This window comes from Castanea sativa, chromosome 8 (genome assembly GCF_040712315.1).
Source record: "Castanea sativa cultivar Marrone di Chiusa Pesio chromosome 8, ASM4071231v1".
Classification (NCBI taxonomy): domain Eukaryota; kingdom Viridiplantae; phylum Streptophyta; class Magnoliopsida; order Fagales; family Fagaceae; genus Castanea; species Castanea sativa.
In genome coordinates, this window is record NC_134020.1 from 1,055,592 (window position 1) to 1,199,770 (window position 144,179).

General features: G+C 37.2%; 3 protein-coding genes and 1 long non-coding RNA gene across 5 annotated transcripts in view; 3 read left to right on the forward strand and 1 right to left on the reverse strand.

Annotated features, from left to right (window-relative positions):
- Positions 1–42,946: 42,946 nt before the first annotated feature.
- Positions 42,947–72,023, forward strand: LOC142607987 (beta-glucosidase 42). The gene is made up of 13 exons (XM_075779680.1): positions 42,947–43,143; positions 44,039–44,105; positions 44,232–44,290; positions 45,258–45,333; positions 54,575–54,649; positions 54,719–54,806; positions 66,147–66,372; positions 67,550–67,665; positions 69,773–69,987; positions 70,097–70,131; positions 70,238–70,340; positions 70,656–70,764; positions 71,643–72,023. Exons 1-13 carry the CDS (start codon positions 43,027–43,029, stop codon positions 71,836–71,838), a joined length of 1,482 nt encoding a protein of 493 aa, XP_075635795.1. The 5' UTR covers positions 42,947–43,026; the 3' UTR covers positions 71,839–72,023.
- An 816-nt stretch (positions 72,024–72,839) lies between these two features.
- LOC142607017 (sister chromatid cohesion 1 protein 4) lies at positions 72,840–95,519 on the reverse strand. The gene is made up of 15 exons (XM_075778420.1): positions 95,268–95,519; positions 90,086–90,347; positions 89,490–89,587; positions 89,338–89,387; positions 89,090–89,139; positions 85,275–85,386; positions 84,106–85,075; positions 83,406–83,849; positions 83,075–83,219; positions 81,794–81,930; positions 80,069–81,105; positions 79,470–79,503; positions 75,673–75,784; positions 74,814–74,943; positions 72,840–73,300 (listed from the first exon to the last, which is right to left on the reverse strand). The coding sequence occupies exons 1-15, from the start codon at positions 95,389–95,391 to the stop codon at positions 73,202–73,204; spliced, it is 3,804 nt and encodes a 1,267-aa protein (XP_075634535.1). The 5' UTR covers positions 95,392–95,519; the 3' UTR covers positions 72,840–73,201.
- A 16,460-nt stretch (positions 95,520–111,979) lies between these two features.
- Positions 111,980–112,492, forward strand: LOC142607589 (uncharacterized). The gene has a single exon (XM_075779133.1). The coding sequence runs from the start codon at positions 111,980–111,982 to the stop codon at positions 112,490–112,492; it is 513 nt and encodes a 170-aa protein (XP_075635248.1).
- A 29,406-nt stretch (positions 112,493–141,898) lies between these two features.
- Positions 141,899–144,179, forward strand: part of LOC142605527 (uncharacterized) — a 5,363-nt gene continuing 3,082 nt past the window's right edge. Inside the window, exons 1-3 of one of the 2 annotated variants that reach the window (XR_012839074.1) lie at positions 141,899–142,126; positions 142,233–142,287; positions 143,216–143,301. This is a non-coding gene — a long non-coding RNA (uncharacterized LOC142605527). Of the gene's footprint in view, positions 142,127–142,232; positions 142,792–143,215; positions 143,302–144,179 lie in introns of both variants that reach the window. The other variant, XR_012839073.1, reaches the window with a different exon arrangement.

Consider the following 144,179-nt stretch of genomic DNA (forward strand, 5'->3'; position numbering starts at 1 on the left):
GGCCTTGGGCTTTTCCGTCAACTCTTGACAAGTCCAAAGTTACCATTAATTATATTTAATACCACTATATAAATATAATTGCACTCTAGGCCTTATTAATAAATTATATCCCAAGACTTTATTATACATGCAACCCCTTCATAAAATATTCGTAGTAACACAAAGTCATAAATGTAGACTGCCACTTTGTAAATTACTACATCTTATCCTTGAGTACCCAGTTTAATTCTTTAAAGTTATTCATTATATATTTATGAAATCCAATTTCATAAATATATACTTTAGTAATTTCTTACTAAAGTGGTTAGGCCTAACTCTCTGAATAACTGAACCCATTAAACTTATCTCAAGGGAATATTTTATGTCTCTATCAAGAGACTATGAATTCCATCTTGAGAATATATATTCCATCAACACTAAATGTGGCTGCCCAACATACTGAGGTTTTGACCATCACTTCAGATCTCACTCCTAATATATCAAAGCAACCCACACCTCATGATCAGGTTCATTATTCTCTCAGGATTAAGAGTTCATGCAAATTGAAGTCGTGAGATTTATTATTCATTTGACAGTCGTTAGGAGAATAATAAATCTCACAACAGTCTTGTTCAATATGTCTTAACTCTTAAAACATATCAACTAGAAATCTCCACTTCCATGATCAAGACAAATCATCTTAGTTGATACGTTATAGTCTTCGCAGATGAAATGCCCAATTTCATCACCGACTACGAACTATAAATTCTAAGTTTACAAAGAACTTGTGATTTATATCTTCTGTGACTTTTCACATAAATCACATAAAATGCATCTCATGGACTATATGATAATGTCCCATATTCATGTTACCATTATTTTAGATAATAATAAAATAACTTTATCAATCACAATATTAAGTCATACATCATGTCATACATAATATCATACATAGCATCATACAATAGGATTTAAGGGCACAAATCCTAACAATTACTTTAAGGCCCAAGGTTGATTTAGGGCCCAATCTTATAAAATCTTGACTTGAGGAATTATTTATGGAAAATATAAACTTATTTTTGGAAAAGAAAGGTACAAGAAACCCTAAGTGTGCTTATGTATACACGCATATGCACACGCACACTCAAGCCATGTGAATGCATTCTTAGGGTATGCGCACACATACCCCAAGTATGTGCACGCATTTAGGGTTCTAGAACCTATGAAAGGAAAAAATTTTGCATATAAATTTTTGTGGAACGAATCCCACATCATCTAGAAGCCACCCTACACCCCTATTTTACCCCTATAAAAAGCCATAAAATCCACTCTTTCAAAGAGAAAGAAAAATATAGAAGATTCACTAGAAAATAGTGAATAAAAGAGGGATTTTTTTACAAAAAATCCTCAAGTACAATTTTATTTGGTTGGGACCTATTTTGGTTTGGGCCTTTCAGTTCTAAAGCTTACAACCTGCTGGTTTTGGTTGTTGATTAGATTGACTGAGGGGAACGGTCAAATTAAGCTCTAGAGAGTTATTGTGTTGAGGTAAAGGTTCTAACTTTGGCTCTTCACTTTCTTTTATTTTTATTTTTTGTTCATATGTTTTATTGCTTTAATATGTTTGTGTTAGCTTAGGTCTACTTTGTGTTTATATTAGAAGCATGATAGGTTTTTAGATTTCTTGTTTTGTTTAGTTTTCTGTTCTGTTTTACCGAGTTTAGGTTTCTAGGCATGTATGAGTGTGCATGCTTCATGCATGTGTATGCATACTCAAAGTGTGTGTACACATACAATTGGGATGTGCAAGCACACTCGTGTCCAAAAACCCAGATTGACTTTTTCCATACTTTTTACTTGCTTTCTTTCACAAGTTTAGTCACTGTTTAGCCTATTTTCATGTATATTCGAGCCTTTGTTCAATATTTTGTTTTGTTTAGTGTTTAGAGCTTAATTAGGGTTCTATTAGTTGAATATCATAAACATGCATTAATGCATTGGTGTTGTGATGTAGCAAGGTAAGTGAGGTAAGTCATGTATAGATCACATGGACGTGCATTTGGATATTTAAGTATGAGTTGCTTAAAATGCTTCGTTGAATGCCATGAGTTTTGATGCTATTTTGGATGTTTAGATCTGTCTTGTGTTGTTGCAACCCCTTTGGTGTTTTATGTTTAATGACATGATAGATGAATGTTGTGCTTAGGGATGATATGCCATGTTGATTGCTTTGGATACATGTTAGAGTGTGTGTGAGTCAAGAATAACATATTAAAATACCTTTTCAATGAGATTAGAATTTGGAACACAATGAGTGGAGGCTGACCTACAGGTCAGGTGGGGTTAGGTGTCTAACACCTTCTTATCCCAACACCTAAACTCCAAACACGTGGTCTAGTAAAGATCAGTCCATCCATAAGGGCGCTATATATATGGTTCCTAGACCTAATCTAGGTGACAACTTCATTTACACCATCCGCCATGGTCCACCCTAGGCCAAGGCATACTTCCCACGAGTAAAGAGCCAAAAATCTTCTTACGGACACTTACGCCCACACAACTGTTAAGCAACTAGTGGAGGTTCAGGATGCAGCCAAGAAATTAGTAGAGGCCTAGAATGCCTTAGAGGAGAAGACTGCTGAGATCGAGAAGAAGATTACTGGCTATGGGGATGAACTCCAAAAAGCCTACCTCAATAGTCAGAAGATGACTAAGGAGTGGGTAAGACCTCAAGTTCGGAAGTCTTGGCTTCAAGCGTCCGTGGATGGATGCGTGAATGCCTTTAATGCCCAAGAAGTGGCCGTTGATTCCAAACTCCAGAATGAAGAAGAGATACCCATCCCTAACAACTACCTTCTTGATTAGTTAGCTATTTCCAAGGCCAAAGAAAGAGGTCAAGAGGCCAAAGAAGGAGATCTAGAAGACCAAGAAGGGGGCCCAATGGTGGAGGTCCTTGATGATGAAAGCGTCAAGGATGGGAGCCATCCCACTGCACTATAGTCTTAATTTATTTTTCATTTTATTTTATGGTTTTTGTAAGGGTTTTAATGTAATTTTATAATTTTTGTAAGGATTTTATTTTTGTTATCTTAGATTTTCTTAACTTTATCCTTTAATGAATATGACCTCTTTTATGGCTTGAAGTCTTCTTAGAGTTATACTTTTGTTTAAATATTGTCTTTTGTTTGTAATTTGAACTTATAATTTGATGCGTATATAAATACTTATAACATATGGTATGGGTGAATCAATTTTATACCCACCCTTTTGACCACACCCTAATTTTCCTCTCTCCCATTGATCATGGGATCAAATTGAGTAAAGAATTCTGTTTAGGATTACCCAAGGTAAAGTCATTGTCCAGTACCTCGAGGTTCTATTTTCTGAGCTATCATCGTCCGTAGCTTTCCATGAGTGTAGAGGACGCGTAGAAATATTCTGCACATGATAATCAACAAGAGACAAAGAGATAATAATTTGAACAAAGTGACATCTTTATTAATAAAAGTACTTCTTTAGTTTATTTACATTCCACAGTAGGGGGACTGAGTTTCCATCTAAGTCTTCTAACATGTAAGCCCTTTTTCCTGTGATCAACGTAACTCTTTACGAACCTTCCCAAGTTGGACCCAGTTTGCCCCATCTCGGATCTCAGGTGTTCCTTGTGACTTTCCTAAGTACCAAATCTCTTGGGATGAATTCTTAGGTCTTTACATTCTTTTTGTAGCCTTGGCTAACCATTTGTTGATATTTAGCTAACTTGATCATGGCAGCTTCCCTGCTTTCTTTTATCTTGTCCAGGTCAAATCGCTGTTTTCTTGACTAAAATTATTGGTTCGTGCGGTTGGCATTTCAACTTCGGTAGGTATAATAGCCTCTGACCCATAAGTCATGGAAAAAGGTGTTTCCCTAGTGGATCTCCTCGAAGTCATTCTAAATGCCCATAGGACACTCGGAAGTTCCTCGGCCTATCTTCCTTTAGAGTCATTTAGTCTCTTTTTTAATACCACTAACAATGGATTTATTAGTTGCTTTGGACTGACCATTGCCCTGAGGGTAGACTGGAGTTGAATATTGGTTAGTGATCCCTAACTCACTACAATATCTACAAGAAACCTTGTTGTTAAACTGAAGGTCATTCTCCAATACTTAGGTCTGACGAATTCCAAATCTGGTGACTATGTTGGCCAAAGGCTCGGCTTCAACCCACTTGGTAAAGTATTCAATTGCCACTAGCAACCACCTTCGGCTTTCTATGGCCCGGGAGAATGGTCCCACTATGTCTACCCCTATTAGGAGAATGGCCAAGGGCTAGCTAGTGGGTTTAGAGACCCACCAAGTTGGTGTTTACTAGGGGAAAATCTTTGCCCTGATCACACTTCTTGGTGTAATCTTGAGAACTTTTCTGCATACCTGGCCACTAGTATCCTTGGGTGATCACCTGATGTGCCAATGTTCGTCCTCCAATGTGACTACCACAAACAACCTTATGCAGCTCTTCCAAGAGTAGCTCCACTACCTCAAGAAATACAGGCTGAAATATGAATGATTGTAAAGTTTTCCTTCTCTTGATAACTAGGGGTATGCGCAGTTCGGTCGGCTTAGTTTTTTCTCAAATTTGTTACCGAACCGATAGGTAGCGGTTTTCTCATAATTAAAACTAATGCATACCACTTAGGGTCGGTTTTTCGACATATAGTGGTGGGGTTTTTTGCTGTCGGTGTAATCGGTTTGGTCGGTTTGAAACATTAAAAATTCTATTTGTTTTTTTATAAAAAATAAAATAAAATAAAATAAAATAAATATGTTCAACCAATTGATAATTTGATATATATGCCCAGAAAAATATTGACATTAAAACAATTGATAATTTGATATATAATCAATAAAGAAATATGCCCAGAAACAGATATATAAACAAATTGATATATAAGCAATTAGCCTAAAAACAGTTTGATATGCCCAAAAACAGATTGATGATATAGTTAGTAGTTATTGGCTCTTGTGCTTTGTGTTAACTTGTTCTTTTTATACTTTGGCTAGCACTTGAACCAATCTACCAGACCAGTCAAAGAAGTAAAGAAACGAAGAGTGAGAGAACTCTCTCAGTCTCAGTCTCCCCTCCCTAACAATCAAAATGCATAAAAAAAGTTAGCAAACTTAAAATTATAATTGATTTGATTAACAATTAAAGTGTTAATTGTTAATTATGGGCCATTGGGCTGCTACGTTATGGGCCATTTCTTTGGAACCACCTTTAAAATAGCCTATTGCAAACCCAATGTAGTTGTTTTCTTCAATTGCCGAAGCTCTCACATGTTATGCATTCTCAAGACGGGAATAAGGAACACATAGAAGAAATATTCTTCAACTACAAAATTTACATATTCTTACGTATGGGACAACAAAACATGACTTTCTCCAATATGAAGACACACTTTACAAACTTAGAATCCTACAAACATGGCAAGATATCAGGCTCACCTCATTACTAACTTGGCCAATTTTGAAGGTTCCATAAGTGCGGTAGCTGGCCTGGTCGTGACTCATGAATGGTGAGCCTGTCGAGTTGTAAGTGGCGACTTAATGACTCACGGTTAGTTGTTGGTCACAATCCACAAACTCAGGCGAGAGCGAGAGATACTAATACAGAGCATCTGAGAAAGTTGAGCGACTGAGAGTACAAAAATTCTATTTATACTAGGCAGAAATCAACAAGACAATAACCCTAACTCAAAAGGACGCTGTTAGAAATATTGTTTTTTTTAATTACTAAGTGAAACGAATCGTTTTTTCAATGAAACACAAAACCTGAAAACAGTAAAACACCTACAAAAGTTAAAACGAAACAAAATATCGCCATATCGGTCGGTTCGGTAACCAACTCAGTTTGGAGTTGCAATTCCAATGGCAGCACCGCACCGGTGTCTGAGCGGGATTCTCCATCCGATCACTGGCCTCGGCTCAGTCGGTCAGTGACAGAGGCGGTATGCTTTGATCGGCACCGGTCGGTTGGGTCGGCTCCGGTATCACTCTGCTCACCCCTATTGATAACCATTATCTCAAAGCTCTCCGTTTGACCATCTTCGCTTCCGATCTATCTTGGGGAAGCTGTCTGTCCTTAATATATGTGTTAGGACATATGTGTTTCACTTGTTTAGAACATATGTCGTTCATTATTTATGTAATTGGCTAATCCTTTTTCAAAATGCATTTTACTTGTAATTGGGTAGATTTAGGATGTGGTTAATACTTCAAGAAACAAGGTTTTAAGATCAAGTGTTAAAGCCATGCAATTCTGTCCAAGAAACAAGCTTAGAAGTGCTCTTCATTAAAGCTCGACAGCTACATCTATCGAGCTTTAAAAAACTATTCTAGCCCCAAGCCTCGACAGCTGCTCGACAGCACCTCGACACCTGTAGCTGTCGAGATTTAAGAAAAACATATTCTAAGTTCTGTTTTGATTCTAATCCGTGGATATGTCTTTGGGCCTTCTTTTCTCCTAACCCTAGACATATAAAAGGATTATTCTAATGGCCGTCAAAGTGGTGGCAAGTTGCACAAGCATTGAGAAATCCTTGTTCATGCAAATTGTAACTTGAGACGAAGTTCTTGCCCTAGTTCATCTCTCTTGTGAAGAAGTTGTTGTGTCTTTACACCGTTGGGTTTTGTAACCGAGCATCTTCTTGATCTTCATCGTGTGGATGAATTGAAGAACTTTGTAGCCAACAATCTTCTCTAGTTGGTGATTGAAGTCGCGTACTAAGATCCGCGTAATTGGTTAGTCACGTACTTGGGAGCCATGCATTGAAAGGAGAAATTGTCACTACAGAACAAGTCCAATTGGGTATTAGGGTAAGGGTTCAACTGTAGGTTGGTAAGGTACTTGGGATTCCTTTACTTGTAACCTCTTGTTGTGATAATAGTGGAGTTTCGAGAGTGGTGACCTTAAAATCACCCAGTGGGGTTTTTGCCGTGTAGGTTTTCCCCATTCGTAAATAAATCACCGTGTCATTTATTTTCGGCTGCATATTTAGTTTAATTGGTAATTTTTTTGTGCTACCACGCATTTGCATGTTAATTTGATTAATTAATAAACTTGGCTAATTAATCAATTAATCCATCACAAGGGGTCAATACGTTTTTGGCCTATCAAGTTGTATCAGAGCAGGCACACTCTGATTAGGGTTTATCTTTGTGTGTGATCTATTGACCCCTGTTGTCATGGCTGTAACCGGCTTGAAGAGATCACCATTTTCAAATACATCTTGTTTTTCTAATCTCTATTTGTTTGAGTGTCTCAGAAAATACAAGTCTAAAAGCTATTTGAACTCTCTTATCATGACTATTGGTAAAGATCTCAGTTTGAAAAAAAAGAAACTAAATTGTCTCAGAATGAAAATATTGAAAGGAGTCTGTTTGAGAAGAGTGAAGATTAGATGCCTTGCTTAAAAAAGGCATATAAGAGAAAATATCATTCCCATTGATCTGTCATCTAAGCACGAAGTGTGTGTTATGATGAAATCCGCATTTAAAGTTATGGACACATGCTTATGGTACCTTGACAACGGTTGCTCAAGACACATGACTGGAGACTGATCTCTCTTCAAGGTCTTCGAGTCTAAGAAAGGTGGGCATGTCACTTTTGGTGATGGAAGCAAATCACAAATAAAGGGGAAAGGAATTATCTCTCTACTTGGTCTACCGGATATTGCAATTGTTCTATATGTGGAAGGCCTGAGGGTGAACCTGTTGAGCATAAGTTAGATATGTGATCAAGACTTCATGGTGCTATTCTCCAAGGGAAAGTGTCTTGTCATGGATGAGTCCGGAAAGAAACTAATAAATGGGGTTCGCACTCTAGACAACTGCTATGGATTAGTTCCTGATGTTGATATTGTGTGCCATAGCATTCGATTGCCCAATGAAGATCTATGGCATCAACGAATGGGACATGCTAGTTACAAGCATCTTTCTATTGTATCCAAGCATGAATCAGTTTTAGGGATACCAAAGCTAAGTAGAATGAGCAATGTGGTATGTGGACCATGTCAGCTTGGGAAACAGACAAGGGCTAAGCATCCAGGTACTCAGACAACAGCTACATCGAGACCATTGGTGCTACTACATTTGGATCTTATGGGTCCAACTAGAACCGAGTCTCTTGGGGGAAAGAGATACATCTTGGTTGTGGTAGATGACTTCACTAGATATACTTGGGTTATTCTTCTACGATCCAAGTCTGATGCTCCTAAGCACATTGAAACTTTGTGCACAAGACTGCAGAATGAAAAGATTCTGAAAATTGACCGAATTCGAAGTGACCATGGTAAAGAATTCGAGAACTTATATATGGAGTCCTTCTGCACAAGATCAGGTATATCTCAAGAATTCTCGGCTTCTATTACTCCTCAGTAGAATGGTGTAGTAGAATGGAAGAATAGGGTTATACAGGAGATGGCAAAAGCCATGTTGCACAGTAAGGATGTGGCTAGAAACTTGTGGGGAGAAGCCGTTAACACTGCATGTCATACGGTCAATAGAGTGTATTTCAGACCTGGCACCAAAAAGACTCCATATGAGTTATGGAAAGGAAGAAAGCCAAATGTGAAATATTTCAGAATCTTTGGAAGTACTTGTTTCATCCTAAAGGATAGAGAGAATGTGGGATAGTTTGATTCCAGAAGCGATGAAGGGATATTTCTGGGGTACTCTTCTACAAGTAAGGCTTATCGAGTGTATAACAAAAGAACTATGAAGGTTATGGAAACGGTGAATGTTGTTATTGATGAGTCTTCAGATTCCTATTCTGAGAAAGTTAATGAGGAACTTCCTAAAGAAATTCATCCTCCTGAAACTAAGGAAGTTCAAGAACTCTTTGAACAAGAGCCCACATCTCCTAGTACTCCTGGTACTCTAAGTGTTGTGGAAGAGTCAGCAGATATGCCTACTTCACCAGATTCTAAATCTCATGATGAAAAAGGACCTTCATCCAGGACCAAATTATATCATCCTCCAGAAGTTATTGTGGGAAACATGAATGAACTCACATTAAGAAAACGTACAGTTGATACATGCGTTGCTAACTTTGTGTCTTATTCTTGTTATTTGTCACAGGTTGAACCCACTAAAGTTGAGGAAGCTCTTTAGGATGAAAGTTGGGTTGAAGCAATGCATGATGAACTACTTCAGTTTCAGAGGAATGATGTCTGGATTTTAGTTCCTAGACCGGAGGGTGAGCATGTTATTGGCACAAAGTGGATATTCCGCAATAAGACTGATGAGAAGGGAAACGTGATCCGCAACAAGGCTCGACTAGTAGCTCAAGGATATTCTCAAATGGAGGGAATAGACTATGATGAAACATTTGCCCCAATTGCTCACATGGAGTCCATCAGAATTCTCCTTGCCTAAGCTTGTCATTTAAAGTTCAAGCTTTACCAGATGGATGTGAAGACTGCTTTCTTAAATGGACTTCTCAAAGAAGATGTCTATGTGGCTCAACCAAAAGGATTCATTGATCCACACTATCCTAATCATGTGTTGTACCTCAAGAAGGCTCTGTATGGATTGAAGCAAGCACCTAGAGCTTGGTATGATTGGTTAACCCAATACTTGGTGTCATATGGGTTCACAAGAGGAAAGGCTGATCAGACTCTCTTCATCAAGAGGGAAGATGGCGAGCTGATAGTTGCTCAGGTCTATATTGATGACATCATCTTTGGATCAACTAAGGATGAACTTGCTCATGATTTCTCAAAACTCATGCAGGCAGAGTTTGAGATGAGCATGATTGGAGAGCTATCTCACTTCCTTGGATTGCAAATTCGTCAACATGATTCAGGTATATTCATCTCTCAATCTAAATATGCTAAGAATCTTGTGAAAAAGTTTGGTTTAGAATCTGTTAGTTCTGTTAGAAACCTTATGAGCCCAAATGTTAAACTCACTGTTGACATGTTAGTTAAAAGTGTAGACTCATCTCTTTATAGAAGCATGATAGGTAGTCTTCTTTACCTTACTACTAGTAGACCTGACATCAGTTACAGTGTGGGAGTGTGTGCTAGATATCAGGCCAATCCCAAAAAGTCACATATGATTGCTTTGAAAAGAATCATAAAGTATGTCAAAACTACTGCCAACTTTGGTATGTGGTACAACAAGGACACAAATGATGTCTTAGCTGGATATTCTGACGCTGATTGGGCTGGGAATGCTGATGATAGAAAAAGTACATCGGGGGGTTGTTTTTATGTGGGAAATAATCTTGTCTCCTGGATGAGCAAAAAGCAAACCTCCATCTCTTTATCCACTGTTGAAGCTGAGTACATTGTTTTTTGTAGCTGTTGCACCCAACTCCTATGGATGCAAAAACTCCTCCATGATTATGGTATTTGTCAAGAGCACCTTACCATCTACTGTGACAATACCAGTGCCATCAACATCTCTAAGAATCCGGTTCAACATTCTCGAACTAAACATATAAAGATTCGACATCACTTCATTCGAGAGTTTGTCGAAGATGAAACCCTCACCCTTGAGTTTATTCACACTGATGACCAGAAGGCTGATTTGTTTACCAAACCTCTGGATAGTAAACGTTTTGAATTCCTTCGTCAAAACATCGGTGTCATCTCCATGGATTAATCACTTTCTCTCTCCCTCCTCCTCATGCATTTGCATCTAGTTTTATGCATTATTTTTATCTTGTTTAACATGTTTTTTTTTTTTTGTGTTTTTAGTTTTGTTTTATTTTGTTTTTCAGATAAAAATAAAAAAAAATGAAAAATTGAAAAATACAAAAATAGTGTGTGTTTGTGTACATCGATTCTTGTAAACCTTAAAATGGCCTTTGAAACAAAGTTTTCTAAACTTTGTATCTCTTGTAGCTTAGATGAGCATTCTTATGCACAACTGAGCAAGTGAGCTTTGTGGCTCTTTGTTTGTGATGAGTAAGGTTAAGAAATTTCTTGTACTTAAAACTCGTATCACTCTTTTTGACGGGTAGGACTAGAAAATCCTAAGAGAAAGTCATAAATAACCATCTCACCACTGTTACCCGCCAATCATAATATGACATCTGTATGCTTCGGCATAGCAAAAGTGCAATGTCAAAAACATATGTATGCTTCAGCATAGCAAAAGTGTAATGTCAAAAGCTTAACATAATTGGGTATTTCTTTTCTCTCCTTTGCATACCCATGCATGGCTTGCTTAATAAAGGAAAATATGCAAAGAAATTAAAAGCTAAAAGAACAAAATGCTTTAAATATGATTGTAAGCGTGTTTTCTAGGAGATGTGGGAGTTATAGGATGTACCTCAAAGGTGATAGTCCCCATCAAACAGTTATGATTGTGTGTGAGTTAAAGTGATTTTCTCATATCTCAAATCATCATAACTTAGAGACACTTATGCATTCTTGCAATGTTTTCACACACAACACGCAATATTCTTTGCTACTTTTGATACATGTGCAGGTACAATGTGATTTGGTCATCACAAGGTTTACATGTGTTGATGTATGCTCACTAAACTGTCTTAACTTGTTTTTGAAATATAAAATCGGTTAGACTTGTTTAGTGTGTGAGTGCGTGTTTTGAGATCCATGTGCTTAAGATTGTTGTTGAGAGATGATTTTGAGAGTTTAATATGTTGATTTGATCATTAGTTGAGTTGCATGCGTGATTGCATTCATGTTTGTGTTTCTCCCTTCTCGAAAAACTATTTTGAAAAGTTGGCTCGACACCTCCTCGATACCTGGCTATCTGTCGAGTTTCTCAGTTGTTTCTTATCGCAATCTCGATAGCTTCTCGACACCTTCTGGATCGATCGAGAAACCTCCTGTCCTCTCGATAGCTTCTCGACACCTTTTGGATCGATCGAGAAATCTCCTGTCCTCTCGATAGCTTCTCGACACCCGGTGGATCGATCGAGCATCTGTTCTTGTGTCCTGTCTTGTTCCTCAACACCTTCTCGATAGCTGGATCTGTCGACGATGTATTTCTTGACACCTACCTCGACAGATGTCTCGACACCTCTCAATACTTGTATCTGTCGAGATTTACTGAGGTTCTATATAAAGGTTCTGTGCGATCCGTTTCTCATTTCTCTCGATCTCTCTCTCGATAGCACTGTCTTTTCAGCTTCCCAACCTCTCTCTCTCACTCCAAATCCTTTTCTCAAGGTTTCTCTAAGCTTCATCAAGTTTTTTTTCACTTGGTAAGCTTCTTATCCCTCATTCTACATGCATTTCATGTTTTTGAAACTTAGGTTTTGGGGTCTTTGAAAAATTTTAGGGTTTTTCAAATTTGGTGAGTTTATGTTGAAATTTTTGGGATGGGTTTTGTAGTTTTGATCTTAAAAACTCCATGCATTACATCACATTCGCATTCTAACAGTATTCTCATGCATTTAGATGTGTGCAAAATGTTAGTGTGCTGGTAGGATTGGATTAGGCTGAGCCCATGATGTTTTTCATGTTACATGTCACATGTTCATGCATTCCCCATGCATGCGTTCTATCTTTTCAATATACTTGTTATATTTGATTTGTGTTGGAACTTTTCTGAGTGTTTCTTTCTCCCCCCTCTCTTTTTGTTCACGTTAGTAATGTCTATGGCACTAAAATGTAAGTCTATTCTGACCCAGAACCCTCTTCGTTCTAGGGCCTCTTCATCTTCTGATTCCACTCCTCTTTCTGTTTGGTTCCATGATGAGAAAGCCCATCAGGACTTCTTGGAGAACTTCTCTAAACGAGGTGCTCATTCGGAACGCCAAGTTATTCTGGCAGACTTTGCAAACACTGACCTTCCCGATGTCTTTCACAAACGGGAATGGGAGTCACTGTGTGACGTCCTGGTCACTTGTCCTTCCGTGCTGATCTAGGAGTTTTACTCCAACTTGCATGGATTCGATTATTCAGTACCTCTCTTTCTCACTCGCGTTCAAGGTATGCGCATAGTCGTCACACCAGAGTTGGTATCTGATGTGCTCCATGTTCCGATGGTTCCGCATCCTAACTACCTTGGGTGTGAGCATCTATGGACTGTGAGCATCCTTTTGATTGGGGTGAGCATCATTTTACATCATGTCGACCATTTGCTAAAGGTCCTCATCTCTTAAACATGGTGATGACTTTTGTCTTGCAACCCCTCTCTCACTACAACTTTATCACAGAGCCTCGTGCTCATTTTCTGTTGTCTCTTATTGAGGATCTTACCATTGATTTTCCTTCACATTTCATCTTTTCTATCATAGATGTGTATAAGGATACGGCTACCCGTGATAAGCTCATCTTTCCTTCTGATATCACGAGGATTTTACACCATTTTCCATTCCTTTTCCTGTCTCCGACCCTTTTCATGTCATGGTTGCCATAGATGCCACTATTGTAAAATATAGTGAGGCACAGTTTAGGTCGCATCAGATAGGTTCAGCTACTCCTTCCTCTTGTTCCTCTCCATCCACATTTGCTCGTGTCCCATCTGCTCCCTCCTCTTCTACGAGCGATGTGTCACTAGGAGACATCATGGCGCAGCTTCAGCGCATGGATGCTCACTTGGATACGCTTTCTACAGAGTTGTATCAAGTGAATGTTCGTGTTGGTCGCATTGCAAGGTGACAGGCGACCATGGGTGGTTTTGCTCCCGAGGTTTCTTCTCCACCACCTCTTGTGGCTTTCAAGTCTGATGGTGATGACGATGATGCTTCAGATGATGATGATGATGGAGATGCTAGCTCTACCGATGAGATGTCTACTTGACACTCTACCCTTTGTCACTCGTGACAAAAAGGGGGAGTAGTTTTGGGTTATGAGAGTAGTCATACTTAGGGGGAGGGCTTGTATAGGACATTTTTGATAGGGGGAGTGTTGAGTGCTGAGGGATGTAGTAAAAATTACTTGTATCGTTTTCTTTTCTCTACTTTAGATACACTTTCTTCTTGTACCTAGGTCTTGTGACCATTATTACATACATTGTGCTGCTTATCTTTGTTATATATGTGATGATGTATGTTTCTTTCACCTATCTTTACATGTGTTGTTTCTTTTCTTTCTTTATACACATGTTTCTTTATTTGTATGCAATCTATTAATTTTGTTTTACACTAAGATGCCTTGATGAGTTTTGTTTAAAGTGTTTCAGAAATACAGGTTGTCAAAGTCTACTTGTCATAAACTCTCTTCTTGCAAAGTTTTTCAAGAGTTTGTATTAGAATAGATTTTATTGTATACAACAAGTGAATATAAGTTGAGTGATTTATGACTTCTCTCATACGTTCATCTGTTGGTTGTAGTTTTGTCACAGATTGCCAAAGGGGGAGATTGTTAGGACATATGTGTTTCACTTGTTTAGAACATATGTCGTTCATTATTTTTGTAATTGGCTAATCCTTTATCAAAACGTACTTTATTTGTAATTAGGTAGATTTAGGATGTGGTTAATACTTCAAGAAACAAGATTTCAAGATCAAGTGTTAAAGCCATGCAAGTCTGTCCAAGAAACAAGCTTAGAAGTGCTCTTCATTAAAGCTCGATAGCTGCATCTATCGAGCTTTAAGTAGCTGTTCCAACCTCGAGGCTCGACAGCACCTCGACACCTGTAGTTGTTGAGATTTAAGAAAAACAGATTCTAAGTTCTGTTTTGATTCTAATCCGTGGATGTGTCTTTGGGCCTTCTTTTCTCCTAACCCTAGACATATAAAAGGATTATTCTAAGGGCCGTCAAAGTGGTGGCAAGTTGCATAAGCATTGAGAAATCCTTGTTCATGCAAATTGTAACTTGAGACGAAGTTCTTGCCCTATTTCATCTCTCTTATGAAGAAGTTGTTGTGTCTTTACACCGTTGGGTTTTGTAACCAAGCATCTTCTTGATCTTCATCATGTGGATGAATTGAAGAACTTTGCAGCCAACAATCTTATCTAGTTGGTGATTGAAGTCACATACTGAGATCCGCGCAATTGGTTAGCCACGTACTTGGGAGCAATGCATTGAAAGGAGAAATTGTCATTACAGAACAAGTCCAATTGGATATTGGGGTAAGGGTTCAACTGTAGGTTGGTAAGGTACTTGGGATTCCTTTACTTGTAACTGCTTGTTGTGATAATAGTGGAGTTTCGGGAGTGGTGACCTTAAAATCACCCGGTGGGGTTTTTGCCGTGTAGGTTTTCCCCATTCGTAAACAAATCACCGTGTCATTTATTTTCCACTGCATATTTAGTTTGATTGGTAATTTTTTTGTGCTACCACGCGTTTGCATGTTAATTTGATTAATTAATAAACTTGGCTAATTAATCAATTAATCCATCACAAAGGGTCAATACATTTTTGGCCTATCAATATGCAACAATGGGGTCTATCAAACTAGGGTTAGAATGGATACTTGCCACCTATATGTGATCCAAACAACAGACGCCTGGTTAAGATAAAGACTCTATGGTGATTATTCAAGGTATAGAATTGCTAACTGAAGAGGCCAAAGTTGCCAAAGAGCCTGCATGACTGTTATTTCCCCGTGGTATTTGGATTATGGAAATTTAATCAAACTATATCCGCAATGCCCTTAATTCTCCCAAGTACTTGACCATTCTTTCATCTCAAGCTTTAAACACCCGGTTAACTTGCCTTGCAACCAAGTAAGAATAACAATGTATCCTAACCTGGGTAGCATTAACCTGTTTAGCCATTGGTAGGCCAGATAGCAATGCCTTATATTCGGCCTCATTTTTTAAGGCTAAGAACAACAACCTTCCTGATCGTTCAAGAGAAATTTTTTCTGGAAAAATAAGGATCACTCCTATCCCAAAACCTTGGGAATTGGATGCTTCGTCCACATAAATTTCCCATGGCCAAGCCGATCCATGTAGTGCACTTGATTCGCATAAGAACTCCCTTCCAAATCTCTCGGGGTGAATTTAGCCATGAAATCAACTAAGACTTGCCCTTTTATAGAGGTGTAAGGCCGGTAATTGATGTCATATGCTCCCAAATCAGTCCCTCATTTAGCTATCCACCTAGAAAAATTAGATCTTCTATAACGTGCTTGTAATGGGTGTTCCATTAAAATGATAACCATGTGGGCTTAAAAGTAATAAGGCAGACGTCTGGTGGCATGCACAAAGGCCAAGGCAAATTTTTCCAAATGAAGGTACCTAACCTCAGCATCAAGAAGTGTCTTATTAACGTAGTACACAAGGTTTTGAACATCTTTTTCTATTTTGATCAAAACTGCACTAACGGAATGGTTGGATACTGAGAGATACATGTATAATTTCTCTCTCTTCTTAAGCTACGAGAGCACAGGGACCAGTGTCAAATACTCCTTCAATTCATGAAATGCTTCCTTGCATTCAGGAGTCCATTTCTAATCCTTTCCATTTCTTCAAGAGTTGGAAGAAGGGTTTGCACCGCTTGATTGATCTAGAAATAAATCAATTAAGAGCCGCAGCCATTCCCGTAAGACGTTGTACTTCCTTGGAGTTCCTCTGAGATTGTAAGCGTTGTATTTCTGTTATCTGATCTGGATTCACCTCTATTCCTCGATGAGTTATCGTGTATTCAAGAAACTTCCCTGATCCTACCCCAAATACACATTTTGAGGCATTTATTCTGAGAAGATGCTTCCACAATACCCCGGATACTTCTGACAAATCCTTCAGATGTTCTTGGGTTTGTTTACTTTTGACTACCATGTCATCAATATATGCTTCCATGTTCTCCCAAGCTAATCCTTAAACATCCTTGTGACCATCCTCTGATAGGTTAACCTTGTAGTTTTTAACCCAAAGGGCATCACCTTATGATGGTAATTTCCCTCAAGGGAAATGAACGAAGTTTTCTCCTGGTCATTGGGAGCCAAGGCGATCTGGTGATACCTTGAAATGCATCAAGGAAACTCATCCTTAGATGGCCTAACATGGCATCATCCAGTTGATCTATTTTTGGAACCGAGAAGGGATCCTTTAGGCAAGCACTATTTAAGTCCGTAAAGTCAACATAGACTCTCCACTTCCCTGTCTTCTTTCTTACCACCACTATGTTGGCTAACCGGTCAGGATAAAAGACCTTTTTAATAGCCCTAACACGCTTCAATTTGCCTACTTCCTCTATTACCACTTCAATATGAATACTAGAGGATGTCTAAGATTTCTGCTTCTTGGGAGTATACTTAGGGGTCATATTCAACTGATCACCAATGAAGTTCAGATCTACCCCAGGAACATTGTAGGGTCTCCAAGAAAAAATATCTACACTTTGAACTAAAAATAGAAGCAATTCTACTTTATCAAGTAATGAAAGGCCTTAACCAACCTGGAAATATCTATTCATGTCCGCATCAATGTAAACCTTCACAAGACTCTCACATTGATCAATTGGTGTCGATGGTGCCCTAAATGAATTTTGAGCCCCCAGACTATAGCTACTATAATTATCGAGATGAGCCCGCTATGCCTCCCTAAACCTAATTCTTCTGGGAGATGGTAGCAATGCAGCATTGCCAAGCTATTCCTTTGTCTCCTTTGATTTATACTACTCCTTGCTTGGTAGGAAACTTCACTTTTAGATATAGGGGGAGTAAGCATGTACTACTATGAAATCCACCAGCACTTCCTTTCCTCCTGCGACTACGGGGAGCCTGATTTGTCTTGCTGGCATTACTAGCTTGCCATCAAAACCGGCCAGAGATGTACCACACTTGCTTAAATCCACTAGATTCAGCCCCAATCCTTGATATAGGTCTAGGCAAATAACCTTAACCACACTTCCATGATGCTCTTGACATCAAAACTTATCCAAAGAGTGACTACCAAGGCATCATGATGTGGCTAGATGGTTCCCTCTTTATCTTGGTTAGTGAAGCCTATCACCAACTTGGCTTATGCCTCTTCCTTTTATTCAACCCGCCCTTGGAATCAAGCCCCATATAGGGTGTCATAGTCATAAATCTTGATCCTTATGGAAGGCCATAGACCCCAGCTGCATGGATTACTTCGATCAACCTAAGGGGCGAGCTGTTGTTTCTTGACTGGTGCAAACCTTGTGGATTGGAGTTGAGAGCTTGATTTGGTGACAAAAATTCCTTCAAAAGCCCTATCTTCGCCAGATGACTCAAATGATCCTACAAGACTTTACAGTCCTCTATTGTATGTCCCTGTTCTTAATGATAAAAGTAGTGCAAACTATGGTTTCTTCGTGACACATCACCACCCATCTTACTTGGCCATTTAAAGTAAGGCTTATGATTGATTTTCTCTAATATCTGGTGGATTGGTTCTTTGAAGATTGAGTTTACTATTTTTTCCCTTGGTCTAAGGTTAAAGGGGGAAGAAATCCCTCCTCGGCCTTGGGGATGGTGGGTCCATTCTTCCCTCTTTCCTTTCTATTACCACCGGTTTTCCATTCAACCGAGCTTGAAGGTAATAATCTTCCAACCTTTATATACTCCTCTAATTGCTCTATAAGCCCATGCATGTCTTCTGCTAGATTCTTGGTAAGAGACTTCCTTAGCTTGGAGCCCATTGGCAACCTTATTTTAAAGATACTAGCTGCCATTGCACAATGGTTCCCCCCGATCTCATTATATAGCTCCTAGTACCTATCCATATAAGCTCGTAAAGTTTCTACTTCTTTCATGGGCATTGTTAAAAGAGCATCAATGGGCTAGGGAACTTGGCTACAGGTTACAAACCTTGCACCAAAAGCCCTTGTCTAGACTATCAAACCATCTCATGGCTGTAGGTACCAAGTTGGATGGGAAGACTTTGGACATCAGGGCTTCATCCCGAGCATGTGAAGCCATACTTTGATTAAAATGGCTCACATGCTTAATAGGGTCAAACTTCCCATTATAATTAACAAAAAAAATTTGCACAAACCTATGAGGTAGATCCGAAATTTCTATCTCAGTGGAGAAAGTAAACTTAGAAATTTGGTGTAGGGTTCAGTTCATGGCATCCATTCCTAAATTCTGTGGTGTGGATTCTTCTCGTTGATGAGCTGGCCCCGATCCTTCTCTCCTTAGGGATATTGATCTATCCCTATCTCGGAAAAAATTTTGGTTCCCAACTTTTGAATTATGAAGGCTATCCCCATCAAAATTGTCGATGCCTCGTGGCAATTCAACCATCCATTGCAGCGACGTTGGGCACGGGCCTGCAGACGTGCAAGCCAAGGAGCTCAGGTGCTGTGAAAAAGTGTTATACCTCTGATGTGTGACTTAAAAAAGAGTCAATTTTAATCGAGTTACCAAAGGTAAGTAAAGTTGCCACCAATCATTGGGTTGTTTCTCTGGTGTGATTCGTCACCAGACTCTATTTGATTTTATTACCAATCATAGGCCAAAAACAAAGGTTGTTTTTCCTAATCTAATATGGATGGATAAATAATCTTGATTCTTGAGTTCGGAAGTGTGGTTACGTGTAGGGAATGTGTTAGGCACCCCACAACGCCTGTCCGTAGATAGTCCTTTGTTTTGGTAAAATCTTAATTTATGGACATTGGCAATTGAAAACAAGCTATTGGCATTAGCTTTCAGGACTTTAAGGAAAGGGTGTGGTCTCAATTGATGCTTCCCTAATGTGTTTGGATTCGATGCCAAATTTCAAAGATGAAAATTCGACAGCATTTCGCCTTATTTTCGTGCCAAAAATCCGGCAGCGGTTCACCTCATGTGCGTCATATCACACAAAATGCTATTCTCACCAAGCTTTCACTATGAGAATACGGCAATGGGGGTGCGCCATTTCACGACAAAAATTTGACAAAGTTTCACGTTTGGTGCACTATGGCACACTTGCAGGGTTTAATGCTTGTGTATAAAACGCGTGCTAACATGCTCATGCTAGGACAAGCTCAAAGCATCAAACATGTCAATGTGTGTCACATACACGGGGAAACTGATGTCACTTGGTGACACGGATCAGGATGATCACACCATAATGACTATGCACACAATATAGCATGAATGTGAACCTATAGAAATTTCCTTGGGCACGTACCCACTCTACAAGGTCAAGAGCACTCATGGCTAGAAAGGGGCACTCACGGCTAGAGAGGGTCACTCACGTGGCCACGAGGGTCCATCATACAAAGTACACAATCACCCACATACAGGCATATATATATATATACACACACACATACATACATCATGCACAATGCTATCACGTAAAGCGAGAAAGTAAAACAGACAATACCAACATCCCAAAGGTATGGTCCAGCAAGGTACAATAAATATAAAACAAATATTGTCATACCTAGGGAATGCAGCCCAAGCAAGGTACAGGAAAGATAAAGGGCACATGGAAAGGAAACCCTAATACAATGCTCTAAAGAAGAGGCTAAGAGAGAGGGAGAAAGATGTAACCACTCTGGAAGGCTAGGCCTCCTAATCTACTAAACATTGCCCCTTTTGGGCTTGCGTCTTCTTGCTTGCATCCTTGCCTTGTTGCTTGCACGTAGGAGGTTCTGTCCTCGCTCCAAGCGTCCTTGCTCCATACGTGTACATGCAACAAACAAAGAGAGTAGCCAACAAACAAGCAAAGGAGATAACAAAGAGGTAAAGAGAGCATGCAAAGAGACACACTAGCAAAGAGAGCCAAACGAGGGCACACAAACATGTTATCAAACAAAAGGTGTCCTAGGAGGAAAAATGTAGGTTTGGATCTGGTGTCCATAGTTCCATTGGATTGAAGTATGGACGACACAATTGCCATTAAGCCAAATTCCTAAAAGGACTCAAGGTCTCGTCTATCAAAGACGGGTGTGAACTCGCACGAGATTGTAGGAATTAGGCTTGATGACACAAGTAAGATAGGACTCATGCACGAACATGTTGGCAAGCATGTAAAAATGCAAAGAAGCGAGGAAAGCCAAAAGGATGGCACAAAGCAAGCAAGGCAAGCATAACATCATCACACAGAATGGAGAAAGGTACGTTTCAAGCACACCAGCATCACGGAGATGTGTCTCACAAATGGTTACATCCAAATAAACCACAAAAGGGATGAATGCAACCGCACAAGCAAGTGGCCCCAAAGATCGTCAAGCACAAGCCCACAAAGGGCACAAAGCATGGCAAAACCTAGATCTAGACAGGCAAACATGGATATAAAGCATAGACCCAAGCAAGCATACACATGCATAAAGGAAATGATCCAAACCCTTTGATATAAACCTAGGTGTATGGATGTAGGCCTAAACCAAAAGATCTAGATCTACACCCTACTAAAGGGCCAAAACAAAAGAAAGAGCTATATCAAAAGACAAAAAGGCTATAAAAGCACATAGTATAGCAACCAACGTGTAGATCTAGACACATAAACATGGCACAGAGGGCACAAGGATATAGCTCTAAGCATAAACATGGAAAAAAGCACATAGGCATGTAGATCTAAGCACAAGAACAATATTTAGGCATATCCTAGCCCAAGAAGGCTAGGACAACATTATCAAAGTGATAAAACATGATAGAAAGTAAGGAGACATGCTAGAAAAGCTATAAAACATGCTAGGAAACAAGATATAGCAAAGATATACTAAGGAAAGTAATAAAGCATGCTATAAAGCAAGATAAAGCAGAGGATGTAGATAGTTGCTAAAAGGATACATTTACACCCTAAAAACCTCAAATCCAAGGCCCCAAGACCAAGGAGAGGAAAAAGAGTGAAAGAATAGTACCTTTTGATTGTTGAGAAAAGAAATGAATCAAAGGTTTTTGGATGTGTTTGGGAGAGAATTTGGAGAGGAAGAGAGGGACAGAGAGAGAGAGAGAGAGAGAATCTACCCAAAAAATGCTCTAAAAATTATCAAAATTGTTTTTTTTTTTTTTTTGAATTATGGGGATTTGGGGGTATCTATTGGCCAAAAGTGACAATTCAGCTTCTGGCGGTTGGGGCTGGCGGCCCTTTAATGGCCACTAGGTCCAATGTTGACATCAGCAATCCTAGCTTCTTCCCTAGTCGGTTTTGAATGCATATTTGAAGGCATTCCTAGAAATATATGGATGTTTAGTTTACAAAACACTAAAGAAAATGAAATTCCAATGGTCGGAGCAAAAGTTATGGCCTCAGGAAGCAAGTTGACACGCTTTGCACAATTTTCGAGATCTCTCAACTGTTTTAACTCTGATTTCAACCCATGAGTAGTCATTGGAAAAGAAATTCAATAATCTTCACAATGACACTGGTCTCGACCCATTATGATGATCGGATCAAAATTAGGGTTTTTAGGGCCTTCGGGAGTTAACCTCGAGTTAAACTTGGTTAAAGTTGACGAAAATCACCGAGTAGCTTGGGTTTGATGTGGAAACATGAAAAATGTTGTTTTGGGATGATTTGAACCAACTTTGACTTTTGGTCAACCCATGGTTGACCAGGGACATTTTGGTCAATATGACCTAAAATGGCACTTTGAGTGCTCCAATGCCCAAACAGGTTGCTCCACATCAATCTAGATTTTTTCACAGCCCCATGGAAGAAAATTAATATTTTTGGAATTTTTGGGGTTCAGCACGCAAATTGAGCGTGATAGGCCCAAAACGTATTGACCCCTTGTGATGGATTAAGTTGATTAATTAGCCAAGTTATTAATTAATCAAATTAACATGCAAACGCGTGGTAGCACAAACAAATCACCAATAAACTAAAGTGCAGCGAAAAATAAATTGACATGGTGATTTGTTTACGAATGGGGAAAACCTACACGACAAAAACTCCACCGAGTGAATTTAAGGTCACCACTCCCGAAATTCCACTATTATCACAACAAGTGGTTACAAGTAAAGGAATCCCAAGTACCTTACCAACCTACAGTTGAACCCTTACCCCAATACCCAATTGGACTTGTTCTGTAGTGACAATTTCTCCTTTCGATGCACGACTCCCATGTACGTGACTAACCAATTGCGTAGATCCCAGTACGCGACTTCAATCACCAACTAGAGAAGATTGTTGGCTGCAAAGTTCTTCAATTCATCCACACGATGAAGATCAAGAAGATGCTTGGTTACAAAACCCTACGGTGCAAAGACACAGCAACTTCTTCACATGAGAGATGAACTAGGGCAAGAAGTTTGTCTTAAGTTACAATTTGCATGAACAAGGATTTCTCAATGCTTGTGCAACTTGCCACACTTTGACGACCCTTAAAATAATCCTTTTGTATGTCTAGGGTTAGGAGAAAAGAAGGCCCAAAGACACATCCATGGATTGGAATCAAAACAGAACTCAGAATCTGTTTTTCTTAAATCTCAACATCTAAAGGTGTCGAGCAGCTGTCCAGTCTCGGGGCCAAAACAGCTTCTTAAAGCTTGATAGATGCAGCTGTCGAGCTTTAATAAAGAGTACTTCTAAGCTTGTTTCTTAAACAGACTTAATGACTTCAACACTTGATCTTGAAACACAGTTTCTTGAAATATAAAACTCATCCTAATTCTACCCAATTACAAGTAAAGTGCGTTTTGACAAAGGATTAGCTAATTACATAAATAATGAATGACATATGTTCTAAACAAGTGAAACACATATGTCCTAACAGAGGGCATATAAAATATGGTATCTACAAGAACTAGAACGTGAATCTTCTCTGACCCTTTCCCTATTTTTCCTTTTCTCTCAACTTCCTATTGCAAAGATCATACCTGTCTTTTGAGTTTATCCATTTCTCTATCCCAACTATGGGCCTGGGACCCACGAATATGGTTTGGTGGTGTTGTAGGAAAAACATAGTTTGTATCGCATACAAAACATATGCAGTAAAAAATTAACGGATCTACTTCATTCGCAATTGATAACATATACTATATAAATTTTAGAATTTAAGAACAAGAGAACGTTCCTTGGTGCGGTGAAATTCAAAACCAAAGATTAGAAGTACTTGGGAACACTTTTAATTTTCACTCCAATTCCACTTATGCCTAGGAAGTGTGGTCTCTCAATCAGTTTATACGTATGTGTTCAAGGGAGAATAAGAGAGTGGCTTACACTCACATACACACAATTTTCTGCATTTCAAAATTATGTATGTTTCTTTCCTTATATGTAACTGATTGTCTAATTGGGCTAGCCTTTTGAGACATTCTAATTGGGCTTTAGTATGTGGCTTGGAGTGGGACCAAAATGGACAAATAAGACACTAGCTCCAATGGGTTTTGGGCATTTCTATCAACTTTTGACAAGCCCAAAATTACTATTAAATATATTTAATACCACTATATAAATATAATTGCACTCTAGGCCTTATTAATAAATTATATCTCAAGACTTTATTATACATTAAACCCCTTCATTAAGATATTCGTAGTAATACAAAGTCTCACAGCGGTCCAGTTCAATATATCTTAACACTTAAAACATATCAACATATCAATTAGAAATTTCCACTTCCATGATCAAGACAAATCATCTTAGTTGATATATTATAGTTTTCGCAGATGAAATGCTCAATTTCGTACAAACTAAAATTTTGAGTTTATAAAGAACTTGTGATTTATATCTTTTATGACTAAATCACATACTATGCATCTCATGGACTATGTGATAATGTCCAAATATTCATGTTACCATTATTTCAAATAATAATAAAATAACGTTATTAATCATAACATAATATTATACATAATGTCATACATAGCATCATATAATAGGATTTAAAGGGCAAATATCCTAACAGGTGTCATTTCCCTTCTAAAATGAGGGGATGGAGTTCTAGTAAAACTGGACTCACATTTGGTGTTAATGCGTTCCTTCCTTCTACATTCAGTTGGGACAGGATGAAATCTAGCAGTTGATCCAACGAACTCGCTTGATCTAGAAAATCTGTGTTCGCTTCTATTTGACATCTTTAGACTACGCTTTCTCCAAACCTACTACTTAGTGGAATTTTCCACAAACGGCGCCAATTATGCGGAGCCAAAACTAAATTAAGGAACAAAGTTTTGGTCACAACTAATTTGTATTATAGGCTAATAATAATCCATAGTGGTAGATTTGAACAAGAACAATAAACATTTATGTAAAAACCATGTAAATAAGGTATATTACTTAATCCATTGGATAGCATTACAAGGATCCTTACTTTTTCTCTCCACAATTCTTTCTCTAGTCTTTTCTCATCCCTCTCTTATGTGTCCTTTGTTTTTCCCTTATCCTCCCTTATACTTGCCCTTCCTGCTTCTCTAGGATGTGTTGTCCCTGCATAGCTAGTTAACTTTCTGTCCCATCCTTCCTCATTTTCATCATGAATGGAGACTTTTAGGGCTTTTATCACTGTTCAAAATGCCTTCTTGCATTAAATGCGACTTTTCCAGGCATGTGACCCTCAGTAATTCGGAGGTTACTGTAAAATCATCCAAAAGCTTCAGAAGGCTTCCTCAAACAATCTCATGTCTTTTAGAATTCTTCCTCAGAAGCTTGATGGGCTCTTTGTTTCTACTAGTTCGGCATGGATCTTGACCTTAGACGTGGTCCATGGTGGAGTAATCCTCCAATCTGAGAGGACGCACCATCTGGTCCATGGTCAGAGGCTCGATTCTTTTAGGAAAGCCTATTCTTAAAGTGGGTCGGCCTATAGTGGGCTTATATTTGCCCATGGCCCAATATTGTTTGAGCTTGGGCTCCATAAGACCATGTCCCTACTGTTATCAATGAAATTCTCAATTTTAGCTTGTCCAACCACTATTTATATAATAATATTAATAATAATAATAATAATAATAATAATAATAATATAAGAAAAAAATATTGATAGCAAATGTTATCGATTTTATGTTGTGCTAAAGTTTATTTTACATTGATTTAGATTTAGTCTAGATGGGAACAAAATCTAAGCTGAAGCCTCAGTCCAACATAAATATTGTTGTAGCATTTTAATATTATCTAATTAAAATAAATAAAAATGACAACTTAAATATAAAGATATGAGAGTTAATATAGAATATAAGGAGTTAGTCAAAAATGTTTAATCCCACATTGAAAATGAGATAAACTGCTTTATTGTTTTTAAATGTGGAGATTTATGGGCTAAAATGTATTGGAACAAATATTGGGCCAAATACATGCCCATGGGGAAAATGAAGAGCAGAGGTCAAATAAGGTCTGCACTGGTTACAAAGATTAGCCAACCAAAAGCTTGCATCTTCTTAAAAAGAGCGAGTCTAGCATCTTAGTCCAAATAGTGGTGTGTATCTATTCTCAAATATAAATTTTATTTTTGTTAGTTATTATTTATTTTTAAATTTCCCCAAAATTCCTATTACCAACAATCACGTCAATACATTGTCAAAGTCAAACAAACCATTCTTTTTCCTTTTTTTTTTTCTTTTTACTAAATGGCTTTTACACTAATAACTCACTTAGCACTAAATAAATTAATAAATAAAAACTTATATGGAACACATGACACAAAATTGGGAATCTAATTGGATTTTTTTTTTCTTAGATTTGACTTTAAATATATGGGTAATGTTAATGGTTGTTCTTAGGGCAATTGTTAATAAACCATTTTAGGAAAGTTTTGATACAACTTCCATGCAATATATATAAAAGTGTCAAAAAAATTAATTACTTTTTTTCTTTTCTCATAAAAATTTTCTACAAATATTTCTTAAACCATTGCCCTTAGGTAGGGGTGGCAAAATTTGACACGACCCGCGAACCCGACACGACACGACACGAAATTAGCAGGTTATGGGTTGAGGCTTAACGGGTTCGTGTCATATTCGAGTTGACACGACTAACCCGTTTAATAAATGGGTTGGGTTAGGGTTGAACACATAGAACCTGTTTGACCCGTCTGACCCGTTTAATTAAATGATATTTTACCAATATACCCTTCAAACTCTAGGTATATAAACTTATTAGTTGTTGTGATTTATTTTCTTTGACATATTGTGATTGATTATTTGTGATATTGAGATATGCTTTAACTTTGAATGATTATTTGTGATGCAGTTACTCGTTAGTTCTAAATTTTATATTAAAAATATTTATTTGTTTGTTTTTTCATTAATTTTTATTTTTCATTTTGATAAAATCTGATAAACAGGTCGACACGGCGAATTCGTTTAATAAATGGGTCGTGTTAGGGTTGAGAAATCTTGACCCGTTTAATAAACAGGTCGGGTTAGTGTTGACCTATGTAGTCGAATACTCATGACTTGACACGACACGAACCCGACACGCGAACACGAATTGCCACCCCTACCCTTAGGCAATGGTGGAGCCAAAATTTTAGTCTAGAGGGGGCAAGATTTAAAAAGCAAAATAAAAGATAAAATTAACTTAAAAATATTAATCAATATAAATAACAAAAGAAACAAAGAATTTTTAATCAAACTAAATAACAATCAAAGTAATCAATTCTTTATTTCATATCATCAAAATAAATGAACTAAATTAATCAATTCATTATTAATAACAATCAAAGTAAAAGACTAATATAAATACACAAAATTTAAATATCTAATTGAATTCCTTCAAATAAATCAATGAATGTTAAGACTTAAGAGTATAGTACTATACTCTGTATACATGTCTCACCACCTTGATTGCTTTTGTGGACAAAAATATGAAAAAAGAAAGTTATTTTTCTACCCTATAAGGACATAATTTGTTTTAATTATAATTATTATTTTGGGTAAATTTTAAGACCCACTAATTTAAGCCTTGAAGTTGAAGTGCAGTGAGAAAATTCAAAAAAATAAAAAGGGTGATTAGCTATAAAAATTATTGTGAGCTAAGTGATGATAAGGGTAAATTTGGGATAAGACAATAAAACATGTGACGTGATTGGCATAATATAGACTTTGCAATGTACGAAGCAACTTTTTTCCTTCCTTTTGATATCTAGTTCCAAGTCAAGTGTGGAGTTTTTTGTTTTGTTTTTTCTGTCAAGAGGGGCAGAGTGCTTAACAATTAACATATAGAAGTCATATGTGAAATTTATGGTGGAGCCAGGGGGGCAATTGCCCTTTTGCCCCCCCCCCCCCCCATTGGGCTCTGCCCTTGCCCTTAGGGTATCCATTAACTTTAACCCAATATATCACATTCATTGCAACTTTAATTTGTAAATTTTATTTCCTTGACAAATAATTTGTAAACTATATGGTTTAAAATTTGTACTAGTTTAATCATTTTAAAAAATTTCGATATCTGTATCATTCATGAGAAAATAATGCACAACCATTTTTAAAAAAAATACTTATTGTAAAATTTTGGGCCTTCTTATAATGTGAGTTGGGTCTTTTTTACGAAGGCATAGAGATTTGTTGTAGTGCGCACCTTAGGCCTATGTCTAAGAGGGCAAGGCCTTGGGTTAGCCCTAATTAGATTGAAAGTGAACACGTGAATATCATGTGCTGGGTGAGAATCAATTACACTTCACTTATTCTTACTCACGTGATCCACATAGTCGTTTTTTTATCCAATAAAAATTGTTAGAAGTCTAAATAGGAGTCAATTATGTTTTTTAAATACCACGAGGGTTACCACCACACATCCTTAATGTGATGGTCACTCCATAAGTATAAGTATTTGTGGGATGTGGGATGTGGGGGCAAAGGCCGGGGTTCAAGTCTCCAAAAGGGAGCTTCACACACATATACACTTAAAGTCTGTTTGGAATCCGCTTATTTTGTTGAAACTGAAAACTTTTTGCTAAAAGTACTGTACTTTTAGCTAAAATAGCATAATGAAACCCATGAATAGTACCAAAAAGTGTCATGGGACCCATGATAGTAACAAAAATAAGCTGCATAGTAAAATAAGTTGGCAAAATTAATCATACCAAACGGAGACTTAGATTAGGTTAAAATATAAATTCTATCTTATATAAAATAAAAAATAAAAAAAATACCACAAGGGTTAAAAAAATGTGTGATAATGATTAATGACTGATACCACAAGAGGTCCATTTGCAACTACCCCAAAATAAATTTTAAAAGATGGGCATATGGCATGAGAGCATCCATAGCAGTAAAGCTAAAAATTTAGATATTTGGCACCACAAAAAGATACTTTATCTACTTTACCTACTCACTTTACAAAACATCCAGCAGCAGTGAATCCATTTTAGCTTTCAACACAATAAATAATATAAATATCACAATAAAATAATATATCTACTACAATAAAATAATATATCCATTATAATAAACAACAATCACAACCACCGCAACCGCTACCGCTACCGCTACCACTACTGCCGCCACTACTGCCACCACCACCGACTGTTCCACTGCTGCCTCCATCGCCGCCGCCGCCGCATGATAGCAAATAATCTTCTAGTGTTAATAAGTGATTTTTTTAACCCTAAATTATACTTATACATTTTTTGTTTACTAAAATAATTTCTCAATCATCATGATAGCAAATAATCATCTAATGTAACAATAATTTTTTTAATCCCAAATTTTATATATACACACACACACACACACACACATATACAATTTTTTTTTTTTTGGCCTAAAACAATTTCTAATATCTTAACAACTAAACTTATTATGAAATTATTGTAAAATATTGTAAAAGTAACATATATTATATAAAATATTAACTCAACAAAAACAAAAAACCAAAAACCCAAACCCAAACCCAAAAGCACACATCCCCAAACTTAATAATTAAACGCACCCAAACACCACCCATTCCCCCATTCCCATTCCCATACCCACTCTCTCTCTCTCTTTCTCTCTCTAATTCAATTCATAGCGCAAATCTAGGAAAATTTCTCAGCATGTTCGGAAATTATGATTTTCTTTTTCTTTTTTTGATTCGTTGTTGGAGCTGTTTTTTTGTTTGAGATTTTTTAGCGTATTTTGTTATGTTGTGTTTCTAAGGTTTGTTATGTGATTGTGATCTAGAATCCGAGTAGAGCTTGTTGTGGAGATTTTTAATTTTGGTTTTCTTTTGACAAATCTTACTTTATCCTCTGTTTGGTTGTTGAGATAATGAAATGAAATCATTGAATCTTATGTATTTTCTTGCATTTTTCCCAGCTATTAAAGTCAAGCCGAAAGATTTGATTTTAAAATAATAATAATAATATTATTATTATTATTATTATTATTATTATTATTATTATTATTATTATTATTATTATTATTATTATTAATTTTGACCTTTAGTTTAGTTGGACTATTAACTTTTTCTGTATTGGATTTTTGTGATTTGCAATAGAAGCTTGACGAGGAGGATGATGGGCGAGAGATTGAGAGAGAGGTGAGAGTTTTGTTTTTGAAAAAAAGAGTGAGTGAAATGGAGGGGGAAAAAAAGAAATAGAAAAAAGAAAGAAATATTATTTTAATGATAGTTGGGAATAAAAAATATTATTTGCTTTTAGCTTTAAGCTACAGTGCACAGCCATAAATGGTTGTATTCTGTAGCAAGTAGCTAAAAAATTTTAGCTATAGCACCATTGCTGTAATATGTATTTTAAGTATTAGTGGCGCTAAAAATAGAAATATAGCTATTTAGCGCCACTATTGCTAGTGCTCTGAGAACGCAACACATATAGAGGCATTTGAAGGAAAATGGTGCAAGACATTAAGGCCCTGCTTGGATGGTGGAAATACTATCACTCATCACTCAAATCTCAAAACTCAAACTCAGTTTCCATAACTCATATCTCTATCTCTATTTTTTCACTCACTCAAATTAAAACTTGTTTGGTTTTTTATTTTGTTTTCTATAACACAAAATATCGCACAAAGTGGTAGGACCCATTTACTATGCTAAGTCAGAATGGTCCCTTCTCTATCTTCTTCTTTCTTTTTTCTTTTTTTTTCAGGCCTCTTCCAGTTCACACCTCTCTTCCACTTTGGAATGGTAACAAGAAGTAGAAACTGAAAACCATAGCTAAAACTCAATACCACACTATGCCCAGCAGAAACTCAACACCATAACTAAAACAAGAATCACAATACCCACATATTTTTCAATAATGTGAATGAGATAGCAAAAACAAATCAAAATACACATAAACCCACCAATCTCAAGCCATAAACCCACCAAGAAAAGGATTTGTAAAGAAGAAAGAATAAGAAAAAAAAATTATGTAATAAGAATGGCAAAGAGGAAGGGAAAAAAAAGTAGAACTCAGTTGCTTCTTGGTGTTAACTGTTAATGAAGAAGAGAGAAAGAAAACAAAAAAAAAGTGGAGAAGAAATAAAAAAGAAAGAAAAGTGGAGAATGACCGGTGAGAAAGAGTAATAAAGTCTAACTTGAGCAGGTATAGTGGGTCCCAGCACTTTATTTTTTTACAACTTTCCCATGGAACTCGGTTTTCAATCACTTGAAAACATCTCAAATGAGTTTTTAGTTTTCATCACTGTAAGTGCACAATTGCACCTGGCCCCAAGAACAGTTACGGGCTCAGGCCCAATGAGCCTTAAACAATATAATTTGGTAGAGTGTGGGCTTGAAACCCAGGTTAGAAGTGTTTGAGGATTAAATGACAAGCCAAAGATTGTAAACACTAGAAAAACAACAAGGAAAATTATAAATCAACCTGCTCGGACGTAAGCCGAGGGCTGTTCTTATATAATCTCTTTCTCTTTGTTTTCTTTTTTCTTTTTAGATTACAAAGAAGGGGTCCGCCATTTCTGTTCTAAGTTGCTCCTTAAATACTCCTCTTTTTGATACTTTGTACACGTGTTGCCCCAACTCCCCCTTAGCCCAGATATTTCTTTTCTCAGTGCCTTTGAATAGTAACCAGAAGTTTCCCTTCCACTGTTCAGGTGTCACTTCCCCATTAATGCGGCCAGGGTGGTAGGTGCAGGGTCTTTAATGTGGAGGTGACAGCCTTTATCCTTGGTGTTTCTCTAACATCGGTGCTTCTAGGACATTCAAGGGTTTACCCCTTTTATCCATTGGTTTTGACCATGTCATTGCCTAACGTTTATCATGAAGTCTCGGGTTCTCCGGTGTCCGTCCGAAGAGAAATTCACCCTCGGCTGGATCCTCGGATCCTCGGCGTATGGGCCGACCCGTAGTACTAACAAGTTCTAAACTCAAGAGCAGGTCGGCCTTCCTTAGCACGGCCCAAAGGCCCATATCCCCATCAGGGTCTTTTTACTCCCCACAATCACCATAACTCAAATTTTTAAAGTTTTGAGTGATGAAACATTACTCAAAAATCTTCCCAAACAAAGGTTCTTCTGTGGGTCCCACATATTTTGAGTTATAAGTGATGAAAACTGAGTTATATCACTCTGTTTTCACAAAATCCAAACAGCCCCTAAATATGTAAGAAAAAAAAATGAAATGGCTAGAGTGACAACCTACACAACACTTCCAAAATTACGAAATTTGATTCATGATTATTAAACCCAAATTTAAGTAGGAAGATTTATAAGACCCAAATGGGTTCTCAAATGACACATTGGCGCCAAAACGAGTATGGAGCAGTAGCATTTTCTAATTTCCTATAAAGAAAGATAACAAAATAGAGTAACCATAAGTCCGAAAGCCAAGAAGAAGGAACTTCAATGTGTAAATGAAAGGAAAAAAAATAGTAGAGAAATTGAGAACTCACCACAAATTCCGAACAAGGAATGCGCGATATCCAATGTGTTCAATGTTTTAACACCAAATCTTGAAAGAAGAAAGATAACCTAGATTATGTCAATTCTTGAGAGAAACAGAAAGGTTAGCCAAAAGGCAAACCCAAATAGATAATTTTAAAATAAATAAAAAAATCAGATAATTAGTTATTATTTAATAAGGAGTTATTAAATAAAATAACTGCTTAAAAAGTTAAAACATATATATGATTAAAAGGAGATTATTATTTTTTTGTGCTATCTCTTGAACACACTTTTTAATAACAAAAGAGATGGGTAATTACACTTTGTCACCTTAAATTATATCCCATGTTACACTTTATATCCTAAACTATAACTCATGTTACACTTTGCACTCTGCCATTATCTTGAATGGAAAACCAAAGTTTAGGGGTGAAAAATGTAATTGAGAGTATAATTTAGGGGTGATAAAATGTAATTTCCCCTTTGTTTTTAAAGGATTGAGAACAAGAGGAATACCCTGCCATTATCTTGAATGGAAAACCAAAGTTAAGGGGTAAAAAATGTAATTGAGAGTATAATTTAGGGTAACAAATGGCAATTTCTCCTTTGTTTTTAAGGGATTGAGAACAAGAGCAATTGAGACTTCTTAAGTAATGTCATCCAAGATAACAACGAAATTGATTGCGGGGTGCAAAATGTAACATGAGTTATAGTTTGTTAGGACATATGTGGAACATGTTATGAATATATGTCATTAAGAATTGGCTAATCCTTTGAAAAAATGCATTTTACTTGTAATTTGGTAGATGTAAGATGTGTTTAATACTTCAAGGAACAAGAGTTCAAGTCCAAGTATTGAAGCCATGTAAATCTGTCCAAGAATTAAATGAAGAAGTGTTGTTCATTAAAGCTCGACGGCTATATCTATCGAGAATTATGAAATTGAGATTTCCAGATCTGTTTTTCATGCATATCCGAGCTATGTGTTTAGGTTTTCTTTTCTCACAATCCTAGACATATATAAGAATTATTTTAAGGGTCGTCAAAGAGGTTGTTGCACTTGTTGTTGCATGCATATTGTGACCGGAGACAATCTACCCTAGTTCATCTTTCTCTTAAAGAAGCTACTGTGTTTGTACATCGTAGGATTTTGTAACCAAGGAGCTTCTTGATCTTCATCGTGTGGATGAACTGAAAAACTTTACAGCCAACATCCTTCTTAAGTTGGTGTGTTAGTCACGTACTAGGATCCGTGCATCGATTAGTTAGTCACATACTTGGAGTCGTGCATTGAAATAAGAGATTGTAACTACATTACAAGTCCAATTGTGTATTGGAGTAAGGGTTCAACTGTAGGTTGGTATAAGGTACTAGGATTCATTTACTTGTAACCGCTTATTTTGATAATAATGGATTCTCGGGAGTGGTGACCTTAAATTCACCCAGTAAGGTTTTGTCTCAGTGGTTTTCCTCATTCGTAAACAAATCACCTATGTCAAATTTAATTTCCGTTGTATTTAGTTATTTGATGATTTGTTTGTGTTACCACACGTATTGCATGTTAAATTGACTTAATTAATTCACTTGGCTAATTAATTAGTTAATTTAACTAAGGGGTCAATACATTTTTGGCCTATCATAGTTTAGGGTGAAAACATACATTCTGGAAGCTTATGGTGTAAAGTGTAATTTGAAGCATAGTTTAGGGTGATAAAGTATAATTTCCCCCCAAAAGAAACTCAATGTATGAAGAACTGATTGAAAGACTACAAATTTGGGCACCATGTTGAATTGGGGTGAATGTGGACGATCAGAAAAGACCGAAAGAGAGAAGGCATGCCAAGCTATGAACGCTTGATTCTTCTTTTTCCAGTTTCCATGTCGGGGGCTTGGTGGTGTGTTGATGTGTGTGTGTTTCTAGGGTGAGGTGTGTGTGTGTGAGTCTCTTTTCTTACTTTTATTTCTTTAGGAATCGCCACCAACTATTGGCTTTATACTAGGTGTGATTGGTCGCTTATTTTTCTAATTCATTTTAGTAGGTAATTAATTAAAAACCAATTTGGGGGTCTTTAAATTAATTAAGGTAAACCAATCATCTCAAACCATAAATGTTGGACTCAAAAGTTCGGTTACCGGTGGGGAAGGTGTTAGGCATCCCACAATGCCTATCCAAAGGATTTTACCTCATTTTAATTTAACTCGAACATATTCATTTTAATAAATAAATTGAACACTTGGAATTTGGTTTCAAAAAGTTTTTTTTATCAATATATATATATATATATAAAAGCACATGTGAAAAACGTAGACCTTGTTGCAAGAAAGTGGTATATAGCTAGCATGTGAGTATTTATTTACTATGTATCTAGCATGTAAAGATATACAACATAAAAATAAAAGAGAAGAGAGGAAGGATTTCACCTTAAGAACTTAAGCTAATTTTATTCTCCAAGTTTCATTCTCATGCACAAACACATTAAACCAAAAATGGTTAGTGCAAGAGGGGGGGGATATGTTAGCATGATAGGAATCTAATGATTTAATGGAAGTAAGCCATAGAAATGCAACAAGCCACTTAGAAAATAGTGTCATTTTAAAGCAACTCTATGTAAAAAGAAACATTTTATTTACATTTTAAAAGATGAGCATTTTCTTTGGAAAACCTCATGATTTTTTGGAAAATGGTTCATTTTGAATCAAATGTTAAACTTTTTGGGGAAGAAGCTTTAAAAAGGCTTCTCTTATTTTTATTTATATATTTATTATTTTATGAAATAGAGGTGTTTTGATATGGAAAGGTAAAATACCAACTTTTAGGAAGAAGGGTTTTAGGAAAATCATTAGAAAAAATATTTTACTACATCTCTTCAAGAATGCAAAGTTCAAGGTTTAAAACCATTTTTGATAACTTACTTCTTAAGAAAAGAGGTTCCCATACCTTTTTTATAGAAAGAAAAAGCCAAGATTAATTTTTTAAAATATATAGGAAAAATTGGTCATTTTATATTTAAAAACGGTGAGAACAGAGAGATCCTCTTTTCTGCTGCCTACATTGTTATGTGCAACATCCTTCTGCAGAATGTTGGACCCTCTATGGATTTGTACACCGCAGGATCAAAGAAATGATGTAGGACACAATTTACTGTTTAATTATTGTAATTTATTATTTTTGGTATTTTTATGTAAAAACGTTATTTTAGGTTTAGGTGATTTAATTCCTTGTTTTTAGGTGCATTTAATGCTTTTTAGGTCAAATTTGATTCTAGATATGATAAGGTATCAATTAGGAGTTATTTTAGAATATATTTTCTTGTTTATCAAGTTTTATGGAGCTCTTAAATAGGCCCTTAAGTCTGTAAACGTTTTTCATATAATATTATTAAGTAAAAATCAGAAAAGGTGAGGCTTTGCTCTTCTTTTGGTTCTTCAAGAACTGTGAACTTATCAGGGATTCTTCCTTGTGGCCTTCAAACTTTATACCTTCGGTTTATGATTCTTTATAATCATTGGGTCAAGGTCAGCTTATACTTTTGGGTCACGTTTCGATTATAAACGTTGGGTCAGGGTTTCTATCAAAAATCTGAATTTTAGCTTTCTTGGGCAAGTATTCCAATATTTTTTTTGGTCTCAAAGTGTGTCGATTGAGGTTCGCATCATTTTGTATTACATATTCCAATATTTTTGTTGGGTCTCAAAGCGTATCGATTGAGATTCGCATCAAGAAAGCACTCTCAATCTCTCACAACTAGAAGTTCAGAGGACCCTCTCCCCAACCACAAGGGCAAAGGGCTGGCAGCAGTAATCATATGCATAGATCTTATAAAGATGAGAAGGCCTCCGTGCCACCCGGCGCCATTATGATCTTGCAGAAGAGCAGTAGGTTCAAAAACCTATTTAACCAGCTTGAGTTCATGGCAAACAAAAAGGAGAGTGGCAATAGGGGCACTACTAAACATTGCCTCTAGGACAGGAGTAGAGTGCTTCACTGCAGAAACTCAAGCCAATCGAGCCTTCCTCAAGGAGACCAACGCAATTACCTTTATTGATGAAGACATGGAAGTGAAGCACCTAGATCATAGGAGGCCACTCTATCTAGCAGCTACCACAATTCAAATCCCAATCAAGAGATCCTTGGTGGACAACAGAGGGTCTATGAATATGATACCACTTAGCACCCTAGAAGCAGTAAAGAAACCTAGGAGTAAGATTGTGGGGTTTCCTATAGAGGTGACAGGATTCAAGGGAAGAGGTGAGAATACCATTGGATACATACAATTATGGCTGAAAGTAGGACCTATAGCTGCCCTAACCCATTTTCACGTGGTGAAGACAGAAGTTTCCTACCATGTATTGTTCGAAAGGCCATGGCTACACAAACACCACCTCATCCCTTCAACGTACCACTAATTATCAAGGGATGACTTATTGGCAGACCAGTCCAAATAGGTGCAAACCTGTCCCCTTTGAGTGAGTCGAAACGCACCTGGTGGAGACAATATTTTATGATGAGTGGACACCATCTGGAGAAAGCTCCATGGCAAAACCCTCAAAAACGTTTGTTCCAAGATGGGAAGACATCAAAAATGACCCAGAGCCTAATCTGAGAGGGTCGTTGGAGCAAAAGAGAAAAATGAGGGAGGCACTAGCTACAAAATCAAATACTTCACCACATTAAGTTAGGGTCAAGCTCCTCAACGACAGAATAGTATACAAATTATGAAGGTGCGTAGGGCCCGCTTATGGTCTATGGGAAGGTCCCGAGAAAGGGCCTAAGCGTAAGTCCTCTGTATGCTATGTGGCCCAAGTGAGCAGCAAGAAGGAGGATGATGCAGAAGAAGAGAAGTCAACATTGACGGAAAAGGAAGTTCAAGTGTATGCAAAAGAAAAGTTAGAAGAAGTATATTTAAGCGATGACCTGCAAAAAGTCAAAGCCATCTCAATCAACTTGAAAGTAATAGAAGAGGAGAAAACAAGCTTGGTAGAGTTGTTAAGGGAATACGGAGATGTGTTTGCATGGGAATACAACAAGATGCCTAGGTTGGACCCAAACTTTGTGGTACACACGCTCAATGTGGAACCTGGTACCAAGCCAATCGCACAGCTAGCAAGGGTATTCTACACTGACATAGAGACACAAATGGTGCAGGATGTGCAAAAATTGCTGGCTGCTATATTTATTAAGCCAATCCAACACCCTAAGTGGTTATCCAACATCGTACCAGTTAGGAAGAAGAATGGCAGATTAAGTGCTACGTGGACTTCAGGAACTTGAGTTAAGCCTACTCCAAAGATGAGTTCCCCCTACCAAATATGAACCTGTTGATAGATTTCACCATAGGATATGCCATGTGTTTCCTTCTTGGATGGATTTAGTGGCAATAAGCAGATTTGTATGGCACCAAGGGATGCAGAGAATACAACTTTAGGACTCCCATAGGAAATTTCTATTGCACCATGATGCCTTTAGGACTCAAAAACACAGGTGCAACTTACCAATGCACCATGACCATGATCTTTCATGACATGATGCACCGCGAAATGGAGGATTGCGTGGATAATGTGGTGGTGAAATTGAGGAGGCAAGAATACCACATAAGAACACTTAGAAAAGTGTTCGAACGGTGTAGGCTTTACAAGTTAAGAATGAACCCGCTAAAATGAGTGTTTGGTGTTTCTGTCAGAAAGTTCTTGGAATTTTTAGTCCATAGTAGGGAAATAGATATTGACCCAGCAAAAGCATTCGTAATAGCCACTATGAAGCTTCCTCCAAAATTAAGGAATTGAAGAGTTTCTTGGGCAAAGTCTCTTACACAATGTGAAAACCAAGAAGAGAATAAAACGCAGAAAAGAAGAAAAAAAGAAGAAGATGAAGAATCACGGTAATCGTACTCTTCTTTTCTTTTCTATTCTCGATTTTGGGTTTTTTGTGGGCTATGTTGCATTAGGATTTTGGGATTGTGCAAGTTTAGATACTTAGGATGTGTAGTGAGGAGGAGACAGAGTATAAACACAGCTTAAGAGAGAAAATAAGGCTAAAAAAGAAGGATTGCAATACCTGTTCAAAACCCATTAACCGAACAAAATGCAAAATATTTCTCGGTATTGCTGAAACATGCTGGTACTCAAGGCAATACAATTTTAGGTTGTTCCTATACCGGATTGCATGTCGGTAGGGTAAATTCTGGCTATACCAGCCTGTACGGTATAGAATTAACTCCATTGGTTCAAATCCCTCTTCCAACTATCGAATTATCTATAATAAAAATAATTTATAATTGCAGTATCATTATTTTCAAATGGACCTACTATTAACACAACTTTTATTATATATCAATCACAATAAAATCACGCCAAAAACATTATAATTCAACTAATACATCCTAGTATTTATAATAAAAACGTCTCATTGTAATAACTATCAAATCTATAAAATAAAATAAAATAAATCATAACAAATTGTATCATAATTATGTGTCATAATAAATAGTATTGTCTCCCTAGAGTTATTAAAAAATTAAAACATTTTTCTTGAGTCATTAAAATTACAACACATGATGAGAAAATTCCTTATTAAAATTAGCAAAGTGATTTAAAAAATATATGTCCAATTCAGTCATTAAATAAGAATTAAAAAAAATTCCCTACTGTTAGAATGACATATCACTAGCCTCTGAGCACGCACTCATGCACGTGCTCAGAGGCTCTTCTATTTTTACTCGGAGGCTTTTCTATTTTTTGGGTAAGGATTAATTTAGAACATTTATTATAATTTGGGATCACGCGCGTGCTTAGAGGCTCTTCTATTTTTTGGGTAAGGGTTAATTTAGGTAATTTATTATAATTTGGGATTACTACATTTTTTAATCACAAAAATAAACCTAGGGGTGTGATGAATATTATGCGCTAGCAGGTGAAATAATTTTTCATCACACCTGCTAACACATAATATTCATCACACCCTTAGATTATTCAAGACTTGTTTTATAATTATTAATATGATAGGTTTTGATTAAAATATCTTTACTTTTACCTGAATTTATAAGAGCATCACCATCAGCTGTTGCAAAAATATGTCATTTTAACACATCAAAAAGCCTACTTTATTATTTTACCACACTATTTTATACAATACACCATAAATCATATCTTCCATTTTCAATTTAATAAATTAAAATAATATATACAATACATTAAAATAATATTAATTCAAAACTCAGCTCAATACAAAACACAACCCATAGGCAGCGACCAACAATCACTACCACAACCATCACATACTCCATGACCCAAAACACTAAAAAGCCAACAACCTCCGCCTGCAACCCATAAAATCTAATCCATAACCCAGCCACCACGATCTACCGCCACCACCACCACCAACAGAGACTCACATGACAGCTGAAGAAACCTAGCAACCACCACTCATAGGCTAGAAAATTTGATCCAAAACCTAGCCACCACAATCCACCATCACAACCACCACAAACGGAAACCCACATATAAAACACCCAACAACCACCACTCACTACCTAGAAAAGCCGATCAACAACCCAACCACCACGATCTACTGCCACAACCACCACCGATAGAGAGACCCATCCCGATAGAGACGAGAGAGAGGAGGCCTGCTGTGAGAGAGTGGAGAGAAGAAGGATAAGTGAGAGAAATGGGAAGAGATTTTTTTTTTTTTTTTACATTTGTGTCCGTACAGTTATACTAATAGAAGCATATAGAGAAAAATGCTAAAAATTTTTAACATTCAAAATATCTGATGAAGCATTTGGTTTTAGAGTTTGTTGCGCCAAGTGCTAAAAATTTAGCATTTAGCACATTGATACTGCTGCTCTAGCTAATAAAACTTAAAATAAACAATTGTGAATTGTCTTTTGTTTTAAAATAAACAATGGCATTAAACAAATAATTTTTTAAATAATATTATGACCATTCTCAGATCTAAGATCTCCACCTAGAACTAGATATCTACATGACATCTAAAAGCGCATATATATATATATATATATATATATATATATATATATATATATATATATATATATATATTATCATTATACATCAGAAACACTTAAATAACCAAATCAATTTGTTGCATTAGCCCCAAAAAAAAAAAATTGTAGTTGACACATCAATCACGCTCTTGCATTTCTTTGATTGATTTTTGTCCAAAGCTGTAGCTAACAAATCCACACTTTTGGCAAATCAGCAAATTTTGATTCAATGACCCTAGGGTGTCAAAATCTGACATAATTCTTGAACACAATACGACACGACATGAAATTATCATCTCATATTCGGATTGACACTATTAACCTGTATAATAAATGTATTGCATTTGTGTTCAACCCATAAAACCCTCTTGACCCGTTTGACTCATTAAACTAAATGTCATTTTACCAATATACCGTTCAAAACCTTAAATATTTAAACTTATTAGTTATTGTGGTTTATTTTATTTGACATTTTTATGATTGATTATTTGTAATATTGAGATATGTTTTAGTTTTGAATGAAAATTTGTTATGCAGTTACTTGTTAGTTTTAAATTTTATATTAAGAAAATATATTTGTTTGGTTTTTCATAGTTAAGCTCAATTCAATTAATACTCAAATTTGTATTTTTTTTCACTTTGATAAAAGCTGATAAATAGGTTGACATGTCTAACTTGTTTAATAAACAAGTCTTGTTAAGGTTGAGAAATCCTAATCTGATTAATAAACATGTTGGGTTAGTGTTGACCTATATAATCGAATACGCATGAGTCGACATAACCCCAACCTGAACTCGACATGCGAACACAAATTGCCACCCTAAATGAAACAACCCTTTCCAAACAAATTTTACAATTGTTGGAGTAATTAACTGATTAAAAAAAAGATATCAATTGAGAGTGTTGAACACAATTCTCAAGTTTTTATTTTTATTTTTATACTACATATAATTAACCACTTCATTAATTGTGCAATTTGTTGCAAAACAAATTGTATTGTAGCATTATTGTTAAGTTTTCAAACAATTTTCACAAAAAAAAGTTGTGATAGGTGTACGATAACAAAAATGTTAAGAGCATAATAAATGACATAATTTTTACCACAACTTACCCATGTAAAGAGTTAGAGTGATGAATTTGTAGACCCACTACTTTTTTTTCACCGCTCACAACTCATCACATATATTAATTGCGTTTTTGTACAATAAAACTAATGTGTGGCGGTGGTCTTAATGAGAGTGATATTGCACCAATAATCACAATCAGTCACCTTCAAAAATTGTGAAAATAAGAATGGGACCCACATGTCAATGAGATATTGGTCTCATGAGATACTTTCTCGTGAATGTAATATTGACATAGTATATCACATGTGATAGGGGAATAATATAGCCCATCTCCAAGTCGTCCATACAGGTCGTCCATAGCCCACCTACTACCATAAACACCCTCAGTAACTTACCTACAAGTGCCTCGTCCAGGGAAGAAGAGCTCAAGACGAAGTACGCACCATCAGAGTGATGCACTCGTCCAGAGTGTCGACATCCTCGTCTTGAGCAAATTCACCCGTTAGACGAGGCAGCCCCCTCGCGTGAAGCAAAGCACGCCCAACTGAGGAACTCAAGGACGAGGGTGTCACACTTAGGAAAATCTCCAAATGAGATATGATAATCCCTTATCCCACGCGTAATCGCTGTGTATCCGTTGTGAAACAAGAGCATAACTTCCAGACGGTTATGCAAGTTACGTTTGATTTCTATCTCTCCTTGAAGCCAGGAGAAGTTCCAATTTTGGTAACCGCCTATGATAACACTATATAAAGGCTGTTTCAGACAAACCCAAGGTATGTTCAGTTTTTACTCCAAAAAAGTTGGAATTCGAATAACTTAGAGGAAAAAACTAACTTTGCCATCGGAGGATTTTTGGCCGGCAGCCCCGGTCGCCTTTGATACGCTTTTCTTTCTTTTTCAGGCCGTAGAAAGATCCAGTAGTCCTTTCAAGTCCGAAGCATCCAGCCTACTGATTTTCTTGGCATCATCAACATGTACCTTCGTGTGAGACCCACATATTGGTGAGATATTGATCTTATGAGACCGTCTCATGCTTTACTGTGAATGTAATATTGACACAATATACCACATGTGCCCCCCCAAAAAAAAAAGTATATAACTGGTATTGACCAATATATCACATATACCACATGGACATAAATTGAGACTCTAAGTATCGAGATATAATTCGAGTCTTAAAAACTCAATTTCTAAGTGGATGCCACGTAAAAAAACACCAAATCAAAACATGATTAGAATAGAAAAATAGAGTTTTTGAGATTCAATTTATAAACCCTAAATCGAGGTTTTGAAACTCAACATGTTAGTTTTCTGTATTCTTTTGAAACGTTGCTCGCTAACTATATAGTTTGGCAAATGGGGTTAATTGCCAATTTCGGCCCACAACCATCTCCAATATATGTCTTCATCTCACTAACTTACTCTCTCTGTTTTAGTCACAATAACAATGGCAAAGAAGGAGTTGTTGAAGGAATATGAAGGTGATGAGTCCAACAAGAAGGAAGTGTCTCGCAGTGACTTCCCTCCAAACTTCGTCTTTGGCGTGGCCACTTCTGCCTATCAGGTTCTCTTTCTACCATCACCTCTGCATTCACATTTTCTCGTTTGTTTATATTTATATTCTGACAAATTATGATCTGGGTATTTTTCTCATTTTTACTGTCTTATTGTAGATTTTACAAAAAGAAATCAGCTTTGTTATCCATTTTCTTACAAATTACGATATGGGTTTTGTGTTATAATTTTCCAAGCCTTTTTTGGTTGACCAGTTTTGATTTATTGTTGGGAAAAAAAGGTGTAAATTGATCATCATTTTTTTTTTTTTTTTTTATCAAATTGATTTCTTTGGGTTCCTCGTATCATGTTATTTCAATGAATTTATTTTCTCGTTATGGGCTATTATATCTGAAAGGCATGCTTGCTGCTCCTCTCTTTTTAGTTTTTCTTATTCTCTCCTTTTGGCCTTTTCTGGCATAGTTTTTTGTTGCATACTATTGTGCAAAATCTAAGTGATTGGTATCATTTAATTAAAATTTTGGAAGAACTCTATCTTTGATTTATGGTTCTACATTTCAAAGGATCATCTTTCTCAAGTATGAGGAAGGGTATGGACACCTAGGTGAAAGATCTTCATTCTTAGCAGATATAGAAGTTACAGCCTCCCAAGTAGGGGACACAACACACAAGTACATACACAGTATTCTCCTTCATGATGTTTCCTTGATATGTAATGGATGTTTTATAGCACATAAGAGAGAGAGAGAGAGAGAGAGAGAGAGAGAGAGAGAGAGAGAGAATCATTCTTGGAAACTAAAGTATGTGAAACTAAATGAATTTCAACTCTAACTAGAAAAGTAGCTTGTCTGGTTTTATTTATCTATTTATGAGTTGGTTAATGTAGTTTCCATAAATAATGGAAAACTCACACTTTTTAATTAAGTCTCCTTGTTTTTTTGTAGGTGGAAGGAGCCTGCAAGGAGGGTGGTAGGGGTCCAAGTATTTGGGATGCTTTTTCACACACTGAGGGTAATTCTCTCTCTTTTTTTTAAGAAGCTTATAACAAATTCTTCCGTGACAAGTTTTGGGTTGATGTGGATGAATTTTATTTTCTCCTTTTTTGAAACTTATTTGTCCGTCCTTTTGTTTTGTTAGGAAAGATCATTGACAAAAGTAATGGTGATGTGGCAGTGGATCAATATCATAGATACAAGGTTAGTAACAATGTATTGAGCAACTCACAGTTATTTTATTCCTTTGTGGTTGATTGCCCTTGTAGTGCTTATATAGTAATTAGCCCCGTTTTAGATACTTATAACATAATTATGCTAGTTTGAGATTTGTCTTTGTTATCAAGTGGATGCACCATGTGTCCTGTGGGCTATTTGACTTATTTGATCCCAATTCCAAATCTAAGAGAAACACCATACACTGAAGAAACATCTGTCACATAAGCCATAATTTTTTTTTTGGGTGTGAATATAAAGTATTTCATTAAATGGTTGTTGATTTATAGAGGGTTTAGATAAAAATCCATAATTTTTTCCTATTATCACTAATTTGTTATTTATTAATATGAATCATCATATATATATATATGAATCATCATCCTTCACAAATGACGTTGCATGTTTCCCAGTTCTACATCTAAAAATTCTCAGTGCATTACACCTGTTCAAACATTTTTTATCTCTTATTATGCAGTTTGGCTTTATTGGCATGTTTCATCACCTTTTAATGCATTTGTGATTGTGAAATGGAAGTACTGAGCAGTTTGATCTCTAGCTAGATGCTTGTTTTTTTCTGTATTTTTTTTCAATACTAATGTTTAAGCTTTTCTATTTCCAAACATAGATGGAAGTAGCCAAATTGATGTGGTACACACACACACACACACACACAAATATGAACTGTGATGTAAACTGTGACCTTAAATAAGATAGAATGGAGGACTAGGATATATGTTTAGCTAATCCCAACCAGTTGGAAAAGGATCCTTGGAATCAACCTAAATTTGGTTAGGATTAAGGCCTCATCAAGTTTACTTGAATATGTGTATGTGTAGTTCTATGTGGACATTGATCCTGGTATACTGGAAAACAAATTTGATTCATATCACTTTTATGTTCTGTTTTGAAGTTGCATTAGGTTTATATTATTTGATTTAATACTGATATACAGGAAGATGTTGAACTTATAGCCAAGTTGGGATTCGAATATTATCGCTTTTCCGTATCATGGTCTCGTATCTTCCCTGGTATGTCCTTTTATTACAATGTTTAATGCATGTTATCATTAATACTTTTTCATTATTGTTCAGGAAGAGTATATTGGTTGTACATATGATTAGTGATTGGAACATACTAATTATTATTATTTCCTTCTGAGTCCTCATCTAGTTGTTTACCTCCCTTCTTCCCATATCCCTGCCCTGGCACTTAGTCCCAAGAAGTATGAGTTTTAGTTGAACCAGAGTTGAACTAATTTGGATTGCATTAGGAATTTCTGTACATGATATATCCATTTGGGAATCCAGAATATAAGAAGAATCAATCAGACGGCATGCAGGAGGCTTAGTTCATAAATTATAAAATGAGTCTGTAAGACTGGGGTCTTCCATATGCATTTGACGCAACTTGAGTCGGTCTTATGTTGTGGTAGCATTTGAGGCAGGCAGTTAATTGTTAAATTTTCTTTGTTTTTTTAAGTGAAAATAAAATGGAGAACACTTAATTACACAGGAAGTGTGCAATTGTTTAGTCATTACAATCTTAAGTTCAAAAAATAAAGATAATCCAAAAAAGAGGACTAATGGACTCGTACTAGCACTCTCATCCAATCATACAATGATCTCAAAATCAAAGACTTTAGCACAGTCCAAGTAGTAGTCTGCCCATTAAATCTCCACATAAGATAGTACAACTATTTTGTAAATTTTCTCTACTTATATGGGCTTACTCTAAAAGTTGACTAAAATTTAAAGCATTTAGAATTTGTGATATCTATGGTTGATATCTCTGAGCAAAGAATTCAGGGAGGACTTTTTTATAGAACTTCGTGCAGAAGTTGGCCTCTTTTAGTGTATCTTTACATTAGCACAATGTGCAAGTCTATTTTTAAATAAAATAAAAATTGTATTGATGAAACTTAAAATAGATGGAATAGGGGATGATTGAAGCATGCAGATTGTATACCCATCAATTCCCAGGTGGGGATGTCTTTCTTCAGTTGCTATATAAGTTCTGATTTTATGAAATAGATATGGACTAGGTGCTTTCTTTTTCATTTTTATGTTCTTGATTGTGTGTGCAAGATACATTTGGACCAGGTTGTCATAGATGAGGCATAGTTTTGTGATAATAGCATGAAAATGATTTAGACTGACACAAAAGGGGCGATGCTATGCCTATATATATGTGTGTGTGTGTGTGTATAAATATATGGTAGAGTTCAGGGCCATGTCTTCTAATACATGAAGCTTTTCTTGAAATTTCTTTTTCCAAAAAGTATATATGCCTTCTTTTGGTCTATTAGGCACAGTCATTACTTAAATGGTGTACAGTACACCAACCAAGGCATGGGAGAGTGTTGATGCTGGATTTGGACCTTACACGTGGAATGGCTGTGAGCAAGGGAGAGGAAATGTTGGCTACAAGATATTATCCTTAGCCCATGCCAAGGGCGTGACTGCCTTGGAAAGGAAGTGAGGTATGCATCTGACATGAGTACTCAAGCACTCATAAAAAGGGAGATAGTGACCTCCTAACGTCAAGTACAATAGAAACACCCCTCATTGGCTGAGTGTATGATGGACCACTTCAGGGACATGTGTCTCATCTTTAGCACCTCTGATGTCCCTCTCATTGCTCAAGAATTGTTCCTCATGCAGTGGCAAAGTCACCTACCCTTGTGGCATAGTGCTGATGTTGGTTCTCTTTCCTCCAGCCACCAGATAGTACCTTAGCTGTAGTAAGGTCCAAAATAAGAAAATGATGACTTGACACTAATCTTTGTACTCAGCCATATTCCTCAGACTATAAGAGGAACATGTAACTGGACTATTAGGGCAAGAACCCAAGTAAATCTTTTGAGAAAAGAGTAGAAAGTTAATAAGGAAGTAAGATTTTTTTGAGGAAGAACATCCTTATTGTACAAGAGATATCCTTTTTCCCACACAATACAAAAGCTAAATAGAGAAGGAGTGATTCTCTCATGCTCGAACCGCGGTTTTTCATCCCTTTCTTAGGGTTTTCCACATACATCCTTTGTCTACTTTACATTCTTGCAATCACTTTCTTTTTCTCTAGAAATTATGATGTCAAAGCTTGCATTTTTGTCACTCATGAACTTTTTCATCAAGATGTACTGTTAGATAGCTTATCTACTCTCTCATATAAGTTCAAATCTAACTTGCACGTGCATTTTTGGCAACTCCACTGGGGATTTCTCTAGTTATTCCCCCTTTTGAGTTAGTTTTCAGTTGATTTGCATATTTCTATCTACTTTCATCCTCTTCATGCCTTTGAGGAAGAAAGGCCGGGGAGTACTAGCTAGTTTGGGTGAAAACCAGCAAGTGGGGCCAAGTGAAAATCATATGTCCATGCATACCAAAGGCACAGAGTCTTCCGATAAGCTAGTCAACCTGAAAACCGAAATATTCTGACAGCTATTGAGGACCTCCAGCGTTCTCAGGCTGCCATGTGGGCAGAATTTCAATCTTTGCATCAGGGGAAGTTCATACCTTAAGCCCCACAAGGTGGTCAAGGTCCTTGGGGATCTCCCTATCTGACTAAGGAGGATATTATGCTATCTTGTTCGAAGCCAAGAAAGCAGAGAGTACTGTCTATATTGATACTAGGCCTCCCTATCCCAAGGAGGTGTTTGGTGAGCCTTATCTTGTCAACTATACTCCTCCCATCTTTCCTAAGTATGATGGCATGGCAAGAAATGCCAGGGAGCACATCAAGCGGTATGTCGATGCATTAACAGCTCAACCCCATGATCACGAGCTAAGGCTCAGGGAGTTTTCAAAGTCGTTAGAAGGTTGTGCCTTTACTTGGCACACTAGTCTTGCACCAAGGTCAATTTTGAGTTGGAATGATATGGCAACATAGTTCATGAACAAGTTCTTTGCTTTGGAAGAGAAGCTCACGTTGTCAAATCTACAACAAGAAAAGCAAAGGGTGTTTGAAGGGCTGCTGTAGTACATTTGCAGGTTCAAAGACCTCTCTTTGTTATGTTATGACCTTGTGGAGGAGGAAAGGCTAGTAGATGTTTCCATCTCTAGTATACTATATGAATATCGTCTCTATCTTGAGAATCTGCAAATATCCAACTTTACAAGGCTTGTAGAAGCTTTAAGAAGGATAAGCATGTCTGTAAGGAAACCTTCCAAAGGCTCGACTTCACAGACTACGAATGCACCCAAGCAGTCTTGGAGGAGAGAGGGCAAAAAGGTAGAAGCTGCTATGGTGGAAGAGCCCAAAAAGGCTGCCAAGGGTAAAAAGAGGGAGAAAGGTAGTATTCATCTTCCTTTCACTGTTTCAATTGAAGAATTGTATAGCATCCTGGAAGCCTGGGTGAAGGATGGTGTGGTGGTGTTGCCTGAGTGTAAGCGTGAATCCATAGATGAAGAAAAACGAGTTCCACTTTACTGCAGGTACCACAAAAGGTGTGATCACCATACCATGAATTGTTATGCCTTGAGGAATATTTTTCATGAAAGGGTAGCCAAAGGTGACTTGGTTATCAAAGGTGGGAAACAAGCAGACCCAAGGATGCGTAGACCAAAAGTGGCAATGACTTTCTTCATGGGTCATGAGGATCCCATGGAAGAAGTTAAAAATATGGCTAGCAAAAGCTTAGCACCTCTACCTTTACAAGATGAGGAAATGGTCTCGAGAATTCGACAAGATGATAAGATACATTCATTTCTTGAAGGAATAGGTCTTAGGCCATTGTCCAGAAGAGAAGCAGCCCAAGCTCTGACCAAAGTGATGGAAAGAAATCAAGAAGTGGCAGCTTTTGAAGGAAGCTTAATGCAGCTGGCATACTAGGAAGCAAGGGTTTCAATTACCTTTTCAAGTAGAGATTTGGCCAACTGGGTTGTTGATGGTGACAGACCTCTGCATCTTACTGCCTTTTTGGGAGCTTCTCAAATCAAAAGGGCCTTGGTAGATACTAGCGCATCCACCAATATCCTGCCTCTCCCTACATTCGATGTTTTAGGCATCCTGAGAAAAAGGATTATTCCAGAGCCACTTCAGGTAGCAGGAATAGGGTCTTTGCAATAATGTACCCTAGGTCATGTGTCTCTAGATCTAAGGGTCAGGCCAATTCAAGCACCTACTCTCATGCACGTAATGGAGAGGAATACTTATCACATTATCCTGCCCATGGCTGAAGGCATATAAAATTGTGGCTTTCACATATACCACTAAGATGCCTTTTTATAGAGCAGAGCTTCATTTTGCTGAGGTAGGCCTATATCAAGAGTATGAGTCCAAAAGGGAAAACATAACTCTCCCTTTTAAACCTATTTCTTTGGAAAGAGAGGAAAAAGGTGATGGTGAGGTTGTGGAGCCAGAAAGGCCCTCTAAGATAAGGAGAACCACCAGGCCCGATGGCAAGGTGGTGTATGAGTTTTGACGGTCAGAAGAAGGGGATAAGGAGGATGGCGAGCCTGATCCTCCCAATCTGACTCAACAGTCAAAAGAGGTTCATGTAGCTGAAGAACTTGTGAAAAAAGCTCCTGAATACATGAATGATGTTGTTAAGAATGTACAAGAGGAGCTTGTTGAAATTGATTTGAACAATGGAGAAGGAGGAGAAAAGTTGGTTAAAATTAGCAAAGGATTGCTTGAAGAAGAAAGAAGAAAGTTAATAGCCTTGTTAAGGGAATATGAGGATGTCTTTGCTTGGAGTTATGAAGAAATGCCAGGTTTGAATCCAAAATTGCTAGCACATAAGTTAAAGGTGGATTCTAATGCTAAGCCTGTGAAACAACCACCAAGGAAATATCGTTTAGATGTGGAAGAGAAGATTTAAGTTGAAGTGAATAAGCTTTTGAGGGCAAGATTCATAGAAGAAATTGAATGTCCAAGTTGGTTGGCTAATATAGTTCTTGTAAAGAAGAAAGGTGGCCAGAAAAGAATTTGTGTAGATTTTTGGGATCTCAATAAGGCTTGCCCTAAAGATGAGTTCTCACTGCCCAATGTTGACATTTTGGTGGATGCAGCTGCTATTCATGAACGTTTTTGCTTCATGGATGGCTACAATGGGTACAATCAGATTTTTATGGAGCTAGCAGATGTCTAGAAAACCGCCTTTAGGACACCTTTAGGGAATTACTTCTATAAGATGATGCCTTTTGGGTTAAAGAATGCAGGTGCTACGTACCTAAGAACCATGACTCTGATCTTTGGTGATATGCTACACAAACAGGTAGAAGATTATGTTGATGATCTTGTAAAGCAAGGAACCCATTTGAGCACTTATTGCATTTGAGGCAGGTCTTTGAAAGGTCCAGAGAGCATAATTTGAGAATGAACCCTTCTAAATGTGCCTTTGGGGTATCATCAGGGAAATTTTTGGTGTGATTAATGCCAAAGGGCATTCAAAAGGTTGATACAAGAGTTTTGTTGATACAAGAGTTTTCTTTAGCTCTCAACTTGTGAAGTGAAGATAAGGAGGCATGAACAGAGGGTCCTGCCTTCTTTAAGTCCCTCAATGCGATGACACGGCTTTTTAGCCGTCCGACATTGAAACTTAAGCCTTCAGCCTCACTTAGTGTGGAAAAGAAGTCATCAAAGGGGAGAGTAAGACAATCCTCTTTGCCTTTGGATTGCAGTTGGGACACTACAAGCCCAATTTGCCCTAAAAGAAAGCCCCTAAGAGACAGTGTTCGCTTGTCAGTATCCCTCATCATCTCAGGATATTTTGAGAGCAGTTGAGAACATGTTGCTCTCAAGTCGGGAGAAAGCAATGAGAGTAGCGGATCAGAGTTTGTCTTGGTGCTTTCACTCTCTTTTGGAAGTGGCTTTTGTAAAGTCCTCTTTCTCCTGAGGATTGTCGATATACACCCAATTTGAATACTCCCTTTAAGCGTTGGATTCTATCTCCTCATCAGAAGTCACTTCCTGCATAGATACCTTTTGTGCTGAAGGAATGACTTTTGTTTTGGTTTGAGTCCAAGGAATAGATTCTGTAACCTGTCAAAGGTCAAATGGGAGAAAGGAAAAAGGAAGTTACCTACGCCAAGAGAAGACATTACAAGAGCAAAATTATGATGGATGGGAAAATGTGTACCTTAGGTTTCTTTGCAGAAGAAGCTTTCACATTTTTCTTCCTCCTCCTAGTGCCTGAAAGTTTGGCTTTGGTAGAGAGTTTCAAAGTCAAATCACCTTAAAAGATAAGTGGGACATCCACCCGTTAGGCCTCACTCTCTCCGAAATTCCTAACACGTTCCCTAATATCAGACCACCATGACTTGAACCTGAGTGAAGGTAGTCCAGCTCTGGATGGGGAAGTAAAAGGGATTTTGGAACCTAATACCAATATCTTGATAAGGTTTTCCCTTTTAAAGCCTAAGGATGCTACTACAACAAGCAGGGCTAAAGGTAGAAAGATGCCCCGATACACCTTGGTCAAAACCAAATTGGCGGACAAAGCTAGGAGGATTGTAAGCTTGGGTTTCGTAGTCTTCTTGAAAACGTGCCTGGAGATGTCCACCCTCCAAAGGAGAATAGGGTCTGGCTGTCCAATCACTGGGGTCATCCAATACTTTGCTAAGAAAGCTGTCTAAAGACACCTGATGAAAGCAAACTATATTTTTACATATGTTTTTTGTGTTCAAGGAATACAAAAATGGAAAGGGGGATTTATATGATTTGGCCCTTGTGCCCTATCACCTCTTTCCTATATTAAAAAATAAATAAATAAATAAACAAACAACACAAACACAAACAAAACAAAACAAAATACTAACTATCTTTTATAAAAAAATTAAATAAATAAAACATCCTACAACCTAAGCCAATAATATGGCTTACATATAAAACAAAAAGAACAAAAAGCTACAGGATTGATGGCGAGCAAATCAAGGAGACCGAGGCACATAAGCATCTGTATCATCCCCAGAATCCTCTTGAGGGTAGCCTGGAGCCAGATACTCCATCTCCTCTTCATCCTCTTCTTCTTCCTCCTCTTTGCCTTCATCATCCCTTGAATCAAAGTCATTAGAGGAATCTGACTTCTCCAAGTTAGAGGCGCCTGAAATGCTACACTCAGAGCCTAATTGAGAAGGCCTATGCCTTCTCCTGCGCCTGGGGAGAGATGCCATGAAGGCATTGAACTCTGCCTCTTCAGTTTCTTCTTCAGCCTTCAGCCGAAGTTCTTCAGAGTCCTCTTCATCCTCGCTCCAATTCCAAGGATGAACCTCTTCCAGAATGAAGACTTGGGGAGGCAAGGGGAATATCAGAAAAGGGAGAGAAGGAAGTACAGGACTTGGTGGTGGTAGGGGAATGTTGGTGCTTGGGGAGCCTAAAGTATCCTCAAAAGAACTTTAGCTGTGTTTTAGGGAGTAAGAACCAGCAAAAGAAAAGTTTGACATTTTTTGTTGCTAAGGTTTTCTCTGAGAAAAGATATGAAGATACAGAAGGGATGAATAATAAAGAGGTCTTTCCTTTTATAAATCACTAACTGCAGATAAGTAAAGAGACATGGCATTTATGAGGAGTAATGTCTATCTGTCAAAATGCGAGAAACGAAGAAACGCCAAAACGGCTAGAAACACCCTTGTAGGCAACATGTCCATGTTCAAACGTCATAAGGTATAATTGTTTAAGCATTAATGCCTGAAACGATGTGACTATCAAAGGCCTTAGCCATTAAACGCCATTAACAGTCAAAGGGCTAATGTACAATACACCAGTCAAAGCATAGGAGAGTGTCAATGTGGCTGGATTTGGACCTTACACGTGGAATGGCTGTGAGCAAGGGAGAGGAAATGTTGGCTGCAAGATATTATCTTTAGCCCGTGCCAAAGGTGTGACTGCCTTAGGAAGGAAGTAAGATATGCATCTGACATGGATACTCAAGTACTCATTTCAGCACCTCTGATGTCCTTCTCATTGCTCAAGAATTGTTCACTATGCAGTGGCAAAGTCACCTACCCTTGTGGCACAGTGTTGACATTGGCGTTCTCTCTCTTCCACCTCTGATGTCCTTCTCATTGCTCAAGAATTGTTCACTATGCAGTGGCAAAGTCACCTACCCTTGTGGCACAGTGTTGACATTGGCGTTCTCTCTCTTCCAGCCACCAAATACCACCAAATAGTACCTTAGTTGTAGTAAGGTCCAAAATAAAAAAATGATGACTTGACACCTGTCTTTGTACTCAGCAATATTCCTCACCCTATAAAAGGGACATGCAGCTAGACTATTAGGGCAAGAACCCAAGTAGATATTTTGAGAAAAGAGTAGAAAGTTGATAAGGAAGTAAGGTAGAAAACAAGGTCTCTCTTTTGAGGATGAACATCCTTATTGTACGAGAGATATCCTTTTTCCCATACAATACAAAAGCTTAATAGAGCAAGAATGATTCTCTCTTGCTCGAACCGTGGTTTTTCATCCCTTTCTTAGGGTTTTCCACATACATTCTTTGTCTACTTTACATTCTTGCAATTACTTTCTTTTTCACTAGACATTATGATGTCAAAGCTTGTATTTTTGTCACTTGTGAGCTTTTTCATTGAGATGTATTGTTAGATGGCTTCTCTACTCTCTCATATAAGTTCAAATCTAACTTGCACGTACAAATGGTTGAAATAAAGATGTTAGACCCTTAATGAAGACAAGTTGTATGACTATGTATGTTCACCTTTCAATTTTTCCTTTTAGGAATAAGCGGTTTTGACACCTCCAATCCCTGGTCTTCATGCTGTACCATAATATTGACATGAAAAACCATGCTGATTAAATTTTAGTGGAAATTACACTTTACCACCTTAAATTATACCGCAAATTACACTTTGCAGTTTGTACCCTAAACTATGACTTATGTTGCACTTTGCACCATGCCATCAATTCTTCCATTATCTTGGACGATATCATGTGAAAAGACCCAACTGCCCCTCTTCTCAATCCTTTAAAAACACATGAAAAATTACACTTTACCACCCTAAATTATACTCTCAATTATACCTTACAACCTATACATTGGTTTTCCATCTAAGATAACGGCAGAATTAATGGCGGGATGCAAAGTGTAACACATATTATAGTTTAGGGTGCTAACTATGCATTCTGAAAGTTTAGGGTGCAAAGTGTAATTTGGGGTATAATTTAGGGTGGTAAAGTGAAATTACGCCCTAGTTTTCACCTCATGTAAGTCGAGTTGTACAAAAATTGCTCCATCATTGTTGCGTTTTATTTTCAGTGCTGCCTGAGCTTGGTTATAACAATCAATGGATTTTTCCATGCTTTGCTTATCGTTGCAGATGGTTTAGGAACCAAAATCAATGATGAAGGGATTAATTACTACAACAATCTTATTAATGCTCTTCTTGAAAAAGGTATTAATCTATAGTTGATTTCCTTTTAGTTGCACCAACAATGCGTAATTGACAGCATTGTTCCTGCAGGTATCCAGCCTTGTATAACTTTGTACCATTGGGATCTTCCTTTGCATCTTCACGAGACAATGGGAGGGTGGTTGAATAAGCAAATTGTGTAAGTATTGTCATAATGAAATTATTAGTTTTCAGAAATCTTGATATAAACAGTTTCTTTCATGTTGATTAATATTTTTTATCATTTCAGTTGAATGCATCCAGTAGTTCTAAATATATTCAAAATCATAAACGTGCTGACCTGAATTTACACTTTCTTTGTTGATCATGGCTTTCTTATTGGTGTATCTCTTCTTGATGGAAATCAAGATTAAATAATTGAGAACTTGAATTGGAATTACATTAAAATTAAGAATCAAAGCTGGAATTACAGAGGAAATAACTGGAGAAACATAGTTTCTGTCCAAGTCTGAAACTAAGTTAAAAGTTACGTCAAAAACTGATTCTACTCTTACATAGCAAGTCTATTTATAATCTTTAACTACTAGCGAATAAGCTAGCTAATAGTTACATGTAGGCAGGCTATCACAACATAGGTCAAAGCTGAAATAATGAGGATATATGGCAAATCTAAGAAGTCAAAATAAGGCTGCCTGCCTGCTGTAAGAGGTCAGAAATGGTGGCTGGTTGTTTTGGCTTAGGAGTAGAGTGGCTGATTGACAGTCCTAAGAGTAGAGGGGGAGTTGGTTGGCTGGACTAAGGTAGAGGGTGACTACATCATACTCCCCTCCATAAAGGAAACTTGCCCTCAAGTTTCAGATAGAAAATAAGGCTTCAAGTGCTTCACATTGAAGGCATTAGAAATGCTTAGATGAGGGGGTAGTTGGATTGTGTAGGCATTGTCATTGATTTTAGTCAACACTTTGAATGGACCTACTTTCCTTGCTCCCAACTTGGAATAGGAGCCTTGAGGACACCTTTCCTTTAGTTAAAATTGCCCATATGAGGTCCCCTTCCTAGAAAATTAATCTCCTTCGATGAATATCAGCAACAGCCTTGTAGTTAGTATTGGAATGTTCAACTCTCTCCTTGACTTGTGCATGGGTTTTTGTTGCTCTTATATTCTCCTTCTTAGAAAGTGGCAAGGGTGCCAAATCTAAGACACTCAAAGGTTTATTCCCATACAAAACTTCAAAAGGAGATGTGTTAATACTCCGATTAAGAGAACAGTTGTAACCAAATTCAGCCAAAGGAAGGATACTTTCCCAATTCCTTGGATTTTCATCAATCAAGCATCTTAAGAGATTCCTAAGACTTTGGTTGACAACTTCAGTTTGACCATCCATTTGAGGGTGAAAAGAAGCGCTAAAGCTCAATTCAGTTCCTATCTTGTGCCATAGAGTTCGCCAAAAAATGAGAAAGAAATTTAGCATCCTTGTCAGAAACAATAAAGAGGGGCACACCATGAAGCTTCTAGACTTATTTGAAAATAAAACAGCCACATTGGAAGCATCCAAAGTCTTCTTGCATGGGATGAAGTGCGCTGTCTTGGAGAAACGATCCACTACCACCATGATTGAAATCATTCTTTCGTTGTGCAGGTGGAAGGCCAAGAACAAAATCCATACTAATACATTCCCATGGTTTATTAGGCACTGGAAGAGGCAAATACAGACCTGCATTAGTGACTGTACCCTTTTTTTTTTTTTTTGACAAACTTAGCAGCTTTGAACATGCCGCTCAACATCTTTAGTCATTCCTGGCCAAAAGTAGTCTTGTTTAAGGGAATATATGGTCTTTGATTTGCCAAAATGCCCCAAATTATGTTGTTCAACAATCATCAACTCTCTTAGAGAACATTTAGACACATAATTTTAGCCCTTTGAAAAGAAATCCATCCTTCAACCAAAAGTCAGACTTGGCAGGTTGCTGTTCCGGCTGCAATTGTTGGTACAGATTACCAAAATGTGGGTCATCTTGGTAATTCATAGGCAGAATACCTAAGTTTTGCTTCGTTCAACTTCTCACTAAAGAATGCTATGGGCTATCCTTCTTGGCTAAGTACACACCAATTCCAACTCCTGATGCATCACAATTAAGCTTAAATATCTTGTCAAAATTGGGCAAGGCAAGGATAGGAGCTTCGGTTAACTTCCTCTTTAAAAGTTGGAAGCTTTCTTGGGCTTCATCAAATTAAACAAAGGACTTTTTTTTGAGACAATTGGTGAGAGGTGCTGCAATGGTGCTAAAACTACTAATAAACCTTCTATAAAAGATAGCAAGACCATGGAAACTCCTCACCTCATGCACACTAGAAGGTGTAGGCCAATCAACAATTGCCTTAACCTTGTTTTCATCCATGAACACTCCTTTGGAAGACACAACATACCCCAAGAACACCACTTGATCCATCCCAAAGCTACACTTTTTCATATTACCATAAAACTTTTCTCTCCTCAAAACGTTAAGCAGAAGCTGTAAATGCACCAAGTGAGCCTCCAAACAGCGGCTATACACCAAATATTATCAAAACACGCCACAACACAAATCCCTAATAGTGGTTGCAACATTGTGTCATCACCCCCATGAAAGTGCTAGGTGCATTCATAACAAGCCATTCAAATAATCCATGATGCATCTTGAAGGCCATCTTCCATTCATCTCCCAGGCGAATTCTAATTTGCTGATACCCACTTCGTAAATCAACCTTGGAAAACATCTTTGAACCTACCAAGCAATCTAGCATGTCATCTAATCTAGGAATCGGAAAATGATACTTGATTGTGATCTTGTTAATAGCTCTACTGGATACACACATCCTCCAAGAGCCATCCTTCTTAGGAGTTAAGAGAGTGGGTACTGCAAGGGTTAATACTAGCCAGAATGTAGCCTCTATCAAGAAGCTCTTGAACTTGTTTTTGCAACTCTTCCTTCTCCTTTGGAGCCATACGATATGCTGCTTTGTTTGGAAGAGGTGCTCTCGGTACCAAATTAATGGCATGTTGAATGTCTCGCATAGGAGGTAAGTCGGGAGGCAACTCATGGGGTACACATCACCATATTGCTGTAATAACTCAGTGGCAGCACTAGGAACATCAATTCCATCCACTGTGTTGACTAGAATTAATGCCAAAATGTAGCTACTATCTCGACTTTCTTGAATGAAGCTTTTAGAAACTAGAGGATGTAGAGGATTTAGAAGTCACCTTTTCCTTCATTGGCATCAAAGTAAATTGTTGATTGTCTTTGCTTAAGGTATAGATGTTCTTCCCATCATGCATCATTTGGCGATCACATTGCCAAGGTCTTCCAAGAAGGATATGGCATGCCTCCATTGGTACTACGTCACACCAAACTTCATCAAAATATTTATTCTGGATAGAAAATGACACCAAGCAACGCTTCGTTACTTTCACCTCATTACCTTTCTTGAACCAAGAGAGTTTGTAGGGATGTGGGTGATCTTGAGTGGCAAGCTTCAACTTATCAACCACCTCTTAAGAGACCACATTTTCACAACTTCCCCCATCAATGATCATATTACAAACTCTTCCTCCAATGCTGCAAGTTATATAAAAAATATTGGTTCTCAACCAATCTTCTTTGGAATTGAATTTAGGAGCAAGAAGAGTCTTCCTCATCACAAGTGTCAAGCCCTCTTCTTCTTCAAAATCACTACCAACCTCATTTGAAGGTTGATCAAAAATGGGTTCTCCATCTTCATGTTCAAGCTCTTTTACTTCCTCCAACATAATAGCCTTCTTCCTACAATCCGAAGATCTATGCACGGCTCTCTACACTTGAAACATTTGAAAGTACCCACTTGCTGCTGTCTACCCCCGCCAACAGTGGCTGTTGGTGAAATGAGTCCGCATACTCCTCTGCGCTTCCTTCTTGCTTAAGATTGTGTAGGTCTTTGTAGAGTGATTGGGTGTAGTTGAAAGGAAGAAATTGCTCACAGATCTTTTACTTCATCTTCTCCCAACTCTTGATCTTGACTTTACCACTTCTTTGGCGAGAAATTTGCAATCGTTCCCACCAAGCGAAAGCTCTCCCTTTAAGGCGAATAGCGACTAGCTTCACCTTCTTTTCATCCATAACTTCATAATGATCAAACACCCTCTCAATGGTGTTAAGCCAATCTACAAAGTCTTCCGGTTTGAGACTCCCATGAAATTCTGGAATTTCAACCTTGAAGTTGTAGTCAAGCCTTGGCTCATTTCTTTCCACGAAAGGCCTACCCCTTGGAGGAACTCCAAAAGGGTTTTCAAAATGAGAATGAGAGTCATCAGACTCGTTGGTAGCCTCATGAGGCTGCTGCACCACCTCCGTAAGTGATGCAACTTGTCTCCTTAATTCAGCAATCTCATCTCCTCTCCTTATATTTTGATTCCATCCACCATTCCTCCCCACAGGAAGGTTGGCTTCAACTCCTTCCCCAACATCCATATGATTCCCCCCTATTCCACCTCTCCTTCCTCTCCTTCTTTGGGCCATTAAAAACTTCACAATCTTTGAAAAAAATTGTAAATAGCTGCAACAGCACAAGTGATCAAATTTGTGATATTTGCAGCAGCAATACAGATTTGATTGGCACAAGGAACCTAAATCTGAATTCTAGTATCTTGAATGGAGGGAGAAAAAAAAAAAAGAAACACAGGGAAATCTAGGACTCAAATGATCTAATTGGTAGGGAAAAAGAGGACCAGATCTGTGCTCTGATACCAAATGATGGAAATCAAGATCAAATAATTGAGAACTTGAATTAGAACTGCATTAAAATTAAGAATCAAAGCTGGAATTACAGAGAAAATAACTGGAGAAACAGAGTTTCTGTCCAGGTCTGAAATTAAGTTAGAAGTTACATAAAAAACTGATTCTACTCTTACATAACAAGTCTATTTATAATCTTTAACTACTAGGGAATAACCTAGATAACAGTTACATCTAGGCAGGCTATCACAACATAAGTCAAAGCTGAATGAATGAGGATATATGGCAGATCTAAGAAGTCAAAATAAGGGGCTGCCTGCCTGCCCTAAGAGTTCAGAAATGGTGGCTGGTTGTTTTGGCTTTAGAGTAGAGGGTGGCTGGTTGACAGTCCTAAGAGTTGGGAGGGGGGGGGGGTTGGTTGGCTGGCCTAAGGTAGAGGGTGACTACATCACTTCTGACTTGTCTTTGATATATGTCAAGCTCAGAGAAGCTGAAAATCTTTGTGGTTAAAATTTCTGGCTTGAGGGAAGATGTTACCATCTAGAAACAGAAACATTTCTGCTTCTTTATGCTTTGTTTGGGAAAACATCTTACAGCTACAGAAACATGATGCTTTAAAGGGGATATGATAAATTTAGTAGGCATACTAAAAAACCTAGGATGTGTATGATGATTGTAGGAAATAAAGTAAAAATTTGTTATGCATAGGGAATATAAACTACAATTATCTTATCTTTGTGAAAAGAGATGCTTAACGTGCCACATGCAACCAATCAAGTATTGAATGGACACTTTTCTTTTCATAGTCTAAATAATGGCGAATGTGGTCTTCTTTGATTTATGCACAAGGAAGTAGTTATGCCTAATAACTATCAGTGAGCCACAGGACATGTGAGAAACCTTTTTATTTGATTACTATTTCTATTTTCTTTTGTTCTGCTTCTTTTTTTCCCCGGAAAATATGGTCAGATAAAAATTTCCTCAGTATTTTTCTTTATAGTACATGGAGGGAGGGAGAATCATGTAAAAGATTTAATATTAGCAATGGCATTAATGAGTTTCAGGAAACTTAGTACCAAATAAAGTTCATACACGTGCAGGGAGGGAGAATCATGTAAAAGATTTAATATTAGCAATGGCATTAATGAGTTTCAGGAAACTTAGTACCAAATAATGTACATACACGTGCATATATATATATATATACATACTAGCCGTAAACCCGTGCTACGCACGGGAGCCTACCTGTATGTGTAGTACACTAAAATAAATTAATGAAAGTCTCAAGGGATTAAGAAATTATAACAATTATAGCAATCTAATTAGACCACAATAAAAATGTGTGTGTGTGTGTGTGTGTGTGTGTTTTTAAATAAATTGTGTATACCTAAAATAAGATAGTGAATGTTATGTCAAAGTTGTTAAACTCTCCTTAAGACTTTATTGTTTCCCAAAACTATTTTTAAGGAAAGTTACTAAAAGCATTAGTCTTTGGTTCTAGTTCCATTTAGGAACCTGAAAATTTTGTTGTAATAGAGGTCCTTTTTTTGGTCTAGATTTTGTCTTTTTTGTTTCTTTTTGGTGCGGCAAATAAGCGTTATATCTTACTATAACCAAGTTATGAATTTAATCTTGGCTTCTATACTCCTTTTACAATAAGTTATGTCCTTTCTTTTTCTAGATATTCAAAAGTAAGCAATATAAAAAACTGTGCAATATGCAATTGTGATGATAAACAAGGTAAGGATTATAAGGTTCTATCCATAGTGGCAAAGGGTTAAAATAGAAAATTATAGAATATTTCATTTCTTAATAATAGACTAAATGAAAAGAACAGGTTGACTCCCATTTCAATTATTTTTATTAATTTTCATATTCAACCATCTCTAAGTAGTTCATTGGAGGAAAATGTCTTCTTTATATCATTGTTATTGATTCCGTTCCGTTCCGGTCGGAACGGCCGGAATTTTTCGTTCCGGTATGCAAACCGGTACCAGGATACCTATCGTTCCACCTCGGGCCAGATTTCGGGCCATTCCGGTCCATTCCGGCCGTTCCGGCCAATTCCGGCCGAGATGTGAATTCCGGCCGGTACATGATTTGGCCTATGGAAAAAAAAAAAAAAATTATTATTTGATGGCTAATATTATGTTATAAATTTTGTTGGCTTATTAGTTATTAGTTATTATGAGCTTATGTAATGAGTAATGACTTGTTATAAATCTTCTTATTATTTGATGTTGTATTGAGGTTTAAGACATAAGAGTTAAGACTAAATGTTTTGTATTATTTGATATTTAGTTATTGTCTTCTAAATCTTCTTATTGTGTGATGTTAAATAGATGTTATATTGATGTTTAAGACTTAAGAGTTAAGACTAAATGATTTGTATTATTTGAAATTTGATTATTTATTTATTAGAATTGACAATTTTATGTTTTACAATAATATATATAATTTAATTTTTAGGAACCCGAAACACTTTAAAACAGTACGCCGAAATCGGCCGGTACTGAAATATTCCATTCCACTGGACAAACCGAAACGGGGTCCGAAACGGTATTAATAACAATGCTTTATATATATAAGGCCACTTTTTAGACAAAAATAAAATTATGCATTTTGTGCAAAAAGAAATAAATAAATAAATAAAGGCACTTACTAATCATACACTGCTTTGTCAAATTTCAGGTAGCATCTAATCTATGGTCTATGCATATAAACAAATTTTTAAAGATATATTGGTATGAAAAACAATCATGGTGATTGTGAATGCTAAATATTGTCTTCCTTATCTTCCTCTATGACAAATATGGATACATGCAAAAGATTATTAGTATAACCATATTGGCCAACTCTCGGAGAAGGTATAACCATATTAGTATGTTGGAGGTGAATGGCGTTATCTATGACAACGAATCCGAGATGGCAGACCAAGCTGTACAGTTTTATAAAGAATTGTACAAGGAGACAGATGAGTGGAGGCCTTTTGTGGAAGGTTTGGAGTTTGATCAGATAGAGGGGTTGGAGAGGGACTGGCTTGAATGGAGGTTTGAACAGGAAGAGGTTCTTCGAGTTGTCAAAGAGATGGAAGGAGATAAAGCTTCAGGTCCTGATGGCTTCTCTTTGGCTTTCTATCACCATTGTTGGGGGAGTCATGGAAAGAGATGTCTTAGCCATGTTTGAAGAGTTCTATCAACACAGTAAGTTTGAAAAATCTCTTAATGCAACCTTCATAGCCTTAATCCCTAAGAAGAATGGTGCTTCCAATATTCGGGATTTTAAACCTATTAGCTTGGTGGGGAGTGTTTACAAGATTTTGGCCAAGGTGTTGGCAAACCACTTGAAAGAGGTTTTGGATCAGCTGATATCTGAGTCTCAGAACAGTTTTGTAGGTGGTAGACAGATTCTTGATTCAGTTCTCATTGCTAATGAGTGTGTTAATAGTAGGGTGAAGAGTAAGCTTCCGGGAGTTATTTGTAAATTAGATATTGAGAAAGCTTATGACCATGTGAACTGGGAGGCTCTGCTTGATTTGTTGAAGAGAATGGGATTTGGGGCGAGGTGGTGTAGGTGGATCCGCACATGCATTTCTACAGCCCAATTCTCTGTTTTGTTTAATGGGTCTCCAGCTGAATTTTTTGGAAGCTCGAGGGGATTGAGACAAGGGGACCCGCTTTCCCCCATGTTGTTTCTGGTTATGATGGAAATCCTTAGTAAGATGATGAAAAGAGCTGAAGGGGCTGGCTTGTTTCGAGGCTTTAGGGCTGATGGTAGACTAAGGGGGGGGGGGGGGTGGGCTTTGTGTAACGCATCTTTTGTTCGCGGATGATACGATTCTGTTTTGCGATGCTGATGAGGAGCAGATTCTGCATGTCCGAATGCTTCTTTTTTGTTTCCAGGCAGTGACAGGTTTAAAGGTTAATCCGTTGAAAAGTGAGATGGTTCCCATTGGGAAGGTTCCAAATGTCGATGTCCTGGTAGAGATTTTGGGATGCCGGATTAGGTCTTTGCCTATGACCTATCTTGGTATGCCATTGGGGGCGTCCTACAAGTCCCCTATTGTTTGGAATCCTATTCTGGAGAAAATTAAGCTTAAGCTGGCTGGCTAGAAGAAGTTATATTTGTCAAAAGGTGGAAGACTAACGTTGCTTAAAAGCACATTATCTAGTCTCTCCACCTATTATTTGTCTCTTTTTACCATCCCTACGCATGTGGCCAATAAAATTGAGAGGTTGCAAAGGGGTTTCTTGTGGGGGGACTCCAAGTTTCATTTGGTGGGATGGGACAAGGTGTGTGCACCTTTGAAATATGGTGGGTTAGGAGTAAGGAAATTGACTACTTTTAATAAAGCCTTACTAGGGAAGTGGTTATGGCGGTTTGGGATTGAGGAGACAAGGCTTTGGAGAAGGGTAGTAGCCCTCAAGTTTGGGGAAGAAAGGGGGGGGGGGGTTGGACATCCAAGCTAGGTAGAGGGGTGCATGGGTGTGTGGAGAAGCATCCGCATGGGATGGGAGGATTTTAGCAAGAACATTCGCTTTGAGGTAGGGGTGGGGGATAGAGTGAAGCTATGGACGGATCAATGGTGTGTGGATTCTTCTCTTCAATTGACTTTTCCGAGTGTGTTTGGGATTGCTTCCAATAAAGAGGCATCGGTGGCCTCTTCTCTTGAACGGTTGAGGATAGAGGAGCGGAGAAGCTGGAATGTTCACTTCACTCGAAGACCAAATGATTGGGAAATGGGTGGCGTGGATGATTTTTTCCGTACCTTGGGCTCTAATCTTCCTCCTATTTAGAACGGAGATCGTATGCGATGGAAGTTGACAAAGAATGGGGACTTTGATATTCGTTCATTTTACAATAAGTTGAGAATCCCTTTTCCCATTATGTTTCCTTGGAAAAGTGTTTGGAAGGTTAAGGCTCCTCAACGTGTTTCCTTCTTCGTGTGGACTGCTATATGGGATAGGATCCTTACAGGTGATAATTTGAGGGGTAGAGGGTTGGGTTTTGTAGACTGGTGTATCATGTGCCGCAGTAATGGGGAAACGGTGGATCATTTGTTACTACATTGTGGGAAGGCTCATCGGCTGTGGAGTTTGGTGTTTAGATATTTTGGATTTTGTTGCGGATACTCTATTCGGTTGGTGGAATTGGCCTGGAAAGCATTTGTCTAGCATTTGGAATTTAGCTCCATTATGCTTGATGTGGTGTTTTTGGAGGGAGCAAAATAGGAGGACATTTGAGGACATGGAAAGTTCAGATGACCAGCTTTTGGCCTCTTTTAGTGGCACTTTGTTTGACTGGTCTAGGGCTTGGGACTCACCTCTAGTGATTCTCTCCCTATATTCCTTAGCTCTCTTCTGCGTACTTAGTTTCTTTTCTTTTCTTTTTTTCTTTTTCTTTTCTTTTTTCTTTCACTCTTCCTTTTGTATTTTTCTCTCTGTCTTATGTTTTTCTGCATAAGGTAGTGTTCTTGAATATATATTTTTATTACCTATCAAAAAAAAAAAAATTTATTAGGTTATACATAATAGAAACTAAAACACCATTGGCTCCATTAATGTATTGAAAACTTATTGCTTTTTTTCTTTTTGAGAAACTTGAAAACTACTGGTGCTTCATTGGCAAAATTATACTGCACTAAAACGCCATCAAAATGCTATATAGTGCAATCAAAACAAAAGAGATAATTTATCAGTTACATTAGGATAAGGTTTTTACTTTTTATCCCTTTGAGGACAAAACCACATAACCTATTTATTGATTATCAAACTTACAATGGTATAAGACTATAAGTATTACATAACTAGGAGGTAGGACATGCCAACACAGCATCCAAATTGCATGTTCGATTATAGGCCTACACGTCTATCACCATGTGTATCTCTCCTACCCTTGCTCTGCTGATTGCCTTGGAATACAAATCGAATGTGGATCAGAATTGGAATCTGCATCCAATAAAACACAGCGTTGCCCTAAAGAGTTATACGAGTTCTGGAATTGAGACCACATCTTTCTCTGCATCTTTTTGGTTGGCGCTTGAGAGAAGGATGGGTCGGGTGTGGGGTTTGGCTGAGTTGAGGGAGGGGATGTGATCGAAGAGGGAGAAATAAAATCAAAATTTTTGTTTTTTTATTTAAATAATGCTGATGTGTAAAAATGTGGGAGCTTTAAAAAAAGTCAAAGCTAATTGTGACAATCAAGTTCTTTCCCTTAATTTTTCATTAATGGCTGAAAGTGATATATTGGGAGTTACTTTATTACCTTGGTAAATCAAATCTTTTTTATTTATTATTAGGCAGATATTTAATCAAAATCAAACTCCATGTTTTACATGATATATGCAAATTTAGAAAGTCTAACTCAAACTCCAATTAAAATATGTATGATGATAGATAAATCCTAAGCCCATCCGTTCACAGCCAAAATTTATCTAAAACACAATAAATAATTTATGTGGTTTTCATATACAACTATTATTAGATGTACCATTATTATAGGGTTTTGTTAAGTTGGGAGAGAGTTTTTTTAAGAGTGATTTAAAAAAAAAAAAAATGCTAACATGTAAAATTGTGGAGAGGTCAACCAAAAGTCAGAGGTTTTTGTTTTATATATATAGATAGATAGATAGATAGATAATGTACATACACATGCGCATACACACGTGCGTGCACACACACACACACATATATATTTATATAATACCCATACATTTATTGGATTGCTTTTTATTCCTTTTGTTTCATTTCTATTAACAATAAATCTGGTTTTCATGTTTGGCATTCAGAAAATATTTTGCAATCTATGCAGACACTTGCTTTGCAAGTTTTGGTGATAGAGTTAAAATCTGGATTACAATTAATGAGCCCCTTCAAACTGCTGTGAATGGATTTGATGTGGGGGGATTTGCTCCCGGAAGATGTCAAGGTTCTTCAATAGAACCATATTTGGCTGCACACCACCAGATCTTGGCCCATGCAGCAGCTGTTTCAATATACAGAAGCAAGTATAAGGTATACTGTTCAATTATGTATTAGTGATTGAGAACTTTGTCGTCTAAATAAGAGCTTAGTCTTCTTAGCGTTTCTCTTTATCAAGCTCTGTCTTCTCTTGAGCATTGTAATTTTGAGAGTTTGATTGTAATTCTCTCTGAGTACACCCCTGGTGTATTTAGTTTTTTTTTTTTATTATTAATAAAATTTTTTGTTTCTTGTCAAAATAGAATTAAGGTTTGTTATTATGTTCTGTAAATCATAACAATTAATATATTATGTCAAGAAAACTTAAGTAGTTTTTTTTGTTTTTTGCACCATCCAGGATTACAGCCATTATGGGTTATTACTTCTAATGGTTTCCAACCTTTTTTCCCTTATCTGCTCAGTTTTACTGCCTATTCAAAAGAATGTGAATAAATTCATAACAAATTAGAAGTGATTAGGAGGCTATGGTTTTCGGTTTATTTGGAGTATGTTGGGTTATGTCAAAGTCTGCTGTTGAGCTTCTTGCTTGCTGGCAAGGTCGATTTGGTCACCATCATAATGGATATATATGGATTGTTGATGTGGTGTATTTGGAAGGAAAGAAATAGTGGGTACTTTGAAGGTAGTGAGTGCTCTATGTCTGATCCCAAGTTATTTGTTTTTTAGAACCTTATTGGACTGGTTGTCAATGTGGAGACACCGTTCCTTTTCTTCAATTTTGGATTTACTTGATTTATGTGATTTTCATATTTGATTTGTACACCCCTGTATACTCCCTATGTACTTGGGATTCTCATTTTTTATATCAATAAATCTTTATTACTTATCAAATAAATAAATAAATAAATATATATATATATATATATTAAATGGAGGCATCTCCTCATCTCTCACCTATGCACCTATGGCTAATATCATAGACCAAGGTCATATGGTATTTTACCATTGACCTGGAACCTCATATTATTAAAGGATGCATCTTAGCTGGGTAAATAATGTAAAGTCACACCAAAGAGTTCCCAGACCAGTGTGTTATAATGTGGAAGACAAATGGTTTTGTCTTTCCAAAGTTTTATCATATATTGAATTTCATAAGTTGCCTGTACAGTTATTGTTTTTCTGGTCATGAATAAAATTGCCATTTGTGCTCTTTAATCATTAGAAGAATAACATCCCTTTTTTGCTCTTGCAATCCTTGTATTTATTCCAGGACAAGCAAGGGGGACAAGTAGGCTTGGTGCTAGACTGTGAGTGGGCAGAGGCTAATTCAGAAAAAAATGAAGATAAAGCTGCTGCAGCAAGACGTCTTGATTTTCAGCTTGGATGGTACTACCCTTTTGATCAATATTACGGTTAAACTCTTATCATTTAGTTTCTTGGTGATGTTGCATCTTAATTGAATATACATAGGATGCTTATGTTTACACCAATAAGAAACCACAGTTTATGGAAGTTCTTTTCATTAATTTGCATTAACTAAAACTTTTGGTTTAATTTTATGGTTTTAATTTTTATATGAAATGAAACATTATTTCCTTATCCAAATATATTAACTTGGATCTCCTAAGAAAACTTTGGGTCTTGTTCTTTTTAAGTACCTAAATAGCAATATTTATGTAAATTCTAAATTAATTAATGGGAAACAATGACCACTTTCCATTCCTCTCTCCCTCTCTCTCTCTCTCTCTCTCTCTCTCTCTCTCACACACACACAAATTAATAAATAAATAAAATAAAGTTGGCATTTGTGCATCAGACTAATAATGTGCTTGATGAATAAAGCTTGCTTAAGTCAATAAACATATGAGATCCTCACAACTTTGTTTGATCACTTCAATAATTATTAGTTTCATGTATTGTATTGTAAATCACTGGACTTGCAATGTTAAACAGCTACTTTGGGGAGAAACTGGGATGAGATATGTGAGGGTAAATGAGCCGAGCAGGAGTGTTGGGTTGTGGGCTGTGTCCCAGGACATATAGGAGCCCGAAGATGGTCAAAGGTTTAATAGGTATTGGGATCAATGAGCCGAGGACAAGGAAAGATAATAACAAACTGGTGATATCTCCCAAGGAGCCGAGCTTCCTCGGGAAAGTGTTGTGGAGGGTTAGAGCCCAGCCACCTTGAGAATGTTGTGCAAGAGGTAACCATTCTTTTGAGGATAAGCTTCAAGGGAAGAAGCCAGCAATAAAGGAATAAATATTAAGGAAGAAGGCTGCTACCACCACATTAAATTCTTTGCACCTAACCAACTGGCCGCATTTAAGTGGAAATGACACATGAATAGTGATATCTCAGTTTACAGTTACCCACAAAACTTCCAAGGGGTTTTTGATGGGACAAGCATCCAAGGGATTACATATAAGATCAACAAGTGGAAGGCTAGGATGAACGATGGAGGGACTATATAAGGGAAGGTCCCCATAAAGAAAGGGGGATGATCCGAAAGAGCAGAAAAAAATAAAATAAAATAAAATAAAAAGAAAAATAAAAGAAAAGAAAAGAGAACCTCTTGTACTTGGAAAAACTTGAGTGAATATAAAAACACTTCATCGTTGGACTTGACCCAAGAGTTTTATTTCCATTAAATTGTATCTTCTTGTATTTTTGCCATGAATCCATTCATTTGAGGCCCATACTTGAGTTGCTGAGACATTTTCCTGTAAAATCCACTCCATAACAAATATATTGGTTTGGGCTTGTTGGGCCATTATCCATCATTGGTGGGCTGAGAGTCTAATTCCAGTCCTTACAAGATATATATGAAAGGATTAGGTTACTAAAAATGACTCTTCAACCTCTTCAATGTCAATTTAAGTAAATTGGTTGAAATGACAAGATCAACCATGAGGATGACAAAATGTAGATATGCTAATTAATATGTATGTTTGGGATTATTGCATGTCTGTCATACATCATGCTAAAAATGCCATTTATCTCAGTTTTATATATAAATAACACTTTTTGGAAACATATTTAATCATAAATTTTGTGGAATACTCCACAAAATGTACAATCTAATGTTCATAGGTGTAGACATTGTAATTCTTTTATTAGAAAATAAAAAATAAACACCAAACTCTGGTCTGGTTTAACCCTTTTAATATATAGGAAATTATACTGAAAAATTCTTATATGAATTATATCTTTTTCAAAAATCAAAAATCAAGTTGTGTTCAAATAACACACAGATGTAATTGAATCTATTTGTAATAATTATAGAATATCTGAGTTTCACCAGTTGGATTCTTTTGCATGAGATTAGCGAAATTTTAGAACAATGGTAAGTTATATTAGACTGGGTTTCACCAGTTGCTCTCCCTGCTTTCAGTTACACTGTGTATGTTTGTCTTGAAATATATTTTGATCATTAAAAGATCCATTCTTCTTGCCCTTCAGATTATGAACTAGCTACAATTAATGCTGGCACAGGTATTTGCATCCAATATACTTTGGAGACTATCCTGAAGTTATGCAAGAAAGGCTTGGAGATCGGCTTCCCAAATTTTCAGAGGAAGAAAAGGATTTGCTTAGGAACTCAATCGACTTTGTTGGTCTGAATCACTATACATCAAGGTTTATTGCTCATGTACCAGATAGCCCTGAAGAAAGTGGTTTCTATAAAGCCCAAGAGATGGAGAGAATTGGTAAACGTTGATAATACGTAGTATTTCATGCTCATATTATTTTTAATGAGATCTTAGTATTTCATAGAAAAACTTATGTTGATGTCTAATGTTCTTGCTTTATCATCAGTTGAATGGGAAGGGGGTGAGAAAATTGGTGAGAAGGTATGGTTCCTCTCTCTCTCTTTCGCAGATACAGATCTTGCAGTGTTTGTGAGCATGCATATATCTTTAGATTGTCTCTGGTCTGCTGAAAGATTTTATGTGGCAGGCAGCATCAGAATGGCTTTATGTTGTTCCTTGGGGCATTCGGAAGGTTCTCAATTACATAGCACAGAGATACAATAATCCTCCAATATACGTGACTGAGAATGGTATAATGTGGACATTTACCATCAGAAGAAAAACGGTTTATATTTTCAATGGAGTTTCTTTGTAGAACTCCTATAGATGCACACATGGTTGCTAATTGGATATTTCTAGGTGACCTTGCTTTTCCAATTTGGTCAATTGGCTGGTCCAGAATAATAGAACCTTAAACACTCCCTTCTATATATTGAGATATGATCAAGAAATATTTTGGGCTGATAAGATCTCTATTTATTGGTGGAAAATTACTTAATGCATCCATGTTAGGTGTCCCTCAGATTATAATGCTAAAGGATATTTTTAATTATGCACACATACAGGTATGGATGATGAAGATAATGAAGCTTCTCCACTTCATGAGATGCTCAACGACAAATTGAGAGTTGTTTACTTCAAAAGATACCTTGCTGCTGTTGCTCAGGCAATCAAGTTGAGTTACTTCATTATATCATATTCTGTTTCAATTCCTGTCGAATAATAAACTGGTTCATTCATATTCTTCACTTGCAAGTACTTGGTAAATTGTGCACTAAGCCAATTATTTGATGCCTGCTAATTATGCCAATGTTTGTCTATGTGCATCCACCATTCATCTTTATTTTATCAGAACTAAGTAGTCAATTGATGAATCCTAAATTTTGAATCTGTGCTACCATTACATGCTAGAATAAATAAATAAATAGAAGGGGGTGTGGGCTAGAAGAAGTTTGGCCACTAATTGCCATTTGAATTTTGATATTGCAATGAAAATACTGACTAGTTAGAAATTAAAAATAGGTAAGCTAAATGCCTGTTTGGTTGTATTTTCATAAAAGAGATAAAACATTTTATAGGAGAATAAAAAAGAAACTCAGGAACATTATGTTTCAATGATTTTGTTTTTACTTAAACTGAAAATGAAACAAAAGAAAAGAAATATCATTTTGATTTGTGTTAAGTGGCTGTTTTCAAAACTATTTCTTGGGAAACGTGTTTGTAACACATTTTTGCACTGTTTTCTGTTTTCGTGAATTTTACTTTTAGAAACAGGAACCAAACAACCCCAAAAACTCTTCTAGGTACCTGAATACATGTACGGATTTGCAAGAACTTTTATCGACTACATTACACAAAATAGGTTCACTGGCTGGCTGTATTTCTTTTTTTTTTTTTTTTTTTTTTTTACCAGAGATAAATACAAATTTGCCTTTATAAAGTTAGCTTTCATCTTACACTACTTGTCTAAACAGAAACTCTTTTATGCTTTTTTGTATTGGTCAAACAAATGTGTTATAAAATCAATTATGTTTATTGGATTTCGTGGACAGGGATGGAGTAGATGTCAGGGGATATTTTGCATGGTCATTACTGGACAACTTTGAGTGGGCTCAAGGTTATACCAAGCGTTTTGGTTTGGTTTATGTTGATTACAAGAATGGGCTCTCTCGGCACCCAAAGTCTTCTGCTTATTGGTTCTTGCGGTTCTTGAAAGGTGGTGAAGGGAAAAATGGCAAGAAAGACTAATTGACTTGTGCCAGTCTTCAATTAATTTTTGGAGCATATATAAAAAGCCTGGTCTTACAAATTGTCTAAACCTATTTGTGCTTAATTAAAAGTGTTTGCAATTGAGTTTTTAGCCATAAAGGACTTTAGGATTGTAAACTTGTGATCTTCATACCCTGTCCAGCAAAAAGAGAAAGTTTGCCTCATATCCTATATCTTCATACCCTGTCCAGCAAAAAGAGAAAGTTTGCCTCATATCCTATATAAGTTATATCCTGTTTAGTACTAGTGATGGTATCCAAATCACATGTTGACCAACGTGCAAATTGTGTGGCTAAATGTATCTCCATAGAACTCTTAAGAGTCTTTTTGGGGGTGTGATGCAACTTCAGCCTATTTGAGTTTTTAACTTCTTTTTAGTACCATTTATAGGTTTCGTTGCCCTTTTTAGTATTATTTATAAGTCTCATTATATTATTCAGCTGACCTTTAACTTTTTTTTACAATACTTAAATAAAAAGTTTTCAATTTTACTAAAATAAACTATTTTCAAACAGATTATCTCTTTAGGTCATAGTGAATCATCAGTGAGGCAGAGCCTATATAATGCTGCATATCTTGATCCATGAATCAACTCACACCATTAGTCAAACATGAGCACGGTATGATGTATTAACCAAATTCACACCTCTGTAAACATAAAACGTTCAAGATTCTGCATATATACATCTCAACCCTCACCAATTGAGCTGACATGAAAAAGTCCGAAACCATCTTATCAGAACCGCAGGTTGACAGAATATTGTCAATGTGAAAACTTGTAACCGTACATTGATTTGTACAGCATTACCATGAAGATTCACATGATCTGATCAAATTGATTGAAATAAAACAGGAAATACATACGTCACAACAGCAAAAATAGACGCATTAAATGAGCTCTCAAATCTCACTTTTCCTACTTGTTCCTGACAGGAAACACATGATCCATGCAGTACTAGTTATAAGACCCAACTAAAACATGTCACAATAATACAACTTTCTCCTTTTTATATATTCTTTTTCTGCAGCAAACAGATAAATTAGCATTTCAATTGCAAATGATAATACTTTACAGATATATACATATAAATATAGTTCACACTACAACACTATGCTAGAATCAACATGATACATGTGACACTCGACCCCATTGTTAAACTACCAGTTACATGGACTAAATAAAAGACATAAAATCCTAACCCAAAAAATTTTTAACAAAAAAAAAAAGACAATTAGGGAAAAATCTATTGAAGAAAAAATAATCCCATCCCAGCCGAGCATCAGTGAAACTAGTACTATATGGGCCTTTTCAACTGTATCTGCTTTCCTATGTGAGACGATATCAGAAATCTGACTTCATGAGCTTTACTCGAGGTTTTATATTTATGCTGTCAAAGGGCTTTGCCTGTTCTACATGTATGTAATCCCTTGTCTTAAGAACCTGCAAAAGGGTAAAATTTAAAGCATGAAATAGAAGGCTTAATTCTTTTAAATAATAATAATAATAATAATAAATGATTCCCGGAAAACAAAACTAATTTAATGACCCTCAAGAAGTTCAATTATGTTTCACTTTTAGAAACATCGAATTTCACATATAGAATGCAGACTCGGCCACACTGAGAAATCAACTTTTCCCCTTCCTGAAAGTCTAAAAGTCAAGGTCCAAATCCAGTCCTATTTTCATCTGTATGGGTTGGTTAAACAGAATGTGTGGACAACAATACAAACTAGATCCTCCTTCAAAACTAGACTCTAAACTTTGTATCTTCTAACTGAATTAATGTAAGGATGATTTGTTTCAACACAACACCTTTTCTTTTAGCAGACTTCCACTCTGATTGAGAGCTATGCTTTGGAACCACATTTTTACTCCTCACACTAATTTTTCAAAAGTCAAGGTTTCTACCAAAATGAAACCCTTAATTTTACAACTGTTTATTGAATAACACACACACACGCGTGTACTACACACAAACAAAGCTATACATGTTGTAAGAACTTCTGTAAACCCATATGAACACTAAACAAACACCAACAGCTTTAAAAAGGAAATGAAACTTTTTTTTATTATTTAAAATAAATAAAGAAGGAATGGAATTCTCTCAACCAAATCTGAATATGTTAAAAAAAAATATATTATCATCATACATGCACATTTATATACAGGTGTAAAAACATGTACAGCCGCATGCATGCATATTTTTTGACTTCTAGCACCTAATTTCTAAAATAAGAATGTTAAGTTGGACAAGTGGAAACACAGAAGGATAGGATTCAAAATAAGTAAATTCGCTTAAAGATAGAGGTAGCCCCTATTGATGAAAAGATGAGAGAAGGTTGCTTAAGATGGTTCAATCATGTTCTGAGGAGAGCGGCTAATGCATTGGTAAGTAGTAAGTTGGTCTTGAGGGAACAAAAAAAGGCAAGAATACCAAAAATCACATTAGAAAAAAATGACATTGAGTAACAAAGAGTAAGACTTTAAATAAAGTAGAATGGAGGAAACGAATACATATGAACAATCCTAAGTAATCTATCGAGAATTCAAATCCGACCCCAAAATTTTGGGGCTAGCACCTAATTTCTATATCTATAAAAGCAGTGCACCAACCACCCAGATGGTCAAATGGCACCTCCTTAGGTACTAAGTACCTAGGGCTAGGGGTTGGAGGGGAGGGGTTTGGGTAGTAAGTTGGAGATTCTAAACACACTCAAAAATAAATAAATAAATAAATAAAAGCAGCTGTATGGTTAATCCAGCCCAGCAATAAAAATAAAAATTCAACTGTATATGATGGTTAATGGCCCAGTAATAATATGTATAAATTCATAGATCACCTATAACAAAACTTTATCAATTATGAAATATGCACTTCAGAATTCAATTTAAATTTTTACCTAATCTAGCAAGATAAAAGTATGATTTCAACCAAGAAATATTACAAACGTACCAATGTCTCAAAAAACATCCTCGATGCTTCTTTACGAGTTTTACCAGCTAGTAGATTATCCATGGGGAGTGTCTTTCTTCCATGTACAGCTTCCTTATCAAATAAAGTCTGGAGATACTTGGCAACAGCCCTATTTTGAAAAAGGAAAGAACATCGTTGAGGGTTAAGGTTGTATAATGACTATAAGCAATTTTAATTATCACCTAATTATCAAAAAAGGACTAACAATTTTAAGGTAGAAAAGCACGTAGACATGTTAAAATCAGAAAACTAAATGTCAGACAAACTTGTCTGGCATTATAAAAAATGTTCCCTGTGATCCTCACAATTCTTGCAAAAATGAAACCACATAAAGTCATTCAGAATGTTCCACAGAAAACCTTGAACCAAACAATTAGCCCATTTTCCCTAATACTTCATTCAGGTTTTATGGTAAAACATAGCTAAAACCAGAACCCAGATTGTAAAACCGCTTAAGACCAGCAGTATTATAAACTGCACTAGCTATGAGGGAGGAGAGGCATTCCAGCAGTTCTAGCAGGAGAATAACATTAGCCACTACCTCTTATCTCATGCCCTTAGCCTTTGTTGCAATTTTCCCGACACGCACACCACCATTGACCAAACAAGGAAAAATATGTTCTTAAAACAAAAGAGAATATTGGTTAATCAACATGTTGGCCAGTCAGTAAGCCCAAACACCATATTTAGGTCAGGCTTCCTAACACAAAAGTTGTAGGTACCAACCAAAACTCAATCAAACAAACAGGCAACAAAAACTCTGGTCTCTAGTGCCTTGCTTAATAGGATAAATATTACTGCATGTAAAAAAATAAGGCTAAACAACTGAGGTGTACACCTGGTACGAGATGACCATCCAGTGTTCTCAAGAAGACGAGTGTCTTCAGTACTTGATGGCATATTGTCATCTTCTTCTTCAGCTATTTCTTCATCATCTACATTTAAGAATTCTGGGAGAAATGGGAAGAAAAAAAAAATGTATCAAACATATGAACTATAGGCCAAATAAAAACACAAGCAGTAAAAGAAGTTATTTAGATTACAACCACGATTCACTGCACTGGGCATAACTCTATCTTTTTTTTTTTATAAGTAAGAAAAATGTATATTCGGAAAGCTACCTCATGCAAAAGGAGCATAAGACAGACCAAAGATTACAAAAAGAGAAACGAAAAAACAAAGAAAAAGCTAATTACAATGAAGAGAACTAAGGAAAAAAGGGAGTTCCCAAGCCCTAGACCAGTAAAAAAGGGAGCCACTAAAAGAAGCAAGCAACTGGTCATTCGAGCTTCCCATGTCCTCAAAAGTCCACCAATTTTGCTCCCTCCAAACACACCACATTAAACACAATGGAACTAAATTCCAAATGTTAGATGAGTGCTTTCTAAACCAATTCCTCCAACCAAAAAGAGTATCTAGAACTGATCTTGGCAAGACCCATGAAATCCCAAAAGATCTAAAAACCAAGTTCCACAACCGATAAGCCCTTTCACAATGAAGTAGCAAATGATTCACTGTCTTCTCATTACACCGACACATAACACCAGTCAACAAAATCAAAGTCTCTAACCCACCGACACATAATACACCAGTCAACAAAATCAAAGCCTCTACCCCACAAATTGTTGTCTGTAAGAATCTTATCCCAAACCGCGGTCCAAACAAAGAAATAAACACGCCGAGGAGCCTTAACCTTCCAAATGCCTTTCCAAGGAAAGATAATGGGCAAGGGGCCTCTTAACTTTTTATAAAATGACTGGATGTCAAAATCTCCATTAGGCTTCAACTTCCACCTCATCCAATGTCCAACATCCATTAAAGGAACATTTGCCCCCAAGAGACGAATAAAGTTCACCCCTTCCTCCATCTCCCAATCATTAAATTCCCGAGTGAAACGAACATTCCAACTTCGTCTCTCCCCTTCCCCCAGCCTTGTCAAAAATGATTCAAAAGAGGCCTCCTTATCTTTGGCAATACCATACAGCCTCAAGTAAGCCAGCTAGAAAGGTTGATCCCCGCACCACCCATCCTGCCAAAATCTCACTCTATTTCCCATCCCAACAACAAACTGAGTGTTTTTTCTAAAAAATCCTCCCAAACCATACGAATATCTCTCCATAAACCACACCCATGAACTCCCCTACCCAACTTAGAAGTCCATCCCCCCCCCCCCCCCCCAATTCTTCCCCAAACTTTAAAGCTACCACCCATCTCCAAAGCCTAGTCTCCTCATTCCCAAACCACCAAAGCCATTCCCTAATAAAGCCTTATTAAAATTAGTTAGTTTCCCTATACCTAAACCACCATTAGCCATAAGTGCACATACTTTATCCCATCCTACCAAATGTGTCTTGCTATCACCTCACTAAAGTCCCTTTGCAGCTTTTCAATTCTATTAGCCACATGAGTAGGAATAGTGAACAGTGAAAGAAAATAAGTCGGAAGACTAGATAACGTGCTCTTGAGTAATGTCAATCTACCCCCCTTAGACAAATACAACTTCTTCCACCCGGCCAACTTTCACTCAAAATTTTCCAGAATAGGATTCCAAATTGAAGAGGATTTGTGAGAAGCCCTTAACAACACGCCAAGATAAGACATAGACAAAGTTCCAACCTTGCAGCCCAAAATTTCAACCAAGGCGTGCACATCGTTTACCTCCCGTATTGGAACTATTTCACTTTTCTGCACATTGACCTTCAAACCTGTCATAACTTGAAAACAAAGTAACAACAACCTAACATGAGGAATTTGCTCCACATTTGCATCACAAAACAGAATAGTATCATCTGCAAACAAGAGATGCGAAACGCATTCCCCATCATCCCTCCTACCATCTGCTTTAAAGCCATGAAGTAATCTAGCACCCTCCACTCTTTTCAATGTCCTACTAAAAACCTCCATCATAATCAAAAACAGCATAGGGGATAACAAATCCCCCTATCTCAAACCCCTTGAACTACCAAAGAAATCGGTTGGAGACCCATTGATCAAAACAAATTACAGAACCATATATATACAAGTGTGGACCACTTCTCCCCATAGCCCATTCTCTTCAACAAATCCAGAAGGGCCTCTCAATTCATATGATCATAAGCTTTCTCAATATTAGATTTATAGATGACCCCCGGAATCCTAGTCTTCACTCGACTATCAACACATTCATTCGCAATAAGAACCGAATCAAGGATCTGTCTCCCACCCACAAATCTATTCTGAGACTCAGAGATGAACTGATCTAACACCATTCTCAGACGATTTGCCAGAACCTTAGCCAAGATTTTATGCACACTCCCCACCAAGCTAATAGGCCGAAAATCTCTAATGTTGAAGGCATCATTCTTTTTTGATATTAAAGCAAAGAATGTAGCATTAAGAGATTTTTCAAACTTACAATGTTAAAAAGCTCTTAAAAAACTGCTAAGACATCTTTCTCCACTACTTTCCAACAATGATGATAAAAAGCCATAGTAAAACCATCCGGACTAGGAGCTTTGTCCCCTTCCAAGTCTCTTACAACCTGAAAAATTTCCTCTCTCAAACTTCCCTTTCAAGCCAAACCCTCTCCGTATCCCCAATACAATCAAACTCCAAACCCTCCACAAAAGGCCTCCACCCCTTTGGCTCCTAATACAAATCTTTATAAAATTGTACTACCTAAGCAGCTACCATAAATTCCTCCTCATAAACCACCCCATCCACCTCCAAGATGCTCAAATGATTATACCTTCTATGGGAGTTAGCCATCTTGTGGAAAAACTTAGTGTTATTATCACTTTCCTTGATACATAAGATCCTAGATTTTTGTCTCCAGGAAATATCTTCTAAAAGGAGCTCCACCTGGGACCTCAAATCTACCCTATGACATTCCTCCCCATCAATAAGTTCAAGTCCTCCTACAATTGTTTCTTCTAGCGATCTACATTACCAAACTCTCTACGATTCCACTACACAATGTCCTCCTTCAAAGCCTTTTTAAGTTTTTGGCAAGCACGAAACAAGGTGTACCTACAAAAGAACGCCGACTCCACCAGGACTGAACTCTATTCACAAACCCATCTGCCTTCAATAACATGTTCTCAGACCGGAATGGACTTTTCCCCTCGCCATTCCCCGTGCCTTCAAGAGAATTGGACTGTGATCTAAAATAGGACAAGGTGAAATCCTTTGAATAACATCCAGGTAGTGTTCCTCCCAGTCAGGAGTTACCAAAGCCCTATCAATTCTAGACATCAATGGTTGATTTGTACCACTTGACCAAGTATAGCTACCTCCTTCCAAAAGCAAGTCAATCAAATTAAGATCCTCGATAAATTCAGAGAATTTTTCCATAACTCATTATCATTAGCAATTTATAGGTATCACCTAACTCCACAACAACTAGCACAACCTAGCAACAACACGTACTAGAAATAGTTCCTTCATGATTACACTTCAGGAAATATAACAACTACAGGAATAGTAGACACCAATCTTATGGCTAAAATACAAAAATTGCTTTGCCATACATATAATCCGATTAGCCTCACCTCACAAGTTATTCACTTCACAAGGTAGAACAAACAAAATTTAGAACACAATTCAAAATTTCTAAATGGAGAGAATCAAAAACAAAGAAAAGAAAGAAAAATAAACCTGTGTCATTCCCAACTGTGACATCTTCAAAACCCTGCACAATGTAGTCAAAACATTTTTCTTTAAGGAATGCATGAAAAATATAAGACAAATTCGAATTCAATTGAACAAAGAATCAACAAAGTATTCCTAACATGTACGAAAAAAATGCATCATCTTGATTATTCCTGGAGATGACCTTGCTCTGACAAATATTGACCATGCTCAAGAATCACCCAGTTAAGGAATAGAAAAATGGTAAAATTTTCAGTTGATCACATTTTATGCAAAAAACAAAGTTAAATATGAAATGGTAATATAACATAATTGATAGTTCCATGTTTTTGTTTGTGTTCAAATGTACACACATATAATACACATGCATGTTAAACCAAAAGATGGACCAAAATGTGTGCTTGGTCGGGGTGAAAGAATAAATATATGTACAATTGTGGATTGAGTTTGGAGATATATATATATATATATATATATATATATATATATATATATATATTACTTATGTATTTTGTATTTATAACAATATTCTAAGAGGGAAAAGAAAATTTCGGGCAAAAAATAAAAGAGAGGAAAACAACAAAGGAAGAAAACATAAAACTTACACTACGATCTTCAACACCAGGACAGTCAAGGGCAGGGACTTCTCCATCCATGATACTATTTGGCTCAGCTTCTTGACAGTCTGCATTTTCTTTAACATTCAGGGAAGCATTATTCACATCCAAATCAAGATCTACTGAATGTGTAGAATCTATTTTCATGTCTCCCATACACATAAAGTTGGAGGTAGAGTCTTTGTCATCACAACCCAAGTCTACAGGCAACCCTCCATCCTCATTCAAAACCCCTGGCTTATCATTTCTTGTTTCCTCCAAAGGCTGGTTACCATTTTCAAAAGCTAGATTATGGCATTCACTTGCAAGTGAATCTTTTATATTCTCAGCAAGTTCAAGAGACCCTGGCTGTAGGTGTGCACCGATTTCAACCCCATGTTCTACAATTTCAATGGCATCTACGGCATTCCCATTGCTCATATTCACCACAAAAGCCTCACCCTCAACAGTCTGAGCATCCAATTTATTACCAGGTGACATGCATGATGCGTCAATCGGCAGAGAAGCAGATGCTTCATCAGTTTTATCCATTAGAGATGGCTGAACCACAAAGTCCACTGGCACGTTGCAAATATATCCAGAAACAGGTTCAGTTGCAGATAACGATTCAAGCCCATTAACAAGAAATCCATTGACTGCATCAGCAACTTCAACATTCCCCCTCTCAGTTCCCATTTCATAGAACTCTCCCAAGGGGTCATGTTGAGAAAATCTAAAATCCTGTATGTCAGAAATAGCCTTAGGCTGCTCTTGAGAATTCATTTCTTGCAATCCTAAGTTAAAACTTTCGACCTGCTGCCTCTCAGTCTGAATGGAATTGTCAGCAGGTTGTGCTTCTACATCACTTCTGACTACCACAGGCTCAGTGGTCCCATCCATTTCACTTTCTTTAGTGACATTTGGCCTAACAGAAGATTCCATATCCTTTGCTACTTCTGAATTATTGCCTTGATCATTTTCAGAAATTCTAATGCCGCTTAGATCAAAGGTCTCACTATGCAAGAATATTAAGTTGGCCGACATACCTGAAAGATAAATTAAAATCTCAGGTAGCTTGTAGGCTGATGTTTAAACAGTTGCATAAGCAGATGCTGCATTGTTTGGAACTAAAAAAGGAAAATATCACCAAACTCAAAAAAATAAATTAGTTACGACATAATGAAACCGATACAGCAGTAATGACTTTAGGTCAAATGCATTCATCTCAATGATATTCATACAACCAAAACCAAATATTTACATTTCAAAAGTATCACTGATGGCCATATTGTTGACGAAGAAGCAGCAAAACAGTGGTATTAACAGGCAAAGGCATGCAAAAGACCGATGTCATGAAATATTTTAAGTGGATATAAAACCATCAAGCTCTAATTATTTCCAGCTGGGAACGTATACATAAAGAAGATGCTAGGTTCATAGAAGCAAGTCTTCAAAAAGGCTAATGGGATGCATAAATGGCTGTTACCATGTTTTTTCTCAGGTTAAGTGTATTTTTTTTTTTTTTCCTTTTACTAATATAGAGGGGTGTCATAAGTGTTTCACCAACTTTACATATATTATGCAATCAAGCTCTTAAGTAGCCAACTAAAAAGACAGGGACAGACAAAGGGAACTTAAACTATATAAATTCAGATAGCATCAAAAGCAATAATTAAAGTTTATTCTTTTAAAAAAAAGAGTCAATTTATTGAATACATAGAACTAGAAACTCACCAGTACAAAGGGGTTCATTAAATATTTCATCTTCCAAGAATTGTCTAAGAATAGTTGAGATCTCAGGGCGAGTGCAAGGAGCTTTCTTTCTTACACGACGTATGTCTTCAGTATTTGTCAACTGTAGACGAATTGTGCTAAAGAAAAGCAGGAATGTTTGTTAGTTCTTTATTTAAGAGAGAAAATATTGCATATTTAAAAGCTTACTACAGGATAACAATCAGGCACTAAAATAAATAAATAAACCTACACAGTGCTGCCAGAAAAAATATTATCATTATATTACGCAGATTATAGGCAGGTTGGCCAAAGAGCATAGCCATTGGAATTAATTGTCACTTTCAAGATGGTCCAGGATATCCATAAGTTGTTGGTCAAGTTTTATTTTTCTTTGTTAGTTACAGACAGATCCAGCCTTTTTTGGGGGCAAGCTACACACACGCCCAATGGCCTTTGAACCCACAACATCACCTTCCATCCTCTCATGTGCCAATGAATCATTTTTTTTATAAGTTCTGGCCCAAGGGGAGGGAGAATGGACGATTCAAACTTCATAACCTCCTCTTTATATGGCATAGTCCCTAGCCAATTCCACTACCCCTTGGGATTGCAGATGTAATGAACCTTGAACCATTGACCTCACATTATACACCACGTTTATGGGAAAGGCAGTGCCATCTGAGCAAATGTTCATAGGCTAAAAGGAAAGAGATTTAATCATTTTTACCAAAAGCAAATAGAGCAGATAGCAATGTTACTAATAATGGACATACTATAGATTATTCTTGTTCAAGAAGTATGGCTTTTCTTTGCCAGTAATGTGAAGATGTTATAGGGTATAATGTTTATCAACAAGAGAAGAGGGGAATTATTCTCTTTCAAGACACACTCTCAACAGACAAACCAAGATAAAGTAGATCATGAGAGAGTGATAACACTTTAATGGTGTGGAAGTTGGGGAAAGGGCTGGCATTAGACAAAATGGGATGACAAAGGAAAAGTGATGTGCCTCAAATCAGATGATATCTCCTTTATTTCTACACTACTTTTCAACATGAGCTCCCAGCGCACTTCTATTAAAGATAACAATCGAACCACGTTCATGAACTAGAAAAGAATAAGATTTTTTTGGTCTCTTCATTTTTTCTAAATAATTTTCACTGAAACAGAATACAGCACTATAAAGTAACTTTAAGAAACTGTAATAAACAGATGAACTACAAATGATGGTTAGTAGCCATTAGTGTAAACAAAGTAATGGACAAAGAATATAAAACATACTCGCCATGCAAGACCATTGTATCATCCATAAGAACTTTCCTCTTCAAGGCACTAGATCGGGGCGCAGAACGCAAGCGTTTCATGGGTACTACTTCAGGGGCAGGTGGAGTGGGCTTCATTTTCAAAGCTGAAGATCTTCTTCCAACTAAAGCAACAGATATTCATTTCAGTCATAACCTTATACTGACCAAAGCAAATCTTATGTGCCAAATTGAGTTTTAACTACTATTTACATCAAGGAAAGAATTAAGGCAAAAGGCCCATTAACTCATCCAACAGTCATAGTATCATTATAACATGCATGCATCAATCGAAAGGACCACTTTGATACCTAAAATGGAAGACAACAAATCATCGTCATCAGGAACGGATTCCGCAGTTTTCTTGGATTGTGTCATGCCAAAAGATTCAACAGAATTTACACTCTGCACTGTCAGAGTGCTTTCTGTGAAACTACGCTTTTTCCCCGAGATCAGTTCAATCCCAGCAGCAGCTCCATCATCCCCAGCTAGGGCTTCTTTGTCTGGTGTAGAATTCACTAGCAAATCATTCTGTTTTGTAGTGAGTGCCTCCACTACAGAGAGCATCTTTTCCGGTGCGGGAAAGTCAGAAGTCTGGGGACTACTTAAATTATTCAACTGACTATTACTAAAGACTGCGTTTTTCATTTGTTCATCTAACTTCCTGGAATCTGACTGAATTTCGTCATATGGAGCAGATTCTGAATTTTTTTCTAAGACTGTATCCGTAACATCAGTAGCAAGGCACTCTTCACCTAAAACAAGATAAAAAGACATAATCAATAGATACCAGGGCATGCTCGAAATAGGGATTGTCGTGTGTCAACATAGACTTTATGCCTATTGTTTAAATTAGTTACATGCATATGAAACATGATTAGTATTCAATGAGCACAGCCCAACGAATTGTGGTAAGTTACTGCAAATAACCTGGGCAGAGGGCTTGTTGGGTGGTGGAACTAAGTAATAAAAACTTCAGAAACTAAGTTGCAAGAACCACTAAATAAATACCTCCAAGAGATGACAAGTCAGGTTGGCTTTGATGGGCATTGCATGCCCGAAGCACATGCGATTGATTTGATTGCATAACATCATTAGCAAGTGGATCTGAAGTCTCTGTCTCCTTCAGTTCCTGACAAGCCTGAGCTTCAACATTCACAACCTCAGGTCTCCCAGGTGATTCCAATGGACAGACAGCATTTGAAGCCGATGCTTTGCTTGTTGAGCATGATCTTCCAACATCATTACCAATTTCAACGTCATTGAGAATTTCCGGCCTTGGTGATGCTTGGTCATCCTCCAGATAAGCCTCCGATTCTAGTGCAAAGATGCCACTTGAAAAAGTTTTACGACTAGGATCCTCAAAATCAGAGGTGATATGAGAGCAACTAGGAGATGCAACAGTTTCATCCAATCTAACTCCCACAGGTTCTACACATTCCACGTCAGTTTGATGTACAAAAGATGTACTAGGTTCATTGTCTATTACAACTCCATTATGAATATCTTCTGCCTTGTCTGGACCATCCAACACACTGACTGTCCCATCTGAACATTCTAATTCTCGATGAATAGCTTCAGTTTGCTCAATGGGATCCAAAGAGGGTAAAGAAGTTGAAAGGCAATTATCTGCTAACATGTACTCCATACTAGCTTCAGTATGTGGCAGATGTTCCTGCGGCTTCGCCTGTTTGATGTCTTGGTCACCCAGAAGACAGCCATTCTCAACAGTATCAGCACTCAAATCATTGCGCAAAGACCAGTTCACTGTATTTTTATCCCCAGGAAAATCTGACTTTCCGGAAGCAGTTAGAGTGTTCTCTGCTGCAACTAATCCTGTTAAAGTATGATCTAATTCCATATGGTCATCACAGGCTAAAGTCTCCTGAACACTAGATAAGTTTGGCTCTTCCAATAATCCAGGAGTAGATGGAGCCTGAGCATACTCAACAATTTCAGGATCTGTGGCTAGAACATCAACCTATTCACACAAAGGGTAATTACACTGATTACATCAGGTAGCAATAATCACTCCTTCTCCCGCTGAGGTATTATAGGAAGGGTGGGCAATGAATAAAGGGGAGGGAGGGAGACAGGATACAGCAGTGGGACAAAAGTACAGACAAAAAAACACAGGAAAAAACCTGATACACTGAAGATATTTGGGTATTGGTATAAACCTGATTTCCACCACCATTCATGTGCATGACTTCTGAAGTTTCTGTTATCACCTCGTCACTTTCATATTTTGTCTGAGTTGTCTCTGATTGGACAGGAACCTGAGGATCAGCACTGCAATCAACAAATGAATAAGATACGTCAGGAAATGATCATTACATGGATCACGCAGCAGAGAACCCATTCACAAGTACAATGCCCAAATAAGTTACACCCTCTTTATACTGATGATATAAAAATGACACAGCGTAACCATTCAAAATAAAAAGGAAAACAAATAATCTGAAAATTAAAAAGTTACAGGCAAACCACCAACATCTTCATCCAAAAACTTTCAAAAAAGAACAGGCACATGTCATACATGGCACTAGGGAGTTCAAATCACAAAGTAATGCTGAGGGTCAATTATCTAGCCGAGTCAAACTTCCAGGGCCAAAAAACAAAAGGAAGAACGGCTAACGGTCAAAGAAATTCACCCAAAAAAGGTATAGCCTAATGGTGATGCAGGGAGCATTAAAACCAAATTCATTTAAGATTTTGTTTCTAAATTTGAAATTATTTTTAAATTTGAATTTAGTTTTTAATGTTTAGGGTTTTAAGGGATTTGACTAGGCATTTTCCATATTGGTGCACTCCCTAAACCCTATTAAAATAGTGCTATTGTAATCGTGAAAGGGGAGATGAATTTGAATAAGAATTATTATTATTTATGAGTTGAGAAAATGTCTCCTCCTTTGTTTCTCTTAGGTGGTGATGCCAAACACCCCTAGTGGTGATACCTAGGGTTTGCAGGCAGATGGTGGTGACGCCTAGGATTCGTTCTGTTGTTCCTTTTATTCCTCTCTTATTTCTATTTTCCTACTGTGTCTGATCCTTTCAAGCCCACTCCATATCTGTCTAAGCACGAAAAGCTACTCCGACCACCACCAAATCTGCTCACCCAATCCAAAAAAGAAAAAAAAAATCCTTGCCAGAGGACATGTCCTGTTCTGCAATCCCAAAACCCACACCCAAGTCAATCTCAAGCTTTCAAAGCCCCAAAATCCACCGCAATCCCAACTTCACCACCACAAAATCCATCCAAAACACCATATCAGAAAATCCTAAATACTCTCACCACCACCATCGACAACCCCTTCTCCCTCCACGCCCCAAAGAAATCACCACTTCGGGGACCACCTCAAAGCACCGCTGCAAACTAACACAAATTTCGCTGAAACGCAACCAACAAAAAATCCCACCACCACCAAATCAAGTCAATCAAAACCTCAGAACCAACAGTTGCCGAGAACCACCAACACCCAAACACTCAACCCCAAACCTCCGCTGCTGACCCACGAAGCTGCCAAGCCCACAACACACTCCATGCTGCCGTAACACCACCATACCACTTAATCCGAGGCTGACACTGTCACTTCAACCTCATGCCGCCACTGCAATCCGACACTACCTCAACGCCGATCGAGGACATTTCACTGCTGTACTCCTCACTGCCGTTAGTTTTGCTCCTCACTTCCTCTTTGTTTCTGTCAGGTTGTTTTACAGTAAGGTGCTGTCTTTTGAAGCCCAATAAGTTTATCACATGTTTTTTATTTTTTTCACAAAAAAAAAAAATGAAAAAAAAAATTGGAAGAGGGAAAAGTTCAGAAGCAGTGTTGTGCAACCAGCCCATTCCAGTATTTGGCTTTTGCTCTGCCCGCAGCCCATAGACCAAGCCTTTTTTTTGATTAACAGTCCACACAGAGCAGAAAGTGCTCTTCAACTTTTAGCAGCAAATTAATTTTCAATCTTCGTGTTTTGTGGCTCTAAGTTTGAGCTGAAAATGACTTCCTTTGATAGAGAACTTAAGAAGCAGCTTAAAGAGGCTGGGAACAAACTCCTTAACCCTCCTTCCTCCATTGATGACCTCCTCACTCTTCTTGATAAAGTTGGAAATTTGTTAGCAAATGTGGAGCAAGCACCATCCAAATCAATGCGAGGTGCACTTTTACCCTCAATGAAGGCACTGATCACTGATAAACTTTTGAGACATGCTGAAATGGATGTGAAGGTTTCAGTTGCATCTTGCATTACTGAGATTATAGGGATAAAGCACCAGATGCCCCATATAAGGATGAGCAAATGAAGGAAATATTTCGGCTGATTGTATCAGCATTTGAAAATTCATCTCATGTGTCTACTCGCTGTTATAAAAAGGTGGCTTTAATTCTTGATACCGTAACAAAGGTCAGGTTATGCTTGGTGATGCTAGATCTTCAGTGTGATGCATTAGTTGTTGAGATGTTTCAAAATTTCTTAAAGATAATTAGGTCCAACCATCCACCTGCTGTATTTTCAGCCATGGAAACCATTATGAGTCTGGTCATATAGATGAAAGTGAAGACATTTCCTAGGATCTTCTCAGTTCATTTTTTTCTGGTGTAAGAAAAGAAAATCAGAATGTTTCACCTACTTTGTGGAAAGTGAGAGAGCAAATAATCACTAGGATTAATGCCCAGCTAGGCTAGACAAAATAATGACACCCACTCAAAAACTACCCATTAAGCTTGTGGGTGCACATGATGTGCTAGTGGACGTTGATGAATCTACTTTTGATCAGCCTTCTATGGTGCATGAAGAAAAACAATTTGCTAAAGTGGAGAAGGTGGAAACCATGGTGCTTCCTATGGTTCAAGACAAGATTGTGGTGATTCCAAACATTGATTTCGTCATCCCAGAAGAATTTAATGATGTGATGGAATGTAAAACTACACCATTCTTTGTGCTCCCAAAGGTGGTTCCTAAATTGAGGCAAAAACTGTGTGGTAGAGTTTTGATAATTCTCCAGTTTAAAACTTGAGGTTGAGTTTCCTCCAACCAGAGGAGTATGATGCAGGGAGCATTAAAACCAAATTCATTTAAGATTTTGTTTCTAAATCTGAATTTAGTTTTTAATGTTTAGGGTTTTAAGGGATTTGACTAGGCATTTTCCATATTAGTGCACTCCCTAAACCCTATTAAAATAGTGCTATTGTAATTGTGAAAGGGGAGATGAATTTGAATAAGAATTATTATTATAAGTTGAGAAAATGTGTCCTCCTTTGTTTCCCTTTGTTTGGTGGTGATGCCTATGGTTTGTAGGCAGATTCTAGGTGGTGAGGCCCTAGGATTTGTTCAGTTGTTCCTTTTGTTCTTCTCTTAACTCTATTTTCCTATTGTGTTCTCCATCAAATGGTCTATGTACCATGCAGCAAGCAGTCCACAGAAAAAAATTATTGATGCCTTCTTTCTTGTACATTTTTTTTTTAACTTCATTATAACTATCAACTACTCGTTTAAAGAAATGAAATAAAAATAAACACACACAAAAGTTGGTAGTGCAACCATGAGTTCATTTATGATAATGGACAAAACACTGTTAGCCACAAACATGCACAGATTCATCACCAAAACAAATTCCTACACATGTCAAACAGAAACAAATCACAAGCAGTGAGATTACTGTCAATCACCTAATATTGAAATCTTCAAATGCTTAAAACATATATTATTCTAGATGAAATTATTATACTTTTTCTGCACAATTTGCAACCATGTTGAACTATTTGAAGTTGAGAAAGTGTCTTCTTTTTCTTGTTTTTATTTTTTTCCTTTTCTTTTTGCACACTAAATTGGGGGGGGGGGGTGTGGGGGGGAAGTAAAAGTAGAGCAGAATGCAGAAAGTATAAAAGGACCCAAAAAATCATAATCTAAATTTTTAAAAAGAGGAAAAGTCAATCTGCCCAACACCATTGCGCTAACAAAAATCAAATAGTAATGCCTTAAAAAAATAGCTTACTCTGAAATTCCATCATGCCCCGGACCTACAACCTTGTTCAAGAGCAGCTCCTGTTGGTCAAATGTTCAAGGACAAAGAAAATTATATGTGAGATAATAAAAGAACTAGGTTAATGAACCATGCATGAGCTGCAAATAGCATCAAGAAAAGCTCTATACAGCACCCAGAAGAAAAATAAAAATAGAGCTCCAAGAGAGATCCAGGAAACCTCCATCACATAAATTTGAATGTGGTTACACCAAAATTACCTCATCAAGGTCTAAACCAATCTGAGATGTGTCACCATCACCAAACCGCTCTAAAAAATGTCCACAAAATGTCAAAATCAGTTCAATTGTCCATACAAAATTAAAAGCTGTACCATCAAGCCATGATGTACAAAAATCAGAGAAACACTAACCGTCTAATCCAAACTGTGATGTTGAGTAAACCACTCCCTCCATTGTATCTTGGAGGGTAATCTGCTCCTTTGTACTGACATGATGATCAACATAATTACTGCACAAGAGTTAAATGTTAATACACATGAATAAAATCTTTTTCCAGAGCATCAATAGAAGAATTTATTATCTATATTCAAGAGCAGGATATACAATCAAATCCAATCCCCTATTCCATTGTAGGCACCCTCAAGTTCTTTTTTCAATAAATATATCCAATAAATAACCAGGCTGCCAAAAGAGAAGATCATATCCACAAACAATTGGAACTTTCAAAAAGTAACACTAATAATGAATTCAGCTGTGCCTCAAGAACCATTGCAACATACCCATCCAGCTTAAGTTGTTCATTATAAATATAAATCATGATGTGCAACAAACTAAAAATTCAATTTTTTTTATAGTGAAAATTTACACAAGCACCCAATGAGTTATGAGACAAAGACCTTACCCTCCATCCATTTTTATGGGAGGAGGAAGTGCCATTTGAGATAAAGCTCATTGGCCAAGGACCACAGATTATTTATAAACAAAGGCTGAAAATTCTGGAACTAACCCCTGAAATATTTCATTATCTGGAAGCTCAAAATCATCAAGATCAAATGTCTCTGGCAAGGTGATGGAGTGATATGGTGCAGTAGATTCTTCAGGCGGTAAATCAACAGCAGTGGAGCGAAAAGCTTGCTTTATCTTGAGCAAAGCCTCACTGCAATCATCAAAAAGGTAATTCACCTTTCTAGAGTATATCCTCACTACACCAAGCAGAAGATGGCTGGACAACCGAAGTGCAATTGGTACTTCAGGAAAAAGAATTGAATCTGCGCAGGAAAAAAAAACCATGAAAATTAGGCAATGCAATTAGTTTCTATTATCTATAATCTTAACATATACAAAACCAAAGCCTTTGACTGCTTCTAATGTTGCTACATAACCTTAGAAGCCTCACAATTTTATACATTATTATTTTTAAATATATTTTCTAATTGAGTTTAGATTCTATTCTATATTTAAACCTTCATTAGAATCTTGCCAAATCATACTTCCATTAAATGGTAGAAAAGATAGTTATATACACAATCTCAATCATAATAAAAGTTTATTAATAACTACCATAATTATCATATTTCATATTTTGGTTAAAAAAAATGAATGAGAAAAAACAAATCATATTCTTTAAAATTTCCCATGCTGGGCATGGGTTACCGACTAGTCGTAACATAGTATCTAGTTTCTTCAAAACAGGAGTTCACCATCAAAAACAGGGCTTTTAAAAGAACTTTAGCAAATGCAAACATTACAAGCAGTTGAGAGAGACCATCCTCCCTCAACCTTACTTCCAAACCAAAGAGAAAAATCTCAAGGAGAACGCCACCAATCACTCAAAAAATATCAAAACAGGTCCATGCCAAAGAACCTCCAAGGGGATAAATGAACACAAATTTTGGTGGGAGAGTGGAAGATCCTAATAAAAATTTCACACATCGCAGGACTAAAGAATGTTGAAAGCACCATATAAAATGGAGATCAAGAAAAGAGTGGAAGACTAAGCATGTTGCAGTATTCAATTGACAATTCCAATCCCATAGCATTCAAGTACATTATCATGTTGTCCGTCTCACACCACTTAACTAAACTTTCAATGTCTTAACAAATTTCCAATACCTGACTGACAACTAGACATGTAACATGGGACTAAGCATGTGATATAGGTTAATGAGCATCATCACATTGCATAATTATCATTTTCAAAAATAATGAAACCAATTTAGGGTGAATTTGGTAGAGCTTACTGCAACTAGGGTTTTTTTTTTTATTATAAAAAGGGGTGACTTTAATAATTACGTAATTAAAATGGCTTCTTGAAAAAACTGAGTTTGGTCAAAGCAAATTTGGTAATGCCATGTGGCTCAAGGGAACAACACTGCAGCACGAGGGCCCTAACGAGAACAGCAGGAATTTAAGTGAGTAAGATTATGATACCCAAATTGTGCGGATTTAATTGGATCTAATTGTTTCAGTGTGTGTTTTATAGGTGTATGTTGAGTCCCACATCAAGTGTTTACTAAGTGAATTTTGAATTTATGAGTGAATATTGGGTTTACAAGTGATTACATCAGGTTTGTAACTTCACTAGTCCTTTTGAGGTGTAACCACAGATGTGGTTAGCGCTTTCCTCAGAGCAGTTTGGTTAGCACTTACTAAAATTGTTTTTTGAGAAGCAAATTACCAAAAAGGAAAAAGTATCATTTAATGGGTTCTTTTAAACTTGTTATCATTTTTCCTTAATAGTAATAATAATAATCGTTGTCGTTGTCGTTGTCGTTGTTGTTCTTATTATTAGTATTAATTGTCAATAGTAATAACTCCGAATTTTCCTCATCAATGAATACATAATAATTATCCAATTAATAATTACTATTAATGACTTTCAACTCTTTTTCCTTATCAAGGCACACACAATAACCCTTTTTAACCCTTTTTTTTTTCATTTTTCTCATCCACCCATTTCTCACCCATTTTATTTTATTTTGTTTCCTTTTCTTTTTTCTCCTCCGCACAGGAACCCTCTAGAAACTGGCATGTCTAACCTGACTTCTCTCTTTCCCATTTCAAATGGCCTATGCATTTTTCTTTCAAATTTTTTTTTTTTTTTAGATTGGCATCTCAGCACAGCAGAACAAGGACAATGGACAGGAGCAACTCGTTCGTGGGTTTGTGGCTTTTGAAACTTAAAAATATTTAAAGCCAAAGAACAAATAAGGGGAATTGGCCAATCTGTAACACCTCAATCTCAGTGAGTTGAGTTTAGATCAATTTTGGGTTTGGGTCAATTTTGGGGACTCTTTGTTTCTTCCAATTTATGAGCTTGGGTCAATTTTTGGTTTCTCTCTGAATTTTCCGATTGAGGATTTCCAATTTTAGGGACTTTTTTTTTTTTTCAATTTATGGGTTTTGGAAGTGAGAACTGAGAACGAAGATTCTCTCTATGTATTTCTCATTAGAGATGAGGGTAAAATGGAGAGTTCAACAAAAAGGGAGGTTTGGAAAACAGGAGAGTTGTGGTGGGAACTAAGTGCAGTTTCAAAATGCAGCTACACGCAAACACACTTATTTCCCCAATAATCGTGTTTGGGAAAACTTACTGGTATGCACAAAATCCCGTTTAAACTAAGCCATCATTATTTCTGGCCAAATAAGTGCTAACCAAACAGGCAATTAAAAATCAGAAAGTCAAAGTTGGAAATATTTCCATGTTTAACAAATAACCTCATAGGTTGAGAGTTGCTAAAATTGCAGCCACAAAGCTGTAAGGAGAATTGGTGATGCAGCTTAGTGTAGGAGTAGAACAATGACATGGGTCATGATGATGGTAGCAAAGCGAAACACTAATGCCACTAGTCCTAGGACGAAATGGCATCTTCTCACCCATAAATGTGGGGCGCAAGGTAACACCACGGGTCCAGATCCAAGCGGGTGTGTAAGCTTTCTTTACCAACTAAAAAGAGCTAGATCTTATACACATGGCAATTCAATGCTGCTTCTCTAGAGGGAGAACAGTTGTATTGGGTGGAGGTGAAGTGTTCATGGTGGTATGGGATTACAACAGGACAATTGTGACCAGTTTCTTCATTTCTTCACATTAAACTCATAGTAAGTAAGCTTACTAGGCATTTCCGGAATTTCTTTCAATTGCAAAGAAGAAAGATGCTTCTGTTCTTTCCAGCATGGACATTTTGAATGAAGAGGAACATGATCTTCGAATATTCAAGCTTTCTATGATTGGGAATGGAATCTGTGGAATTATTATTAGGTTCTGTGTATGCCAATATCCCAAGAGGTTCTAGATTGCTTGAGCTAGAGGTTGAATGATGATGGTCAATTTGAGGTCCATTCCTATTATGAGCTTTTCAAAAGTGACATGGGAATCTGTTTCTTTGCAAGAGTGCTTGATGTAATAAAGCTCCTATGAATGTGGCCTTTTTCGTATGGACAACTATATAGGGTAAAACTTTCATTTGTGGCAGTCTTATGAAAAGAGGCATTTCATTGGTGAACTGGTGTAGCATGCATAGATGCAATGGAAAAAATCTGGATCATTTGTTGTTACATTATGATTTGTTGTTACATTGTGATGCAGCTCGGGAGTTGTAGTCTTTACTTTTTTCTATGATTGGGGTTCATTGGGTCATGCTTCAGACTGTTGCAGAGCTATTATTCGAATAGCCATATTGGTTTGGAAAACATGGCAGCTATCTAGTGTAGAATATGTGCCACGAGCCTTGTAGCTCAACTGGCACCTAAGGCCATTTCCAATGGAGACATCAAGGTTCAAATCCCACCCCCCCCCCCAAATTATCGAATTATAAAAAATGAGCAAATATGTTTAATGTGAACGCTTTGGAGGGAGACAAATAATCAGATTTTAATGGGATGGAGAGTTTAGTTATCAAGAGAATATTGGTTTGTGAGATCTCTATTTGAGTGGTCTCATTGCGTGGGAATTAGAGGCAGAAATTCCATTGTAGATTTTACAGATTCACTTTCATTTAGGGTATACTTTTTCTCTGAACTGTTCTCTAGAATAGTTTTGTATACACATCCTGTATACAGAAAATTTCTTCTCCTTTTCAATAAATGTATTACTTATCCAAAAATAAATAAAGATTCAAAGCATAGGTTTTTATTTAACCTTTTTCAATAAAATTTTTATTCATCAAAAAAGAAAAGAAAAACTAATGATTCTAAACACATGTTTTTATTTAATCTATTACAATTGCCATTAATAATTTAATGTACGATTACAATTTTCAAATTACAACATAAGATATAAATACAACACAATTACCATCTGAAAATTATTTTCAAAAAATTAAAATAAATTTGCATAAATAAGATGAAAATCTCCAAGGAATAATACAATAAATATACGTTAGAGGCCTCTTTTTTGCTGGTCGGATTTAGATTAGTTGCAGGGCACTAGCCTAGCAATTATATAGGGCTACTGGACCTCTGATTAATTAAGGATTTGCTCACATCAATGAAAATAAATGTAACATTTACAATGCTTTATAACCTTTCCATCTAAAAGATTTAAAAACAACCTCAGTATACTAGATTATTAATATTAACCATTAACTACCTAACTTATGGATCAATTCTTTCATTTGATTTTGTCCACAAGAACAACTACATGTTATTCTACCCGCCCCTAGAAGGCATCCATAATGACATTCAAATATGGGCCACTAGGAGGCCACTGAGAAAACAAAAATCCAGTAAAATGACACTTAAAAACTACAAAATTCTGGTACCACATCACCAAGAGCATTGTAGCTCAACTAACACCTACTGGTGTTTCCAACGGAGACATCTAGGGTTCAAATCTCCCCTCCCCCATTCTAACTATCGAATTATAAAACAAAACAAAAAAAGATCTGGTACCACATAAACGACAATGAAACCCACTTCACTCAACCAAGCATACTTTACACTAATCGAAACATTTTTCACACAATTTTTTAAACTCTTCCCATAACAACTTAAAGGTCGGAGTTTCTTTGTTTTCCCCTTAAAACTTTTTAACTCTTCCTCTATCAAAGTTCTCCACTATTTGGCAAAGAAATTGAAAGCAAAAACAGCTACGTTATTTATAATGTTTTATTTTATATTCCTCTGCTTTCTGGGTAACCAAAAATAATAAAAATAAAAAGCGCATAAGGTGAAGAATTAAGACTGACCTACTGAGACGCCAATATCGGTATCGGCCACCTGATTCTTCCGCAGCTTCCGCTCCAAATGTGCGGCTATCCATATCGTCCCAAGCGGGCCTTTCTTGGCCAATATAAACTGAGAATAAAACATTTCCTAAATATTTATATATATATATATGTCTATCTATCTCCCCCTCACTACCTCCACTGAAACCCTAGATTTCATACAATCCCCAAATTCCACTTCAAAAACAAGCGACGACCCTTCAAGCAGTTTTTAGCTTCTCCAGCATGCTGTCACTACACAGAACGAAGAATCCTTCGAATTCAACAAATTCACATAACTTACCACACACAAACCCCTAAATCACACACAACTACAATTCCTGCCAAACCCCTAAATTTCTACTTGTATCCAAGCCAGAAAAGCTCAAGTTGAAGGAAACCCCTAAAAGCCCTTGCAATTCAATAATATAAACCAAAACCCTAATTTCCACTTGAATCCCAAAGCCCGAAATTCAAGTTAAACATGCAAACCCTAGAATAGAAACCAGAAGAAAGTCTTCAAACTGTCCTCCCAAAACCCTAAATTTCCACTTATATTCCACAAAATCCCCAATTCACGAAGTGAGCTAAAACTATATCTTCCAGAGAGAAAAACAGAGCTTCGAAGTTGCAGAAAGGGGCTTCATTATGACGAAATTTACCGAGAACTTCACTAGCTCTGAGAGAATCGAATCGAATCGAATCGAATCGAAGAGAACTCTTCCACTAATGACTAATGAGCAAACAACGAAAACGACACCGTTTGGGAATTCAGCTGAGTTCACTGAGTCACGGATCGGGCGAGTGGAATCGTTGTCTTTTGAAAACACAGAGACCGATTTGAGAGAGAACGAAAGATATACATACGAATTTGAGAGTTCAGCAGACTTATTAAGAGAGAGAGAGAGAGAGAGATTGTATTTGATTTTCGAAGTAGGGGAGTATTATTAGGGTGTGCTTAGGTGCATGAGAGAGTTTGTGGTGACACTTTTTTATTGGTTGATTTGAGAAACTTTTAAATTAAATAAACAAAAATGCGTGTAGGTCTGAAATGGGATTGGTGTGAAAGAGCTGCATGGGATGGGAATGGGCAACAAAGTTTCTTTCGTCTTCAAAACCTTCATCCTGATTTATAAAATTGTCTCTTTTTTTTTTTTTTAAGGAAATAATTCAAAATATCTTCCTGCTTCGTTACGAATGGCTTGAAAAATAAAAATCATCTCAATTAATGAGGCGTGCCCAATGCTCAAACAAGGGCCGCTTGTGCGATCTAAATGCATATATTAGAAAACTATTTTATATTAAAAAAAATTAATTAATTAATTTTATAGCTTTTTTTAATTTTTTATAAAATTTGTTCTAAAATAGATTATTAATATATATATATATATATATATATATATATATCCTAAGGGTATACATTAACCAAACTATATGTGTGTGTATATATATATATGTATATATGTATATGTATATCTATATATATGTATATGTATATATATATATATATATATATATATATATATATATATATATATATATATGTATAATATTTTTTTTATTAGTTTACTTAATCTTTAAAGTCATTTTTTCACACTCCGATCATAGATTATATATATACATATATATATATATATGTATAATATTTTTTTTATTAGTTTACTTAATCTTTAAAGTCATTTTTTCACACTCTTGTCATAGATTAACCCAACCCAAAAACTAAACAAAAACACATATTAACCCATTCTAAAACCAAACAACACAGATCACACATCTCTCTCCCCCTCCCCCCTCTCTCTCTCTCTCTCATGAGTCTCATCTCATCTCATCTCTCTTCTCTATCTGACTAACTTTAAGTGTAAAGAGTGAGTGTTATGAGTATTTCTCTTTATTATAAAGATATATTATAGATGTGTGTGAGTGTCTTTTTATTATAAATTTATATCATATGTGTGTGAGTGTGTATGATACTGATTGTGTGAATTATTATTATTATTATGAACTGTGATGTGTGAATGTGTGCGTATATAGTATAAATATAATATAACTTTATATAATTTAATAATTAGGAAATACTGAGGATTTTTAACATGTGTGTGTATTATTATCGTGTTATAGAACTTTTTGTTATAAAATTAGTGATTCAAGGAAAAAAAAGGTAAAGTTAATGATTGTTCAAGCATTTGATTAATTAATTAGACACCTAATATATTATTTATGTATAGATAAATGTTGTTGTATGGGTCAATAAGTAATACAATACCAATGGATTGAGCTTTGTCATTTAGTTTTAAATATATGTATAAAAACAATGATAAATAGATAATGATAGTTGCATAAAAATAAACCATGTTATATAAACTTATTAAAATAAAATGGTTACACTTACCTATTGATGGTGAACCAAAAATTGGACTATCTCCACTTCGTCCCTAGTGTCGTCCAAGACCAAAAAGGTTAACCTAATATAAGAAGGTCGTCCACCATCAAGATATCGTCTATAGGTATGAAGGTCGTCCATCATGAAAGTACCTAGACGACCTCTCAACACTTAGAAGATTTTCAGAATGGATTTATGTTCAAAAGCTTATAATTTTGGTCACATTCTACTATTTGAAATATGAGCAAAATCCTTGTTCATTGCTATAACTTCCCACTAAGTTCTTAACTTCTAACTGCAGTCGTAGAAGATAAGATTGAACCTTCTAACTTTTATAGCAGCTGTGGAAGTTAAGTTTGAATTTTCTAACTTCCATACACGTCGAGTAAGTTATTAAACAAGTAACCACTCCAAAGCTCACTATACAAGGACTCATCTACATCAAATGAAAGTAAGTTTTCACTACTCCTAAAATTTGGAATTCTTGAGTTTTAAAGAGGAAATTAACTTAAGCATCGGAAGATTCTTGGCCGGTTCACTCCGGTCACCTTTGATCCTGTGTTTCTTTCTTTTCAGGTCTTCCAAGCAACCACCAGCCCATTGAAGTTCAGAGAATTCAGTTTACTAATTTTTTGTACATCATCAGTTGACGCCGTCTGTAGGAAAGTTAAATTTGTATTTTGCAAATTATCTTTCTTAAACAAAAGGTTGTATGGTCCCAACAAGGTCAATGACCACTAGTCCAGGTCAGTAGGAGAGTGAAAATGCTTCCAGCCACCCTAAACGTGCTCACCAGTCAGCACCTGTTATGCAACCGCATTCCGTCCAACAAACGCAGTCCATGGCAGAACTAACTCGTCAGAATCAAGAGTTGACTTGAGAGATTAATCGAAGAAGGAAGTGTTATTAAAGGTGCGTGGAAGGGCAGGCTCAGAGTCAAAAAGTTAGAGAATGAGAAAATGTTGAACACGAGAACCACTTAAGGGGGACAACGTCACGTAGGGTGACACTTGGAAAAGGAAATGGATCAAATGAGGAGGGCTATGGATGATGTAAGGTTGAAATTTATCAACCATTGTGTTGGTTTTATTTCGTGCTAATTTGCTTGTAATTCAGCACTTAGAAACACTGTATTTAGGTGGAATTCATGTAAGGGTAGTGTGTGAGAGAGTGTGAAGAAATGCTCAAGAATGTGCAGTGAAGCAGGGACTCGTGGCTGGATCTCGTAGGTGGCTCGCGGCTAGCAAGCCACCAGATGATGCACACGAGCGAAGCGTGCTGAGGAGTTGAACAGTCACGCCAGTTGGAGCACAACAGGACATAAAGTCTAGTCTGGCCATTCTATTTGCTCGCGGCTAGAACTCGTGACTCAGTCAAGTCGCAAGTCCAAGTTGCCAGCCAGCCCTGTTTGGGAAAATATGACTCTTCGCATTCCTTTCTCACCCTAGTATATATACCCCTTATACCCACGAAATGTAGAGAGCTTCCAAAGAGAATTTTGAGAGAAAAACCCTAGAGAAAAACAAGCTTGACTCTTCCACAATCTTTACTTAGAGACTCTTCAAATTCCTCTACTCTCTCTCTCCATTGTTCTATTCTTGAGAGGTACATTACCAAAACCTTTTCTCACCATACCTACATATGTGAGAAAGTTGTTTGGTGCTTTGGGAAGTAGTTAAGAAGGGACCAATTTCATATTAGTTGATGCTATGGGCTGTAGCGGAATCCGGTAAGTTGAAGAAGAAATCGGTTCGGCGTAACCTCGTTGGAGTAGGAGCTTGAAGGGCTTAGGTACACTTGGTAGATTAGGCTTGGAGGGTCTTCTGTTGTCCATGTATCCCAACTACATTCTTTAGTGGATTATTGACCGCTTGGAGGCGGCGGAGAGATTTTACGCCGAGGGCTTCGGTTTCCTCTTCGATAACACATCGCTGTGTTGTCCTTGTGTTTGCATCTCTCTTCTCTTAATATTTGCCATTTAATTTCTGCTGTGGATGTGATTTTATTTGGTTTAAATTATGTTATCAATTCTATTTTAGCTTATTTACATTTTCCGCACATACATTGTGTTGGATAATCATGTGTTTGTATCGCATACAAAATATACTCAGCGAAAATTTAACGGATCTACTTCATACACAATCAATAATATGCACTATGTAAGTTTTAGAATTAAGAATAAGAGAGTGTACCTTAGAGCGGTGAATTTCAAAACCAAAGATCAAAATCATTTGGAAACACTTTCAATCTTCACTTCAATTTCACTAACGCCCAAGATGTGTGGTCTCTCAATCAGTTTACTAAGGGAGAATGTCAAAGTGTAACACTTCTTACACCACTTGGCAATAGTGTTCTTCCAATTCTCTCTACAGAAAATTCTCTATGTTTCTCCCTTTGTGTCTAACTGATTATCTAATTGGGCTGGCCTTTTGGGCCTTTCCAATTAGACTTAAATGTGTGGCTTGGAGTGGGACCAAAAGAGACCAATAAGACACTAGCTCCAATGGGCCTTAGGCTTTTCTATCAACTTTTGACAAGTCCAAAGTTACCATTAACTATATTTAATACCACTATATAAATATAGTTGCACTCTAGGCCTTATTTATAAATTATATCCCAAGACTTTATTGTACATGCAACCCCTTCATAAAATATTCGTAGTAACACAAAGTCATGAATGTAGACTGCCACTTTGTAAATTACATCTTATCCTTGAGTACCCGGTTTAATCTTCTAAAATTATTCATCATATATTTATGAAATTCAATTCCATAAATATATACTTTAATAACTCCTTACTAAAGTGGTTAGGCCTAACTCTCTGAATAACTAAACCCATTAAACTTATCTCAAGGAAATATTTTATATCTCCGTTAAGAGACTATGAATTCCATCTTGAGAATATATGTTCCATCAATACTAAATGTGGTTGCCCAACATACTAAGGTTTTAACCGTAACTATAGATCTCACTCCTAATATATCAAAACAACATACACCTCATGATCAAGTCCATTATTCTCTCAGGATTAAGAGTTCATGCAAATATAAGTCGTGAGTTTATTATTCATTTGATAGTCATTGGAAGAATAATAAATCTCACAGCGGTTCAGTTCAATATGTCTTAACTCTTAAAACATATCAACATACCAACTAGAAGTCTCCACTTCCATGATCAAAACAAATCATCTTAGTTGATATGTTAAGGTCTTCGTAGATGAAACACCTAATTTCATCACCGACTACGAACTACATTTTGAGTTTACAAAGAATTTGTGATTTATATCTTTTGTGACTTTTCACATAAATCAAATACTATGCATTTCATAGACTAAGATAATATCCCATTAGTTCATTTATAAATAGTCTCATATAATTAAACAATTTAATTATTTATGACATGCCAATAAATTGGATTTTAGGGCATAAACCTCAACACATTGTTTGTTTATAAGCTTGAATTGGTAATTTGTAATTTGGGGGTCTAAACGTTCAAAGGTGTTTTACACGCTTTTTGAACTTTCAATTGGTATCAGAGTGGGTGCACTCTTTATGGTTTGAACACCTTAGTGCGATCCTTGACCCCGTATTGAGATGGACCGGTCTCAATCTTTGAATGCTCCACCATATTTTGATGGTAGCAATTATGCCTTTTGGAAGGTACGAATGAGAGCATTCCTATGTTCAATAGATGAATCTGTTTGAGATGTTGTTGATGTCGGCTGGACTAGGTCGGAAGTAGCCAAATCCACATAAGATAAGGTAGCCCTCGCAGCGTCTAATGCAAACAGCAAAGCACTTAACGCTATTTTTTGTGGTGTATCTCCAGATGAGTTCCACATGATATCTCACATAACTATTGCCAAGGAGGCATGACAGATATTGGAGACCACGTACGAGGGAACAAAGAAAGTTAAGGACACCAAGTTGCAGATGCTGACCACTCGGTTTGAGGAGCTGAAAATAAGTGAGGATGAGTCCTTTGACTCTTTCTATAGTAAGCTGAATGAAGTGGTCATCGGCAAGTTTAACTTGGGAGAGAAAACAGAGGACTCAAAAGTTGTCCGAAAAATTCTTCGTTCATTGCCAGAAAGTTTCCGTGCAAAGGTGACTGCAATTGAGGAGAGTAAGGACCTTGATGAAATCAAAGTCCAAGAGCTGATTGGATCTCTCCAAACGTATGAGCTTTCATTGCCAAATCAAAGAAAGAGCAAATCACTTGCTCTTAAGACAATAAATGAAAAGGTAGAAGCACACGAATTATCGGATGAGGATGTAGTCGAAAATGATGTAGCTTACCTTGCAAAGAATCTCCGCAAATTCCTGAAATTCAAGAACAGTGGGAAGTTTGGTGATAAAGGGAAATTCACAAGTTCCAGAAAGGAGAAAATGACTTCAAAAATAGAGACGGGAAGGAATTCCAATCTACCCAAGGAGTCACTTGTTTTGAATGTAATGGGCATGGCCATTTCAAAAAGGAATGTCCTAATTATTTGAGATCGAAAGGAAAGGCTTATGCTACCATTCTCAGTGACTCAGATTCTTCCACCTCTTATTTGAAGGATAGTTGTGATAAAGAAGGAAATTTCTCAGCATTCATGACTATCGCTCAAGTTGAGTCTTCGAAGGACTTGAATCTGCTTGTGCAAAAGCTTGGGGAGCACAGTGATGAGGAATACATGGGAATTGTAGAAGAATCGGTTGCTGAAGAAGATGAAGATACAGCTGGTCTTTGAGAGAGCTACAATTCACTCCTTGACAAGTCGGGAGAGTATGCAAGGGTGGCCAAGGCGGCTGTAAAGAAGATGAAGAAAGCAGAGGAGGACTATCGAAGTCTCCTAGTGAGATACAAGGAGGCCAAGTGTGAGATTGAGACACTAAATGGTGAACTAACCGAAGCTTACACCAAGGTGAGATTCCTTAAGCTTGAGGTGGTTCAAGCAAATGCCAAAATAGAGCGCGTATCCACAAAGAAGCTCGATGATGTCCTTTCCTCTCAAAAGACTTTTTCTAACAAAAGCGGATTAGGATACACTGCAAAAAGTAGCTCAACTGTGAATACCTCTAAAGAAGTGAAGTTTGTGAAGGCCAAAGAGCCGGCTATAGTTGCTCCGAATGTGGAGAAGGCCAAGGTTGAGAAAAAGAAGAATGTGGCTGACCAGCAGGTGTTGAACAAGCCCCGTAATCAATCTGTGGTTAGGTCTAAAGCCAGAGCAAAATCTCTTCCACGATCATAATGAGATTCTAGAACGAGCCATGTGTGTCATCACTGCGGACTTCAAGGGCCCACCCGACCAAATTGTCATCAGCTGAAAGCATTAAGGAATGCTGGTGGTCAAAGGTCAAGAGGACCAAGAAACGACAAGACAACTTGTGTTGAACCATCAAGAGGTCGAAATGGCGATCTGGGAATGATAGACGTGATGAAGATGATTGGTGCATTCACCAACTGCTTGGAAAGCTTCACAAAAAGGTTTGAAAGTTCTAACTCTCGTACCCAATCCAATAGGCATATCACCCCAAACGCACGTGACGTGTGGGTGAAAAAGGGTACTCATGCATAAGCATTACAATATGTCCATACATCAATTCTTCCTATGTCGTGCGAATATGCTTGATTGTATGCTTATGGGTTGTTTGTTTGTTTTCGCTTTAAATGTTTTCACATTGCTGTTTTTGAACTATCTTTCTTGTTTTTGTGTCAAAAATCCAAAAACACATAAAAAGTAGAAAATCCTAAAAGTTTGATCGTCTTTATTGGGTTTTGTTTCAAACTATGTTTTGCCTTGTACCTTTGTACTAATGGCCTTGTGCATCTACGAGTATAGCTTGTTCCCTATGCACTCATATCATTGTGGGAGAAATCTTAACATCTATGTAACTGTTGTAAATAGATTTTCAAACTTGTCATGAATGATTAGTGAATGGTTTTGTCGATCTTGAGTCATGCATAAACTTGTGCCTATATATCTTCCCACTCTTTTATTTATTGTTTTACTTAAAAAGAGCTCACCAAATGTAAATCTCCAAATGAAAAGAGATATTGAGCTGCAAAAGCCTGTCGCACATACTAGTATTTGACTAGGAAAAAGGGAAAGCGACCTTTATAAAATGTATGATGCCCAAAAAGCTAAAGGCTATCTCATCAATTGAAATATCAAAATTTCTAGCATCGATCTCATAATGAGATGTACTAATTCAAAAAGATCAAATGATATGATGTATATGGAACCAGATGAAAAGCTTCATTCTAATGCTATCAAGTGTTGTGAGAGGTCATATATGCATACTTCTATAATTGAGATGGGTCACATTATCTAGTGCTAATTGTGTATGCCTTGGTTGAATTGATCATTGAAGCTTCACATTAGACTAAGGACTTTCTCATTTTTGATTTCCACACACATCACACAAGCATATGATCAATGAATGCCATATTCATTTGTGTGATTGTACTTGGATAAATGTGTTTTCACATGCTCAATCTTTGTTGATCAAACACAAAAAGATTTTTGAATTTTTAAGTTGTGTTTGGAAAGTATTTTGTCTTTCAAAAATGTTAAATTTTTTTTTTTCAAAAACTGTGTTGCCATGTTTTGGCGACTCAGTCGCGGGTGGATCCAATCGCATGCCCCAGTCACAAGCTCATACAAAGATTTTTCGCAACTCACTAGCGGGTAATCGTCCCAATCACGAAAAATACTTAGAATATTTTTCAAAGTTTTGGTCGTCATGCTTTTCGTGGCTCAAAGTGGCGCCTTGTTCGCGGGTGGAAGGTCTAGTCGCGAGGGGTTACAAATTTTCGCAGCTTACTTCGCGACTTCCTCACGGGTAGACCTTCCAGTCGCGAAAAACACTTGAACAAATTTTTCAAATTTTTGTTTTCAAGTGATCTGGCGACTTGGACTGGCGACTTGCACGCAACTTGAATCAATCGCGAAAATCGCGTGTTTTGCATTTTTGGACAGTTTTTAAAACTTTTTTAGTTTTTCCCTCGAACTTTTGTGATTGTTCATTGTCTTTCCCATTTACACCACTCTTAAACTCACCGTGTTTCTTCCTAAACCCACCATTAATCTTCATCCTCTCAACTTTAATCCTCAAGAAAAAGGTATGGGTTTTCTTATTTTCTCTAAGTTTTTCATGATTTTAACCCTGTTTTCTTGGATTCGTGAGTTGTTGCTATGGTTTGTGACATATGTTGTTTCAGTTATGGGTTGGGTTCATATTTGTCTTGTCTTGGTGTTGGGTTTGTTTAATCGTGCTTTATGATGCTTGTTATGGGTGTTATCATGTCTTAGTCTCATTGTCGGAGGTTCTTCGTGTTGATTTATGCATCTCATACCCATTATGATGTGTCTTGTTGACATATTTTTGGGTTTATTGTGGTTTACTTAGTGTGCGTGTTTGTTTGATTCTATATAGTTGTGTTTTGATGGTTAGGTTATTGTTTTACCTTTTGTTATCATGAGTGTTGCTTCTACCTTGAGGTTTTTGTCTACTATGTGTTTGTTTGATTATCTCATTCTCATTGTGCTATGTTTCATTGACATATGCCTTCTTCTGGATATATGTGTTACGCACTGTTTTTATACAGGTGTATGTGCTTGGGACTGTGTCTTCTAATGTCCTTGCTTTATGTAGTTGTGGCCACTATCTCAGTGTGCTTTACATTGGTCCTGTTGTTAGGTTGCTCTATCCTCTCTGTTATTTGTTCTCTCTTTCATTGTCTGACTCTCAACTGAGTATATTTTTATGCTCTTTTCTGTTATACTAACCATGTTTCTAATGGTTGTTTTTCCATCTACTGTGCTTTGTTTTGTGGCCTTTTCTGCTATGTTTGCAAATGACACCTACCAAGAAGAAAATTACTGCCAAGAAGGGTGATAAAAGGCTGAAAATGAACAACACAAAATTTAGATCCACTAAACACTTTGAGAGATATAAAGACTTTTTCGTAAAGGTACCCATCATTCAGGAACGATTTGTAGATTTGGTGGATTTGAAGGACACCTTCATTCCAAAGTGTTTTGAGGGCAGAGGATGGGATAAGTTGCTGAGTGACTTACCTATGGTGTGTGAGTCTCTTATCAGGGAATTTTATGCAAATTCTGTACTGAGAGAAGATGAGTTGAATTGTTGGATAAGAGGAAAGGAATTCACAATAGTAGTAGATGATATAGATGAGGTGCTAGATCTTGAAGAAATAGAGGACCATGACTTCACCAACTTCAAGGACAGGATGTTATCTATAGAGACCGTCCAATCTCGCATTGGTGGATCACGAGAGGGGAGATGCCTCAACACTACTCACTTCCCAGCTGACATGAGATGTCTAACCACCGTCATGATGTTCAATTTGTACCCTGTTAAGAAGCTGACTACAATCAATAATGCCAGAGCTATATTTCTCATGGAGCTTAAGGAAAACACCTTCATAGACATTAGTTCTCATATTTTTGACACCATTGTGGATGAAACACGAACAACCTCTAGGGCCAAGCTAATTTTTCCTAGCCTTTTCATGAGGATTTTCAGACTGAAAGATGTTCCCATCCTTCAAGATATCAGTCCCATGTCTGTACCCTCAGCCATCAACAAACTAACCATCACAAGGATACAAGTTCGTCTCCCAGGTGATGAAGAGGAAGGTGAACAAGCTGAAGGTGATCCCATGGACACTAAGACAGAGGCTGCAGGACAGGCTTCAAGCTCAAGAGGTCGTGGCAAGAGGAGCAGAGCTTCATCTTCATCAGCTGTACCTTCAGATGCATTCCAGATCATCCTAGAAAGGATTGACGGGCTCAGAGATGTCCATAATGAACAATCTGACAGGCTGACTGCACTTCAAGATCAGATGAACATCCTCTCAGTAAAGTTTGATAGCTTCTCCTCTCAGCAGTGACCCTTTGGCCATTACGGTCAAAAAGGGGGAAATTTTTTGAAGGGCAGCAGCTCTTGAGGGGGAGCGTGCCCAAAAACTTATCTTAAGCAGTTTACTTTATGATTATGTTATATAGTTTCTGGGGTTGTGTTTCAGATATTTTTTTACTATGGGTTTGCTATATACTTCGTTATATATTTTGCTGTCTTAAACTCAAGGATCATATTTTTATATATTTAAGATAGTTTTTCATTTTTTATGCATGCTTTTAATCTGTACCGATGTTGCTTTTATAAGCGTTTAAGGTTTGTTCTGTAGGCGTTTAAGGTTTGTTCTGTAGGCTTTTATGGTTTGTACCATGCTTAGGTAGCCTTTATGTTTTGTACCTATGCTTTGTAGCTTATGTACTTGTTGTTCTGCTATGCACTGCTTTTAGTACATCACTCTTGTGCCCGTGTAGGATCTTGTTCCTAGATGCATATACTTCTTGTATTGTGCATTGGTTGAATGTTGGACATGCAAATGATTCTTTGCATTTAAGCTTAATAGCTAGCATGTCCAGATGTTCATTCCAAGTGTGAATGAGCATTGTGGTCACTATTTTGTAATGATTGCTTTTATGGTCAAGTTTTGGTTTATTACTTTACTCCATTGTGCTTGATCGCATTGTGCTTGTCTCATATGCATTACAAGTTTTTCTGCATGCAATGATCATATTGTGTTGTTGTATTTCAGGAGACATTTGTTCTTATGATTCAAGAGCTACACAGATTCTAGAGTTAGGTGTGAGTGAGTTTTGTTCAAATGTTCCCAACTCACATATTAAGTCTAGAGTTTGTTTTAGGGTTTTGTCACGGAATAGCCAAAGGGGGAGATTATAAGGTTGAAATTTATCAACCATTGTGTTGGCTTTATTCCGTGCCAATTTGCTTGTAATTCAACACTTAGAAACCCTGTATTTAGGTGGGATTCATGCAAGGGTAGTGTGTGAGAGAGTGTGAAGAAATGCTCAAGAATGTGCAGTGAAGCAGGGACTCGCGGCTGGATCTTGCGGGTGGCTTGCGGCTAGCAAGCCGCCAGATGATGCACACGAGTGAAGCGTGCTAAGAAGTTGAACAATCATGCCAGCTGGAGCACTACAGGACAAAAAGTCCAGTCTGGCCATTCTGTTTGCTCGCGGCTGGAACTCGCGACTTAGTCAAGTTGCGAGTCCAAGTCGCCAGCCAACCCTGTTTGGAAAAATATGACTCTTTGCATTCCTTTCTCACCCTAGTATAAATATCCCTTATACCCATGAAATGAAGAGAGTTTCCAGAGAGAATTTTGAGAGAAAAACCCTAGAGAAAAATAAGCTTGACTCATCTACAATCTTCACTTAGAAACTCTTCAAATTCCTCTATTCTCTTCCTCTCTATTGTTCTATCCTTGAGAGGTACATTATCAAAACCTTTTCTCACCATATCCACATCTGTGAGAAGGCTGTTTGGTGCTTTGGGAAGCAGTTAAGAAGGGACCAATTTCATATTGGTTGATGCTATGGGCTGTAGCGGAATCCGATAAGCTAAAGAAGAAATAAGTTCGGCGTAACCTCGTTGGAGTAAAAGCTTGGAGGGCTTAGGTACACTGGGTAGATTAGGCTTGGAGGGTCTTCTATTATCCATGTATCCCAATTACATTCTTTAGTGGATTATTGACCACTTGGAGGGTGGCAGAGAGGTTTTACGCCAAGGGTTTCGGTTTCCTCTTCGATAACACATCGTTGTGTTGTCCTTGTGTTTGCATCTCTCTTCTCTTAATCTTTGCGATTTAATTTCTGCTGTGGATGTAATTTTATTTGGTTTAGATTATGTTATCAATTCTGTTTTAGCTTATTTACATTTTTCGCATGTACGTTGTTTGTTTATAAGCTTGAATTAGTAATTTGTAATTTGGAGGTTTAAACATTCAAAGGTGTTTTACACGCTTTTTGAACTTTCAGATGAGATAAGGGAGAATATGAACCGATTCCCTTTTCATAGCTTCCATCAATAGTCATCCCCTGCCTTCCAAGTTCAAGATGCCTTCGTTGGATTTGTATGATGGAACATGCGACCCATGTGACCACATTATAACCTTCAATACCATAATGCACCTTTAAGGAGTTCTAGATGAGATAATGTGTAGGGCCTTCCCAACCACCCTTAAAGGGCCAGCATGAGTGTGGTTTAGCAAGATACCTCCAAACACCGTTAGTTTTTTCAAAGAGTTGAGTAAGTTGTTCGTCGACAACTTTATCGGAGGACAAAGGCATAAACGCTCATCGTCCAGCCTGTTGACTATAGAGCAAGGAGATAATGAGAGCTTGTGGTCCTTCATCACCCGCTTCAATAGGGAAGCTTAAACGGTAGATGAGATGGATGACAAGTCACTGTTAGTAGCCTTCCACAATGGAGTTAGTTCAGATTTATTCATCCACAAGCTCTATGATCAAGAACCACAAACCATGGCTGAACTCGTCTATTCAGCCCAAAGTTTCATGAATGCAAAAGATGCGATCATTTCCAAGAAGAGGAAGAGAGCAGAGCGAATGGAAACAGACCTCTCACGTCATCCTGAACAAGGCCCTCATCCAAAGAAGTCCCGAATGGGAGAAAAGAAGGATAAAGACAACAGGAAAAGGTCAGTATTACACGCTTTTGAACGTTCCACTTGATCAAGTGCTTATACAGATCAAGGATGATTCATCTTTGCAATGGCTAGAGAAGATGAAAGGAGATCCTAATAAGCGCAATAAGAATAAGTATTACCGTTTCCATAGAGATCATGGACATGACACAAATAAGTGTTATGACTTAAAGCAGTAGATAGAAAATCTCAATAGGTAGGGAAAATTGAGGAATTTTCTTGGACGAGATCATAAGGACGAGAAGTTAAAAGGAAAGGTAGAAGAGCCATCACGGCCCCCACTTGGAGAAATAAGAGTTATTGTAGGAGGAACTTCAATAGGACAATCTTCCAAGTCAAGGAAGACCTACTTGAAGGTGGTGCAGAATGTCCAACACTCTAGACGAGTCCCAAGGAAGAAAGGGGCAAACGAGCAAGCCATTACTTTCACAGATGAAGACGCTAAAAGGATCCATCATCCACATGATGATGTGATCAGTATAACTTTGCTCATTGCAGACTACACGACTAGAAGGGTGTTGATAGATAATGAGAGTTCAGCAGATATCTTATATTATCCCAGCTTCTAGTAGATAAGACTTGGACGAGACCAACTCCGTCCAGTGAATTCGCCCTTAGTAGGTTTTGGAGGAATGAAGGTACTACCAATGGACATTATTACTTTACCCTTTGTGGTAGAAGCGTATCCACAGCAGATAGCCAAAGAAGTGAATTTTCTCGTCGTAGATTGTTCGTCTTCCTACAATGCCATCATTGGAAGACCAATCTTGAACAATTGGAAGGCAGTAATATCTACCTACCACCTATCTGTCAAGTTTCCAACAAACTATGGAATATGGCAAGTACAAGGAGATCAGTTAGCCACTAGAGAATGCTATTTAGCCAAGTTGGCTTTGGACGAACATGTGCAGACAATGAATATAGAGGAGAGAAGGGTTGCTGCAGGACCTACTGGAGTATTGGAAGACGTTCCTTTAGACGAGGGTAACCCTAAGAAGTTTATCAGAATTGGAAAAGTATGGAGGAGAAGATGAAGCAAGACCTCGTCCAATTCTTAAGAAAGAGCATTGATGTTTTCGTGTAGAATCATGAAGACATGTCAGAGATTGACTCAAGTGTTATTACTCATCGCTTGAATATATATCCATCTTCCAAGCTTGTTCATCAAAAGAAAAGGGTCTTCGCTCCTGAACGAGATAATTTTATCAAGGAAGAGGTCCAGAAGTTAACCACAACATAATTTATTCGAGAAGTCTATTACCCGGATTGGCTAGTTAATGTAGTGATGTTCAAGAAGGCTAATGGCAAGTGGAGAATGTGTGTAGATTTCACTAATTTGAACAAGGCTTGCCTCAAGGATAGTTATCCATTGCCACACATTGACCAGTTGGTAGACTCAACAGTAGGTCATCGATTGCTAAGCTTCATGGATGCCTTCTCAGGTTATAACCAGATAAAGATGGACGAGGCAGATTAAGAGAAGACATCCTTCATTACCAGTTAAGGTTTATTTTGTTACAAAGTGATGTCTTTTCGTTTAAAGAATGCGAGGGCGACCTATTAGAGGTTGGTCAATCATTTGTTTCGTCCACAGATAGGACGAAATGTAGAAGTTTATGTGGATGACACGTTGGTAAAAAGCTTGGACGAGAACAAGAGACCTTTGACACGTTTAGACGATACAACATGGAGCTGAATCCAAGCAAGTGTGCCTTCAGGGTTTCGTTAGGAAAGTTCTTAGGATTTATGGTTTCACAAAGGGAAATTGAAGCAAATCTTGATAAGATCCAAGCAATATTGAATATAGAACCACCAAGAAGTGTCAAGGAAGTCTAGTCTCTCACTAGACGAGTTGAAGCCCTAAACAGGTTTGTTTTGAAAGCAACTAATAAATGTTTGCCATTTTTATGGTTCTCAAGAAGACATTTGAATAGACGGACGAGTGTCAAAAGGCCTTCCAAGATCTTAAGGACTACCTTACCACGACTCCCTTACTAAGTCCATCTATACCAGGTGAGGAGTTGTATTTATATTTAGTAGTATCTCCACATGCAGTAATTTTAGCATTAATCAGGGAAGAAGGGAAGGTGTAAAAGCCTGTTTATTATACAAGCTGGGCATTAAGGGGGGCAAAAGGACGATATCCTATGATAGAAAAGTTGGCATTTGCATTGATAATAGCTTCTAGGAAGCTAAGACATTACTTTTAGGCTCATGTCATCAATGGTTTGACGGATCATCCACTTAAAAAGGCAATGAATAAGTTGGAAGCGTAGGACAACTGATCCAATGGGCCATAGAGTTCAGTGAGTTTGATATCATGTATCAGCCTAGGAGTGCAATAAAAGCTCAAGCTCTAGCAGTTTTCATGGCAGAATTCACTCCAAGACATGGTGATTTAGATGAGGTGGATGAAGTTAAGACACGGGTCATCTATGTAGATGGGTCATCCACGCTATATGCCAAAGGAATAAAAGTTATATTGAAATCCCCGAAAGGGGACAAATTGAAGTATGCAACTCGCCTATAGTACCAAACAACCAACAATGAAGTTGAGTATGAAGCTCTCCTTAAAGGGCTAGAATTGGCTAAGTCCTTAGGGGCAGAGTCAATAGTCGTCGAAGGAGACTCTTAGCTGATCATAGGCCAAGTGAATGGAACATGTGAAGCGAAAGAAGAACAGATGAAGAAATATCTTAATAGGGTGAGATGCCTTGTTAAGAAATTTAAAGAAGCCAATTTTCTTTAAGTCCCAAGGGAAAAAAACATGGAAGCAGATGCCTTAGCAAAAGTAGCGTCAACAAAAGGGTCGGTGAATGAGCTTGATGAAGTCCAGTACATGCCTAGAATAGATCTTCCAGAGGTGCAGCAGATAAAAGGTAAAGAAAATTGGATGACCCCAATAGTAGCTTACCTAAGGGGTGGAAGGCTTCTAGAAGAAAGAGATGAAGCTAGAAAGCTAAGGATTAGATCAGCTAAGTACGTCCTTATAGATGAGGTGCTATACAAAATAGGCTTTTCTCGGCTTTACCTAAGGTGTTTAGCTCCAACTGAAGCAAACTACGTATTGAAAGAAGTTCATGAAGGAGCATATGAAAACCATTCAAGAGCAAGAGCCCTCGTTTACAAGGTCATCTGTGTAGGTTACTACTGGCCAACTATTTGGGCAGATGCTAAGGCTTTTGTAAAGGTCTGTGATCAGTGTCAACGCTTCAGCAACATCCCTAGACAACCATCGGAGTACCTCACCCCGATGGTGGCCTCATGGCCCTTTGCATAATGGGGATTGGATATTTTAGGTCATTTTCTAATAGGAACCAGGCAAATGAAGTTCTTGGTAGTGGGAATTGATTACTTCACTTAGTGGGTGGAAGCTAAACCCTTCGCAAAAATCACACAGCAGAATGTCAAAAACTGTGTCTGGAAGAGCATCATATGCTGATTTGGGATACCTAGGGTACTAGTGGCATACAATGGACTGCAGTTTGATAGCACACCCTTTAGAGATTTCTGCGAGCAACTTGGAATAAAAAATCATTATTCCTCACCCTCCCACCCACAAGCAAATGGACAAGCAGAAGTTGCAAACCGATCCTTATTGAATATCATCAAGACTCGGCTTGAGGGGGCAAAGGGAATATGGCTAGACGAGCTACCAGGTAGGCTTACAGGACGACTGCGAGGATCCCCACAGGGGCAACTCCTTTCAAACTAGCCTATGGAAGTGAAGTAGTCATACTTGCAGAAGTGCACATGGCTAACCACAGGGTGATGAAGTATCAGGACAAAGAGAATGAAGAACAACTTCATCTTAACCTCGATCTAATAGATGAGGTCAGGATGGATGCAGAGTAGAGGACAACAAAGTATAAAAATCTTATGGCTAGAAAATATGATGCAATGGTGAAACCTAGGTGCTTCAACATTGGGGACCTCGTCCTAAAAAAGGTTTCCTTGGCAACCAGAAACTCGGCTCATGGAAAACTGGGGCCTAATTGGAAAGGACCTTACAGGGTTACCAATTGCAAAAGGTCGGGATCATACTATTTGGAAGCCCTAGATGGTGAAAATTAGAGCATCCTTGGAATGTTGAGCATCTTAGAAGATACTATCAGCGAAGAGTTGGCCTGGATGAGCATCATCCTAGATGAGCATCACCATGGACGAAGTTGAAGTCATGTGTTATTTTCCTCATATTTATTTGTGTTTGTTGCTAGTACTACATGTTTTTAGTATTTTAATTCCCTAAAAGTGCATTAGTTACAACTTATGCATTGTTTATGGACGAATTTGTGATGGACGAAGTCATAAACTTAGTCTATTTATACATAAGTATTTTTAATCCCCTAAAGGCACTAGCTTCTAAGCATGTGTCATGCTTGTGGACGATATTTATATTGGATTTCCAATGTATATAATGTTGTGTGAATTTCTAATTTTTATGTTGTTCTCATTCAAACTAATCCACAAGAAGGCTAAACGTCCAAGACAAGTAAAATCTCTAGACGTAGGGATGTAATGTCTATAAGCTTTCCTTAAATAAGGTTAAAGCAAAAAAAAAATAAACCTAAGGTATATTCATCTAATTATTGGACGAGGTAAAACGTGCACGCAAGAATATTTAAAATCCATAGATGAATATAACTAGCTAAGCAATCCAATCTTTGGACGAGTGAATGCTGAAATAGTCTTGCTTAAAGGCGAGTAAAAATCGTCCAGCCTATGGACGACGAAGAATAGAGCAAGCTATAAGTCAAATTATGGACGAATAAAGCTGGCAAGGGAAATACCATTCATAGACGAGTTATACTTGTGAAATTTAAAGAATTGTAAAAGTGTTGAACATGAGCAAATTATTCTAACATGGATGAGCTAAATGCCTTCACAAGTGGACGGACCACACTTAAAACCATAAAAATAACATGGATGATGTAAACAAAGGAAATTACATAAAACGTATAACATGTTCAACAACAAATAAAGAATGAAAATGGAAGTAAATATTCATTCATAAAAATGTAAAGAAGGGTAGACAACTATCGTCCAAAAACCCTTATGTTGTTCAAAGCCAGTGAAGGCCATTGTATTTGTTGCACGTCCATAAACTTGGACGAATAGATTGTACTTAATTAAATTTTAAAATAAGCCCAAAACAACGGGCATCCCCAACAAACTAAAATAAATAAATTTTCTAAAAAGAGAAATAAATTTACTGAGATAAACCACTAGGGGCATTACCCCCAGACTTTGGGGGTTTTCCTTGCTGGCATTACTGGCATCCTAGGCAGGTTCCATTGAGGCGTTGTCCACAACATTTACATCCTTAGAGTTCGTCTGAAGTAGGGAACTCTCTACTGTAATGGGGATCTTGAAGGAGTCAAAGTCTATTTCAAGGTAAGCCTCTTTGGCATTAGAACGAAAGTCCTTAAAGCCAGTAGCGTAGCGATGATCTAGATGAGTAGTAAAATCGTCTGACTTCATGAAGGCTGTAATGGCTTCCTTTTAAGCATTCTCCAAAGACGAGGTAAATCCTTGAACCTTTACCTCAAGGTGAGTGATACGGGTCTCCTTCTCAATGGAGTTTATCTTGAGCTCTTCCACCTCATTCTTTAGCCTCTTCTCAATCCCCTATAGACGAGTGAGCTCCTCAGTCAACCCAATCACTTCCTTATTTTTTAAAAATAACTTGTCCTTCAGCTCCTTGTTCTCGGCCTTAGTAGCCTTAGACTCGTCACAAAGTTCCTTGGCTTGGCTGGACGTAGTATAAAACTTTGCCATGGCCTGAAAGATGAATGGACGAAAGAGAGTTAGAAATTTTTCATAAATTTCTCAGAAAAGAAATTAAGAATGACAAAAAAATTACATACCTTGAAGAGGTCGTGGATGGAAAAACGCTCAAAGTCTTTCACTGACATGTCATAGCAAGCACTCACTCTTTGTCAGTGATGATCCCTTTGAACGTCTTCCAAGCGTAATCCTCATCTAGCACCAAATTAGGAGGATGCTTTGTTGGAACTAAAGGATGAATCCTCTGAGAAGTTTTGGCTACAGGAGGAGGAGGGTTCTCAGGCTAGACGAATGAGGGATTGGCTTGAACGGGAACCAAGTTCACTGTCGAGTTGTCCAGGTCTACCGTTGTGGGTGGAAGTTTTGGAACCTTAGAAGGAGGAGTCTTGCTAGGCTTTTACATCTTTGAACCCCAGCGGCTTGGAAGATCACCAAGGTCAATAGTGCTTGAAATGCCCTTCCTCTTCCCAGCTTGGACGACAGGCTTCTAGACGTAGTGCAGCTGCCTCGTCTTGGACTTGGACATCCTCTTTACCCTCAGTGCCACTAGCAATGTTTTTCTCTTTGTTTTCCTTTATAGTGGCTAACCCTGTGATGAAGAAGACATAAAGTTAATAATAATAATAATAATAATAATAATAATAATAATAATAATAATAATAATAATAATAATAATATAATGAATGGACGATACTTCGACGAATGGTCTCCTCTTGTGCAAGATTTTCTTCAGTAGGCTCTAAACCAAGTCCCCAGACAACTAGACGACTAAGGGTTACCAAGCTGTGGAAGGACCTCTCAGGGAAAGCACAAGCTCTATCAATACGCTTTAAATGAAAATTGTCCAAGTGTGGATGAGTAATAGCTGCACCAACATAACAGAGGGTTAGACGAGAAAAGAGTCAAACAAAACAAATAAAAGAAAGGAGGAAAGACATACCCTCAAGACAAAGATGGCTTAGGGCACTAGTAAAAGGAGGGAAGGGGGCATTATTTACATTAATGGGGTCCCTAGCCCAATCTCCAGAAATAAAGAAAAATTATTTCTTCCATCCTATCAGAAGAACTACGACCCCTAATCAAACTAAATTGGGGGCCCCTAGACGAAAACTAGTAAAAATCAGCAGACTATTTAATTTCTGAGGGTTTATAGCAATAAAGGTTTTCGTCCACTATAATTGGACGGTTCCCCTCAAACACTTCATGCCATAACACTTGCATGGCTACTATCGTCCTCCATCCATTAGGATTGAGCTGGTTTGGTCCAATACCCAACCTATGGAAGAAACCTCTATAGAAAGAATTAAGAGGAAACCTAGGACCTGCTAAGAGGTAAGAAGTATATACACCAAAACCTAAAAGAGGAGAATAGCACCATTCCCCACTTTCAGGTAGACGAGGTCTAAACTCGCTAGGAATTTGATATATTCCTACAAGAGTGTTCAACTTACTCACGTCTAGGGTAGACGCCACCTCATGGGCACAACTATAAATAGCATTTTCTTCCTCCTCTTCATCGTGAGGGGGACTGGGTGACCTACTCCTTCTGGATGAGCTAGCCTTAATCCTAGAAGCTTTCCTACATTGCATTTCCTGGAATTCCTTTAAAGGAATACAAGAAACCCCAGACGAATAATGCTCATCTTGGGAACTACTCTCACTACTACAACTGGTATTACTCTCACTACTGCTCTCCTAACTACCATTACTTCCAGGGGACTCGTCTTGGTACTCGTCTATTTCTTTCTCAATGCTACCACTAGACACAAACATGATTAGAAGAATGAACAAGACAAAAACCTAAGGATGAAGGGAAGGAAGTACCTGACGAGAAACTAGAGACGAGGACGACTAGACGAAGCTCTTGGACGAAATGGCAGAAAGCAAATTATCAGAAAAGTGAAGGGTAAGAGAGAGAATGAACATATTTATAGGGCCCAGATATGGGTCAACGAAGCAACGCAGACCAACCAGAAGCTGACATATGGCATTATCCTCGAAAAAGGAATCGACACGACAAGTCAACCAATAAGATTGCGATGTGTGGCGTAATCTGGAACAACAAATCCAACCAAGACAAGGACGACACATGGCACGACAATTGACCATTAAAATGTTGACACGTGTTAAAAGCAAACAGTTATACTACAGTGTTCTGGACGACCCTTGGACAAATGGGGGTAACTAATGGTGAACCAAAAATTGGACTATCTCCAATTCGTCCATAGTGTTGTCCAAGACCAAAAAGGTTAACCCAATGTAAGAAGGTCGTCCACCATCATGAGGTCGTCTGTGGGTATGAAGGTCGTCCATCTTGGAAGCACCTAGACGACCTCTTAACACTTAGAAGATTTTTAGAATGGATTTATGTTCAAAAGCTTATAATTCGGGCCACGTTCTACTATTTCAAAGTATGAGCAAAATCCTTGTTCATCACTATAACTTCCCACTAAGTTCTTAACTTTTATTAACAGTTGTAAAAGATAAGATTGAACCTTCTAACTTCTATAGCAGTTGTGGAAGTTAAGTCTGAACCTTCTAACTTCCATACACATTGAGTAAGTTATTAAACAAGTAACCACTCCAAAACTCACTATATAAGGATTCATCCATATCAAATGAAAGTAAGTTTTCACTACTCCTAAAAGTTGGAATTCTTAAGTTCTAGAGGGAAAACTAACTTAAGTATCGAAGGATTCTTGGCCAGTTTACCCCGGTAACCTTTTCTCTTGTGTTTCTTTCTTTTCAGGCCTTCCAAGCAACCACTAGCCCATTGAAGCCTGGAGCATTCAACCTACTGATTTTATATGCATCATCACCTATATTGACAATAAATAATGACAAGTTGACAACTGATAAGAATTATCATGAAACAATTTCAAAATATGAAAACTCATATACAGAAATCTTGATATATTCAAGTTTTCTTTTTATTAAATTTTGTTTAATTTAAGTTTCTTAATGACCCTCCAAAAAATATTTCTGGAGTTGCAACTACTCAAATTCTCAACATCGAACTTGCAAGAAGAGTTTGAGAACTTTTTACCACTAAAGCACCTTCTCATGTGATATCTTTCTATTTCTTTTTTAGTGCATCAATGTGAAAATCAAATGATAAGATTTATTCTTGCTCATGTTAAGATTAATTGTATAAATTCTATATTTTTTTAGAGCATCAATGTGAAAATCAAATTATAAGATTTATTCTTGCTCATGTTAAGATTAATTGACATAAGTTCTATATTTTTTAAAGAGTTTCAACTTATGGTGTCCGTTCTTGATAATAGTTTTTTATCATCAGATTAAGATACCAATCAGTTTTTGGTGTAAGCAGGGATTGGACCTCAAATCTCTTATTCAACTATAAAAGACTTTACCAGTTGAGCTAACTAAATTAATTGTATAAATTCTATATGGTCAAATGAATAAACCTTTCATTGCTTTGGTGAACAATGTACTCCTAATTAATTTATTCTAATGAAATTTTTTAATAAATTTTTTCTTAAAAAATTTAAATATTTAAAGAAAAATTACTCTTTTTTCCTGTTGATTATGGGGTAGCTATTATATAAACTTAACTATAATAAACTAGACAACGTTTATAATTAACTAATAAACACTTTGTCCTCTTTCGTATGGATTTCCATCAAGTTCAATACAAAATTCAAATTTGATTTTGAAAAGAAAATGTTTTTTTTTTGGGTTAGATTTGATGGAAAATCTATTGACAAGGGGTAAAGTGTTTACGACTAACTAGTCGCTAACTTATGTAATGCACGGGAGTGCTACTGATTACAATATTAGCATATAAACAATAGTAATCACATGAGAGCAATGAAAGAAATAATTTATTATTTTGTAATATTGCTAAAAGAACAATTCAAAAGGTGAACTCTCTATTGTAATGAATAATTTATGTTCGAAAAGTAGTTACAGCATGTTATAAAAAACGTGAAGTGTCCTGGATCTTTTTTTGATAAGTGAACAATTAGTCCCAAACCTTACCAAACCTAGAAGAAAATAATGAAAGAAAATATAAATCAAATAATCATTCATATGAACAATTGCAAATAACCATACATGACAATTTCATAGCTACAATTTGGTCATTCCCTGGTTCTTTTTTTGCACACATAGCTCTAATACTTTGGTTTCCACTATCATGAACTACCCCCAAAACATACTGTATTTTGTTCTGCAATTTTCTTTCTTTGATAGGCATTATTCAGCAATTTCTTGACAGCCATATATACCTTATAACACATACCTACAAGAGGTCTCCATCTGCACTCTTCAATCGCCACAATTGTCTAATTATTTTTCTAAGCTTCCATAAATTCCATAGCAAGATTAGAGGTTGTCTACATCAAATTCACTGCTATCTTTAGAGAGCTTCACCCACCCACCTACCTTTGGTTCCGATTGTACCATAACAACCAGGCTATATTTAGCATGACCTCCACCTCCAAGACATGCCCATTTTTACTGAAGCGTACATTTATGTAAGGTTTAATTTTCAAATCACATAATGAGGAAACATGTAGAGATGTGAAAGTTTTTATCAAATATGCGTACTTGATATTCAATTAAAGACAAAAGGGAAGCATGAGAGAGATTTGTATGTAGTCTTCCAAATAAAGGGGAGGAATTGGTACTTTAGTAGATGGATTAACAATTCGCTTGCTTCTACTACAACTTTGATCTTGGCTTTCTCTCAAACGCCTTCTATACTAAAATAGCTTTGTTGCAATATCTCCTCCTATCAAAAGCTTGTTCATAAACAAAATTTAAATTTAAATAATAAAAAAACACTAACCAACAATGCAACATAGATAATCATAGAGGTTTCACAATTTAAGTAAATAGAATTACTAATTCTAAAAAGAAATCTTGGTACGTGATGTTATGGAACCAAATGGAATAATAGAAGTGTGGGGGGGGGGGGGAGAGGTGTAAGGTTTAAACATAGAGGAGAAAGAAGGCCCAGCTTCTCATCAATTTTGGCCAAGTTCATTGATAAGAGTCCAGGTATTGAAACCAAAGAAGCCAACTGCTCGAGGAGCCCATGGGGCAAACAATCCTTGGAATGATTTAGACAAGCCACCTGAACCAAAAGACAAAATACCGAGGAAGGAAATAGAGACATATAAGTAAGGAAGATGGGAAGTTTTCAGGTAAAGTACCCATCACCTCCGCATTCAATGGACTACACCAACTCAGCTGGCCGCATTAATGGCAGAATGACCCATGAACAATACCCTCATAGCTTGCAACACGTTTTACTACCTCCAGTAAAGCCTTGATGGCACAAGCATCCAAATAAAGATTAACGGTTGTACAAGTGGAGGGTTATGATACACTCCAAATAGCTATACAAGGAAAAGGAACTCCTAAAGAGGGGAGGACAAAAAAATTAGTGAATAATCTATATCGTGTAAGAACAAACTTTGTAACCGAAACTTGAGTAATATATGAACCAATGATCCTCAGACTAACCCAAGGAAGAACTAATTCAAAAACTTTCTTCTTTCTTTTTGGAAACTTCTCGTAATCTTATTAACTTAAATCAAACTATTAATTCGTGAAAATGTTGGCCTCGATAACGAATCTTTATAAATTAATTGTATTAGGCTGTCACATATTAACCTTCCATCCAACTTGAGTTGGGTTAGTAGATCATCTCACGCCCACAATTGGCGCTATGGGAAAGGGTCACCTTGAATCCTTACTTGCAGTTTTGTGAGTGGTTAAGAGATGGCAAATTCCAGGAGAGAGGAAATTATCATTCATGATAATAGAAAAGAATCCTTAGGGTCCCTGCGAGGATATCATTTTGTGAACCTGGAGTGATGAAGGGAACGTGAAGTGGCCCGATCCCCCTAGCATAAGGACAAATTCTGTTTGTACTGACCACTTTAGTCGGAGTCATTCGAGGCCTAATAGTCGCATCTCGCGTGATCAGGAGATGCGTAATCTTAGGTTGGAGGTTGGTCATTTACGTAGGCGACTTCAGCGCAAGGTGCATGTAAGGGTGAAATTGAACCCCCTCACTTAATCAAAGTTCTAGTTCGAAAGGTGAGCAAAATTATTAGCGAAGATCCAGAAGCCCACCAAGCGAGTCTTTTACAACATCCTCACATTCAATAGGAGGAGAGGGATATCACCGTAGGAGGATCAGAACTCCACCTCCCAAGAATATGGGAAATGTTGTTATGGGTAGGGCTTTGCACCAAATCTCTCAATCACCTTCCTCCCGTTGTATTCAAGAGGCCAAGCTTCCTCATCATTTTACCCAGCTAACCTTCACGATTTATAATGGAAAGACCGACCCGATGGAACATGTGAGCCATTTTAATCAAAGGATGGCCATTCACTTAAAGAACAAGGTTTTCATGTGTAAAGTGTTCCCTTCTAGCTTCAGACCTTGCCATAAGGTGGTTTGATAAACTCGAAGAAGGTTTATGATAATGCCTTAAAATGTATATTTGTTATATATGTATGTGGGCGTTATCTCCTTATTACTATGCTTAACTTGTATAATTAAGCCATGATTTACATTAGTCCATATTATTTATCTTTACATAATTTCTTGAATAAGATGCCATTCATTGTGTGTAATTTTCTACTTTCAGGAAATCATGTGAAAAAGACGAGTTTACAGGAATTTGTGAGAGAATGGAGGCCAAAATAGAATTAAAGTGGAGCTAAAGGACCATGCTTAAATGTCTAAGGAGGTGCAGCTGGAGTGCTTGGATCGTCTATCATGATTGGAAGCTTCAAATAAGGAAAGAAATCAAAGAGGCAGAATCTAAAAAGGAAAAATCTGATCTGAGCACTGATTAGTATTTTGGGCGTATCTCCCTTCTCAAAAATCCAATTGACACAAGGATAGATGGGTTGGAACCATGACTTAAATATCTACAACTTTTTAGTTTTGCGTTTTTTGACATTCTCTATTTTTGAAGGCCGAAATTAACTCACAAGTTACAGCTATAAACTTGGACGGAAATTAAAATAGTAAAAGTTTTATTTTCTTGGGACACTTAGATGTTAGGGTTTTGAAGGGAGGCTGGGAGAACGAATTTTAGGTAGAGAAAAACTTGTATTTTCCTTTTTCTAATGGAAGCCTAAACTCTTTACTAGGGCTAGGGGTTATGTTTCTTCTATACGGTATGAATATTCAATGTGATTCTTTCTAAGATTTTATCAACAACATATTTGATTGTTCAATTAGATTTCTTTTGATGTATTAGTTCTTCCATACTTTCAATAAGTTCAATCATGTTTTTCTTATTGTTTAAATGAATTTCTAATAGTTTCAAATAGAAATCAGGTTTTTAAAGTGAATGGGTTTTTCTGAAAACTTTTCTAACCGCATTATTAATCGAGGTTATCATGCGTTCTTGAATTGTCTTAGTTCAATTGAATCATAAGTTTTAATTGTATAAGAACAATCAATTATGAAATATATATTTTCTTAGATCACGAAGAATCTCATATCGATATAGGGAAACACCCTGATGCCCTGGTACTTACATTATTGATTTAAATAAGTTTTTATTAGGCGTAAATGCACTTTTAATCCCTACATTTTGACCCGATTTTTATTTTGGTTCCTACATTTTATTTTTACCACTTTTAGTCCCAAAACCAATTAACGTGTGACGTTTAAGTCTTTACCATCACCCAACAAACAGAAAATGCTGATGTGGCTAAAGGCACAATAAAATAATAATTAAAAAAATCTATTTTAGCATTAAAAAATTGCCATGTCAGCATCTAAATTAATTTTAATTAAATAAAAAAAATTAAAAACAAAAAATTACATGAATTGAACATCAAAGAACATGAACATCAAACCCAGCAACAACATCAAACCTAGAATCAAAGAACATGACCTACAGGAAAAAAAAATGAATATCACCAGATCAAAGAGCATGAACAAGTGTAAACACAGGAAAACTCACACGAAACCACACCCAAACCAAAAACAACAAACCCACACCGATCATCCGATCAAACCCAGTCAAACCCACCAACGATCACCGATGAGAAAGCCTAGATCTCAGCAAACCCAGTCGAACCCAGCACCCACCATGTCTTTCTTTAAACCCAGATCTGATCAAACCCAGCACAGAAACGAAAAGCCAGCAACCCCAGTGGTGGTGGCGCGTCGAACTTTCCCTCTTCGTTGACGCCGTCGAAGCGCTTGAACAAATCAAAAAAATCAACAATCACCCCAGCAAACCCATTATTTCGGCACCCACGCGATTAAACTCCAATCTTCACAGAACCCACGTGATCAAAACCCCATCGGAACGAAACCCACGTAATCAAAACCCGATCTCTATATACACCGATCAAAACTCCGATCTCCACAGAACCCACACCGATCAAAACTTCATCGGAACCCACCCGATCTCCTTCCGCCGATCAAAACCCCATCTGAACCCACCCAAAAGCTGTACGAGTTCGTAAAAATGGCGCTGATAAAGATATTCGCGCATCCATATGCGACTGTGTGTGAATTGTATTACTGTGGAGTAAGAGGATTTGGCCTCGACAATGATGCCCAAATTGGTCACTACATCGGGATCGATGTATCTTTGACTAGAATAGCCCAATTAAGAAAAGCCTGGGAGAGCCTACATCAGAAGATGCCTTACCCTTCTGAATTCTTTCACTTTAACCCTTACTTGGTCTGTCTTCTTCTTCTTCTCTCTTTCTCTTTCTCTTTTGCTATTAGTTTTGGTTATTGGGTTTTAGTGTTTGTCGTTTTCGTAGTTGGGTTAGTTTTAGTTGCGACGAATTTGTTAGTGAGTTTTGAAAAAATTTGGGTTTGTTAGTGAGTTTTGATTTTGATGCATACGGAATAATTTTGTTTTTAATTTTTTTATTTAATTAAAATTAATTTAGATGCTGACGTGGCAATTTTTTAATGCCAAAATAGATTTTTCAATTATTATTTTATTGTGTCGTTAGCCACGTCAGCATTTTCTGTTAGTTGGGTGACAGTAAGGACTTAAACGTCACATGTTAATTGATTTAGGAACTAAAAGTGGTAAAAATAAAATGTAGGGACCAATATAGAAATCGGGTTAAAATGTAAGGACTAAAAGTACATTTATGCCTTTTTATTATTATTCCTGTTAACAATCACTAAGCAAAAGCATTTTTCTTCTTCACCAAAATTATTGTTTAATTATATTGTCTTTGAATTTACCCCACTCCTTGTGGTTCGACCTCAGTACTCCGAGAATTATATTGCTATGATCCCCTGCACTTGGAAGTGAGCAAGCAGTTTAATAGGGTCCTACGTGGAGCTAACCAAAACGTTTGGTGTCAGATTCGTGACCATTAATAGGATCCCTAAATCTTTGGATTCTCTGCTTTCTATGGCCATGAGGGAGGGAGAAACCTTGAAAACTTATTCAGATCGATATTAGGAGCCTTTCAATGAGATTGATGGAGGCTTTGAGGATGTGGTCGTCAAAATCTTTAAAGTGGGGCTACCTATGAACTTAGACCTGTGGAAATCCCTCACCATGAAACTGTTAGGATATGTGCCCTTTAAATTTTATTGTATGATGCCATGTATGACATTATGTTCTATGTAATAAAGTTGTTTTATTATTATCTAAAATAATAGTAACATGAATATTATCATATAGTCTATAAGATGCATAGTATGTGATTTAGTCACAGAAGATATAAATCACAAGTTTTTTGTAAACTCAAAATTTTAGTTCGTAATCAGTGATAAAATTGGGCATTTCATCTGTGAAGACTATAACATATCAACTAAGATGATTTGTCTTGATCATGGAAGTGGAGACTTCTAGTTGATATGTTGATATTTTTTAAGTGTTAAGACATATTAAACTAGACCGCTGTGAGATTTATTATTCTACTAACGACTATCAAATAAATAATAAATCTCACGACTTATATTTATATTAACTCTCAATCCTGAGAGAATAATGAACCTGATCATAAAGTGTAGGTTGATTTGATATATCAAGAGTGAGATTTAAAGTTACGATCAAAACCTCAGTATGTTGGGCAGACACATTTAATGTTGAAGGAACGTATATTCTCAAGATGAAATTCATAATCTCTTAACGGAGATATATCTTCTTAAGAATTCCGTTAAGAGATTATGAATTCCATCTTAAGATAAGTTTAATGGGTTTGGTTATTTAGAGTGTTTAATGGGTTTGGTTATTCAGAGTGTTAGGCCGAACCCATTAATCTCCATTAAGATTTAAAGTGTTCCTTAAACTCTTAACGGGCCATTAAACTCTGAATAACCAAACCCATTAAACACTCTGAATAACACTCTGTTTAATGGGTTTGGGTTTAAGGAACGTGTTTAATGGAATTCATAATCTCCTTGAGATAAGTTTAATGGGTTTGGTTATTCAGAGTGTTAGGCCGAACCACTTTAGGAAGAAGTTACTAAAGTATATTATGAAATTGGATTTCATAAATATATGATGAATAACTTAAAGAATTAAATTAGGTATTCAAGGATTAAGATGTAGTAATCTTCAAAGTGGCAGTCAACATTTCATGACTTTGTATTACTACGAATATTTTAATGAAGGGGTTGAATGTATAATAAAGTCTTGGGATATAATTTATTAATAAGGCCTAGAGTACAATTATATTTATATAGTGGTATTAAATATAATTAATGGTAATTTTGGGCTTGTCAAGAGTTGACAGAAAGGTCCAAAACCCATTGGAGCTAGTATCTTATTTGTCCCTTTTGGTCCCACTCCAAGCCACATACTAAAGCCCAATTGGAATGGCCCAAAATGGTAGCCCAATTAGATAATTAGTTATATATAAGGAGAGAAACATACTGAATATAAGAAGGATGAAATGATGTGTATGTGAGTGTAAGCCACTCTCTTATTCCCTTGAACTGATTGAGAGACCACACTTCTTGGGCATAAGTAGAATTGGAGTGAAGATTAAAAGTATTCCCAAGTACTTCTAATCTTTGGTTTTGAATTTCACCTCACCAAGGTACGTTCTCTTGTTCTTAAATTTTGAAATTTACATAGTACATGTTATCAATTGCGAATGAAGTAGATTCGTTAATTTTTCGCTCTGTATGTTTTGTATGCAATACAAACGTGTGTTTTTCCAACAGAAACCCACTCAAGATAGGCACTAACTAATGGATCGAATTGATAAGAACAAAAGAGTTAAAGATGATCAGGTGTAGGGAAGAGGAAAGGCAAAGATCTTCATGCCTGAGCGGAAGGATCCTCGGCAAGACAAATTTGGTCCTAACCAATCAAGAAGAGATTTCTTTAATCAAGCTCCTCAGAGCAACACCCAGGTGGTCACTGTAGTGTTCAAGTAACTTGTGTATCAGGTATTGGAGAAGATAAAAAATGAGCCTTACTTTAAGTGGCCTAGTAAGATAGGAGGGGACCCCACTAAACGGAATCAGAAGCTTTACTACCAATATCATCTGGAAAGAGGTTATACGATTGAAGATTGCAAGAAATTTCATGATTTCTTAGATTAACTAGTCAAAGTAGGGAAGTTGAAGCAGTTTTTGCATCAATCCACAGGATGTGGGGAGCAATCTGGCTTGAACCTTCATAAAGATGTGGTGCCATGCCTACCCTTAGGAACCATCAATGTTATTTTTGGTGCTCCAAATAGGGAGGTAGGACCCTCTTCTGGGGTAATGACCATTTTGCTGCAGTCAGGAGCAAGAAAAGAGGTCAAAGAATCTAAGCGAATTTGGACCAAAGAGGAGCCAATCCTGGGTTTCTCTGAGGTAGATAAGGTGGTCACCTTCCAGCCCCACGATGACGCTTTTGTGGTAACCCTTTAAATAGGTGGGTTTGATGTAAAACAAGTAATGGTAGATCAGGGAAGTGGGGCGGAGATCATGTACCCGGACTTGTATATGGGGGCTAGGATTGAAATCCGAAGAACTTAGCAAGTATGACACCCCCTTGGTAGGATTAAACAGGAAAATAGTGACCCTTAGAGGGGTGATCAAATTGCCAGTTCAAATAGGCAATGAAGTGGTGGAAGTAGACTTCATTGTGGTTGATGCATTTTCTCTCTACACGGTAATTTTGGCAAGGCCATGGCTTCATGCCATGGGTGTAATCTCCTTTACTTTACACGTGAAAGTGAAGTACCTAACTGAAAGGCGCATCAGAGAACTTTTGGGATGTCAAATTGTGTCTAGGCAATGCATGGTCACTGCTACCAAACACCAATCTTTACAAGTGAATCTCCTTGATGTAAGCCTTGCCATGTAGTCAGCAATTGGAGTGCGAGGGACTTCAAACATAACGACGGGACTTAGTGCACAATGTGAAGAGTTGGAGAAGGTTGTCCTCGGTGTGGACGACGATAAGTATTTCCAAATCGAAACACAACTACCATCAGCCGAGAGGGAAGAGTTGTTGATCATCTTGGAGAGCAATTTAGATGTTTTTGCTTGGAGCACATACGAGGCCTCGGGAGTAGATCCAGAGTTCATATGCCATCACCTCAATGTGAACCCAGCCATAACACCAAGGAGACAGCAGCCTCAACGATCATCTAAAGAGCATACTGAAGTAGTGAAAGAAGAGGTTAAAAAGCTTAAGCAAGCTGAGGACATCAATGAGGTTTTTTATCCTGAATGGTTGGCCAAAATTATAGTAGTTAAGAAGAAGTTGGGCAAATAGAGGGTGTATGTGGATTTCACCGATTTAAACAAGGCTTGCCCTAAAGATCATTTCCCAGTTTTGAGGATTAATTAGCTCATCGACGCGACCTTTAGCCATCCTCGGATGAGCTTTTTAGATACTTTCCAAGGTTATCATCAAATTCCATTAGCATTGCCAGACCAAGAAAAAGCTGTTTTCCTCGTCCCGACTAGGAACTACCACGACCAAGTAATGTTGTTTGGTTTGAAGAATGCAGGTTCTACTTATCAAAGAATGGTCACGAGGATGTTCGAAACCCAACTAGGAAAAAATGTAAAAGCCTACATAGATGACATAGTGGTAAAGAGCAAAGAAGTATCTCGGCACCTAGAAGATTTGGGTGAAGTCTTTTTTATCTTGAGGAAGCATAAGTTGTGCCTGAATGCCTTTAAATGCTCATTCGGTGTAGGATCAAGGAAATTCTTGGGATACATGATCACTAACTGAGGAATAGAGGTTAATCCTAATCAAATCAGAGCCATTCATAATCTACACCCACCTCAGAATCTGAAGGAGGTGCAGTGCTAGACTAAAATGATTGCGGCCTTAAACAGGTTCATTTCTCAGTCGGCTAACCATTGTAGACCATTTTTCTAGTTACTTCACAAGTGGAAGGATTTTTCTTGGTCTAAGGAGTGCGAAAGGGCCTTTGAGGAGTTGAAGAAGTACTTGGCCCATCCACCAATTTTGTCCAGACCTTAGAGGGAAGAAGTCTTATATGCCCATATAGCAATCATGGCCTATGCAATGAGCATAGTTTTGGTTTGAATGGAACCAAGGGTGTAAAAACCTGTTTATTACGTGAGTAAATCCCTTTAGGAGCCAGAGACTCGATACCTGCCTTTAGAGAACGCCATCTTAGCCATCATACATGCCACAAAGAAGCTTCCCCATTACTTCCAATCATATACAGTTGTTGTTCTCACCCAACTTCCTTTATAGGCATTGCTCTGGAAATCGGATTACACATGGAGAATAGCAAAGTAGAGAACCATGTTGGGAGCATTTGACATCAGATACTTACCTCGTACGACTGTAAAGGGCCAAGTTTTGGCCAACCTTGTAGTTGAGTTTATGGAGGGAATGAAAAAGGATGGCATCGAGGAGGGAGGTATGCTTGACAGAGAGATTATGGTGGTTACAATGTCATGTTTGCTACTTTGGGAATTATATGTGGATGGGGTCGTTAACTAGAAGGGCTCAGGGATTGGAATCATTCTAATATCTCCTGAATGCGTAACTATAAAGAAATATTTAACGTAAGCTTCCTAGCCACAAACAACGAAGCAGAATAAGAAGCTCTTTGGTAAGCTTGAATGTTGTAAAAAAAAACTCGAAGGCAAGGCCATAGAGGTATTTTGTGATTTGAGGCTTATTATGGGGTGCGTAAGAGGAGAATTCTAGGCCAAGGATCAGAGGATGCAATGGTATCTAAACCAAGTGAAGCAATTGCAATCTAGTTTCGAGGTATTTACAATAAAGCAAGTTCCTAGAAGCAAAAATGCATATGCCAACTCATTAGCGACCATAGCCACCTCATTAGGAGAAGGCCTACCAAGGGTTATAACTTATAATAGTGGAAGACCTAGTGGCATCTAGCTGGGATAGTCGGGTCCTTATTGGAGTAAACACAGTACATATCAGCCCGAGCTGGATGGACCCAATGGTGTTGTTCCTAAAGGATGGAACACTACTTGAAGACAAGATTGAGAACGAAAAGACCCGTAGAAAGGCATTACGGTATTGGCCTTCAGAAGAGCAAAAACTATATAAATGGTCACACTTAGGCCCATATTTGATGTGCGTTCAATCCAAAGCTGTGGAGGTGTTGTTAGATCATAAAGGAATTTGTGGTAGTCACACTGGGGGAAATTTGTGGTTGTCACACCGGGGGAAATTTGTGGTTGTCACACAGGGCTCTTACTTAAGAATATTGGTGGCCTAATATGTAGAAGTTTGCTTAGGAATTTGTCAAAAAATGTGATCAATGCCAAAGGTATGCTCCGAATATTCATCAGCCGAAAAGGATCCTTAACCCTCTCTCTAGCCTTTGGTCTTTTGCCCAATTGGGATTGGATATAGTCGGGCCTTTTCCAAAGGAAACTGGAAACCAAGGATGGCTTCTCATCGGAACTGATTACTGCACTAAGTGGGTTGAAGTAGAGCCTTTCTCTGATATTCAAGATCAGGATGTAAAAAGGTTTGTCTAGTGGAACATTGTCACAAGGTTTCAGGTGCCTCATACCTTTATATCAGACAATGGCCTTCAGTTCGACAACAAAGCTTTCCAGAGATACTATTGTGAGCTTGGCCTCAAGAAAAAGTACATCTCTCCAACCTATCCACAGGGTAATGGACAAGTTGAAGCCACCAATAAGGTTATAGTGGACGGGTTGAAGAAGAGATTAGAAGAGGTGAAGGGTAAGTGGGTAAATGAGTTACCTCATGTCTTATGGGCATACCATACCACACTAGGAAGATCGATTGGTGAAACACCTTTTTCTATGACTTTTAGCTCTCAGGTAGTCATCCTTCTAGAAATAGGACTCCTAATGATGAGGCTCGATTAGTTTAGTAGTAGTCAAAATGAGCAACTCCTTTCCGCTAGCCTAGACTTGGTTGAAGAAAGAAGGGAGATCGCTATTGTCAAATTAGCCCATTATCAGCAAAAACTCAAACAAGGATATGATAAAAACATCAAGGCAAGAGCATTTTGCTAGGGAACCTGGTCTTGAGAAAGGACGTGGGGAATACTAGGAATCCAACATGAGGAAAGCTTGGACCTTATTGGGAGGGCCCCTATTGTGTCACATTAGTGGCAGGAATAGAGGCTTATCGCTTAGAGGACCTGAGCAAGATCCCAATCCCTTGGCCATGGAATGTACATAATCTGCAAATATATTACTATTAATGAGAAATACTAATGTTGTTCATATCGTGTCTTTTTTCTTAAAGGTTTTACTCATACCAACGTCTTAATGTCATTAAGCTTGTTCATGGTAAGGGTTAAACAGAACCTCGTCTAGGTTTGACTCCTCGAGTCACCTACCTTGGGTAAATTAATCCTTATTAGAAAAAAGTTAAGGTTTAAACAAAACCTCAGCTAGGTTCGACTCCTTCCGTCACCTACCCTGGGTAAATTAATCCTTATAAAAAAGTTAAGGTTTGAACAGAACCTCAGTTAGGTTCGACTTCTCAGGTCACCTGCCTTGGGTAAATTAATCTTTATTGATAGGCCAAAAACATATTAACCCCTTGTGATAGATTAAGTTGATTAATTAGCCAAATTTATTAATTAATCAAATTAACATACAAATTGCGTGGTAGCACAAAAAAATCACCAATTAAACTAAGTATGCAGCGAAAAATAAATGACACGGTGATTTGTTTACGAATGGGGAAAACCTACACGGCAAAAATCCCATCGGGTGAATTTAAGGTCACCACTCCTGAAACTCCACTATTATCACAACAAGCAGTTACAAGTACAGGAATCCCATGTACCTTACCAACCTACAGCTGAACCCTTACCCCAATACCCAATTGGATTTGTTCTGTAGTGACAGTTTCTCCTTTTGATGCACGGCTCTCAAGTACGTGACTAACCAATTTGCGTGGATCCCAGTACGCGACTTCAATCACCAACTAGAGAAAATTGTTAGCTGCAAAGTTCTTCAATTCATCCACACGATGAAGATCAAGAAGATGCTCGGTTTCAAAACCCAACGGTGTAAAGACACAGCAACTTCTTCACAAGAAAGATGAACTAGGGCAAGAACTTTGTCTCAAGTTACAATTTGCATGAACAAGGATTTTTCAATGCTTGTGCAACTTGTCACACTTTTACGGCCCTTAAAATAATCCTTTTATATGTCTAGGGTTAGGAGAAAAGAAGGCCCAAAGACACATCCACGGATTGGAATCAAAACAGAACTCAGAATCTGTTTTTCTTAAATCTCGACAGCTAAAGGTGTCGAGGTGCTATCGAGCAGCTGTCGAGCCTCGGGGCTAGAACAGCTTCTTAAAGCTTGATAGATGCAGCTGTCAAGCCAGCTGTCGAGCTTTAATGAAGAGCACTTCTAAGCTTGTTTCTTGAGTAGACTTGCATGACTTTAACACTTGATTTTGAAACCTTGTTTCTTGAAGCATTAACCTCATCCTAAATCTACCCAATTACAGGTAAAGTGCGTTTTGACAAAGGATTAGCCAATTACATAAATAATGAATGACATATGTTCTAAACAAGTGAAACACATATGTCTTAACATTTATTAAAAAAAAAAAGTTAAGGTTTAAACAGAACCTCAGCTAGGTTCGACTCCTCGAGTCACCTGCCTTGGGTAAATTAATATTTATTAAAAGACTAAGGGTTAAACAAAACCTTGGTTAGGATCGACACCTTGGGTCACCTGCCTTGGGTAAACAAATCCTTATTAAAAAAAGAAGTTAAGGGTTAAATAGAATCTTGGCTAGGTTTGACTCTTCGAGTCATCTGCTTTGGGAAAATAAATCCTTATTAAAAAAATTAAAGTTTAAACAGAACCTCGGCTAGGTTCGACTCCTCGAGTTACCTACCTAGGGTAAATTAATCCTTATAAAAAATTTAAGGTTTAAACATAACCTCGGCCAGGTTCGATTCCTCGTGTCACCTGCCTTGGATAAATTAGTCCTTATTAAAAAAACTAAGGGTTAGACAGAACGTCAGATAGGTTTGATCTCTCTGGTCACCTTCCATAGGTAAATTAATGCCTAAGAAGCAAAAAGTAGCTAGCAAAACTTTAACTAAGGTTTAACCCTTCGGGTTGATGATAGCTTAATTTTGCATATATATATATATATCATTATTAGAAAAGCATTACCATACTTATTTTGAATTAATTCATGCATTTTATAGTTGATTTTGAAATAATGCTAAATAATCAATTTTGTGCTTAATTGAATTTTAATGCATGGATTTATCTTTTGTAGGATAATGAAATTAAAAAAATGGATTTGTGCAAAGAAGAAAGCTAATGGACTTTAATTTTACAAGGGCCATGATGAAGTCAAATAAGGCCAACACAATTAAATTCAAGTCCAATTGGAGCAAGGAATCAAAGGAAATTTGCACCTAATCCAAGTCCAATTCGGATTAGGATTCCAACTTGCACACCAGTTAGTATTAGGAGCATACCTTTCGGCTCAGATATTCAATCAAGATGATTCAAGTTAGGCTGGAAAGCTAACGTAAAGGGCTACAACTTTGTAGCTTACCCAAAGTCCGAATTCTAAAGTTAAGTGGGCCAAAAATGTCGGTTAAGTAAAGCCTAAAAACTTGGGATTTTCTCCAAACGGGAATTCAACTTGTAATAGGATTCCTTGACCTATTTGAAGGCTCTTTAGGGCAAAATTCAGAGGAGGGAGCTGCTGTAGAACATAATTTAGGTTTTCTTACATTTTCTTTGCAGTTTTAGAGTTTTATTTGTGTTATGGCTTGCTAGAAGCCTTGCTTAGGCAAAGGGTGAAACCCAACCGTTTATTGGTATGTTGTTAACAATTATTTATTGGTTTTAATGCTTATATTTTAATATTTTTTATTATTTTACTCATCTAGAAAAATGTTTAATTCTGTATAATCCTTTGATTTATTGTAGACTCTGGGCACATTAAATGCTTAGTATTCCCTATGAACTAATTCACTAGTTTTGTTTTGCTTGAAACTACCTTAGACAATTAATTATTGAGTTTTTATTGTTAAATCATTTGACTAAGATCATCCTTCATATGAATTTTAGTTGAGTTATAAAATAAATATTGTTAAGACTACCAATAGATGTGTTGTGTGTGGATCCTTAAACCTTAGCACCTTAATATATTGTTATTTTCTCTCAATTTAAATTACCTTTAATAAACTATCAAAAATCTCTTTAGTTAAACTTTATTATTTTAGTTTTATTCTCTTGTGGTTTGCTAATCATTTCCCTTTTCCCTGTGGATTTGACCTCGGACTTTCCAAGTTATTACTTCGCGACAATCTTGCACTTGGGAGCATTATTTAAGTCGTAGCATAGGTCATCTGCCTTGGAGAGGAAAAACTCCTAGGTGATAATTTTCGAATCGGATGGTACCTTAATCTAACCTTATTTTTATGAAGTGCATGTATAATGTAATTAACCAATGCTTGGCCAAGAAAGTGTAAATACGTATGACAAATAAAAATGCCCTATATAAATAGAAAGAGCGTGTGCATAGATGTCTAGCATAGAAAAAGAAAGCTATTATTTTTCATTGATAAAAAAAGGAGTTACAAATTGAAAACCCTAATATTAAAGCTAAATACAGAATTGAAGAGACCTGATTTCTTTTTCTTAACTCCTATTTAGTAGCATTCCCCTTTTTCTCACCTTTGGTTTAAGGTTGAAAGGTTGGGGTTGCAGCACTTGTTTCAGGAGTAGAAGAACTGGCTACGTCTCCTAGAATGAGAAGGAAGACGACCCTCTTTTGATCCTTTAGCTTGGAGGAAGGGTCTACTCCAGTGGCATTCAAGTTTTAGCCCAAACTTGAAGACAACATACTTCCTTAAGCTGGGACTTAAGACCTTCCTCAATTAGGGCAGCTTGCTCAGTCTTAGTTATCTCTCCCTATTTCCCTTCAAACTCCTTCCATTGTGTCTCAAACTTCGCCCGGGCAAGAGCCAATAGCTCCTCTACTTTCCGAAGAACATTGCATTGCTTCTTGGCCTATTTCTCAGCACCCACCATAGCTGCTTTGGCATTTTTCCTTCCCCATTCAGCTTTAACTAGCTTGAAAAGGCCTTCCTCATGCTTCTACTCTATTGAGGCCTGGGCCTTGGCTACAATTTAGCAGGACTCCTCTTCCTTGGATTTAGGCAAGGCATGGTCCACCTACTCCTCAACAACATGAGACACCTGAACAACCTGTATACAAGAAAGGAAAGGAAAGGAAAGGGGAGAGAATTATTTCTAACTTGTCGAACAAAATTGCAAAAGGAAGTGTGGGTTGTGAGCTCAGATTTAAGAACCTACCAAGGCCAATTCCCACTTTAAGGAAAGGAACACTTCATGTTTATTCAGACTCCTCAACTCTACCATATCTCAGGGAAGCAACAGTGCATGTTCAAATAATCAGCCACGTAGCCAGCCCTTCTCTATTGGAAGTCCTTGATAGTAGATTCCAAAGGGAGAGGGGCCCCATCAAGCACCAATGGAGGATTCCAGGCTGGAATCCTCGGATGCTTATCAACAGCCACTTTAGAGCTCGTGCCCTCAGTGGACCCTTTATTCTGTTGGGCCCTGGTAGTTTTGGACCCCTAAGTAGGTTCCTACGCCACTAGGGATTGGATCACCCCTTCCTCCGAGACTTCTTTGCCCGGCCTTTTCTCCTCCCTTTCTTCTTATCCCCAGGCTCAATGGGGGAAAACTGAGTTAGAATGGGAGTAGGAGGCCTTAGGCCTACCTGAATTTCAAGTGTGGCATTCCTAGCATAGGATTCCAGTAATGCTAGCAAGTTAGGGATTTTCTTCTGGATGACCATGCCTTTTGGTATGTTAGCAACCCCTAGTTTATTCTAACTTGTGCAGTAGGCCGAGGCCTAGAGCCAGACTCAAACTGCTCAGTTGGGTTAGGTTGGTAGAAACCTCAAAGTTTTCTTCAAGGTCAATTGTTAGGACATATGTGGAACTTGTTATGAACATATGTCATTTAAAATTGGCTAATCCTTTAACAAATGCATTTTACTTGTACTTAGGTAGATCTAGGATGTGTTTAATACTTTAAGGAACAAGAGTTCAAGTCCAAGTATTAAAGCCATGCAAATTTGTCCAAGAATCAAGTGAAGAAATGTTGTTCATTAAAGCTCAATAGATAGCTCGACAGATGTATCTATTAAGATTTAATATCTGAAGCTCGACACATAGCTCGACAACTGTTTTATCGAGAATTATGAAATTCAGATTTTCAGATCTGTTTTTTCACGAGTATCTAAGCTATTTGTGTAGGGTTTCTTTTCTCACAACCCTAGACATATATAAGGATTATTTTAAGGGCCTTCATAAGGTTGTTGCACTTGTTGTTACATACATATTGTGACCAGAGACAATCTGCCCTTATTCATATTTCTCTTGAAGAAGCTGTTGCATTTGTATGCCGTAGGGTTTTGTAACCAAGAAGCTTCTTGATATTCATCATATGGATGAACTGACGAACTTTGCAACCAACATCCTTCTCAAGTTGGTGTGTTAGTCAAGTACTAGGATCCGTGCATCGATTGATTAGTCATGTACTTGGAGTCGTACATTGAAAGGAGAGACTGTCACTACATTACAAGTCCAATTATGTATTGGTGTAGGGGTTCAATTGTAGGTTGGTATAAGGTACTGAGATTCCTTTACTTATAACTACTTGTTTTGATAATGGTGGATTCTCGAGAAGGATGACTTTAAATTCACTCGGTGGGGTTTTGCCTCAGTGGTTTTTCCCACTCATAAACAAACACTTGTGTAAAATTTAATTTTCGCTGCATTTAGTTATTTGGTGATTTGTTTATGCTGCCATGCGTATTGCATGTTAATTGACTTAATTAATTCACTTAGCTAATTAATTGGTTAATTTACCTAAGAGATCAATACATTCTTGGCCTATTAAGTGGTATTAGAGCGGACACACTTTAATTAGGGTTAATCTTTGTTGTGCGATCATTGACCTCTATTAGTCATGAATAAAGGAAAATATTTAATTATTTCTTCTTTATTTGATGGCACTAACTATGCATACTGGAAAGTATGCATGAGAGCTTTCTTGCAGTCTCTAGATGAAAAAGTGTGGCAAGCTGTGGAGATAGGCTGGACCAAGCCAAAGGAAGCCCCACCTGATTGGGATGATGCTAAAATCAGGGCGGTAAACTTCAATAGCAGGGGGATTGAATGCTTTATTCAGTGTGGTCACAAATGAGGAGTTCAAGAAGATATCTTCTATCGAAATTGTGAAGGTAGCATAGACTATCCTCCAGACAACCTATGAAGGAACTAAGGCTATCAAAGATTCAAAACTTCAAAGGCTTACCGCGAGCTTTGAAGAGATTAAGATCGAGGAGGATGAGTCATTTGACGAGTTCTATGCCAAGCTAAAGGACATAGTGAACTCTACCTTTAATCTTGGGGAACCATTCCCAAACCCAAGATTGTTAGAAATGTGCTCAGATCTCTTCTAGAGAGATTTCATGCCAAGATCACCGCCATTAAGGAATCAAAGAACATTGACCAAATTCCTTTGTCAGAGCTGGTTGGCAACTTGCAGACCTATGAATTGGGTTTATCTAGGATCAGAAAATCAAGTAAGAGCAAGAGCATGGCACTAAAGGCCAAAAGCAGTGATACATATGAGTCTTCTGATAATGAAGATTCTAATATGAAATCCTATATCAGAAGGTAGTTCAAAAAGTTCATGAAGAATACCAATGTGAAAGGATTCAACAAAGACCGTAAGCAATCCAGTTCTTTATAGTTCAAGAGCCAAGATTAAGGGAAGAAGGATGCTAGGGATGGCGGTTAGTACATTATTCCCTCCGGACCAAAGTGCTTCGAATGTCAAGGTTTTGGACATATGAAACAAGAATGTCCAACTTATCTCAAGACCATTGGGAAAAGCCAGGCACTTGCTGCTACCTTGAGTTACACCGAGCTTGAGGATGATTCAGATAGTGATGACGAGGGAATCTTGAATGCCTTCATTGCCATTGTGAATCCTATTGAGGGGATTGTTGAAGAGGTGGATAAAGAAGAGGACTTAGTGGAGTAAAAGTTCGAGAAGATGGATAAGCAAGATGACATCCGTACAGCTTATGCAAAATTATATGAGGTCTTTGAAAAGCATGAGAAATTGTATAGATTGGCCACCGAGAAGCTAAGTGATGTGGAACTTAACAGAGAAGAGCTCTCCATTAAGGTTGATGAAGCTAATCAGACCATTGGAGCATTACAGTTTGAGAACAATTTCTTGGCTGAGAGGACCAAGAAGCTTGAAGTAGAGCTATTTTAAGTCAGAGCTCAGTTGGAGAGGACTTTGAGTGCCAAGGTTGATGAGATGCTCAACTTTCAGAAATCTACTTCTGATCAAACTGGTTTGGGGTATGACTTATCTTCTCCCAATATTGCTTCTTCTAGTACTACTGTGTTTGTTTCACCTGCTAATAATGTTGAATTTGAGAATAATGATGTTAAAATTGTTTTAACTAGTGAGGACATAGATAAGGGTAAATCTATCTTTGGAGCACCCCCTAAGCTTAAAAAGAAAGAGACTAGAAACCTTAGGACTAAGAAAGGTAAGACCAAAAGTCTAAACAAAAGAAGCAGCATCTCAATCATCACTGTGGAGCTACTAGACATACTCGACCTAATTGCTACAAGTGGTTAGCCACTTAACAGAGCAACATTATAATCTCATCTGGAAACCAGAATCAATTTCCATCCTCTTTTTACCCTTAGAGATCTTCTCAAGGCCCTCATGTTCCTTTCGAACTTGAACGGTTTCAGTTCTTCCCCCTTATTGTCGAATCAAAGGTTCGCTAAACGGAAAGTTTCTTTCAAGGTGTGGAAACCAAAAAGTCTCAAAGTGATTTAGTCACTTTTTCTCTCCCACTCTCCTTTTTTTTATGCATTACTTATGTTTTTTGCTTTCTTTTTTTGGGTCAATCTAGTTTTATGCTATGCTTTGTTTTAACATGTTTTTGTTTGTTTGTTTTCAGTTTTGCTTTATCTTGTTTTTCATAAATTTAAAAAAAAATGAAAAATAAAAATAAAAATACAAAAACAGTGTGTTTTATGTACATTGGTACTTGTGTACCTTAGATGGCAATTGAAACAAAACTTTCTAAATTTTGTTTCATTTGTAGCTTAGATGAGCATCTCTATGCACAACTAAGCAAGTAAGCTTTGTGACTCGTGTTTGTGATGAGTAAGATTAACTAACTTCTTGTACTTAACACTCATATCACTCTTCTTTTTTATGGGAAAGACTAAAAAATCCTAAGAGAAAAGCATAAATAACCATCTCACCACTATTGCCCGCCAATCATGAATAACATATGTATGCTTCGGCATAACAAAATTGTGATGTTTAAAGCTTAGCATAATTGGATATTTCTTCTTTCTCTTATGTGCTCATGCATGATATCCTCAAAAGAAAAAATATATATATGCAAAGAAAAATCAAAAGCAAAAAGAATCAAAATATTTTTAACTATGGTTGCAAGCTTGTTTTCAGGAGATGTGGGAGTTATAAGATGTACCTCGAAGGTAATAGTCCCCATCAAGCAGTTACGATTGTGTGTGAATTAAATTGATTTTCTCATATCTCAAATCGTCATAACATGAGACACTTATGCAATCTTGCAATGTCTTTCACACACAATACGCAAAATTCTTTGCTACTTTGGGTAGACTTGTTTTGGGTATGCTCACTAAATTGTCTTGACTTGTTTTTGAAATATAAAATTGGTTAGACTTGTTTAGTATGTGTGTGTGTGTTAGGATCCTAAATGCTTTACATTTTTTTCCTTGTTGAGAGATGTTTTTAAGTGCTTAATATGTTGATTGGATCTTTGATTGAGTAGCTTGCTTGATTGCGTTCATTTCTATGTTTTTCTCCTCCTTGAAAAACTATTTTTATCAAGCTTGACAGCTTCTCGACAGATCTCGACAGATAGCTATCTATCGTGACCATTGGACTTCTTTTCTGGACAAATCTTAACACATCCTCAATCCATCAAAGCTTTCTGAAATTTGTTTTGATAGCTTCTTGACAGATTCTCGATCCATCGAGAAAGTTTTTGTCTAGCCGATAGATTCTTGATAGCTTCTTAATCCATCAAGGTATTTTGCCGTCGACAAATTCTCGTCAACACCTCAATAGATTCATTTGTCGAGAATTTGTGCTGGACAGAATCTCGATAGATCCTCGATCCATCAAGATGTGTTTTCCTTAAATAGATCAAAGCAAAATCTGTTTCACTTCTCTTCGATCTCTCTCAACAGAAAACTCCCTTTTTCTCTCCCAAACACTCTCTTGTCTCTCTAAACCTCAAACCCACTTGGATTTTGACCTAGTGTGATCTTTTCTTCACTGGTATGACCTCATTTTCTCTCATTTTTCATGCATTTCATAGGTTTTTGGGTTTTGAAAACATTTTGAGGTTTTTGAAAATTGATGAGTATTTTGTAAATTTTTGGGTTGGGTTTTTTCTTAAATGACGTTATATGCTCATGCATTGCATTTCATTTGCATTTTAAACTATGTTTAATGCATTATAGATGTGTGTTTCTATGTTGGGACCTTGTGTGCTGGTAGATTTGGATTGGGCTGAGCCCATGATGAAAATTTTTTGTTGCACATCACATGATCATGCATTTTTCATGCATACGTACCTTTTCATTTCCTTTTTGTTACATTATGTTGTTTGGTGCTTTTCTGTTTGTCTCTCTCTCTCTCTCGCTCTCTCTCTCTTGGATAGTCTGCGCATGGCACCCAAGCGCAAATCCGCTCCGTCTCGGAACCCTCTTCGTTTTGAGGCATCTTCTTCTAATTCTACAACTCTCCATGTTTGGTTCCATGATGAGAAGGCCCGTCAGGACTTCTCAAAGAACATCTCCAAACGTGACATTCATTCGGAACGCCACGTTATCCTATCGGGCTTCTCCGATACTACTTTTTCGACTGTCATACACAAGCGGGGTTGGGAATCTCTTTGTAAGATACTCGTGAGTTGTCCCTCCATGATCATACAGGAGTTTTACTCCAATATGCACAGCTTTGATTATTCTATACCTTGTTTCATCACTTCTATTCGAGGTACTCGTATAGTAGTTGCTTTGGAGCTTATCTCTGATGTGCTACATGTTTTGCGAGAATCGCATCCTAATTACCCCAGATGTCCTCATCTGAAGACTGTGTCTAAAGACGAGCTTTTGTGAGACACCTTCTTCATGGGGTGACCATCAAAACACCTCATTCTTGGGCTTTGCAAAAGGTCTGAGGTTCTTGAATATGGTGATGACATTTGTTCTACATCCCTTGTCTCACTATAATTCTATTACTGAGCCTTGTGTTCGCCTTTTGTTGTGCCTCATTGAGGACCTTACTATTGACTTTCCCTCTCAATTCATACATTCCCTTATAGATGTCTATAAGGATACGGTGATTTGTGATAAGCTTATCTTTCCTTCTGTTATCTCGAGGATTATTCTCCACTCCTCTGTCTCTTATCTTGAGTCTCCTCACTTCACTATTATGGGTGCCATTAGTGCGTTACACGAAGTGAGGCCTAGCTTCGACCAAAGCTGCCACGGACTGAGACGGCGACTCCTCCAGCCCATTCCACTCCATCCACCTCTGCTTCTTCTTCTTTTTCTTCTTCTTCTTCTTCTGCTTCTGCATATGGTGTGACGCTTGAGGCGATCATGGTGCAGCTTTAGCGCATGGACACTCGCCTTGACACTCTCACTAATGAGATGAGTCAGGTGAGTCAAGCTTGCCTTGGTGGCTTTGTTGCTTCTCCCTCTCCATCTCCACAGGCTTCAGAGGACAAGGATGATGATGATGGCTCCAGTGATGATGATGAGGATGTGGATGAGGATGCTAGCTCTTTCGGTGACGAGGAGATGACTGCTTCTCAGTGACTTGCCATTTGTCATTTATGACAAAAAATGGGGTAATTTTGGGGTATGAGAGTAATCATGTACTTAAGGGGAGAGTTAGCATAGGACCTTTTTGTTAGGGGGTGTGTTTTGTTTTTTGAAGGATGTAGTGAGGACTTATGTGTCTTTTCTTTCTCTTTTAGATACATTATCTTTTGTACATCAGTCTTGTGACCATTTAGTGATAACGAACATTGTATTTATCCTTTATATATATATATATATATATATATATAAATATAATAGACAAAGCTGAGAGAAAGTTAGTTCCTGCATTTAAGAACGTGTTGACAAATAGGATAAATGCCTATTTAAAATTCAGACACATATACAGTTTTTTAAAAATACAACCGCACGTTACAACGCTTGGCTTTTTAAACCCTGTCACGTTTGCAATTAAATAGCGATACATTGTATTGTTTAGCAAAGCTATAGCACCATTTAAAAACCTTTTGTATAAAAGGAAAACTAACCGGTCAAAACACAATTAAAAGGGCTTACAATACTCCCAAAAAAAACTTGCGATGCTGAAACGGAGAAGGAGAGAGAGATCGAGAGATCAAAAACTGAAACCCAAATCAGACACCAATCAAGATGAAGAAGAGCCGTACAGTCTCTTCCAATATCCCCAAACTCTTTCTCTCTCTTCTCACGAACCCTAATCTTTTTCTTCAAGAATATTCAATCCCTTCAATCCAGGCTATAGGTTTGTTCTTTAATTTAATCTTTTTCCAATTCAAGATTCACGTATTTGTTTCTTACTCTCTATATTATTGTATTCCTCAATTTTTTAAAGTTTTTTGAAAAATTAGATTTGAATCAATCTTTGTCACACGTCTACCTCCATCAGACCCGTACTCTCTAATGGTATGGATTCTGTTTTTTGGTTCTCTAAATTTGGGGTCAAATATGCTTTAGGTCTGGGTATTTTCGTTAGATTGGATTGAATTCACGTTGTTAATTTTCCTGTTTCAAATACTCTTTCTGTGTATATAGTTTACCAACTTCAGCCCACTTTCTTTCCATTTGCATGTTCCTTTCCAGAAAATCCAAAATCGCAAACCAATTTTGCCTCTTCAGAAATTGAAAAGAACCCTCCTTTTTTTATCAAGGAACAATAGCATCTCTTACAATCTAACCCATTTTGCAACTATCAAAATTTCTGAAAATGCATTTTTTTTTTTATATCTTTCATTGACCAAATTTGTTTTTTTGCTAGAGAGAGAGGGCTAGCGAGTTTTTTAGCTTAGTAGAGAGAGAAAAATCTGAAGACCACTGTCACTGTCAGGCCATTCTCCCGCCACTGTACGATTTAAAAAATACAATGATGGGGTTATTTGACAATGAATTGGGCCAGAGTAGATTTTATTGGTAAGATCATATACATATTCTAATCCTGCAATATGTGTTTAGTTGTTTGTTGTTGTATCTATGATGTTACTAAATTGGACCTGATTTGAATTTTTGGGTTTCTTTGACTGCAAATAAAAGTTTGCACTGTTCTACATATTTGTTTTTATTGCAATCCACATGTTCGATGAAATCCCTCTTAGACTTAATATGTGATGTTTGGGATTAATTTTCTCCACCCCATATCGTGATAAATATAAATGATTTATTCATTTATCAACAATGAATATGAACAAAAGTTTAGAAGGATAAAGTCTAGAAGATATCAGCATGGTGGGTAAAATGAATTATGAACCAAATGTGATGCAATTGGTAATATTACATAACATGTACATAGTTATTTTTTTTTTCCATAGCTATGTGATGATGTGCTTACTTATTGCAGATAGTGTTGCACCACAATTTCAGATGAATAAGCAACAGTCCTCCAAGAACTTCTCAGGCATTTCCTACCCAAACATCAACCTAACTGTATGTAATTGATGGTCTTTATGTTGAAAATATTGTTCTAATGGTAATGGTAACTACATTTTAGTTACATGCTTACAAACTGTTTGATAAAATTATAATGTTGCTTTTATTCTAAAATTTCATTTTATATTGTTCATTATACTTTAGGCCAAATTAGTTAATTGCAAAATGATCAAATGTATGGGAAAGAGTCTTCCCTAGAAGATTGTAGAGAACCCTTTCAACTCTATGTGCCAAATGGCAAAACCTGGAAATTTCTAAAGCCAAAAAACTAAGTCATTGGGTTGCTTTGGGCAAAGCAAAAATTGACTAAAAGCCAAAAGCACTTTTGCTTTGTTCACGAACTAATCTCTGATCCTCTTGCAACAAACCTTGCATATGACCTAAGATGGTTTTAGATTTCAGTCTACCCCAAAGATTAAGTTTTCTTGACTATAAGGTATTTCAGTTGTAATTGGTGATGTCTCTGTAAATGAGAGTTTCAATTTCAAATGGTGTTTTTATATTTATGTTTTGTCGTCTCTTGCATTTTCCCCACCAATGTTTGTAATGTTTGAGTTGCTATTGTAGTAAATTACCTATAACCATTATGTTTTATTTTTTTGAATTATTATATACAAAATAGAGCATAAAATATTTCTTTATGCTGTTAAATTTAAGTTTGGTATTTATATACGTTCAAAATTTGTAATGGTTCATTTATGTAAACCTGAAATGTTTTTTAATTTTAGATAATTATACTTAATTACCTAGCACACAATTACATGTTTCATAGGATCGTAGTTTCTAGCATCTCATTTATGTTAACTCTTCTCAGGAATTTTGTATTTACAATGACATATTTTCGCCCAAATGTTAATGCAAATCAGTCATCCCTG

What these genes read in the sequence shown, in the direction of transcription:
- LOC142607987 (XM_075779680.1), top strand. Translation starts at nt 43,027, where the DNA reads ATGGCAAAGAAGGAGTTGTTGAAGGAATATGAAGGTGATGAGTCCAAC. An exon ending in ATGGTCTCGTATCTTCCCTG is followed by an intron (nt 45,334 to 54,574) that starts GTATGTCCTTTT and finishes TTATCGTTGCAG; the next exon opens with ATGGTTTAGGAACCAAAATC. An exon ending in TATACAGAAGCAAGTATAAG is followed by an intron (nt 66,373 to 67,549) that starts GTATACTGTTCA and finishes TATTTATTCCAG; the next exon opens with GACAAGCAAGGGGGACAAGT.
- LOC142607017 (XM_075778420.1), bottom strand. Translation starts at nt 95,391, where the DNA reads ATGTTTTATTCTCAGTTTATATTGGCCAAGAAAGGCCCGCTTGGGACG. An exon ending in TGAATGGTGGTGGAAATCAG is followed by an intron (nt 85,076 to 85,274) that starts GTTTATACCAAT and finishes TTGTGTGAATAG; the next exon opens with GTTGATGTTCTAGCCACAGA. An exon ending in TTTGTTGTCTTCCATTTTAG is followed by an intron (nt 83,220 to 83,405) that starts GTATCAAAGTGG and finishes CTGTTGCTTTAG; the next exon opens with TTGGAAGAAGATCTTCAGCT.
- LOC142607589 (XM_075779133.1), top strand. Translation starts at nt 111,980, where the DNA reads ATGGAAGCAGATGCCTTAGCAAAAGTAGCGTCAACAAAAGGGTCGGTG.